Below are 144,179 nucleotides of genomic sequence, written 5' to 3'. Positions count from 1 at the left end.
TGACTTTCTAAAAAATACAGAAACCAAAAACAAATAACAAGGTTTGTTCTAGAATTCAAAACAGCTTGGGAGAAAGCGTCTTTGCCAACAGTGGAAAACTCACTAAAGAGACGGAACAGAAGAAAACTCTAACCAGATGAAGAAAAGAAGGACAAACGGGAGAGAGGAAGCACACATGGATTAAGTATGTGCTACACCCAGCAACCCAAGACGCTCCCAATTGGTCACTTATTTCACTCTCAGGAGATCAATATTATAGACTTCACTTTACAGGTGAGAAAACAGAGACAGAGTTGGACTTCTCCATCCCAGTCACAGAGCTAATGAATGGAAGAGGTGCATTTCAAACTCCTGACTGAAAATCTAGTGTTTTCGTTTGTTTTCTGTTCTTCATTTTTAGGGTTGTTTTTTTTCCCCTCAGAATTACCCAGGCAAGGCAAGAAGAGTGGAATTTGGCATCCTGGTTGAAACACATCAGTACATGAGATGAAAACTCAGAGGAATTAAACTGAAGACTGTATACATTGGTTTTGTTTTTCTTAAATATGGATGATGAGAAATGAGAGCTTCCAGTAAAAAACAGAAAACTTAGTTGTGTTCAGATATCATTGTTCTAAGGCAAGCATGCATAAGCCAGGCAGTAACGCAAAAGGGGAAAATCTGCTGAAGAAAACAAGTTTCTTGCCTGCCTTTGAATCTTAAACTATTTGGCACAAACCTTGAGAATAGTTCAAAGATATTTCCTACCAGCTGTAAGTTAAATATTAGAAGTGAATGTCCTCATTGTGAATACAAACATAAAGGAAGAACATAAAACTGTCAGTTTCAAGGAAGATTGTATTTCTCGTGCAGCTGGTACCTTATGAAAGAGGCATGAACCCCGTCCTTTTCTTCGTTCTCATATGTGACCCTTGTGTCGGGGTGCCCATGGCTAAAGCAAGATGATACTTTCTAGGTTTGAAACAGTTTGCCTAACTTAGAGCCTGGGGAGAGGGCAGGACATGAGCCGGCAGGTCATAAACACCGATATTGGAATCCTCGTGCTGCCACTCTCTGGGGTAAGGTAGCCACAACCTCTTTTTCTAAGCACCCTCATCCATGAAATGAACATACTGTAGTGCTGCTATAAAGACTAAACTGGATACTTTGTGTAAAATACTTGCTGTCCTCGCTTGGATGGTGCCCTCCCAAAAAGCTATGTTCACTTCTGACCCCCAGAACCTGTGAGTGTGACCTTATTTGAAAAAGGGGTCTTGACAGATGTAATTAAGTTAGGAATCCTGAGATGAGATGACCCTGTTTTACCTGGGCAGGCCTTAAATCCGATGACAAGTGTCCACCTAGAGGCAGAAGATGAGAAGTCACGGATGCGGGGGAGAAGCCCAAGGGAAGACGGGGGCAGAGACGAGTGATGCAGCCAAGGAATGCCTGGGGACCACCAGAAGCTGGAGAAAGCAAGGCACGATGGTCCCCTGGAGCCTCCAGAGGGAATGCTGCCCTGCTGCCACCTTGATTTCAGACTTCTAGCCTCCAGAAGTAGGAGAGAATACATTTCTGTTATTTTAAGTCACCCAGTTTCTGTTAGTTTGTTAAGGCAGCCCTAGGAAACTAATACACCTGGAAACTTCTCAGGAAAATGTTTACTCTGTCCTCCCTTCCTTCCCTTCCAGCTTGAGTGGGGCCCACCCGTGCAACTAGGACACAGTCCCCTAGTGGACAGCCTGCCATGCTCCCCACTTGCATGAGAGAGGAGAAATCAATAGCGCCCGTTGTACCGGGCATCACCACGACGAGCAGAAGCCCCATCATGCCTTCAGGAGTACTTCCCACCGTGATGTGTGGTCCTGTGGGGCGGGGGGCGGGGGGGAGGGAGTGCGCAGCCCGTGACACACACTGCAGACAACCCGTAGGAGAGCGTTCTGCCCGGCATCCAGCACTATCTACACACAGGCAACACCTGCGTCAACACTTTTTAATCTTTCTAAGAAGTTTACGAGGCACATCCAGCCCCATCTTACAGAGGAGAAAACTGAGGCCCAGAGAAGGTGAGTAACTCGCTCGCAGAGACAAAGCCAGTGAATGCCAAAGCTAGGCAGCTTGTGGCCAGCCATTCTGATTCTGGAATTCACGCTTTTAACCACTATATTCGTTTCCCGTGGCTGCCCTAACACACTGGGTGGCTTACGCAACAGCGATTTACTGTCTCACAGCTCTGGAGGCCAGAAGTCCGAAATGAAGATGTCAGCAGAGCCGGTCCCTTCTGAGGGCCGTCTTTTCCCCATCTCTTCATGCTGTCTTCCTGCTGAGCATGTCTTTGGGTCCAGATTTCCCCTTTTAATAAGGACACCAGTCATCTTGGATTAGAGCCTGCTCTAATGACCTCACTCTACCCTGACTACCTCTGTAAATGTATAGGATCACGCTCTGACGTATTCGGGGTTAAGATTTCAACATAGGAATTTTGGGAGAACGTAATCCAGCGCATCACAGCCTTGACACCGTACTGGCTCTCATAACTGAAAAATGAATGAATGAGAAGGGGAACCGCCATCTTTCCTGGCAGAAGTCACCAGCTCTGAAGCACACCTCCCTGCTCATTCTGCGCTTACTGCACTGCAGTCCAAGCAGTTGCTAAACCAGCAGATGAGGCAAGAGCGTTCGGTGGATGTGAGTACAGACCGTTGGAATCAAATCCTCCTGGCTCTGACATTTCTTTAGTGTGGGACTTTGGGGGAAGTTTTCAATTTCTGAGTTGAGCCTCTGTTTCCTCTTCTGATGAGAAAAAAATATAGTCCCCACCTCATAGGGCAGCGAGAGGATGAAATAAGAGAGCCCAAGGAAAGCAGAGCGCCTGCGGGGCTCCGTGATGCCGGGCCTGTCCCTAGCCGCCACCACCTCCCACTTTCTTCTGTAGTGCACTCTGCTCGTGTCCTTTGCTGTCCTCTTCCCTGGGTGGGTCTTAGAATTCGCCACGGGATGCGGATGCCCAGCCTGGATTTCGCACAACATGTCTTCCTCATCCTTTTCCTCCCTTTTTACATCAGTGGGAATTAAGACTTTCCCAGGAACCGGTCTTGATGGATCAGAGTAATGGCAGGTCTGGGCATGAGCAGGGCTGAGCAAACAAAGGCCAGCTGTCAAATTACAGGGTCGAGAAAAGCTGAGAGAACTCAGACTTGACTCGAGCCAGTGTCTCTATCCAAAGGGACACAATTCAGCTGTCCTTTCTGGGCTCCTCATTTGATATTTACAAATCCTGTGAGATTCACAAACCAGATACTGTGATCTTCAGCTTAGAGAGAGTTTTAAGTGACTCATCCAGGGCTGGTCCAAAGGCAGTGGCCAAAGTCAACAATAGGACGAATGCCACGGGAATGGGGAGACAGAGGGAAACACTCACCTTGGTTCAGTTGGTTTCACACACATTCACTGAGAATCAAGGAATCATTAGACCCGGTGCCAGAAAACAAAGGCCCGGAATAGCAACAGAGGGGTGTCTCTCCCTGCTCCCAGGAAGAGGGAGCAGATGTGCGGGAATTTCGGGAGGGAAGTGAGCACAGGGTTCAGTGGGTGACCTGGAGTGGGAGTGACCGACCCAATCCAGGGGGTCAAGGGAAACTGCACGGAACCACTGGCAACGTGGTAGAAATGTGAGGAATGCAAGAATTTCCAAGCAGAAAGTGGAAGAGGGAAATGGAGACAATAGTGTGGTCAGTCTTTGAAAAGAAAGGAAAGAGCCACAGACCCTGAAAAACCATTCGTTTCTGCTAACTGGGGAGCAAGGCGGTAGAACCCAAGCTGTCATGGGAGCGGGGGGCCAGACGACAGAGGTTGCCTGCCTATCGCCTGCCCCAAGTGAGTGTTATCTGGGGGTCACAGGAGCCAAAGGTGAGTGATGGGCAAGGAGGTCCTGGGAGGCCAAACAGGGGAAACCAGGAGAGGCTTCAAACATCTTGCATCGGACAGCGTTTCCTAGAAATGGGCAGAGCTCTCTAATTTGGAGCTCAAGGAAGGATCCTGCACTGGAGAGTAGCTTGGTTTTATAGCCATCTTAGTGACTCATTTCTGTAGCCTTTATTTCATCAGTCAGGCAATCAATTAGAAAATTTCGATCTGTGTTATTTGCTTTAGAATAATATGGTAGATTATCAATACCTCTTAGCATGTGTTTTAAACATCAACTATCCGTAGTCCAGAAAAGTGCAAAATAAGTACTCTAAATTTTGCATTAATTTGCAAATCACCTTCTGAAAATATTATTTACCAATGATTTTGAAATACCTACAATGTGGTCTGTTTTATGCATGCGGGCTTTATCTTAGGGAATAATCTAGGTCATCTACTTTAAGCACCACAGTAGGAAATGTATAATTTGTATTTTATTGTTTTATTAATAAGTCTATTTTCCATAAATTGTTTTATTAGATCTTACAGTAAAGGGAAGTTGCGACAAGCATCATTTCTCACTGTTCTCTACCGACATTTTAAGTCTTATTTCTCTCTACTATGATTAAAAATATACAAATGATTTCATTTATTGAAAAACAACTAAACTATGAAATCTAAATAAGTAAAAAACTTTCAATTATTATGATGCTAAGTTTGGCAAATATCAATCCCAATGTGACATCTATTACTCAGATTAATACGTTGTGTCTATTTCTGAAATTGTCTGTTGTATCAGATTATAATCGAGCAAATCTTTGAGAGAAAGGTTTGTGTGTGCTGTGTCTTCTCGATGAGAAAGGCCATTTCCCATGCTCCAGAGACTCACTTTGGGATGTTTTAGCAACGCAGTTTTTGCCATCCCATAAAAGGCTCTGTTCAGATGACCCCAGAGGCGCCCCTTTCTCCTGGGTGGCCTGGTGGCGTGCGGCTCAGTGCTCCTCCAGGAAAGACTTCCGGGTGGACTGTGGAGAGTGTGGACAGCAGCCTGGAGACCTGCAGGACCCACTGCTGCTTCGACTGTGGCCCCGCTCCTGCAGTAGCCCTCAGCCAGTGGGCAAGCCCCCCATAGGGATACCAAGCCCCACTAGTAAGAAATCTTTGCTCCAGGGTTCCATACGTGTTAATATGTTTTCACTTCTTTCTTACCGTGAGTTTGTAAACTCCACGAAAACAGGAACCACACCAATTTTATTCACCCGTTTTCACAGCAGGAGCACAGCTCTGGGCACCTAGCGAGTGTTATGGACTGAATGTTTGTGTCCCCGCCAACACATAAAAATTCATATGTTGAAGCCCTAACCCCCGCTCCTGCCACAATGTGGTAGTATTTGGAGGTGAGGCCATTGGGAGGTGATTAGGTTCTGATGAGATCATGAGGGTGGGGCCTCCACAGTGGGATTAGTGCCCTTATAAAGCCTTTCCCTGTCCCTCTCCCTTTCCGCGCGCTTGCACCAGGGAAAGGCCTTGTGGGACATAAAGAGGAAGAGGGATGGCACCAGAACCAAACCTTGTCTGCACTCTGATCTCGGACCTCTAGGCTCCAGGACCGTGAGAAATAAATTTTTGCTGTTTAAGCCGCCCCGTCTATGTCGTTCCAACAGCAGCCAGAGTGGACAGCTCCGCACTGGATCATCTGACGACTGTCACAGCTCCGTTGTGGTCTGCAGCTCTTCCTGCCCCACCCTGCTTGCCCCCTCTTACGTAAGTAACAGAGCTCACTGCAGTGCAGAGGCCTGCCTGTCCAACCCTGCACAAGTGGTGTCCCTCCCCCAATAAACCTAACGGCACTTCTCACACCACCCTTGAAAATATTTAAGCAGCTTTCGGTCAGGATGACGGTCAAAGTCAAAGCACGGCGGGGTCTGGCATCCCTGCCCTCCAGCCTCACCCCTCTCACCCCGTCTCTGTCTCTCCGTGCTGCTGTATGCACCACCCGGTGTTGGCACACGTGACTCCTTCTCCTGCAGTCCTCTGCTTCTCGTCACTCCCTCTTTCTGCAGTTAAACTTTCACTCTCCCTTCAGAGCTCAGCTCAAATTATCCCCCCTCAAGAAAGCTCACCCTGACTTTGCTGATGAAGCAAATTCTCCTATTATTCATTCTCTTTCTTTAAAGTTTTTTTTTAACCTGTGTTAACTAATTTTGTTTAACTTTTTATTTTCTTTTGGAATATACCTGATTAACAGTGTTGTGATAGTTTCAGGTGTACAGCACAGTGATTCAGTTATACATTTTCCCACTTAGGTAGGTTGTTACAGAATACTGAGCAGAGTTCCCTGTGCTGTACACTAGGTCCTTGTTGGTTATGCATCTTAAATATAGCAGGGTGTACGTGTCGATCCCAGATGCCCTAACTACCCCTTCCCCCACACCCCCAACCATAAGTTTGTTCTCTAAGTCTGTGAGTCCGTTTCTGCTTTGTATCATTTCTTTTTAGATTCCGCATATAAAGGAACCAGTATCTCCTCTTAGAAACACTCCAGTTGTTACTTTGATGTTCATTATTACAATCGGTTCCCTTAGCGTTTGTTTCTCTCACTAAGTTGTAAGCTCCCAGAGGGCCAAGGGCAGGGCTCCTTGGTCCTGCCGTTGCTGGTTTGCTCACCATGTCGTCTCCAGGATGAGGAGCGATAGCTGACCCTAATTAAATGCTCAAACAGCATTTGCTGAATAAGTGAACGAATAAAATTGTATAATAATCATGAAAAGGCTGAGGTTCCTCCATGCCAAGTTCCATGATTAAAAGATGAGAAAATGTTGTTTGGTTTCCTTTCCGTGCTTTTGCAAGTCTTTTTCCCAGTTTCTCTTCCTGGAATCAGTTAATAAAATGAACAAGTATGAGAGCTGAACTCTGAGATCCAGCCCTAAACAAAGTGCAGTATTTGTAAACATTTAACCCAGGACACCATCCCAAAGAGCCAACATTGGCGTGAATCGCAGCCATGTGGTATGGACCTGTGGGGAGCTTCTTTGTGGGTTTTAATTGAATTGGGAGTTGGCGGTCCCTCCCTACCACAAATAGAAATGTTTTTAAACCTCCAGAAAACTTCCACGTTTGAACCAACTCTGAACTTTCACCCCTTCCTACTGCCAAGTTCAGAAGTGAGAAAGTGCCTCATGCTTGACTCCCAAAACTCAATTCTGTCCTAAGCTGGGCTTTTCTATCCAGTATGGTGGCTAAATAGGTCAGCCATTGACTTAAATTTCCCATCCCCAGGTCAGCAGTATTGAACTCATAAATCTGCAAGGAAGTATTAGCAATTCAGAAGGAATGAACCATTTCAATAGGAACGCATTTCAATGAGGAATCAGAAATGCCTAACATCAGCAAGGCTAGTGAGGCCTACAAGCCCATAACCTGCACATCTTTTCAACATATGAGGAGCATGTGATGTGAAGAAAAGGATGAAACTGTAAAGATCTTTATGGCTTCATGTCCCTAATAATAAGCTCCATGCAGGCAAATATTTTCACCTGGGTTATCCATAGCCTAAAACAGTTCCTGGCACATAACTCAATAAATATTTCTGGAATGATGAATGAGTGAATGGGCAAATGAATCAAACACTTAGTAAGTTCCAGACATTTTTTCTAAGTACCTGACATGTAGCAACTCACTTCATCCCGACGACCACTTTATAAGGTGGCCACTATTGCTCTGTCCGTTTTCGGATGAAGAAACCAGAGAGAGAGGGGAAATACCTTGTGCAAGGCCATCAAGCTTGAAGGTCGCTTTAAAGGGTGGGCCTGGTCCCCGCTATGGCCAGACCACAAAACCAATGCTCTCCCAGGCAATGGGCCCAATTCACACCATCAATGACACCCTATGGCTCCAAGTCTATGTTTCCACGCAGTTCTGACACCCAGTCCCATACGTCTTCCCGGATTTCTAGGCATGGAGAACACTAGCCTGGCACATCCTACTACCACCCAGTGAAAGGAAAGGTTGTCTACTAATGTATTTTCTCTGCTGAGCTGAGTTACCCACCTGCGAAGAGTTCTATTATGCAGAGCAGGTAGGGGCGACAGGTCCTCGAGGCTGAAGGAGGAGCAGCTGCCTTTGCTGAGGTCTGTTTTACATGTTTGTTGGCTTCACTAGGTTGTGCCTGTGAAATGGGATCACGCTTCTTTTTAAGACCTGAGTAGTTATGGCAAAGCCCCGGGGCCTTCATCCTGATCTTGCATCCATGCCATTGTCTCCGCTCTTCGGGATAAAGCATCTCCCAAAGACAAATGCCCTGTGTTACCCCACCGCTTCCTGTAAAAGGACTTCTGCCCTCCTAATCTCCCCAGCACAGATGACAGCAATGGTGACCTTTAACAAGAACGTACAGAAGGTTCACGGTCAGCAGAGAGACGGAACCATGTGTCACAGTCACTCCTGGAACTGGGCACTCAGACCTGCAGGCCCCACCGGACCTCAGCATTCCTGCCCAACCCGGGGTGCCCAGCTGAGGGCAGTCACTTCTACCTCCATCAGTGGAAACTTTGGTGGCTCCAAACCTCCGAGTCCCAGAGAGGTTTCGCTCTCCCAGTCTCAGGCTCTCCTCAGTGAGAGCAGCCACAGCTATTTCCTCCATGGTGGACCCCGTGGCCCCCCCGCTAGTGTCTAACTCAGAAGGTCTGTACCAAACAATGACAATAATTCACAGAGCAATACCCAAAGTCTGTCTGATTCAGTTTTAAATAACACCACGTGTGGGAACCCTCCAGCCCAATTCCAGAAACTGTGCTGAGCCCAGTTCCATGGTTTCCATGCCATACAAGGGGAGAAAACACCAGGCCTGCTGGTCTCTCACACCAGGGTCCAGTTTTCCAACGTACCACCTAAGCGCTTAGGGAAGAACTCTCTCTCTCTCTCTCTCTCTCTCTCTCTCTCTCTCTCTCACACACACACACACACACACACACACACACCCTCTAAGAACAAGCAAGGATTTTCAGATATAGAGCACTTTAAATCATGGTTCAAGAGGCAGGAAGAACATTATATATGACTCTGCAACAACACAGTCTTGGTAAAGCCTACAACTGACATTACGCAGCAGAACAGTGATCCACCCGCACAACACACCTGCCTTCACCTTGTGCCGGGCGCTCAGCGCTGTCCAGATATCGCACCCCCTCCCCCTCCCAGCTCACTGGGCTCTCTGCTCTCTGACCTGTTTGGGGTACAGTGGCCTCTGAATTCCAGTTTGGCTTGGCCAGTGAGGAGTCCAGAGGGAGACTGGGAAGAAAGTTAAGATTTTTATCCCTCCAGCCCCCTCCCCATGGGGTCCCCTGGAGCTGGCTGTATCCCTCCATCCTCCAAAGGCTATTCTCTCTTCATGATTCTCCCAGGTCCCCATAACTACCCCTCCCCTTGTCCCTCTGGGTCCAGGGGTGGTGACAGATCTGTTTTATCAGCACTCCCAAACAACCCACCCACACCTTTGTAAATGGTCCCTTTAGTCGACCCTTCCTGAATCACCCTAACTTGAGATGCCAGCCATCTCCTGGCAGGACCACTGACTGACACAAGGGCTTTTCCGGAATAGAGCTGTATGACTGAAAGAGCTGGACATATTCAAGCAAACGACGAGTCTTCTAGTAGTTTCTGAAACTACCAAATGCTTTAAGTTCCTGGAGGGTAGCATTCCTACACCCTATCCTTTCTCCCCTTCTATCTCCACCCAACACTCTCTTCCTTGTGCTATAGCTCGGCTTTTGTTCCCAAACACAAGAAAGAAAAGTGTCTGAAAGTGAACAAGTCTTGGCACCTATAGGCAAAATATAGTATTATACTTGTTTTCCTATGAGCTGGAAAAGAAACAACATGAAAAGAAGAGGAATGTTATTATGAGCCGGACAACCTCCATCCTGGCCTTTCTAGGCTGATGTTTAGGACTTATTGCTTTAGAGTTTCTGTTTCATAGAGAACATTGGCTACAGGCGTATTTCTTTCCTTTCTAACCACTTTCTTTTTATATATTATTAAACACTTACCCCTAGACCAAGGTTCTATTGCATTTTTAAATTTTAATATTTCTCAAGTGATTTGAAAATGTCCACTTAGAGCAATGTTAAAAGGGCCCATAGATATTATAATTATGGTACTCTTAACAAAGGAATGGTAATTGGCTGTCTTATGAAATACCCTTTTGGGATTAGGGAGCTACATGCTGTATTGAGGAAATAGTCAAGAGAATCAGGAGTAAACAGTCAGATGGATGCAAAGCAGAAGTTTGGGACAGGGTTCGGGAAGGAGGGTTCTAGGCTCTCTGTGGGTCTGGTGATCTGGAAGCAGACTTGGGCTCGGTGTCTGGGATAACTGTCCGCTCTGAATGAACGTGGTCTGCAAGTATACATCTCCCTGTTTGTCTCTCGGTGGGAAGGGCAAGCTGGTGGTGGACACAGCGGGGAGGAGCCTTCTGCTTCCCTCTGGGGGTCTTCCGTTCTCCGGAGAAGGTTTATGCAGGTGAGTGTCCAGAGCGCCCAGGGCATTGATTTCCCACTGCCTGGAAACCATGTCTACCCTACTGTTTTCTGTGCTGATTGATTGGGTTCAATCATCAGAATGGCCTCAGAAGTCACTAACATGATCTTTGCCTCCTTAGTTTTCAAGAGACTGATATCACCTCACTCAGTGATAGGGTCCCTCAAATCTCCCGGTTCTACTGGGCCCTGTATGGGGCGGAGGTGGCATCAAAGCCTTCACCACCACCACTGCCACTTTCCCTTCCCACTAAGTCAGAGGAGCAGGGTGGGAGGCAGCAAGGAGGAGATGGAAATACTAGGAGGGCAGGATGAAAAGAGATCTGGAGTGTTCATCCCACCGGATGGACTTGGAGAAGGGCCCTGGTTCCTAGTAAGAGGACCTAAGTTCAAGTCTGGAATACTTAAATTCTCCAGACTGTCTCTCAGTAGGAAAGTAAGAGACACTGTCGACATCCCCGGGCTGATGTGAAGAGTAAAAGCAAGAGGAGAAATATGCAGCGGCTGGCACAAGGACCAACAGGTAAGGAACATGCTGAAATTTAATAGAATAATATTAGGGAGTGTGAATTTGAGTCTCACAATTCTTTCTTTTTCTTATTCCATGAAATGCCTATCATTTCCTCAACAGGAATTTTCTGGACGTTTGGTCTCGGAAGGAAAGGACTAGAATAGAGCACCCTCTGTGGACACCAATGCAGTTTCAGTGGCCAGTGATGTGGCTCCCAGGAAATGCTCCAGCTCTGCTCTCTGGCAACCGCCATGCATAAAAAAGGACGGAAATGCACTGGGCAAGACGAGAACGACTGGGAAGACGGAGAGGTCCCAAACCACAAAATATGAAAAACTGATGAAACATAGAGGCTAATTAGCCTGAAGAAAAGGAAACTCTAGAGGCAATTACTAGGCACCTTCGATAGTAACAATAATGATAATCCGTTACTGAGTCACCTCTGTATGTCTTATACACATTTCCTCGAATATTCACAACCACCCTGTAAGTCAGGTTTTATAATCAGCATTTCACGAAGAGGAGACCGAGGGTCAGAGAGAATAGGACCCTGTCTGCCCACAAATCCTTCTCACTCTACCCACTGCCTCCCTCTGAGAGCTGACTGCTGTCATAGAATGGAAAATAGGCCTGTTTCTTTTCAGGTCTGAGGCATATAACTAGGAACAATGGGTGGAAATTACAGGAAGACAGATTTCAGTTCGATAGCAGGAAGAACTCTGTAACCCTGGGGTTGTTCACAGGAGGAAGGCGCTGCCTTTGGAGACTCAATTTCCCATCGCTGGAGAAATCTGAGCATTGTTTGGAAGGGGGTTTCTGGAGAGGAGAATGGAGTAGCAAAAGCACATCTGCATTAGATGACTTTTAAGGATCCTTTCCACTCTCCAAAATGTGGTCAGCCCATGAAACAATCAATTCCCAAGATCAGAGGAGAGAGGGCATCTTTGCTTTCCCCGTCATGTTCTCTCACAATGACTGAGCATTAGCTCTGATATTCCAGGGCTCTGGGGAAGAGCTCCCCCATGTCCGCCGCCTCCAGCTCATCCCAGACACTGAAGTACCCTCGATTCATGAGATTTCAAGTCCTGAAACTGAGCCCACTATCTCAGCTCGTGTGTGATCTTAGCTGGGAGGTGTCCTGAGCCCTCAACCCCAAGAGCAGTTACCACCTTCCAGGCTCTTTAATCCTTACAATCATGCATTTGGGCCAAGTAATTTAATATTTCACAAAACTCTAGCAAAATAAGATGAAATATAACATGTAATATAGAACAACTTTCTTGCACACAAAGCCTTCTAAAGAAGGTCAGCAAATGTGTTCTAGACATCTCACAAAGTTCACATTGTATTGTGAAACTCTTTTGCGGTACGTGGGCCTCTCACTGTTGTGGCCTCTCCCCTTGCGGAGCGCAGGCTCCGGACGCGCAGGCTCAGCGGCCATGGCTCACGGGCCCAGCCGCTCCACGGCATGTGGGATCCTCCCGGACCGGGGCATGAACCCGTGTCCCCTGCATCGGCAGGCGGACTCTTAACCATTGCACCACCAGGGAAGCCCTGAAACTCTTTTTAATGAAGCTGTTATTATGCTACAAGAATGCAATAAAACATCTGAAACCTGAAATTTCCTATTTTTATCACCGCCTGTAAAATTTTCGAAAGGGCCAAAACGATTTGTTTCAAAATGTGTACAGAAATAATTGGATTGAGAGTTTTCATGCCAATTTTCCGTTTGGAATGAAATCTAGAGACTGGTACATCATAAACCACTGCAACTATGAGCACAAAATGAAAAGGGTAAAATATTATGGAACACACGTATAATCAAACATAACATATCCTGGAACGAACCACTGATTTACCATCTCCCAGTGTGGGGTTCAGCACAGGGACCTCTTTTATATCACAAAGTGTTCACAAATAATTGGTTTTAATGGAATCCCCTAATTACTTCTGGAAAGAGAAATGCTATATACATGAACCTCTGTACGTGAACACATAATACTAAGAAAGTGCTAATCCTACATCGGTTAATTTTTAACCACAATAGCATTCTGGATTGTTCAAAAGGATGAAATACCAGCACCCTTAATTTTCTCTTTGCAACACAAATCCTTATTCCCTTTTATAAAACTCTGGCAAAAATCTAATCCTTGGATGCCAAGCAAATACATTTTAGCGTACAAATTGAATATAAGAAGTTTATTTCAGATTGTGATTTGTTGTAACAGTCCTGCCAAATGGCCAGAGATTAATCATGTGCCCAAACGTGTCAGTATTCAGGAAGATGTTACTTATCTCATGATTTCAGATTTAATTTTAATTTCAAACCTTTCTTAAAGCCATTCTTGAAGATCAGTCGCTTAGGAAACAGACAAACCCCCCCTCAATTGCAAATCAAGTCTCTGGTTTTGGTGGGAGTCCTTTCCAAAGCATTCATCTCTGTCAGTGTATCCAGTGCACTGTCTTTCATGAACCGCTTCCAGAATGAAGTAGAGCAATTCTGTTTACCATCTGGCTCTCTGAGCAGAAAAGTTTTTTTCTGTGTGAAAATATAAAACTGATCTGCCCCCTAGTCTAGACATATATCTTTCCCAGGGCATCATCCATCTTCTCATCCATTCCAAATGGATAGAATTTTAGATGGACCAGTAATCAGAGGTGAAAGGAAGAGAATCTTATTTCATGTGTTTACTTAAGTTGTTTTCAAAGAACATAGGAATTGGAATCGCTTTTTTTTTTTTTTTTTTTTTTTGCGGTACGCGGGCCTCCCACTGTCATGGCCTCTCCTGCTGTGGAGCACAGGCTCCGGATGCGCAGACTCAGCGGCCATGGCTCACGGGGCCCAGCCGCTCCGCAGCATGTGGGATCTTCCCGGACCGGGGCACGAACCCGTGTCCCCTGCATCGGCAGGCGGACTCTCAACCACTGCGCCACCAGGGAAGCCCTGGAATCACTTTTTTAAGAGCACCACCATCCCTGGGAACCGGCCCAATATTTATTTTTTACTATGTGACAATTGAGCACATTTCCAGAAATACAGTAGAAAACACTGCATAGCGGAGGCGTCAAGGGTCTTATTTAGCTGTTGCAGATGTCGGTGGTTAAAACTACCCAGCTTTCACTGGCTGATCTGGAATTAGATCTCCTTCCCTTGGTAACAGTTCTAACCACACAGGTTTATGCTAACATGCTAGATAAAATCGCAGTTGGAAAAAAAAAAAAAAGCGCCTACAACAAGAGTGAGTTTGATCTCTCTTTAATTGCTCTTTTAATTCAATGGATTGTCGGCATGTACAAAGTGAGTGTGGGTTTCAGTCGTGGACTGGGTTTTTTCCTCCATCTTTCTTTGGTCCCCCCAGAACAATACGCTGTGCAGTGACAAGCACAGTCAAGGTCACAGAGCATGAGTCTTCCAGCTCCTACTGCTGTGAAATTTTTACATTGGTCATTTTTAAACACTTAAACCACCAAGAAAAAGCGTTCTTAAAGAAATCTTGCCTTTGTTCTACAAATAGTAATTGATAAAATTGGTGTCCATTGGGGGGTAAAGAGTATTCTTATCTCTATCACGCAAACTCAAAAAAATTGAGGCCACCCAGATTCCACCTAACTCATCTGCTCAGAATCCTGAAGGATAAGGTAGAATTCTGTGTGCTAAATCAAGCTTCAGTGAGAGACTATCCTTTCAGGATTGACTGATAATCAATCAACGGGCCCTAAAAGGTCACGGTCGACCCACTGCGAGGATCTGATCGGCTCACGCTTCCGAAGCCCAGACGTGCGCTCCTCCAGCTGGAAGGGCAGCTCCAGAACGTGTGCTAAGGTGCCTCCCAGGCTGGAATCTGTCCCCCTGCTTACTCTAGGCAAGTCACTTAACCTCTCTGAGCCTCCGTTTATCTGTGCAGTGAATATTATAACAGTGCCTACCACGTAACGCTGTTGGGAGGATTTAGCGCGTTAACACTTGGGTAAATTAAAGAATAAACGTTCTTTCCTGAAAGACTTGGACTGCTGACATTTTGGAGAGAGAAATTTTCATAGAGACTCATGAAATAGAAACTTTTAAAAGTGGTGCCTGAGGACAGCTGAAGGGAAAGCTATGAGCTCCTATTCACCCCCTCTTTCCACCTCTTAAGAGGCTCCCCCAGCCTCTGTCCCCACTTCTCATTCTGTTCTCTAGTTTCCCCTAGGCATGAAAATAGACCCAGCTCCTTACAGAACCCTTTCCCCACCTCTTCCCAGTGGCTCAGAGTTAGGCTTTAATGGAAAGGAAAAAGAGCTGATAATTCATTGATTCTAATGACATCTGCCTATTGATATGAGCGTTTGACTTTAGCTCAAGGTAAGTGTATCATTTCCGACCTCGTGACACAAGGTAAAACTTTTAGCCACAGAAGGGTCTTCCTAGCCTTCTTCATACCATACGGCTCACCCCACTTCTTAAGACTGTCAGCCTCAGAAATACAGACATAACCTAGTGTTAACAGTTCTCTTTCAGTAAACTACCTGATTGCACTCAAAAGGGCAGTCAGTGTGATCAATATCAGTCTTACAGAACCAAGTTCATTCACATCGCAATTCAGATATAAACGTTCAGATACAAATGTTTTTATTTTTCATCACTTGTGTTGAAAAAACACCTAAGAGGCTCCACTGTATAAGTTACAAAGTCTGATTTATACAGCTGTAATTTTTCGTGTGTTATTTTTGTATGTGTAATGAAACAATAAAGAACAAATATCTCACGTTTTCCAACGGGACTGCCTGTCTGGTTCAAATAAAAGTTGGACCTCCTCTGAGTGGTAAATGTTTGTCTTTCTCTCGTTTCAGTATCTTTTCAGTCTGCCTTGGAGCAGGAGCTGTTGTAACCAGGGCTCGATTACAAGCACGGGTGATTTACCGTGCTTGCCGCTAGGGGGAGCCGAAGGGAAGACAGTGACCAGGTCTGCGAAGGAGGGAGGTGAGCCGCAGGTGATGGAAGCTGTGCCCAAGCCAAGGGGAGAAGGGGCGGCGCCAGGAGGGGCAGGAGCCCCGGCCGGACATCAGGGGCACTTAGGGAATCGGTAATCCGTGTCTTCGGGTTAATGATCAGGTGCCCCCATAAGTAAGAAAAGCAAGGTTGCCAGGGCCTTCCGTTTCTGAGCCGAGGGGGAAATCTCTCTTCCCACTTTCATCCGTGCTGACCAGCGAGGGGCGCAGGGAAATGCGGTCACGGGCTCCTGATAAGAACGGGGATTTTCGAGCAATCATCAGCCGCGACGTGGAACCCGCCGAGAACATGCTTGGTTTCGTTTTGGTGGTGTTTAGTGTTCCTCCTTAGCACAGGTTCCTTCCATAGCCTCAGTGAGGTGGAACTGGGGACGGGGTGCCGGGCTGGGAGGGGACAAGGCTAAGTGCAGGGCTGCAAATCAGCCCCAGCAATGGGTTCAATAGGAACGAGACCTGCACCTGTGGCTTCAAACAAACGAACACAAAAATCTCTCCTCCCAAAGGTCATGTCCTAGTCAGCGTTTCCCCAAAATCACGGCAGAAGCTGCTGTTGAAAGGGATCGTTAACTGTCTGGGTTCAGTCATTGATATGAACAAACCCGCTGAGGCCAGCTGGGCTTTTGTCACTGTGGCTCACAAGGTACATTGTTCCAGCACAGGGGGTCCCAGGGGGATAAGGGAAGTCAGAGGAGACAGGGAAGGAGGAACCTAGGCAGCCGGCCGGGCCCTGCAGGAAAAGCCGACCCCAAACAACCAAGTCCAAGGGCAGGAAGACCGTCCTCCCCGCCGCACACCCCTCAGTCAGCCCTCACGGCGGGGGGGTGGGGGGTGGGGGTGGGAGGTGGGGGTGGGGGAGGGGGGCAGAACTTGTCTCCACGGAGTCTTTCGTGCCAAATTAGAATCTGAATCGTACCCATAACACAATGGGAGACCTTTGCTAGCTCGGCCATCATTCTATCACATTATTCTAATTCTTGGCATTGCATTTACTATCATCTCATATTGACTCATCGGTTCGCTCATTCCTTTATTCATTTCTGTGCCGTAATTGCCTGTATCTCCCCACTGAAATGTAAGCTCCACGAGAGCAGAAACTTTATTTGCACCACTCAACCATGGCAGCCCCAGAATATAATGTAGGCAGGACACTGCAAGTGTTCAGTAACTATTCCTGCATGAATCAAAATGTGTATTTGAGGAACTGTCCCCCAGCAGCAGTGTGGGTGATGGATGGTGATTTGGGGGATGGAAGGATGGAGCAAAATTGGAAACTGAGACAGGAAACATGCATGTAACGTACCCCATGTCCACTCCCAGGTGGGCTGAGACATCATGCTGGGAGGCGGAGCCTGGGTCCACAGCGTGCAGGGCAGGGAGGCACTTAAGGCCGAGTGGGGGGAGAATCAGGCAATGCAAAAAGTGGGCAGTCCAGAGGGGCCAGGTGCAAACAGAAGTATAAACCAGGGGGCAGGGAACCCTGGGGACCCAGGCACGGGGCTAGCTAAAGCCAGGGTGCTGGATGTCACGCATCTCCCCTTCCCCCAAAGAAATGTAAGTCAAAGAAGAAAAAGCCTGAGTGGAGCCTGGGGAGAAGCAATGCTTAATAAGGGCTGGACGGGTCAACAGGCGTTTAAAAGGGGACAGTGGTGGCTACAGCGGTGCCGGGTCCCCCGCATCGTCCCCCAGCTACTGGGAGTGTTGGTGGCTCTGGGCCCTCTGCTGAGTCCCTCCCTGGGAATTGGCCCCAGTGAAGGGAGCCGCCCTGCCCAGGCTCACGGCATCCAGTGACTGGTCCATGGAAGGAGATAGCGGCCTGGAGCTCCCTCGTGGTAGGCCAGTTCTAAAAGGCCGTCCCAGGGCTTCCCTGGTTGTGCAGTAGTTGAGAATCTGCCTGCTAATGCAGGGGACACGGGTTCGAGCCCTGGTCTGGGAGGATCCCACATGCCGCGGAGCAACTAGGCCTGTGAGCCACAACTACTGAGCCTGCGCATCTGGAGCCTGTGCTCCGCAACAAGAGAGGCCGCGATAGTGAGAGGCCCGTGCACCGCGATGAAGAGTGGCCCCCGCTTGCCACAAATAGAGAAAGCCCTCGCACAGAAACGAAGACGCAACACAGCAAAAATTAATTAATTAATTAATTCCATAAAGACAGGAACCCTATCTATGCACTGTTCACAGTGGTATCTTTGTTACCTAGAACTGTGCTAGGGATTATCTATGAATGAGTAAAAATGGAGCCAAATTAATTACAGTTTATATTATTACCATGCTTTCATTCCAACAAATAGGTCTTGTTTTGAATTCAAATAGTTAAATGAAAAAAAAATAAAGAAAAAGAGAAAAGGCTGTCCCAGCTCAGGCTCCAGTGGGACCGTCACCGGAGGCCCTGTTACAGCCACAGCTACAGCCACAGCAACAGTTCAACTTCTGCTGCTCAGGGTTACTTCTGTTATTCCTCTCTAGGCAAAGACACCACGGTCACTCCCCAGGAAACTTGTTTCACACAAATCTTCATCTCCACATCTGTTTCCCAGAGAACCTAACCTCAGAGAGTTGGTGCCAGGAGTAATCCAAGGAAATAAACTCTAAAACGGAATTGCAGCACTGGATCATCCACCTGCCAGCTGGAAACAAAGCCCCATCCCTGGAGGTGGGTGAGGCCCTGACAGTCCTCGGCTTGCTGGAGAAGCACCGCTGTTACAACCTTCACTGGTGATGTTGGTGATGAACTGGGAGACAGGTGTACATGAAACTGAATTGGCCATGACAATGGTGAAGCTGGGTAATGGGGACGAGGAGATGCATCTATGTATTCTCTATTTTGCATATATTTAAATTTTTTCCATAACAAAAAGTTAAAAAACAGAAAGGGAGTGGATATCAGTGAATACTATTTAGGCAGCAAATATAGAAAACCAGGAAACCAACCTTTTCTGCTTTTCTCAGCAGCTCTGTCCGAGGCATTGGGGATGCAGCGTTGAACAAAACAGGTGAAAATTCTTGCCCTTATGAAGATTCCACTCTAGTGGGGGAAACAGACAATAAACAAAATAATTGGTACTGGGAAACTGTTTTTGTGCACCTGTGTGTTGACCCTGCTTTCTCTTCCCTCCCCTAAGGGCACAGGTTGTAGCCTTGAAAACAACATAACTGGTTCAGAGATCAAAGCAGTGCAGTGAAAATATTCTATGAAAGTACGAGGATCACAGATTACACAAATAAGTTCCTCTCTAGCCATGCTGTTATGTACCCCTTAACCCCTAAAGTAGAAATACAGTTTCCTTCTCCTCAAATCTAGCAGTACTTACAGCCTGGAAAGAATCACCTGCAGGGAACCCAGTGCCAATGATGCATTCCACTGGGTTGATTTCTACTATAGCTCTACAAGATGCAAAGTGACTACAGCAGCTCCACACCCTACAACCTCTGTCATTCAAGTTGGCTGCAAAGACCACAGTCTCTTTCCCCAGATGCTAAGCAAAAGCTCCATTCTGTGTCATCAGCTCTGACTGGGTCACGTACCCTAAACCAATGATTGGCATCTGATGAATAGAACGCACTGATTGACTTTAGCTGTCTTATGCTCCCTTCCAGAGCTGCGGGTGGAGCCTTGCTCTAGGACTAATCGCACTACGAATGGCAGGGTTTGTTTTGACAGTTGCGTTGACAGGACTTGATGATGAGTTTTAAAGAAATAATAGAGCAGTGATTTTTCAATGGGGGTGCCACCACTCAGAAGGGAGTTTTAAAAATTTGTGGGAGTATTTCTGATTGTCACAATTATTAAAGGGAACTACTGGCATTTACTAGGCAAGAGCCAGGGATGTCAGATATCCTGCCTTGCACAGGGTAGTTTGCAAAAATAAGATAGCTCTGAATCCTGCATAATTTCCACGTATCTCAACCAAAATTATGCCTGACTATATGCTCTACAGCAACATGGGTTGCAAAGAGATTTGTTTTCTGTAACACTATCGCCACCCTGATCCATATCACAACAAAGAAAATTATTTTGTCCCAACACTTACAAATAGCAAATAGCGCTGAGCTCACTTATAAGATTACCATACTTCCTCATTTTTTCACTTTAACAGTCTGAGTCTGTAACTTGTCTTGACATGTTATCAACTTTCCCAGTTCAGTTTAGGATATTTCCCTCATCCTCTTATTTTATACCCTTGTGAGAAAAAGACTACAGACTATGAAGCCCCTCCAAGGTTTTCCCCGCGGTCATCAGGGAAGAAGGAGCCTCATACAATCGAATAGGGAAGACAGGACATACTGATTCCCAGCAGAGAAGGAAAAAATGCAGCTATAGTCAAAGGTTGGCACATATTTAAGGGGAAAATAATTATTTCAAAGTATTGATAATGTGCATTTTTAAAAGATTTTAGCATTTGTCCAGGAAAACATTTAGGTTCTATAAACAAACCACTGTGCTTTTCCAGGGAAGTAAAACATCAAGGATCTCATTGTTCATTAAGTTTTTAAACTTAGAATATATGGTATGATGATCACTTGGCTATAAAAGGGATGATTTTTGTCAACATTGGAGTCTTTCTGGTTTTCCTAAAACTAGTTTGTAATCTAACATTGGTTTTAATCGGTGTGTCCACTCACATCTCTGCTCTTTTCCACTCCTCAACTTTCCGTTCAGAACAACTTCTGATCTTACTTCTCTTAAATCCAAATGATTCCCTAGAAACAGATGCAAGCATCTGACCACTTCATCATGGAGTGTTAGTTTCTACTAATGAGTAACTCATTACCCTGAAATTTAGTGGCTTAGAACACCATTTATTATTTCACATTTCTCTGGGTCAGGAGTACAGGTACAGCTCAGCCAGTTCCTCTGGCTCAGGGTCTCTGATAAGGCTGCAGTCAAGATATCTACTGGGGCTGCAGCCTCATGTGGAGGCTCAACTGGGGATGGATCCACTTCTAAGCTCACTCATGTAGTTGTTGCAGGATTCAGTTCCATGCAGGCTTTTGGACTGAGGGCCTCAGGTCCTCACTGGGAATGGGCCAGAGGTTGTATACATAATTTGTTTCAACACGGTCCGCTCTATATGGTTGCTTGCTTCATTAGAATAAGCAAAAACCAGAGAGAGAGAGAGAGAGAGAGGATGAAAGTCAAAGTTTTAGTAGTGCAATCTTGGAAGTAGCATCCCATCAGTTTGCTGTATTCCATTCATTAGAAGCAAGTCACTTGGTCCACCCCATGCTCAAGGGGAAGGGATGAAACAAAGGGATAATTTAACTGGAAGCCACTTAAGAAGCTACCTACCACACAGCCCAAGTATTGACATATAAAAATAAATGTCCCCATTATAATTGTATTCCTTTTATTTCTCTATTTTTTTATGGCTAACACATCTTATTAAGACTCTACTAGGTATAAGTTGTATTGTCAATGAATGCCATTGTTGAAGGGAAAGAGAGGACTGCAAAATATTTGCTATAAAAAGGGGGGATGTCGAGTCTGCCAGAGTTGGGAAACACTATCCCAGATTATGTATAGTTCTAACAGGAATGAAGCATTAGGCAGGGAGAGATTGACAGTGGAGCAGAGAGAGGGAGCAGAAACCCCTGAGAAGACAGACGAGATGGGAATCAGAGCATGCTAAATGGGTTGGATTTTGATAAGTACAGAAAGACATGTGTCAAAGAAACTCAGAGGAAATAGGATGATTACTTTCAAATATCTGAATGGGCAACCTGTGGAAGAGGAGTTAGATGTTTAATATTGCCCTAATCGGTAGAATTTAGACCAGTGAATGGGAATGAGAAGGCACAACAATACATGAATAGAAAAGAAGTGATGTTTACCAATCAGAGCCTTCCAGAGATCAACTAGGCTGCCAGAAAATGGCTTAACAAACCTTACTGCGTGTTTGCATTGGATCCATGCCTATGCTGCCTCACCACATGATGGAAAGATTAGAACAGGAAGTGGCTGCAATAAATGTCCATTAAGATTTCTTCTAACCACAGGTTCTTGGACACTCTGAAGTGTCATTTGCTAAGAGACTGTTTTGTGAAGACATCTGTGCTAGGCCCTTTGTGCATTCTCAAGGAGCGTGTTGTTTAGAAGAAGAGAAGCTTCGTCTTTTTAGTTTATGTCCTGCTTCTATGGAAGAAGTCAGCATCTACTCAACGTTCCAGATGTTAGAGGGCAGAAGATACTGACTAGCACAGCAACGATACGAGACAAATGGACTGAGTCCATCGTAGGCCTAAAGTAAGTGATTCCTTCATTCGAAGGTGTGTACTGAATACCTTCCATATGCCAGATCTGCGTTAATTTTTGGCCACTGTGCTAGAGGCTAGTTTCAATTTTCATAGCAAGCTATCCTCATCTGAGTGAAACTAGGTCAGGGAGACAGGAGGACCTAAGCAGAACCTCTTAACTAGCTCCGAAAATATCAGACACACGACAGACTGGCATCTTGGCAAAGGTTAATTATGACAGTAGGGAAAGTCTCCTATTTGACACAGATGTGACAGCTTTCCTTTGAACATCCAGGGATGAGGCATGCTGGGCTGCTAGGAGCTGAGCCTGAGAAAGGATATCTGTTCAAGAAGTTTATTTAGAGCGTAACCTTGGGAGAAGGGTTAGGGTTAGTACAGGAAGCAGGACACAGCAGGAGGAAAAGCTAAGCAAGAATGTCCCTCCGCTGGAGATGAGCCCACATGGAGGCTTAGCGGGTGGAGACACACACAGTCTGTCCTACCTTGAGGCCATTAATGCCCCTGTGTCGCTAGGTCAGGGGCCACAGTCCATGTGGGTTTAGAAACAAGAATATCACTCATGACCTTAATCAAAGCAGGCTAGGTGGTGAGGTAGGAGCACAGACTTACTGAGTGTATTCAAGAAAGAGAACGGGAAGGGAGGAATTGCAGACAGTGGGGGTGGACAGCTCTTCCAAGAAGCACTACTGCAAATGGGAGCAGAGAAATGGAGTCGTAGCTGGCCAGGTACACAGGGTCAAGGGGGTCTTTTTAATGGAAAAATTATGTCCTGTTCTATGCTGATAGGGATAGTCGAATAGAGTAGAACACATGAGGATGCCAAGAGAAAGGTGAGGTTGGAGGGAATCAAGGGAGGGGCAGCCAGAGCACAAGTGGAGGGTGTGGCCTTGGGGGTAATTCACCTCTGGGAACAGGGGAAAAGCTAGACCATAAGGGCATATATTCATATGAACAGGAGAGAAGGGATGGTGATGGGAGCCTCTGGAAGTTCTCTTCTGATTGCTTTTAGTTTTCCCTGAACTAGAAACCACGGTCATGAAGGAAAGCGAGGAGGACAGAAAAGGTGTTGGAGGTTTGAGGAGAGAGGAGAAGGGGTGAGGCAGTCACCTGGAGAGTGAGAAAGTAAATCGGGTGAGGGAATTCACGGTTACTAAGTAACTTTACTAATTCAAGTCGTTTTTAGTCGATGACTTGAGATTCCCTAGGTATACAGTCTGAAATCACGACTTATTGTATTCTTTCCATAACACAGTATGTCCTTTATGTCTGTTCCGTCCTTGTTGTACTCACCAGAACTTCCGAAACACAAAGTTCTCTTGGTTTTCATCTCCTAAGTGTCTCTCATTCTCCTCCCTTCTCTTCAACTCGACAACCGCCCCCTTAGGACAAGCTGACATGTCTCGCCTGGACACTACAGTAGCCTCTTAATTTACTCCTGACCTCTTCTCTGGCCCTCATTCAATGCATTCTCTGTCCCAAAGGCTGAGTGAGTTTTCCAGCACACAAATCTGACCCTGTCACCATCGCTGTCTCCCCACAATGGTTCCCACTGCTTTTTAGCTGAAGACCCTGAACCAGCTTCTCCTTCTCATGTCCCCAGCTTCATCCCACTCCTCTCCTCTCACTCTGCGAGCTTCAGCCACACCAGCCTTCTCTCGGCTTTCCTCAAGCAACCCCACGCCCTTCCTTCTGAAATACTCTTGCACCTTCCCAACTTTGCTCAGTTAATGCCGATGCATCTTTCATTTCTTGTAAAACAGGAACGGGAAGTAAAGAGAAATGGGAAGGACACTGAGAAGATTAATATATGATGCATTAGAGTTTTATAAGTAATCGAGAGAGCAAGAGAGAAGAACAAGCAATGTTTGGAGATGGGTTAACTGAGAACTTTCCACAAAGACATCAGTGCATATGTTCCAGTATGCAGTAAATACCAACCATGGTAAAAAAAAAAAAAAAAAGAAATCCAGACCTGGTCACACTATAGAAAAACTGAAGAACACCAATAACCAAAAGAAAAACAGATTTCAAAAGGGGGAGAAAAACCAGACAAATAAAGACAGATCACCCTTAATAGAGTGGCAATTAAACTTGTAGGTGATTTCTCAACAGCAACAATGGAGACCAGAAGACAAAAGAATGATACTGTCAAATAAGAACCATCAACCTAAAATCGCAATCCAGTGAAACTATCTTTTAAGAACAGGGGCAAAGTAAAAGCATTTTCAAAGACTGAGAATTTGCCACTGGCAGTCCCTCACGACAGGAAAGCCTAAAGGCAAAAGAAAGTGATTCAGATGAAACATCTGAGATAAAGAAGAAATGAAGAGCAAAGTGGTAATAAATAAGCGAATAGGAAAACTGGCAACGTAAAACAACACTAGTAGTGATGCCAGATAGTTGGAAAAAGAGGTTAGAGAATGAATCTTCTAAGTCCTTATATTTTGCAGGTGTAGGATAAAGTTATTGATTAATTTTAGACTTTGACAATTTAAGCATGTAATTGACAATTTAAGCATTTAATTGGACTTCTAAAATTTCAATCTTTGTATTTTAACTGGAGCATTTGTCTCATTTGCATTTGAGTAATAAATTAAAGCTTTGGACTTCCCTGGTGGTGCAGTGGTTAAGAATCCGCCTGCCAATGCATGGGACATGAGTTCGAGCCCTGGTCTGGGAAGATCCCACAGGCCGCGGAGCAACTAAGCCCATGCACCACAACTACTGAGCCTGCATTCTAGAGCCCGCAAGCCACAACTACTGAGCCCATGCGCTGCAGCTACTGAAGCCTGTGCGCTCTAGGGCCCCGTGCTGAAACTACTGAGCCTGCACACCTAGAGCCCGTGCTCCACAAGAGAAGCCACCTCAATGAGAAGCCCTCGCACTGCAATGAAGAGTAGCCCCCGCTCGTCGCAACTAGAGAAAGCCCGCACGCAGCAACGAAGACCCAACGCAGCCAAAAATAAATAAATTAATTTAATTAAAGCTTAGCTGTGAAATGCAAAATTTTGAAACATTAAGGGAAATATGGAAGATGTTTATGACCTCGAGGTAAGCAAAGATTTTTTTAAAACAGGTAACAAAGACCTATCATAAAAGACATGATTGGTAAATTTGGTTATATTAAAATTAAGGACATTTGTGCATCAACAGATGCCACAAGGAAGGTAAAAATACAAGACATAAAGTGACTGAAGTTATTTACAATACATATAATACCATCAGCACCATAGGATGTAAAGAAAAAACTCCCATTACTCCGTAAGAAAAGACAAACAAAAAGATGTAAACAGGGATTTTACCAAAGAGGAAAGTCAAATGGTCAATAAACATTTTAAAAGGTGATTAACCTTACTAGCAATATGGTAAATGCAAATTACAACCACAGTGAACCAGCATTTCATATTCAACAGCTGGAAAAATTAAGAAGTCTGATAATGCTAAGATTGTGAAGGGTATGACCACTGTCCTGTGGGGTAGGGAAGGGAATGTGGCTTAGAAGCATCACACAGGGGACTGCTGAGGTGCTAGACACAGATTTCTAAATATATCTTATATTTATATAGATAAAATATATAAATATACATATAAACAAACATTTGTTTTACATACTCTTGAATGCATGATATATTTCACAATATAGCTCACATTTTAAGAAGTGAAAAGTAGATACAAACTATCAATACTATATATAATAACTTATAATGAAAAAATATGAAAAAGAATATATATGTATAACCGAATCACTTTGCTGTACACCAGAAACTAACACAACACTGTAAATCAACCATACTTCAATTAAAAAAAAGTTTTAAAAGTGAAAAGTAAATAGCAACTGAGAAAGGTACAGCAATACATGTGGACAACATATTTGTTTCAAAAAGTTTTGCTATGAAACCACAGAGAAATGGCATTGCAGCTAGAAGAGCATGACAGGTCCATAAACAGTCCTTTTAAAGATGGGCAACAAAATAGCTAGTTGGAGTGCCCGTGGGAATGAGCCAGTAACACAGGAGAAACAGACGATGCAAAGCAGAGAGACAGAGTAACTGCAGAAATAAAAGCCTGGAACAGGCAGGAGTGGGTAGATGGTGCAGATCGTAAAGGAAAGAGCTTGCCTTTGAAAAACAGCAGCTGTGTCTCCCTCTTGTAACAGGATGCAGGGACAGATAGGCGTGTAGCTTTAGTGAAGGGAAGATGAGGGATTTCCCATCCATCCTGTAGCTTGGAAGTCAAGGTTGGAGGCTAAGAGAGAGGGAAGCAAAGAGGAGGGGGTGTAAGAATCTCAAGAAGAGTTGGAGAATGTAGCAGAACCATGAGGGAGTGTTGAGGGCTCAAGCTGTGGGGCTCGTGGTCATGAATTTTCATGGAAACCCTTCCACGTGATATGTAATTTTCCCAGGTAACTTGGAGAGTTGGGTCCATGGGTTAACCAGGGTTGAGGGTGGCTGTAATCAGAGTCAGAAGTTTGTCATAAATTACAATAGAGGCAAAAGGATAAGAGAATCGAGCATGTTAGCAAGGGAAGAAGGAACTGAAAATGGAGTGGTATGGGCGTGGGAAGGTCAAAGAAGTGGAGTTCTCATGTGGTGCGAAAATTGTCGAAGATGCCAGAGCAAGTGAGCTTGAAGAAGGTGAGGTGGTACATATGATGACTTAATGAATGAACCCATTGCAAACTGTCCTCTAGCTTGTAAGTTGCTAGAGGGGGTTGGTGAAGAGGCCCCACGATCACCCCATGAGAGAGCATCCTTAGGGATTATGTGCTAAACGGCCTCTGGGAGGCCAGAGACTCATCAGGAGAACTGCCAGGTGGGCTAAGTCAAAGGTGGGCCTCAGAGCTGCAGACGGACGGACAGGGGAGGTAGCTAGAGCTCTGAGGAGCAGAGAGAGTCAAACAGTAGATGCAGAGTCCTGCTGAGGTTCACGCAGTAATGATGCCCCGGGACGGGTCGGAAACAGGAGGTGGAGCCAAAGGGGCAGGAGCTGAGCACACAAAGAACGAAGCAGATGCGCGGAAGGAAGGAGGGAATGCGGTAGGAGTCTGACATTTTGCATGAAAGGTGTTGGATGCCTCTTACTGCAAGTGTCAGCCTAGGTGCAAGGCACAAGGTCAGCGTGAGCACTCATTCCCTCAAAGCAACTTCTACTGGAATCTCAAGACACTGAGAACTGCTCTGGAAAAGCAAGGTTTGGAAAAGGTAAATAGTAGCTTACCTAAAGTGGAAAAGGGGCATCTGTTCAGATGTGGGCAGAGGGGAGGATTCGCACGAGGGGCTTTGTGAAGGTCAGGGAGCATCTATGGCAAAAAAGAAAATAAGTCCTGATTTTTCTTCTTACTTTTCAGGTTCAAAAAGAGTGAAAGAAGTTAATATTTATGATTTAGTAAAGTTGTAAAGCAATGAGCGTTTTTGTGTGTGTGTGTGTTTTTGCCACTGAAATCGATCTACATCAGTTAAAATCAATGGAGTAAGTCAAACAAGAAGCCAAAGGAAGTGTCATTTATACTCTAGGGCTCACTGCTGAGCCTTGTTTACTCCTGATGCTTGAGATCTGAAGGCTTTCGCAGGCTCAGTGACTCCCTGCCTTATCATCTCCTGCTCTCACTGTTCGTCTCCCCAGCCCTGTGTGCCCCCTCCAGTCCACAGCTCCCCTGGGTGGTCTCCTCCAAAGCTATGATCTTTGCTAACACCTGCCTCTTCACGATTCTTACATCCTAACTCCAGCCCCAAACTCACCCCTGAGTCCCAACCTCCTGTGTATTAAACTATCCACTGAAAATCTCCATTCATGTGTCCACCAAGCATCTCAGACTCACTCTGGCCCAAAGGAGGACCTTCACTTCCAACATCTCCCAAAGACTGCTCATGCATTTTTCTATCATTGTTCCTCGAGATCCCAACCCCCAGAGCCCAGCTCCCCAAACCCCTGAAGGCTTTTCCCCGCTCAACATCCTGTCATTCATCAAGGCTCAAGAATTTCTCTTACTTAACAGCTGATATTAATTTATTGAACATTAAAAAGTATTCACCCTCACTACTAATCAAAAATGCAAATCAATGGAGAAGGAAAAACAGACCACATTCTCATCACCCAGTTTGAAAACATGAAAAAGATAGTCTCTGACGTGGTTAACAGGCAGTGAAATGAACGCTTTCAAGTGCCACTGATGGGAAGGCAAACCCCTCACAGGGCAAGTGCAGCACACATCTTTAAAAACACACCCCTTCACTCAGTCACTTCACTTCTTGAAATCTACACCAAGGAAAGAAACTGGCGGAAAAATGTAAGTATTTAACTACAATTAGCTTTACTACATTTTTGAAACAGTAAAAACTTATAAATAGCATAAATGCCTAAACAGCCTAAATGAGGGATTTGTTAAATAAACTGTGGTACATGTGTGATTTCTTCACAGCCATTAAGAATAACTATATAGGTGTGCTTTTTTTTTTTTTTTTTTTTTTTTTTGCGGTACGCGGGCCTCTCACTGTTGTGGCCTCTCCCGTTGCGGAGCACAGGCTCCGGACGTGCAGGCTCAGCGACCATGGCTCACGGGCCCAGCCGCTCCGCGGCATGTGGGATCTCCCCAGACCGGTGCACGAACCCGTGTCCCCTGCATCAGCAGGCGGACTCTCAACCACTGTGCCACCAGGGAAGCCAGGTGTGCATTTCATTGACACAAATGATACCCACATATATTTTAGACATGAAGAAAGGTTGCAAAATAATATATAGTTTCCATCTTAGTTTAAAAATATATTAATGTATATATCTAAACAGAAAAAGATACTCTAGGTACTGTGTGCAGCTCTTATGTAAGTTATTTCAAAATAAAACTGCTAAAGAAAAAAAATCTGATCTGTTGACGACTTCTCTGCTAAAAAAGCATATGAACTCCCCAAAGTTAACTCTTATTATCAGCACATAAATATGTAAACTATGAGACCATAAAAGGACGAATGTAAAACTGTAATACCTATGATTCTGGGGTCAGCACCTGCCTCCTAAAAAAGAGGTAACTGCCTCCAACCCTTTTCTATAACCAAGTTGTTGTAACGTCAGGTAAAATAAATATGGCTCACCTACTTATGCAGAAATAAGTAAAATAAAACAAAAGTTAAGAAGTAGGGCTTCCCTGGTGGCGCAGTGGTTGAGGGTCCGCCTGCCGATGCAGGGGACACGGGTTCGTGCCCTGGTCTGGGAGGATCCCACATGAGGCGGAGCAACTAAGCCCGTGCACCACAACTATTGAGCCTGCGCTCTAGAGCCCGCGAGCCACAACTACCGAGCCTGCGCTCTAGAGCCCATGCTCCACAAGAGAAGCCACTGCAATGAGAAGCCCGCACCCTGCAACCAAGACCCAACGTAGCCAAAAATAAATAAAAAAATGAAATTGATTCTGTAAAAAAAAAAAAGAAGTAGGACACAAGTTCAAGTTGGACAGAATCTAAACAACAATCTGAGGCAACATATGCTAACTGCCAGAGCAGTACAGGCTAAAGGTGCAGAAGACAAGGACGGACATGGTCAAGGAGGATGTCATGGGAAGGGCAGGCTTGAGCCTGACTTAAGTGACAGGAAGAAAGAATGAAAAATATATTTCAATCAAGATACATATTAAGAAACTGAAATCGTGGATACTGCATTTAGGAAAAACTAGAAGACTGATTAAAATGAAAAGAATGACCCTGTGGAAGAGCTATGAGAGATAAGGGGGGCAGGGTTTAGAGGCCATACACGTGCACAACACACATACAATATACACAATACACTCACACACACACCCCACACACACTCATACAACATACACATTCACACGCACAACATACAAATACACTCACTACTCATACACCCCATACACACTCACACACAACATACACCATATACACAACACACACAATACAAACACACCACACCACAAATATACACAAACACACTACAGCATACAAAACACACCACACACACAACACACATACAATACACCCAACATACCTCGCATGCAGAAAACAGGAGTAAACACCTAATTCCTTGATCCAAAAAAGTTGTATTATAGAGAAAATTACATTTGGTGTAATGCAACTTATTCATATTTCTGTCTTACAAAATCTGTCTCTGCCTTTCATGTTTCACCCTCCCACCCCTCCACCCCACTGGCTTTGCCTCCTGCAAACATCTGGGTGCCAGTCTCCTGGGGGCAGATGTGACTATTCTTTATCAGACGTTTTCCACCCAGGCTGTCCCCTGTCTGCCACCACACTTGGCACTTCCATTGGTTTACTTCTTGATACCCCCTTCTCGACTCGTTTAGAAAGATTCCAGATTCTGTCCCTCTCCAAACACAGCTAGTGGCTTCCACGTTCCAACCTGTAATAGGGCTCTGAATTCCCCACTCATCTGACATTGTCTCTTCTGTTATTTGTGTGTGTGTGTTTATTGCTTATACCTTTGTATTAAGATGATTTTTCTATCATTCTGTTGGGGTTTGGGAAGGGTATGGAGATTGTTAATTACATGTGTTCATTCTGTGTTTAAAGGAAAGTCCCTATAATAAGTTCTAATTGTGGAAGTGAGAAAGGGGTCTGGCTAATAGTAATGATAAAAACTTATTCAGAGAATAAGTTTTTACCTTCGGAGACCAACCAAGGAACCCCATGTTTAAAAAATAAAATGATCTCAGACTCTTGGCGGTGGGAGTGCCCAGCATTATATACAGCCTGTTTAGGCAAAAATAATAATGACTTTCCCCACATACATAAATTGACTCTAAGCATGCATGACTTTGCATTTCAATCCTGTCACTACTGGGTGGAAGCAACTTTTTCTTTTTTTTTTGTGCGGTACGCGGGCCTCTCACTGTTGTGGCCTCTCCCGTTGCGGAGCACAGGCTCACTGGGCCATAGCTCATGGGCCCAGCTGCTCCGCGGCATGTGGGATCTTCCCAGACCGGGGCACGAACCCATGTCCCCTGCATTGGCAGGCTGACTCTCAACCACTGCGCCACCAGGGAAGCCCCGGAAGCAACTTTTATGAAACAAACTTAAGCAATGGAAAGAAAATTCAGCTATTTAAAAATGAGCTGGAGTCCATATTCATTCAAACAAATAAGAGAATCATAGACTTAAATTTCTGGATGGCCTCAGGTTTTCCTCGACCTTCAGACGTCATGCAGGTGAACCTCTAAAGCAGTGTTTCCTGCCACGCGCCAGGCTTTCAAAGGCCCCTGATGCTGCCATTTTTATTCGGACCCTTCCTGCCTTTCTCCCTGACCCCATCCCGCAGCCTTCACTCCCTCTGCAAACACACATCCCATTCAGCAATACCAGAAAGAAGGTGCTGATGAGCCAACGGCATTGCTTTTAGTTGTTTTAATGGTGATCGGAGACGTAAAGGCTGTTAAAACAAGGCAGGATTAGTATGAGAAGGGGTCTTGCAGAGAGTTTCCAGGGGGCTGGACAAAAAAAAAAAACACTTTAATTTTTTTTGGAAAAGATGATGAACTTGAAGAAGGACTCTGGGATCCTCCAACCCTAGCCCCAAAATGGAACTCCCTAAGTAGAATGGCTTCTGAAGCCAGGCGCTTTGTCCTTCTTGTCATTGCTTTGTCTACAAGATCTAGTGCAGTGCAGGCACATACATTTTTGTTGGGTAAATAAAGAGAATTATTAAAGGAAAATGGCTCAATAACAATCCTGTACATGTACTCTGGAATATTATGCAGCATTTAAACAAAATGTTAAATCTCTATATACTGAAAGACAAAAACTCTAAGACATATGGTTGAGTCATTTAAAAAAGTAAACAAAATAATGTATTTGATAAGTATAGGAAAAAATCTAGAGGTATATGCAATAAATATTACAGATGTTATCTCTGGGAAAGAGAATACTAAGGGAGACTGTTTTATCCATATTATTTGAATATCTTCAACAAGAGCATATTTATGTATTACTTGCATAGATAAAAAATAAAGCAAATGTACCAATTAACCAACTGATATGTTTTCTGAATTTTTATTCATTCATTTTTTATGTCTTGGGCACTTGTGGTAAATTTTCATATTTTTGTTTATCTTTTAAGTGTCCTGTTTACATTTCACTTTTTTATTTTAAAAACTGTAAATTACTGCTTAGTAATTCCTATTTTTCCTATTGATAATACAATTTTTTATTGTAACAAGTTTATTTTTTAAGTTATGATCTCACATAATAAACATGTAAACGAACACACACTTATTAACAATTAACAAAAATTAAGCCATACTACTTTTCAACTGACATATTTTTTTACTATGCATTAGATATTTCCATATGACTATTATACAACTATATCAGTAATCATAGTGCTTTCATTCTATTCCTTTGTATGGATATATATCATAATCTTATAACCTCCTTCTTTTTGGATATGTATGCTATATTCCAATTTTTTTACTATTATAAACAACAATTCCAAGAAGTATAAAGTTGAGTTTGATTGGTTTGCATTTGTAATAAAGCTTTAGTAGTGCCAGTTACTATCCAGAAAGGTTGCACTATTTTAAACTTGTAGTGTGCAGGAATTCATTTCTCCCTACCAATACAAAAATTGACTTTAGTGTTTAAAAAAATCTTCATTATATGATAAGAGGAAAAATAGAATCATATTGTTTAAATGTACGAGTCTTTAATTATTAGTGAAAATGTTAATATTTGTCTTTAATTCTTTAGTGACGTATCTGTTCATGCCCTTTGCCTTTGCTTACTGGGATATTCACTTTTCTTATTGACTTATAAGCTCTCTTTATATATTAAGGCTATTTGGTCTTTACAACATGTGTTGAAATCTTTTTTACCAGGTCATTTGATTTTAAATATTGTTTCTAAAACTTTTTATCATGATCCTTTAAGTTCTTACTTATTAAAATTTAGTAATATTTTCTCTTACCACTTTTTCCTCAGGGTCATGTTTAAACAATCACCCAAAATATATATGTAAGAAAATAAAAATCCTTAAAGCACTAGTATAGTTTCATTTTTTTACCATTAAAATATTTAAAATATAAGTAAAAAAGAAAACATGTGCCGAGGTGCACAAAACATAAAAACATTAAATTTAAAACTTTAATTCACATTTTATTGATTGATTTATTTATATGCAAACAGGTAGGACATGCAATTTATTTTTTCCAAAATGGTTAGTTAGCTAATTATCCCAATACCAATAAATAAATATCAACTATTTATCCACTGTTATATAATACCACCTTCATTATATAATATAATAAAGTTGGAAATAAACATGGGTTTGTTTCTGAATTTTTATTCATTCATTCATTTATTCATTCAACCAACCCTGACTAAGTGAATACTATGCTCTGGGAACTGTTTAGCACTGAATGAGAGGGACATGGTTCCTGCTTTTTGCAGCTTTTGATGAAGTAGTAGGCACAGACACTGACCCAACTGTGATCAGCACAAACAACACAAAGCAGAGCAGCAGAGTGACAGCATGGAAAGAAGGAGGACAGGAGAGCTATTGTAGCAAAAGCGATCAGTGGAGGCGTCTGGAAGGACTTGATAATTGAGCCAACACCTGAGAGAAGCAAAAGGAACATGAATACCACAAAGGAGCCCCAAATGGGGCTTTTCTGGTGGCACAGTGGTTGAGAATCTGCCTGCTAATGCAGGGGACACGGGTCCGAGCCTTGGTCTGGGAGGATCCCACATGCCGCGGAGCAACTAGGCCCGTGCGCCACGACTACTGAGCCTGCACGTCTGGAGCCTGTGCTCCGCAACAAGAGAGGCCACGATAGTGAGAGGCCCGCGCACCACGATGAAGAGTGGCCCCCGCTTGCCACAACTAGAGAAAGCCCTCGCACAGAAATGAAGACCTAACACAGCAAAAATAAATAAATATCCTTCTTTAAAAAAAAAAAAAAAAAAAGGAGCCCCAAATGTAGTAAGGAAATAAACTTGTGAAAGTTTGGGGGTAGAGAAACAGCAAGTGCAAAGACCCCGGGGCAGGAACAGATTTACTGTTTGCGGGGGAAGAGCAAAAAGGCCAAAGCAGCTGGACCAAAATAAACGAGCAGAAGTTCAGAGATTTAGACGGGGCTCTTTGCAGGCCATGGATGAAGATTCTTTACTTAGGGAGTGTGGTCTGATTTACATCACTTAAATGAGCACCTTTGTAGCTGTGTGGAAAACTGACCAAGTCAGCCTGTGACAGGACTAGGAGTCCAGGTAAGAAGCACCTGGAGCCACATCCAAGAGAGACTAGGGTGGGAGGTACCAAGACAGCGAGAAGGGATCAGATTCAAGCTATGACACTAAGTTAGAGCTCACAGGACTTGGTGATTTGCTGGACGTAAGGGAAAGGAAGGAATTTGGGGACGGCCCGAACAACTGAGATGGGAAAAACTGGAGGTGCAGAAATTTCCATAAGGAACATCAAGAGTTTTATTTTGAACATGTCCAGGTTCAAATTCTTATGACCTATCCAAGTGGTGATATTAAGTGGGTGGCTGGATATACAAGTCTGGACCTCAGGGGGAAAGTTCAGGCTGGAGATACAAGTTTGGGAGAGTCACTGGTATCCAGGCGGTGTGCAGGGCCTGCAGATCTCCTGGGGAGAGAGCGTTAGGGCAGATAATCAGAGGGCCCAGGGGAAGAGAAGGAGAATGCGGAGGAATGACCAGTGAGGGAGGAGAGCACGTGGTGCCCTGAGATGGAGCCAGGACAGGGTTTTAAGAAGGATGGCGGGATCTGCTCCCTCAGGCTGCTGAGGGGTGACCAAGGTCAAGACTGCAAATGGACGGCTGCGTTGGGTGAGCTCAAGGTCATTGGCAACACAGACAAGAGCTGCTGCAGTGGAAGAGTACAGCTCCCAGCTGAAGAGAGTTCGGGGCAAAAAGAATAAGGGTGAAGTGCAGAAACAGAAATAGATGTTTGGAGGCTGCCTGGAGAAGTGTGTACAATCAGGGACTCACATTTTTTTTAATGGAAGCTAATTCAGCATGTTTTGCACACTGATGGAGTAACCCAGGAGAAAGAAAAAATTAACCATGAAGGTGAGGGGGATAAAGGCAGGAACAAGAGGAAATAGAATCCAGACCCAGTTTGGGGGTCGAACTTTGTTTGGGCCAAGGATGGTTCTTCCATTCGTCTGTCTCACTAACCTTGGCCTAAACCCACTTAAGTCTAGAAATCTATGGAGCATTTTAATGTCTGATAAAGCAAGGGACCTCTTGCTAACAGTTTTTATCCTTATTTTCAAAATTTATCATGGGCTTCCCTGGTGGCGCAGTGGTTGAGAGTCCACCTGCCGATGCAGGGGACATGGGTTCGTGTCCCGGTCTGGGAGGATCCCACATGCCGTGGAGCGGCTGGGCCCGTGAGCCATGGCCGCTAAGCCTGCGCATCCGGAGCCTGTGCTCCGCGATGGGTGAGGCCACAACAGTGAGAGGCCCGCGTACCGCAAAAAAAAAAAAAAATTTATCATGAGTAGTTGAGCATATATGTATTTCCAGCTAACCTAAGTTTTTCACATCAAGTTGTTTTCATTTGAAGTGATAATACTTTTATATGGTTCGAAATTCAAAAGTTACAAAAGGCATACAATGAAAAAAATCTTCCTTTTACTAGTATTTCCCAAACAGGCATTTCCCCCACCTGAAGGCCAGTAATGTCACCATTTCCTGGATATTCTATCTGAGAATATTTTATGCACAAACACATTTATAATTCTTTCTTTCCCCCTTTTTATACGATTAGTGACACAGCTCTGGTTTTTTTTCCACTTACAATATATCAGAGATTATTTGATATCTCTAAGTAACTAAGAAATATTCTCATTCTTAAAAAAAAAAAAAGAAATCTAATAAGGAAAAAGCCTCTATGAAGAAAGACACCACAAGAGAAACACAAGGACGCAAGTTAGAAATAGCAAGATGAGACAAAAATAAAAGAAAAAATCAGATAAAGAAAATAAATTGGAAGGCAAACAAGGGATAAGAGACACTGTTGAAACATAGTGAGGGAAGTAGAAGACAGAAATGAGAAAAAACGAACAATGGAAATCAAAAATTTAAAAGGATTAGAGGGAAGACAAAAGCTACCAGAGACTGCAAAGGCAAACAAGGTATGCATGGTTAAAATCTCCCATGAACAATGACAATAATAATATTATTAGCAATGGGATAGAACATATATTTAAATACATAATTAAAAGCAAACTTTCCTGACATAAAAGAAGACATGATTCTAAGTGAGAAAAGCACACACTATGTCTGAGAAACTGATCAGTATCATCAATGCAGATGCATATTCTAGTAAGGTTATCGGAACTTAAAGATAAAGAAAGACTCCTTTGGGCAGGTAGGCAAAAAGATCAGCCTGGCTTCTGATTTCCTCCCAGCAACAGTCAACCCCAGAAGACAATGGAGCAATAACTCTAAGATTAGAAACAAAGCAACAACCCCATGACCTAAGGATTTTATATCCAACCAAACTGTCCGTTAAACACAAAGGTGACAGAGAGTTTTGAAGTTGCACAAACTCAGGGGCCACAACTCCTGAGAGACGGTCTTGAGGAAGTCCCAGGGGGTGAACTTCAGTCAAGCAAAACCACCACAGAAGGACTAAAGGTGCTGTGGTGACAAATGGGAAGGAGAAGAGCGTAAAGGCCACCTACGCTGAGGATGCAGAGACGACACAAGTAACAAATGGGGGCAGTGGGAGAAAATGGCAGATAGGGTCCCTCTGTCCATTGTCATAGTGAGAGGATGTGATTTAAAGTTGACACATCAAGTACGGGAAGTGTGAGCAGATTACCCTGCGCAAATAAAAATACCGGGCTGGGGAGGTACAAACTATTGGGTGTAAGATTGGCTCAAGGACGTATTGTGCAACATGGGGAATATAACCAATAGTAATGACTGTAAATGGAAAGTAACCTTTAAAAATTGTGTAAAAATTTTTAAAAATGTAAATACTGAGAAATATATTATTACTGATTAAAATCAGGTTATAGAAGAAAAAGAGGCCGGGGAAGGATCTAATACCATCACTGCCATCTAAAAAAGTAAAGAGTAAAAGTAAGTGTAATATTATATTTATAAAAGCAGCCAATAAAACAAGAATATGTACATTAAATATAAAGACTCTATACAAAGAGCAAAGAAAACAGATCGTGTAAGTGAAAGACTTTTTAAAAATATTCTAGAAGTGGAAATCCAGCATAAAGTAATGTGACAGATAAACATCAGCTGTAAAATTCAAACTAGAACCTCTAACACTTCAATTGGTACAATTACTGGAAGAACTGTAAGACCACAGCTCTGCAAAGGAGCTGGGGACCCACCTAGTACAGCCCTTCATCCTGCAGTTGAGGAAAGTGAGGACTAAAGAGATGCAACATCTTACTCAAAATGAAACAGAAACTCAAGAGTCTCTTACACCTAGAATGCAGCACCATTTTCGTTACCTGTTCTCAGAAACATTTGTTCATAAAGGATATTGTGATGATTTTTAAACCCGCCTGCACATTCTGTGAATCCTCAGGAAGTGGTGGGGTCTGTCTCCTCCCCTAAAATGTGGGCCGACCTTAGTGACTCACTGGTAACTAATAGAATGTAGCAGAAGTTCGTCACACAGCTTCTGGAGGCACATGAGAAAAGGCTGGGTAGTTTCTGTCTCACTTGTTTTCTTGCGTCACTCACATTTGGAGCACTGAGCTGCCACGAGGCCACCATGTTGCGAGGAAGCCCAGGCCATGTGTAGATGATACAGCCGAGGTTCCAGACAATGGTCCCCTGGCCATTGAGTCATAGTTCCCCTTCTGCTTTCTGCCACTGAGTCTTCCTAGCTGCTTCCAGACACCGTGGAGCAGAGACAAGCCATTCCCACTGTACAGTGCCCGAATTCCTGACCCACAGAATCTCTGCACATAACAAAATGGTTGTTTTATGCCACTAAATTTTGGGGTGGTCTGTTACAGCAGCATGAAAATGAACACTATTTTTTCCCTACTACTAAGGACTTTTAAAAGGGGAGCCAAGAGGAAGGCCAACTAAAGCCAAAAGACCATACTTGATTTGAGAAGAGAAAAGAAATAAAACTTGTTTCTGAATTTTAACTTTCTGCAACACAGATTTTTTTTTTTTTTGAGGAACCAATATATGGCAATACCAAGAGGTTTTTCATTTTTAAATGTCATGAGATTTTTCAGATGATAAACACTTGCTTAGCAGTACAGCTCTGAAGCAAATATCTAGGCAATTAATCACATGTATACAGGATTTTTTTTTCCTGTGGAGAAATTTTTTGTTGTTGAAAAATAGAGCTTTATTTTAAAACTATTTGAAAACAAAAGCAAACCAGAGGCTTCTCTGCTGTAAAGTACAATATGGCTGATTTACTTTCAAAATGTAAACATTATTCTTTTTTTCTAATTTTCTTAAGCCAAGTAAACAAAGGGTGTTGAGAGCTTGTGTTGGTATCAAGTGTGTGCCTGATGACAAGCCAGCCTGGCAGTTAGACACATTCAGAGACCTGGAAAACCAAAGTGTTGTATTAAGTGCTTCTATTAGTTTCCTATGGCTGCTGTAAACAAATTACCTCAAAATTGGAGGCTTAAAACAACAAAATTGTTTTGTTTCAGTTTTGGAGGTTAGAAGCCCTAAGTCAAGGGGTTAGCATAGCCACATCCTCTCTGAAGCCTCTAGGGAGAATCCTTCCCTGCCTTTGAGACAGGCTGGGACTTGGGACCTGGCACCCTTTGCTGCAATGCTTGCACCTGGACAAACGTAGCCTGGAGCTACAAAATACAAAGAAACTATAAGGGCCTAAAAATAACTGTGTGCATGCACAGTTGGGGCAAATTCTGCACAAAGAGACCAAAAAGCCCAACTGCCACTTCTGAAGAGCCCAGAGCAAAAGCAGGGAAGGGGGTCGGGAACAAAAGCAGGGTACTGCGCATGCCCCCTGCACACACCACCACTGACGGGGTGGGCAAATCACCTAAGCCACCCCTCCCGGCTGACCCCTGTACACACCCCTACCCTCAGCCCATATGAGGAATCAGCTAATAGGGGAGCAAGGCTGCAAGGGAATCTGTTACTTATTCTCTCTCCCTCCTGCGCAGCAGGGGGCCCAGCAAAACCTTGCCTGAGTTTATTGTCTGGCCTCTGATCAATTTCCATTGATTAAGGAGGCCAAGAACCCTGACGGGTAACACCGTTTCCAGCTTCCAGGGGTGGCTACCAACCCTTGGGGTGCCTCGGCTTGTGGCTGCATCTCTGCCTCAGTCTTCACAAGGCCTTGTCCTCTCTGTGTCTGTCACCCTCCTCTTCTTATAAGGACACCCGTCATACTGAATTTAGGGCCCCTACTCCAGTTTCATCCCATCTTAACCAGATTATATCTGTAAAGACCCTCTTTCCAAATAAGGTCACACTCACCGGTACAGGGGTCAGGGTTAGGACTTGAATATATGTTTTGGGGGGACACAGTTCAACTAACAACAGTGTCCAAAACAGAGATCTAAATAAAGGGCTGTGATTGTGGGTAAGACGGGATACTTAACTGCAGGGATCCCTTTACCACTTCGTTTGAAGCCAAGAACCTGGATTTAAATGCTGACTAGCTGTGAAGCTGTGCAAAAGCCCTTTCACCTCTCCAGTCTCAGAACACTTATCTGTGAGCGGGGATTAACTGAGGCAAGTGTGGTCATAGACCAGCGACCTGAGCATCACCCTGTGAGAAATGCTGACACTCAGGCCCGACCCTGGACCAACTGAGCCATAATTTGCATTTAAGTTGGAGCTCGAGCTGCTTCTGAGGCACATTAAAGCTTGAGGAGCACTTAGCACAGTCCTTGGGGCGTGATAATTTGCCAATAAATGCTAATCCCCCCTGCTCATAAACCCCACGAAGGCACTTCAATAAAAGAGCTGAGTTTACATTTAACTTAATAGCTGTGGACTAAAATGAAAGAAGGGAGGAGGGTAGGCCGTTCTCAAAATCTCTCATTCAGAAAAACTTGGCTAACCAGCAACAGGCTGTTAGTGAAACACTTAACTTTTGGGACTCTTTGGAATATATCAACTTTTTTTTTTTTAATTTAAGAAAAGATTGCTCACACTACATGGGGAAAAGAAATCCAGAGATGGGACACAGCTCACCCACAGTTTTTAAGGTTGTGTTATCTGAGATGGGTGAATTCACGGGTTACTGGTGTGTAATTCTTATGGAAATGAAAACAATTATTTAAGTGTAAAAACATAACAAAAAGTTTGGAAGTCATGCCTCCATCTCTCAGAACGAGAAAAGAGCTGCACAAACTGAAAGTCAATGACTTTTCTTAGCTCCATGAGAGAACTGAGGTCCCAGGATAAACCACCACCCTGAAAACCGGAGAGACAGGTGAGGACAGAGAACATACGACCACACGGCGGAAGCCTCTGCAGCCAGAAGCAGGTAGGGACACACCCATGGTACCTGCAGCAAGGTGCTGGCGGAAGCTGACGTTGGGCTAACAGTCTAAGCAAGGACACCCATGTTTTCATGCAGTTTACCTCTGGCACTCCCACCAGGTTCTCATGGTGAAGATGGGAGAAAAAGCCCCTTGTTTGGCTGGGGTGAGGGGAGTAGCCGTTTTGAAATACGTCACAACAAATGCCAACCAACCCAGCAAGAGGAAAGACCTCAGTAAATGAGAAACAAATCCTGACTTAGGAAGGGGGGGTTTTGTTCAAAGGGATGATTGCAAGGGGGAGCGAGAGAGGGGGGAGAGGGGGTGATGGAAACCATAAGATCTGCAAGCATCAAAAAGGGGGTTTCTTTTATAAAAAGGCTAGGAGGACCCAGGTGTGGGGGGAGTTGGGGGAAAGGGGAACATGATCGGATAGGAGATCAGAGGATGTTCCACTCAGAGGCCAGCCTGTTCTCAGCAGGGGCTGTCTGTGGGCTCAGGCAGAGGATGGGCAAAGTTCAGGCCCCTGGGGCAGGATGGACGTTTAACCAAAGTTTGACTAACACACATTTTGTTCCCATTGATCAGTGGGGACATAATAGTTCAGCTCATTTCAGAGGTAAAGAATGGGAATTTAGAGGGACTATGTCTGGCCTTTTCATAAGTAATCAAGGGGCTCCTGTGAGTCTCGCCTAGTCATACGGGGCTGGGGCGGGGATGGGGAACGATGAGCCTTTTCTCTGAACACAAAGTGTGGGAGATCTCTTAACCTTCACTGTTTTCCAGGAGCATAGAGTTCGGGTAACAGTCAGCACTGTCAACAGTAAGGGCTTCCAGGACAATCTAAGACTCTTCACTTAGGGACTTCCCTGTTGGTCCAGTGGTTAAGACTGCGCCTTCTAATGCAAGGGGTGCAGGTTCGATATCTGGTTGGGGAGCTAAGATCCCACATGCCTTGCAGTCAAAAAACCAAAACAGAAAATAGAAGCAATACTGTAACAAATTCAATAGAGACTTTAAAAATGGTCCATGTCAAAAAAAAAAAAAAAAGAGAGAAGAAAAAATAAGACTCTTCACTTATTTCTCCTTTGACTCTTCCTTTCTTTACTTTGATTTGAGCTTCTGAACCTTACCCTTGTCCTTCTCTCTGAAGAACTTTTAAATATTTCTTGCAAGGCAGGTCTACTGGTGACAAATTTTCTCAGTTTTTCTTTATCTGAGGAAGTCTGTATTTCTCCTTTACTTTCAAAGGATAATTGTGCTGGGTACAAAATTCTAGGTCAGTGTATTTTTTTCTTTCAAAACCCTGAACATTTCACCCCACTGTCTTCTACCTTGCATGGCTTCTAGTGAGAAGTCTGATGTGATGCTGATCTTTGTTTCTCCACCGGTAAGTTCAGGCAGTGTGCAATGCCGAGACTTTTATAATTATAAAGTAGAGAAGTGAAATGTGTGTGTCCCTCATTGTTTCAGTGCATCCTCAGAAATAATCCCCAGTAATTTGAGTGGCTTTGATGCACTTTTTTTTCCAGGTTTTTTTTCCCCCCGGGGGCAGCAAAAATATATGGCTTGAGTGGGATAAATGCCATCCTCCTTTAAAAGTTCCATAATTATCTTAAAACCAACCCCAATATACATACAATCTAAATAAAACAGATTACCTGCTTTGTGAGCAACTTCAGACTAAATTCCCCAGCTTGCTCCTTCAATTCTAGACCCTTCTATGTAATATGTAGCTATTGTTCAGAGATAAATATAAACACACAAATATGCTTTTAGAAACAAAAACTAGATTGCAACCCGCACACTCTTCTACAACTTTCTTTTCTCACGTAATGGCCATAATTATACTAAGGGCATATTTGCGAATCAGTCCATATAGATCTGTATTGTGCTACATTTGTGGATGTATCACAAACTTTTTGTTCTTTAACATTTAGATTGTTTTCAATTGCCTGCCATCCAAACAATACACAATGAATATTCTTGTACACTGTTATATCACATAGATTGTGCTGTTACATCTGTGGGACAAATTCTGGGAAGTAAGATTGCTGGGTCATGGGATATAAAAGTTAAAATGCGGGTAGACATGGCCAAATTACACTCTAAAAAGGTTGTAATAAACTATTACAGTATATACGGGTGTTTGTCTTAACTCCTCTTCCCTTCATCTTAACACTTTATTAGTAATTGTTTAAATAATTGTCAGTCTTACAAGAAAACACACACACACTTGTTATTACATTTAAATTTGCATTTCTCAAGTAATTAGAGAGATTTAGATTCTTTTACCAGTGTTTTTTTTTTGGATCAGTTGTATTTGTTCTGTATATTGCTTGTTTATATCTTTTGCTTATTTTTCTATTGAGTTGTCTTTCTCTTACTGATTATTAGAAACTCTTTCTATACTAGAGATATTAAAGTCCTGCTTGCTAAATATTGCAAACATTTTCTCCCAAAGTTTTGTCTTTTATTTACGTACACATATATATTAACCTATTCATTTACACCACTGTTTCTCAAACTGTCGTTGATGGAGTGCCTGTAAGATAATCATGTGGGGTGCTCACTAAAAATGGAGATTCTGGGGCCCAAGCACTCTATGAGAATCTCTTGGAAAAGGACACAGGATTTTGTATTTAAAACAAATATCTAGATGGTAGAACTATTGTTTCATAGTCACTTATTTTTATGACTTAGATAATTATTAAATACATGACATTTTATGTTTTTGCATATATTTAGTCTTCAATCCATCTTAATTTGCTTCCTGTTATGATGCAAAAATCTAAATTAACTATTTTTTAATGTCTTTAATTATGCCAGCATTTATTAATAAACCATTCTTTTCCCACTAAATTAAAGCATCACCCTTATATTAGATTGTAGACTTTCTCACATTTCCATACTTTTAAAAAGACACATCCTTTTATTCTTTTTGTAAAATATTATGTATTTATAATAGAGAATTCGTGACATGCAGAATAATAAGAAATTTTAAAAATCCAGCTGTAGTAGATTGAATAGTATCTCTCCAAATTCATGTCTACCTGCACATGTAACATTTGGAAATTGGGTCTTTGCAGATGTAATTAAGATGAGATCATACAGGATTAGGGTGGGTCCTAATTAAAGAATTAGTATCTATACAAGAAGAGGACAGATGGACAGTGAATGCCATGTGAAGACAGAGGCTGAGACTGGAAGCCACAGAACATCAAGGAAAGCCAAGGCTTACCCGCAACCACCAGAAGGTACGACAGGGGCATGGAACAGATCCTCCCTCAAAGCCTCCAAAAGAACCAACCTTGTCGCATCTTGATTTTGGACTGCTGGACCCCAGAGCTGCAAGTGAATAAGTTTCTGTTGTTTTATGCCATCAGTTTGTGGTGCTTTAGGAAAACAATATACCAACTAATCAGAAACAACTAGCTTTAACATTAGATGGTCCTCATTACAGATGTTGTGTACGTATGTGTATACACATGTGTACATGTAATAGATTGACAGAAATACTTCCAGTATAATGAGGTAATTCTGTACATTCTGCATTATTAAACATTATTTTACTTGAATTTATCTGAAGAAAAAGAATAGATTTGTCCTATTAGTCCAGTGATGGTTTTTCCTATTTCTGTGCTAATATCTTGGTGTTTAATTTTTTATAGGACAAACGCTTATCACTCTTCTTTTTCAAGGTCTTTTTTTTTTTTTTGGCCTCACCGCACAGCTTGTGGGATCTTAGTTCCCCGATCAGGGATCAAACCCAGGGCCCTGGGCAGTGAAAGCGTGGAGTCCTAACCACTGGACCGCCAAGGAGTTCCCTTCAAGGTTTTCTTCATCATTTACAACCATGTGATCTTCCCTTCAAAATTTAAAATTAGTCAGTTCTAACTTATCCTCAAGAGAATCTGGAATTCTGATGGGAATTGTGCTAATTTGGCTTGGGGAGAATTGGCATATTTTTGGTACTGATTTCTCATCCACAGATATGGCAGGTTTTTCTTTTTTTCTGGTCTTGTTTCCGCCTTTCAGCAAAGGGCAAGGGATTTCATCACCAGGATCTTGTAACTCGTTAAACTTTATTCCCAATTATTTTATAGTTTTTGACGCTGTTGCAGATAAAATATTTTTATTTTTAATAGGTTATTGCTTTTTCAAAAGGAAAATTGCTAGTTTTTCCTCTGCTTCAGACTCTCTTGAGTTTTAAGCCTTTTACTGAACTCAGATTTAAAACGGAGGCATGAGTTTCCGCACTTGGCCGCTGAAGCCCTACATAAGCACTGGCTTCCATGTATCTCAGTCCCCTTTGTACCCTGTGAGCTTCACAACCACGTCATAAAGCGTGGTGTCTGGTGTCTCCACTGCGCAAATGAGGGAGCTCAGCTCAGAGAGGCAAGTGATCTGCCCAGGGTCTCTCTCACACCATTTTGGCCTACCTGACAAAACCAGTTCCTAGGATACAATGCAGTCAGGAAGTTGGTACCGAGGCACGATTTCATTCGCACCAAAACGGGAAAGTTCCATGCTTACGGTGTCAGCATCTTACCAGAAAGCAAAACTGCTCTGGTGAGGAGGCGAAGGGCTCCCGCGCCCGCGCGGCAAGCCGGCTTGAGGCTGGCGGAAAAAGCCGAGCGCGTTCGGAAGCGCTCGCCACGCCTTCCGCAGGGAGCGTCAGGGGGCGGGGCTCGCGTGACGGCGCGTTGCGCGCGGGGCCTTGTGGGAGGGGCGGCCGGTGCAGCCGCGGCTGCCATCTTAGCAATTCCTGGCGTTGCGGCCTTGTCGTTGGCGGCGGCCTTCGTGGCGGCCGTCGGCCTCAGGGGGAGGCAGAAAGTCAGCTCGCTGATAGCTCTCCTTCCCCCAGCCTCGACAAGATTGCCAGCCCGCTTCCGGAAGCGGAGGCGAGGACAGCCGGGCACGTGCGGGGCCCGAAGCCAGCGGTTAGTCCCAGCGTCGCCCGGAAGGATGGGCCGGTCTCGGAGCCGGAGCTCGTCCCGCTCCAAACACACCAAGAGCAGCAAACACAACAAGAAGCGGAGCCGGTCCCGGTCGCGGTCTCGGGACAAGGAGCGCGTGCGAAAGCGCTCCAAGTCCCGGGAAAGTAAACGGAACCGGCGGCGGGAGTCGCGGTCCCGCTCGCGCTCCACCAACACGGCCGTGTCCCGGCGCGAGCGGGACCGGGAGCGCGCCTCGTCCCCGCCCGATCGCATCGACATCTTCGGGCGCACGGTGAGCAAGCGCAGCAGCCTGGACGAGAAGCAGAAGCGAGAGGAGGAGGAGAAGAAAGCAGAGTTCGAGCGGCAACGAAAAATGTGAGTGCCCGCGGGGGGAGGGGCCGGGAGCCGGGGAGGCGGCGGGTGCGGGGTGGCGGGGAGGGGGAGCTGATTGGCCCTGGGGCGAGTGAAGGAGGTTAGCGGGGTCGCAGGGACCGGCCCCGAGCGGCTGCAACCCTGGCTTATGGAAAGCCTGGGGCAGGACAGACCCACGAGTTGGCTGGGAAGGGCAGTAGTGGAGATGGAGCTGGAAGGGCTTGGAGCAGGGCAAGCATTTTGGCGCGAGAGGAGGAGGAGCGTCCCGGAAGTAGAGGGTGGAGTTCCGTGTGGGGTTGGAGCAGGCTGGCCCCGGAAAGTGGACGGAGGACGTTGGGGGGCCCCTGCAGAAGAGCGTTCTTGCCTTGCACCCTAAACGCGGGACAGGGATTCTCGGAGGTGAACCGCTTCAGGTGGTTGAAACGTACACGCACCCAATATAAGTCCTTATACTTTAGTGTACTCCTGCTGGTAGAGACGTCGCGGTCGCTTTTCCTGTCTTGGGCCTGCTCTTTTTGTTTTCTGAGGTGTAAAAACAGAATGCGCGCAGCTTAGGTGTGCAGTGAGGTAAATGAATCTTGACGCTTGAGTTCACCTGTGTAACCAATCGAAGCCTGCTCCGTCTTTTCACTCTTTACTAGTTATGGGCTGTAGGTCTCCGTAGCACACTTCGGTGCAAGACTGTAACTCGTTTCCCTTTTTGGTGTATACGTGCTGTTCAGAAGATAGAATATTCGCTTTTACTTTTGCATTGATCATATGCAGAAGAGTCACCTCTCAAGTACCTTTTGGTCTAAGAGTAGGTGCAAATGATTCCAAACGAATGAAATTTTGGTTTTAAAGTGTAGAGTTGTGTTTTGGTTCAAGACCCTGGTACTCTGATGCGCTGGGTATTCCTTCCCAAAGCCACGTTGAAAGGTAGAGAGATTTGCTAACTCTCCCTGTTTAACCAGCCATCTTCCTCAGTTCTTCAGTGCATGTTTAGAAAGTGCTCATAAGGCAGGAGAGTTACTGAATATAGAATTTTCCTGAGACAGATTTATGAGTGCTGAACCGTGTAGGCGTTTTCAGTCTCTGCAGTGTAGTTTGTGTTATGTTCCAGCAAAGCTTGTTTCTGAAAGGAAATCATTAAGAGGTAGGGGACTGGAAAACTAACTATTATTACTGGAGGAAGCAGTACCTGGAGATCTCTTTCACTGCGTTTCTTTAAAACATGCACAACGCTTGCATTTTTCCTTTACTTAGAACTATCGGTGGGAAGTATGAACACCGAGTACGAATAATTGTGTCACAAGAAACCGTGATTATATAGAATCCCGTTTTTTTGGTCTGGAACAAGATCCTTAACTGTGAAGATGTAGCTCTCAAATAACTGTCAACAGATGAACATTTTAAAAAATTAGCTAAGATAATTCTGAGATAGTATTTCCATGTGAAAACAAAGGATACCTCCAAACAGTAATGATTTGCCATTCATTAGAGAGCCGAAACTTACGGGGAAGAGTGAAAGGAAACTTGGTATCCAAGGAATAGATAGAAGCATTTAGCAAGCTACACACGAATAGCAGAGAAGAAATCCAGGGATGAAATGAGAAAATAGAGCAGTTACATTGTCCCAAGTTGATAGAGGAAGCACATGGCCGTTAGCATTTATGAAGGGAGGAGGGGGCAGAGCTAGCAGCCACCTGTTCACTGAATCCCTGCGTGTCGTGCAGTAGGCACTACTTAGTACGCTCTAATGCCTAATAATACAGAGGAGACGATTGAAAGATCTAGGTTTTGCAGTCATGGGAATGGGCAGAAGTAGTTGTTTATTTACAAATCCTGTTGGTTAGTTCATTCACCTGATACTTATGGAGCATCTTAATAAGTGCCAGACACTATGCTAGGAGCTGTTACTCTGAAGATGATTGACCCCTCCAAGGACTCCATCTAGCTTGAAGACAGGTAGGTAGATAATAATACAGTGTGGTAAATTCAGTGATAGTGATGTGACTGTAAAAAGGAAGCATCCTGGATGGGTAAACACCTTAGTGCTCCTCAGGAGTGAGTGGCAGGTAAAAATAGGATTCTGTCAGGCTAAGCATAGGAGGATACTTGTGGACCAAGGGAGGGAGCCCCCTCCACCCCTGCCAGAATAAAGGGAGGGGTGCAGTATGGTCTTAGGTGGAGTAAAGAGGTGAATATTGACTGGCACATGCATTTCTGTAAGTATTCAAGTCATGGAGTGGCTGGAGAGGTAGATAGAGGCAGGGAATCATGAGAAGGGTCTTGCCATATTAAGGAGCTTGGATTTCATCATAGAAACCAGAAGGGTTTTAAGCAGGCAAATGGCGTGGGATTGTAGGTTTGGTTTTCAATGGAGCATGTACTGCTGTGTAGGATAGAAAGTTACAGTAAGTCCACATAGGAGTAGTGAGGGAGCAGTTGTTGGAATGGAAGAGAGGGGCAGATTTAAGAAGCATTTAGGGCAAACAAAATTGGATGTGAAACATAGGGGAAATAAAGCATTGTTTTGGCTCTCATGTTTATATTGTGGCTATTGCATCTCAGCCACCAAATGTTTAAGTGACTGCTGTGGGTCAGTCACTAGTTAAAATGTCAGAAACCTGCACTTGGCACTTCCAATGTAGGCACTCGATTTTGGACATAGTGAGTTCATCCAAGGTTGACACGGGAGACTGAAGCCTGGGGGAAACCTTGAGAGTAGATAGAATGGCCCAGGCAGAGAGTGGAGGGAGAAGAGCAGTTGATTCATGGGACTGAAAGAACCTTAGGGAATGTCTGGATGTACAGTTGGACAAAGGGAGACAAGTGTGTGGTGTAGTAGACAGCAGAGAACGTAACAGAAGAACACGCACTGTCAAGTGTACCTTCTAGAGGTCCAGTGTGAGATGGAGAGAGACAGCAAAATTAAAATCTCTTGGGCTTAACCGATTAGAAAGTCTCCTTAAGGTTGGAAACCAGATGTTTTGCCGTTTACAATTCTGAGGCCTTCAATAAACTACCTGCCTGTGAGCTTGATTTCTTATCTGTAAAATGGAGATACCTGTCTCGCTTATTGTGAAGATTAAAAGTACTTAGGTGATACTTGGCATGTATGTAATGAGACTCAGTAAATAATGTTATTTAATGTAATTTTTTTACATGTAGGCAGATTGAACCTGGTGATTTTAAGAAGTGATCTTACAAGTTACGATCTTGATGCAGTAAAAGGCAGACCTTAAAATTAAAAAAAATTTTTTTTCCTCACTGTTGAAAAGTTCATTCCTGTGGTTGAAAATTCAGTTCAAAAGATTTCCTTCTCCTTATGTCCCAGTCATTCAGTGTTGCTCTCTCTTTCCTCCTCTGCACCCTTATCATTTTTCCTATGTATTATTTTGAGACGCTTTATGCCTGTTGTGATAACTGTTGGAAAAAATGAGTGGCTGAAAATGACTTGCAGCAGATCAGGATAATATTAATGGCATAGTAACTTACTGTAGCCTGTGGTATCTAGGTTCGCATATACTTGATGTTCAATTGCATGGCATATCGAGAGCCTCCTAAATCCGAGTGTCTAAAGTGAACTGGGATCTGTATGAGTGATTCTTAGAAGAATGCTCATTGTGAGAGCAAATTCGCTATATTGGAACTACGTACCTCAGGGAGGTTAGGGCTTTGAGACAAAACATTAGGGCATAAGATCAAGCTGATGTTGGTAAGAATTTTATCAATTTTTTAGGTAATTATTTTGGTAGCTAAATTTTTGTGCATACCTTTGCCTTTAATGTTTGTCGTGGAGAAACAGTGCAGGGTAGTAGCATGCTTAAGATCGTTATCTTTGGAGTTGCCTAGGTTGAGGGTCACCTCTCAGTCACCTGTTTAGCCTCAGGAGCCATCAGAGATGCACATTATGCTGTGGAGTATAAAGCTTTTGGCAGTGTAGTTAGTTGGTGTCTATTCAGTACTGAGTAAATGCTGTTTGCTAATATTATGAAGCAGTTCCTAGAAGGACACTACTAGGGTTGAGTTTGTACATTTTAAAGACTTAAAAATAATATTAACCAATGCTCTGTACAAAGTCACACTCGCATTTAACGATGGGCCCTTGCTGTTTGTTTTAATAGTTGCCATTTTAAAGTTGATTGTGATTAGTGTTATGAGAGCATGGAGAAAATGAGGACCTACTCTTATCTATTGAAAAACTTCAAGGTTTTCATTCAACCCTTTCATCAGCGTCAGATTGTTTGTTTGGTTGCGTTGGGTCTTCGCTGCTGCACGTGGGCTTTCTCTAGTTGCGACGAGCAGGGGCCACTCTTCCTTGTGGCACGCAGGCTTCTCATTGCAGTGGACTCTCCCGTTGCGGAGCACGGGCTCCAGGCATGCGGGCTTCAGTAGTTGTGGCACGTGGGCTCAGTAGTTGTGGCACACGGGCTGAGTTGCTCCGCGGCATGTGGGATCTTCCCGGAACAGGGCTCAAACCTGTGTTCCCTGCATTGGCAGGCGGACTCCCAACCACTGCACCATCAGAGAAGCCCTCACAGATTCTTAGCAAGGGGATGGATTCAGCAGAGGAGCCTGAGGAAAAGATTAGAGAGAGAAAAGAATATCAAGAGAGTGACAACTCCTATGGCAACAGTTTTAAGGAATGGCTAGGCAGTCATTTTAGGTGAAGGATCTTTCCTAAGATACTAATGGCAAAAATGGGTTGTTGGGTTTTTTTTCTTTTCTGAGAAAGTTTCAGGGCTTCTTAGGAAAGTTAGCCCAGTTGCTGCCTTATCATTGATTATGATAATAAGTTTGTCATCAATAAGAATGAACTTTTTAAAATTTTAAGAGCCACCTATCCCTCCCACCCTCCTTCGGCTAACTGGTAGAGGAAGGCTATGTTGTACTAAGTTTCATTCAATTCTGTACCTTATATGTTTGTGCTTTTGTGGGAAAAGACAAGACAAATGAAGAAAAAGACAGGAATACAGAGATTGCTGAGACATGTGGAGAATTTTTACTTATCATGTATGTTAATACTTATATTTAGCTGTAGAACAGAGTCGCAGAAGTATAGGCTGTATTAGTAGGTATTAGTGGGGTTCAGGTTTCTAGCACAGCATCTAGTGCATAGTAGGTTGTTCAATACAGACTTGTATCTCTCAAGTGCTTAATTCTCTTGTTCGTGTGCCCTTGGTTTTCTGGATCCAAGTGTGTGGGGGGAAGGGGATTAAAGCAATATCCGGCTCTTAACTTTTTCAGCACTGGATCCAAAAATTGATTTAAATTTTTTTCTGAGTGCTGAAGTAGCAATTTTAACCTTACTGAAAATAACAGCGACAGTAAAAATTATATCCTTGATCATGCTTGTAGGGGAACAGCTCTGCTCTGGTGCCCTGAGCTGTCTCCTTGTGTAGGGCGCAGCAGCAAGGCTTAATTACAGTCCTGGGGGTGTGCCGTGGTGCCTTCAGGAACAAAGGGGGATGAGCAGCCTTGTAAGAAACTCCACTAGGCCATTTCTCATCCTCTGGGTTTCAGTTGAGCTTGGGAGTTTCCGCTTGCCCTCCCCTTTAGGCTGGAAAACTGCTGAGCTGTACTTAGAACGGACTCCTTAGCAGCAGCCACCTGTTGCCTACATTGCTTGTCACCCTGTACGGCCTGTCACCTGGCCTCTCTGGTTTGGTGTCCATCAGTGGGAGCAGAGACACAGGGAGCTGACAGCATGCTGATCTGGCTCCTGCTGTAAGGAACTGGATTGGTTTGAGCTCTTTTCTCCTTGCTGACCAGATCTGTGGAGGTGTGGTCCCACTGGCCATTGTGCCATATTGCTGTCCTCTAGGGACTGTTTGCCTGACAGAAACCCTGAGCATGTGTCAGGTCTCTTCCACCTTTACCAAATTCCTGAGTTAATTAGGCAGCTTTTCTACTGATAAACAAACCCAAAGCCTTATCCAATTCTTTTCCCTCATCTTTTACTTTGTGTGGAAAGTTTTAACTGGAACTTGGTTTACAGTGTTCTGCTTTAAGAGTTGTACCATTTTTGAAATTTTAAAATGAGGTTTCTTTGTAGACGTCGCTACATTTACTAATTTTATAAGAACCAACTAACAGAAGAAAGCGTGGGGCGGGGTGTGTACGCTTCTGAAACTTCGTGTCATGAAAGCTTTCCAATTCAGCAAAATAGGGTATTAATCCTCATACAGCTGTCATCCAGGTTCAGCAGTTGTTAGCTTGCTTGTTTCATTTCATATTTCTGTCTTTCTCTTTGGATGAAGTAGAGAAAGAATATTTTTATGTTTGGAATGTAGTTTAATTTCCATTGAAATAGCTGCCTGATGGCTTTTAGGTATTCCTGGCCATTCTAGCGTTGGGGTGGATATCTCTTCTCTTTTTACTAAGCTGCTATAGCTAAAGGCTTATTGAAACTACCCTAATACTATATTTCATTCAAAGTTAAAAAAGGAAAAGGAGTATAGATAGAGAGTACATGTTAGGCTTTTGTGGGGGGGGGGTTTCCCCCAGTGAAAATCACCAATAATTTAGTGTTGGGGAGGAGATATTTAAGAAACAAGAATGGTTATTGCAGATATCTAGAACCTAACAGAAATTATGACTTCTTAAGTAGTTGCTATCTCCCTGACAGAAGTATGTAGGGATTATAAATGCAGAAACAGATATGAATCAGAATATTAGATACATTGGTGTCAGTATGGTAACACTGTGAATAAATAACAGGAGTTGAGAATGAAAGCACTTCAGTGGGAATTGAATCACCCCCCAAAGTAGAGTTGGGTTGAAGTGGATTGGGTATTTAAAGGTCACTTAGAAACTGTAAAGCCTTTACTAAACAGATAAATTGAATGACTCGTACATATGTATGAGTCATCAAAAGATGGAAGGGTTACAGATTTTGTTTAATTTTGTGGATTGTGAGAAATATGCAGCATTAATAGATTGACCTCTTAGGATTTAGGTATACTTTCAGAGTCTCTGCATTCATTCCAGCACAAATTATTGTCTCAAGTAATGCCGTTCAAGAGAAATACAGTGTGAGCCACATTAAAAAGGAACTAGTGAAATTAATTTTAATATATTCCCAGTCTGCCTCAAAATACTGTCATTTTAACATGTAATCAAATAAAAATACATGAGATCTTATATATCTTTTCTTCTTACTAATCTTCAATTCAAACCAGACACATCTGCCTAGTGGCTATCATATTGGAGATCATTGGTATAAAATGTGCAACGTTTCCACCATAGTGCCATGATAAATGTCAATATCTTCAGCACAGAATTTCATTTTGAGTGAATAAGTTCATTTATAATACCTAAATGGGGTTAAAATAATTAAACGATATCATGCTTCATTGAACTTTTTAGAGGTGATACTAATATATTTCATCCACTTTCCCATATCTAGAAGAGCTTTGAATTGAAAGTCAGTTAACAAAAGAAAAGGTGCAGTAAAGGGCAAAAGTTTAGAACCTGAATAAGTTTGCCTGTATTTTTGCTAAAAACCACAGTATGTTGCTTTAGCAGTCTGAATCTCTTTGCGTCTGCCTTTATTCTGATCTTGCTTGGGGTGGGGGAGGGGAGAATGAATTTAGCTGGTCTGAACTGCTTGCTACATAATAGTTTCTCCTGACTTGTCTGTAGCTCAACCCTTAGACTGAATGGATTGACAGAGGAGCAAATCATATATTTAATAGCTTGTCTTTTCCTTATGAAGCTGGTAACGAAAGTAGATTTCCTGTTTCAGATTCACTCTACAGTTCCTAAAACTACTGCATTAATAAGCTGTTTGTGTACACTAGTCTTTTTGTATTTACTTTAGAAAGTGACAAAAAAACCATGATTTTATATTTATTTGAATTTCTGTATCACTTAATCTTTTGGTATCCATCATTTCCTTGAATGTTACATGAAAATGAGTTGTAAAATCTTAGAAATATGTAAGCAGACTCAGTGTTTTACAGACTCACAACTAGTTCTATTTCAGTTCTTAGGTTTATTTCTTACATTATCTAAGTCCTTTCCCCACTTTGTTTGCTAGTCGGCAGCAGGAAATAGAAGAAAAACTCATCGAGGAAGAAACGGCACGAAGAGTGGAAGAATTGGTGGCAAAAAGGGTGGAGGAAGAATTGGAGAAACGGAAGGACGAGATTGAGCGAGAAGTGCTCCGAAGGGTCGAGGAGGCCAAGCGCATCATGGAAAAGCAGTTGCTCGAAGAACTCGAGCGACAGAGACAAGCTGAGCTTGCAGCGCAAAAAGCCAGAGAGGTAACGCTCGGTCGTTTGGAAAGTAGAGACAGTCCATGGCAAAACTTTCAGTGTCGGGTGTGCCTCCTGCGCAGTTCAGAAAGAGATGGAATGCAGACCAATTCCTTTCTCATCTAAACTTAACATTGCTGCGAAAGTTAATTTTTTAGCCTATTCACATGTGCTGACTGATATTTAAAAGCTATTTTCATAAAACTATCCAAGGATACTTTTTGATTTAATGGAGCTGGCTTACATATTTGAGAAGTGTTTGAAACTTTTGCCATGGCTGCAGGACTTACATTCTCTTTTTGGGAGGGTGGGGGGAGACAGGGAGTGGTAAAGGGAAAAGGATAAAAATCCACCTGTGGTTACGTGTTCTTCTTTTCTGTTTATCTCTCTTATTGCCTAGACTGTGAGAGGCTTTTTGCCTTCAGTCAGATTAAAAAGAGCAGGGCCTAACATTGAGTGATAGCACCTGCTTTTGATAAGTAGGTTTTCTTGCTCTTCTTTTTTTCCTTCTTTTATCCCTCACCCCCTACCCCAAATCCTGCCTCAACACAACGGACTAATTCTAGCATTCTGATCATAAGGCCCTCCATTTTCCTAATGTGTTTCAAAGATCTTTTTAGGAAAAATGTCCAGATTATTCGTCCACTTTTTTAGTATCTACTAACAACTCCTTTTTTTCTCTAGAGAGTTATGAAGGAACAGGTTGTCCTTGTCTGGAGTCAAGCTAAACACATGATTTGTTTTATCAGCAGCTGGAGCAGAAGTTGAAAATGTCTTTCTGTGAGACAGTAATTTGCTACTGAAGCTTTATGGCTTATTTGCACTGATTACTCCAGGATCCTAAAACTTGTTGAAAGTCACTGGAACGCTCAAGGCAAATTACCTTACAGCACTGAGTGTCCCTCAACATAGTTTGCATAGTGACTGTGAATTCCATTGGTGTGTGCCATAGGAAATCCCGTGGTTATATTTTCTTGAACTTCAATGTTTGACTCAAAATATGTGACTCATTGTCATTTTTAATCTTGGCATTATTGTGGACAAGTTGACATCTTATTGAATCTCTTGTTTCCCAGTAAGCTTAGTTTTTCAAATGCATTTTCCCTTGTGCTGTCTAGATATACATGTCTATATTTGGTGGATATCCCAAACTCTGTGCCATTGAGTATATGAAATTTTTGTTAGTGCCTTTAATAATGAAGATACTTTTGGAGTAATGGTGCTGTCTTGTAGCGAGTTATTAATCATAGGAAGATTTTTTTCTCTTCATTTGCTTTTTGTTTCATATTAACAATTTTTTTTTTACACGGACACAACCCTCTGACAGTCTTTCCAAATATTAAAATCATTTGAATATGTATGCTGTGATCTCAACACTGCCCAAACCATCAAGCAATCTTCATATAGCTTGCATTATAAAATCTCATGAAGTTCTCCAAGAAAAAATAAATTACAGAATTTTATTTCCTGACCATGCACCCCCTGGATTCCTGAATTTCAGTTCAGATTGTAGATGACAAGATAAGCTGCCTTTAGAAATTGTCAACATCTGAATGTTAAGTCCATTCTCCCCATGGAAGAAGCCCTTAGTTCCATGAAGTATGGATTACCATTTGTATTTTTCACTAACAGTAAATGTATTTTTCTTATTAATTGTTTGCCTTAGGAATGATGAATTACATTTTTTGTTCCTTCTTACCATAAACATCTGCATTCCTCAGCTCAGCCTTCCTTGTATGTTGTTTCTTTATAAATGGTTGAGCTGCTGATGCAGGTATTGCCAAGCTAACAGTACAAATCATTTTAAAGAGGAAGCTGGCGCGTATGGCAGCCGAGGAGCACACTCTGCAGGACACTGGACAAGACAGTAAATATTCAACTTTTAATGCTGATTAAAGGAGTATAGGTAAAGAATACGTAGGTATACATAATTGGTGAGACAAATATTCACTTTATTTATATTTTATATATTATTTTTTTAATTTGGTAAATACTATCCAGTTTTGTAGTTGTCCTTGTTGATTTGTGTGATATTAAAGTATTAGTAATAATTGCCAGGAAACTGTCATTAGGGAGGGTTTAGTTGGTTGCTGTTTGGACTGGGAGGGATGATTTAAATTTAGTACTAGAAACAAATTTTAGTGGCTGCACAGTTTATCATTTGTCAGACAGAAGGTAGCTATAAAGCTACCCTGTTTAGTCAGATCGAAATAATTCAGAGGAAGATTAGTGAATATTTTATCAATAAAAAAAATTTATTTTTCTAACATCTTAACATGTCCTCCCCTTTAGGAGGAAGAACGTGCAAAACGTGAGGAGCTAGAGCGAATACTAGAAGAGAATAACCGAAAAATTGCAGAAGCACAAGCCAAACTGGTATGTATGAAGCATTCATGAAAAACATTTTAGAGTTCTCGGGACTATTTTAAGGGATTTGAGGGAACAGTAGGAATAGTTGAGTAGATTTTAGCTACTGTCTTCTAGAGGAATCTGTTTGGGGCAAGCCAGAAATTCTGATTAATCTGGAGAAAGTTCCAAAATTCACAGTGGTTTAAAACAGCTTTCCTAGGGGAAATTGTACTGTCCCCATCCCTAATTTCTTCTTCCTAAAAAGACAAAAACAAAAACTTGAAGGTTAAGTTCTTAATTAAGTCTACTAATACGCAGCATTTCACTTGGCATTAGTTGCTTTGTTACCAATTACTAGACAGAATAAGTAGAGAGTATATATTTGATACTAAGTATACCAGATTAATAAATTTTTTTCATATTTCATGTTTATAATCTAACAAGGAATACAGAGACTTAAAGAATTACAATATGAGATACAGGTGTAAAAGGAGATACAATTTTTACATTTTAATAAAGAAGTCAGTATAAGAATATTGAAGTAAATTTTTTAAATAGAAAAATGAATACATATCACTTCTATTTTTCTTTCCCGTTCTGTATTTTAGTACTTCTATTTGTTTGTTTGTAGCATATGCTAACATTTAAAATAGAATGTAAAAATAGGTACAATTTTTGGTGTAGCAGGGTTTTCCCAATTAAGAGTATGAATACATTTTGAAGCATTCTCAGTATGATGTAAAAGAAAGCTAGAATTAAAGGACTATGGATATAAATAAATCAAAAAATGAAGAAGGATAGTCAGACATTATAAGGGAAAATTTTCTTTTCCTTATGAAGATGGCATATAGGAATTCTACTTCAAAGTAAGAATATAAATCAGAGATAGAGGGAAATTTACTTAGAATGAATGAGGATTAGTGGTATTTACTGCCCAGGAATGAAGACATGACCCTAGAGGGACTCTTGGTTTTAGACAAGTTTTGTCTAGTTAGAAATGTGTTGAGAATAATGCAGCCATAGGAAGACATTTGCTGCTAAGTCATACTCTTGACTGGGGGAGGAAGGCAAGATGGAAGCTCCAGTTAAGCGATTCAGAAAAAACAAATTCTGTGACTGTGTTTATAAAGGCACAGAAAAAGATCTGGGAGGATCTAAGTAATTAACAGTGAATCCCACTGGGGGGTTGGTGAAGGAGGACTGTAAATAATTGTTTTATAGTGAATAAGAATGTGAAAGTTAAAACCACCAGCAGTTGGTTCTAGAGTATGATCTTTTAAAAGATAATCTGCCCCAGATAAGAGCCAAACTAGAAATACCCTAAACAACTTACTGAACATGACACAAGGGATTCTTAATATCACTGTCCTGGTTACTGTGAAAGCCACAAGGAAAGGGGAAGACCTACTTGTGCTTTACCAATGAAAAGACCTTAAAATCTGCTTAGGTGGAAGAAGCACCATGAATATGAGGTGGGTGAGAAGTCATAATAAGATGTATCAATACATTGCTGATTAATACATATGTGATAACGCTTTTTTCTTTTAGTGATTCCACATAAGGAGAAAATCTCAGTGCAAGTGCGAGAGAAAGTAAGAGGGGAAGTGTGCATCTTAATTTTAGTTTTGAAGGTTGAGCTTTGAAAGGTAGATATAGTCTTGTTTGTAAGGCCATGGGTATTTGCAGGAGAGATGAACAGTATAGTTGGTGCTAGAAACATTGAAGCAAAATTACCCAGTACGTGGGATAGAATTCCTCTTAGAACGTGGTGTAAGAGACTGTATAGGGAGTTCAGTTTGCAGATGTCCTGAAAGGCCAGATTGTGACTTCTAGAGCAAAGGTTCTAAGCTTGGTATACCCTGCCAAGGTCTTGATCCCTTCTGACCCTGGGGTAGCTGTCTGAATGCCTGGGGACAGCTTGGCCTCCTTACGTTCCTCTAATAGCCTTCTTTGTTTACCCAAATGAACCATAAAAATAGGAGATTAGCAAAGCATATTCTAAAGCAGTGCTTTTCAAGTGGTGGTAAAGTTGCCCAGGTTTTGTTTTTGTCTTTTAATCCCAGTTTGTCTCAGACCTCTACTTTTGCAAAATACAGTTAAGATGAATTATTAGAAAAATGAGGTCAAATTGCTATAGAAGTTTCTAAAATGCTTATTCTTGGCTTCTGCATATCTTACTGTGGGTCAGTTACAGTTTGCACTGTCGTTGGTCCATGGGCCATCCTTAGAGTAGCACTGCTCTAGAACCCTTGAGTTTGACTTCGTATTATTAGACTGCAGTGACGCTGCTCTGACTGCATGTTATCAATAAAACTTCAGTGAAAGGGTATCTTAGGGAAGAAGCAGCTTGAATTTGAGGAAAATTGGTAAAAATCTGGACATAACTAATTTGCTTCTTGTTTTCAGTAATGTTGGAAGCATAAAAAATTATTGTTCCTGTTGGAGAGAATTAATTTTTATTTGGTTCTGTTGGTGGCCATGTCCTTGCAGGGAAAGTAGAGTACCCTTTGTGTAGGAAGAGACAAGAAAATGTTACTGTATAAACATGCAAGGCACACTATTGCAGTTTCTCTCATTTTTATCGTCCTTTCCCTTTCCTCTCAATTTTGAGCACAGTTCTTTAATCTTTATACACGTTTCTTAGTATTTACGCTAGGAAATACTACATAGAATGTATTGAAAGTCTTGTTAAAATAATAGACATATGAATAAAAAGCAATTTGGAGATAAAAGTAGTCAGGATGTTAAGTTCTCTTAAAGGCATTAGTGTATTAATTGTGGAGACAAGGACAACTCCAAGAAAAGTCAGCTAATGATATGGAACTATTTGGTACGTGGTATGAGTTACATGAGGTAACTGACATAATTGCCCTGGGAACCTTCCTGGAAGAGATACCACTGCTCTGGACCTTGATGGACAGTTAGAAATTGAATTTAGGGTGAGGACAAGAGGGTGAGGAAATGAAGTAGGGCAAAGACCTTTAGGGAAGTACAATTAGAAAAAAAGCAAGAATGTGTGGGATCTCTTGGGATAAGCAGTAGTAGTTGTAGTAAACCCACTTTATGTGTAGTCAGAAGTTCAGGTTTTGAAAGCAGATTAGACAGGTTGGAAAAGAGTGTACCCTGGGGGAGATTTCTTGTCTATAACCATGAAAGAATAACACAGTGATCTCTTGTAAATCAATAAAGGAGACCAACTTCCTGAAAGGGGTGGGGGGGACTACTTCGAGAGGTAAAAGAGGTAACTTCACACGAGTAAAATGAAAAGTAGCTGTAGTAAATTCCTGAAAATAAATCCCAGCCTTAATGGGAAAACAAAGAAATGCCCCCTCTCTTTTCCTTTTTCTCTAATACTATATACCAAATTTGAAAAGACATTTTTTTCCCCGTTAGTAGCAAGTGTTGGCAAGAATATGGTATAAAGAGACCCTTTATATAGTGCACTATTCTGGGAGTTTAAATGGATGTGACCGTTTTAGAAAATAACAATAAATCAGTATATACCAGGAACCTTAAATTTTAATTCTGCGCCTAAAAACTTACCTAATGGAAACTGAATCCAGTACAAATCAATTCACACACAAAAATGTTTTCCCCTTATTTGAATAGTGAAAATTGCCCAGGTTTTTAGATAAATTATAACACATACATACAGGGGATTTTTCTGTAGTCAAAAAGCATCTGATAATACAGGGGAAGTATGATTTTCCTAATTTGAAATGTATATTTGTACATTTAATAGAAAAATATGCCAAAGTACTGAGAATAGTTATCTCTAATTGGTAAGCCTATAAGTAATTTTATACTTTTCTCCAGTTTCTACTTTTTTTTTTTACAAGTAATGTGTATCACCATTATGATCAGGTAAGAATAACTAGTAAAGAAAGTAAATTTAAGCCACACTTAGACTAAGTTTTAAGTAAGCCCTCGTGACAAAACTTCAAAGATTGCTCCCAGTAATGTCTGTAGTAAGGAACCAGATTAGCTAAGCCATACGGACTCTCATATATGATACATGTTAAGTGGTCTAGACCAAGAGTAGTTTTTGCTCATTTTAGTTCCAAGTTGTTTATCAAGTTACTTGATTTTATCTGTCCATAAGGAGGCAAGAAAATATTAACGAACATACGTATTTGATTTATAAAATCAAACAAAAACTAATCCAAAAGTGGATTAGCTTGACTTGGCTTTTTGGCAGATTGGTTCCTAGTTCTTGGGTTAGTATTGGCATTGCACAGCTATCATCAAACATTTGAAAGGCTGTTGTTAGTACGATGGAGAATTTTAAGTTTCTTTAAAATGTTAAAAGTAGTACTTAAAATTTTTCAAAGTCCTCTTCTTCACACAGTTTTTAGTGATGCGTCTGGGATAAGCCCAGATACTATTCTGAAATGTGTATGAATCTTATTTATTCAGAACAGGAAACAGACTAAGTGAAGGTGGTAGGTGTTGCCATGGAATGAAATGTTCTAGGAGGTTATGTCAGTAGGAAAAACGACCCCTCAAACTGTCTCCTGAAATTCTGGGTCTATAGTATATTTCCTCTCTTTAATATTGAAATAATTTTCCTCTTTTCCCTTGCCAGTTAGGGAGATTTAGCGTGCTCATTGTGCTATGTAACACGTGGTATCTCACCAGTTTGAGAGATGAAAAGATAGTGCCATGTTTACAAGCTGACTATATATGAAATGTATTCCACATACTTAAGTTTCAAGTAAACCAGATCTCACTTTGCAATTAAGAGAGAGCTCTGAAAAGAGTTCTTAGGGAGATGTAAGAAAGAATTTTTTAATGTTCGTGTAGTAGACAGAAAAATGTCTCCTGCCCCCCAAAAAAGATATCCATGTTCTAATCCCTAGAACCTGCGAGTGTTACCTTATATGACAGTTAAAGAGTCTACACAGATGTGAATAAGTTAAGGATCTTGAGGTGGGGAGTTTATCCTGGATTATTACTGTGCCCTAAATGCCTTTACATATATCCTTATAAGAGGGAGATGGAAGGAGATTCTACCACAAAACACAGACAGGAGAAGCCAAAGACAGAAGAGAGAGAGATTTGAAGATACTGGCCTTGAAGACTGTAGTGATGTGGTCAGAAGGCAAGGAATCCTCTTAGCAGCCACCAGGAATTGGAAGAAGCAAGGAACAGACTCCCTTTAGATCCTTGAGAGGGAGCACACCCTGCTGACACCTTGATTTGGGCCCAGTAATCCTGATGTCGGACTTCCGGCTCTCAGACTAATCATGTGCTGTTTTGAGCCTACCTAGTTTTGTGATAACTTGTTACCTAAAAATGTGCAAGTGTTTTTGGTATTGGACAGTGGGTAGAGGCTGGAAGAATTTTGAGGTACATGATAGAAAATGCCTAGACTGTTAGTAGGAATATGGGCTTTAAGTGCACTTCTGGGGACTTCTCTGGTGGTCCAGTGGTTAAGAATCCGCCTTGCAATGCAGGGGACGCGTGTTTGATCCCTGGTCGGGTAACTAACTAAGATCCACATGTCGCAGGGCAGCTAAGCCCACTCGCAGCAACTAGAGAGCCTGCGTGCCGCAACTACAGAGCCCTTGCAGTCTGGAGCCCATGTGCCACAACTAGAGAGGAGCCCGGGTGCTGCTACTAAGACCCAACACAGCCAAAAATAAAGAAAGAAATCCCTTTTTTAAAAAGGCACTTCTGGTTAGGGTTAGAAAGAAAATGAAAGCATGTTATGCAAACTGGAGGGAAGGAATTCCTTGTTATATAGTGGAAGAAAACCCAACTGAACTGTGACCTACAGTTGTGTGAAAGGGAGAACTTATCTAAGCGATGAAGCTCATGTACAGCTGAAGATATTTCTAAGTAAAGTGCAATCTGGTTTCTTCTGAATATTTATGTAAAATGCAAGAGGAGAGTAATTGAGGAAAGAATCAAGAAGTAAAATAAATGAGAACTTGATGTTTGGGGAAATATTTAGCCTATTTAGATTGCAAAAGATGCTAAAATTAGATTCACTATTAGAAAAACTTGTTCTGGAAAGAAGGCTAAGGGTATGATTGGACATCCTTTTGCTAATGCTGAAGAGTTTATGCCTGTGACTCATAGGTTACCTCAGCCATTTTAGCAAAAGCCAGGATTAGATGAGATTATCCAGAAAAGACCTGTGGAAGAGCCTGTTGTCTAGTGGCCTGATATACATGGGAGACTTACAGTGTTTTTGAGATGTTATATCAGCAGAAACACTGCCAACATGGACTGAAAGGGAGAGAAGACCTAATGATGAAAGGCTTTCAGACTTCACTAACATAGGAAAAGGTGATATGAAGTCAGAACAGAGATATATGAAGGTACTGGCCGAAGGAATGTGGCCCTGGAATATCAGCACCTTGATTTTGTTGCAGTGATACTGATTTTGGACTTCTTGCCTTCAGAATAAACTTCTGCTGTTTTAAGCTATCCAGTTTGTGGTAATTTGTTACAGTGGCTACAGGAAACTAACATAGTTGGAAAGAGAATGGGGCATTTATGCTAGAGTGAGTGTATTATGTAAGTTGAAACAGCACAGTACTTAGGATGGCTTATAATGACATATTTATACATTTTAAGAGATAGGAAAATATGGTATGCCATCAAATGTAAATGTCAATTAAATATTTTAATTTGAAAGAGTGGGCAAATTAGGTAAGGATTTTAAATCACTGAGAGGCTTGTTCCCAGTTGATAAGGCAGAAGGTTGATTTAATGATGTTCATGTATTCTTGGCAACGATTTTTTAAAAACTTTCTGGACATTAATGTATTGCCGTCGTGTGGGGTGGTGTGAAGGATGGAGACTAGAAACGAGAAAGCCACTGAGGTCAGTGAAAAAGATGGGCACTTGATCAGGTGGGAGTAGAAACAGTAACGAGAATAGTTGAACTTGGTGAGTGATAAGGGTGTACAGAGGGAGGGAGAAGAGGAAAAAGGAAGGAAAGTAAAAGTCTATTGTGGGAACCAGGGAAGACCTGATGTAATCGTGCTAAGAGCCAAGGATCACCAGGCATTGAAGGAGAGCTTTCACAAAAAGGAATGAATACTGAATAAGACAAACAAAAGAACTGAGTAAAAGAACAGAGAATTTAGGCTACAGAATATTAAAAGAACCACATCTAGAAGAGTGCAGTTTTTTTGTTATGTTTATAGGACATGAATGGTAAAATCCTGAAGGTATCAGATTTCTCTTTTGGCAGTAACACAGAGCACTCTCTCCAGAGGTCTGGAAGGCAGTGAGTTTTGTACCCAATGTTTCTTTTCAAACCAAGCTCAACTATCAGTCAGTTCCTTCTTGAAGCAATTATTTGTACTTTAAGTAAAAGGGAGCTAGAAGGAGTGTGGTGGTATGATTTCTCTTTAGATGAGTAGCTAATGATATCCCGTAATGATAGTTAGTGTATATCCTAAGGAGGTAACTCTCAGAATAACTAAATTGCCATGGCCCCTGGAGGAAAAGAGGGAATTGCTTTTTTCAGTCCTTCTTTGTTATTTTCTTTTTTAAACCTTGTACATGAATAACATCATAATAGTTTGCTAAGGGTCAAAACTAATTACATTAAATTTCTTTTTATAATTTTTTTTTACTCATTGTTTATCTAAAAGGGGACATACATTATAGTTTTTATGGAGGGGAGGGTGCATTAAAGAAACAAAATTGCAGAATGGCAGAGTGAAACAGGAGGTATGTTTTGGGAGGTTAAAATGCAGAAATTCACATTTCCCAGTAGGGGCATGATTCCTAATTGTAAGATTTTTTTAGTTCTTCCCATCATCCCAGTAATCACTCCTGATAAATATTTCTATCTTTAGATTTTTGCAGTAGGACCTCTAGGTAAAGTGGGAGGGGAAGACAAAAGATACTGGGAAGGGGGTTACGTAGACCCTTCTACTATAATGGTATGTTTTGCTCTTGTGTATTTCATCTCAGCAGTCATTCTTTTTGCATGGGGTGCAGGGTTGAAAGCCTTTTTGAGACCAAACAGGGTCCTGGCTGTAGTGGCTGGGAAGGACTTCCCCACTGTAATGGCTCTAGTATGGTGGATGTGTTACCTTTCTCTTTGGCCTCCCTGATGTCCACCACGTTAATCTTGTAGGAGAATTTAGTGTTGTTCACATGTATCAATACGAATGTGCATACCCTCCCCCCACTTGGAATAATGTTTTCTTTTGCATACATTTGAAGCGAGGGGAGAGGAACAGTGTATATGTGCCAGCAGATGGGACCATCAGGAACAAAGCAGCCTTTCAGTCAGTTAACTGCAGAGGGAGGTGGGAGGCAAGGCTTTAGAAGAATACCTAGCAAGTAAGGTGTAGAGTCATATCACACTTACAGATGGATAGGCAGTTTTTCATCACTTGAAAGCCACTGTATTAAAATGAGAGACAGGTTTGGTTTTTCTCAACTAGCCTGTTTTTTCTTTTCTTTTTTTTTTGCGGTACGCGGGCCTCTCACTGCTGCGGCCTCCCCCGCCGCAGAGCACAGGCTCAGCGGCCACAGCTCACGGGCCCAGCCGCTCTGCGGCACGCGGGATCCTCCCGGACCAGGGCACGAACCCGCGTCCCCTGCATGGCAGGCGGACTCCCAACCACTGCGCCACCAGGGAAGCCCATAGCCTGCTTTTTTTTAATATATAAAATTTACTTTTATTGTCAAGATTTATCAGTTTATCAAGATATTCATTAACTTCCAGTTGAAAAAGTAACTTTCAGTTCAACATAGTTTTCTTATTTTATTTTTTATTTATTTATTTATTTTTGGCTGCATTGGATCTTTGTTGCTGCGCGTGGGCTTTCTCTAGTTGCGGCGAGCGGGGGCTACTCTTTGTTGCGGTCCATGGGCTTTTCATTGCTGTGGCTTCTCTTGTTGCGGAGCACGGGCCCTAGGCGTGCGGGCTTCGGTAGTTGTGGCGCACGGGCTTAGTTGCTCCGCGGCATGTAGGATCTTCCCGGACCAGGGCTCAAACCCATGTCCCCTTCATTGGCAGGTGGATTCTTAACCATTGCACCACCATGGAAGCCCCAGTTTTCTTACTTTAGAGCTAAAATAATTGTTTTCCTTCTCTGGTCACTGTGCTTAGGCCCTCAAATATTTTTTGTTTGGTTTAAAAGATAATTTCCAGCATTTTAAAGTATTGCACTTTACAGTGTGTTCTCTCATAATTATCTTATTTCATCTCATAATTACCCTGTCATAATTTCATGGTTATTGTCATTGCTGTTAGAGCCATTCTTTATATATATAGTAAGGGTCAAAAAAATAAGATTTTCCCAGGATTATTGAAGTACTGAAACTTAAAGACCAACTATGCATGTCATAAAATTCTTCTTTGTTTTACAAAAACCTTATGAGTGTTAGTTTTACAAATAGGGAGTCCTCCCCTGATGTATTAGAATTGTTGAAAACTTATTACAGGCCACATTTTAGGATACATGTTTTTTTTACATAAAGTAAATACACTTGTATCTGTATCATTCTTTTTATTTGAAAATGTCTTTTTGTTATTTCTGCAGTTTTATTGAGATATAATTGACATAACAGCACTGTATAGCATAAAGATTTAACATATGATTACCATGATAAGTTTAGTGAAAATCCATCATCTTTTTTTTTTTTTTCTTTGCCAAGGTGTAATTGAATATGCTTAGTTTAAAGCTGTAATAGAACAAAATACAAATATTTATACATAAAGACGGGAAGGACCTGCTTGGTTTCATTTTTTAAAACCATTCCATTGTCAGGTACTTGTAATAGGCATTATGTGCTTAAGCACTAGGGATAACACTGTTAGCTATCACTCCTGGTTAATTACAGCTCTCCCTCTGTACACACACACACACACACACACACACACACACACACGCTTTTGTCTCCTGTATTTGTAGACTTCAGTGAAACTGAACCTTTTCTTTCTCTTCACTCAAATCTAAAGATAATTTCAGTGCAGTAGAAATAGTATTTTCTGTCTGTGAAGGAAATTACTTTTTAAATCTTGTTTAATTTTTTGATTAGGTAATATCATCACATGATTCAAGATTTAACAGCCACACAGTATTTTTTAAAATATATTTTCCATAATATATTTAATAGTCCATATTGATGAATATTGGGGTTTTTCCAGTCTTTTACAAACCACGTTGCAATAAACTTGTTCAATTTTGCATGTATGCAAGTATGTTTATAGTATAAAATCTAGAAAATTAAATTGCTGGATATAAAAGTACTGCGAAATGTAGTTTGGGGTGGATAGTGCCAAAGTAGTTTTCATAAATTTCTCAAATGGGTTGAAGTTGTGATGTTCAAACCGGTTAGTCCCCAAGCTTCTTTCTAATCTGCTTTCCTAGGGGCTGAGTTAGAACCTTACGGAAAAGCGAGTCTGTGGTGTTTATCCTGGAAAGAGTTTCCAAAGCACAAGCGTGCCCCCTAAGAGTCTTTATTAAGTCTTGATTCAGTTGCATGTGCCATGCTCTGACCCCAATGTGGGATGGTTTATTAAAACTGGATGAATTTGCATATGAATTTACTAATGGTGATCAGAAGCAGATGATTATTTCTCTTGTAATTATCATTGAAAGTCTAAACAAGAGAATGGTGATTTGCAATGGACTTTGATACACAGGTAGGATTGTCGTAGGAAAGAATGGCATGAGCTGAGCTGGTGGAGGGCAGATAGAAAGGATATGGAAAGTCACAAATAGTATGCTAATCTAGGAAGTTAGGCCATGTCTGTGCACAGTGGAAATCATTGGAAGGCTGAGGGCAGGAGAGCACAGTGCTCAGGAAAGGTGAAGCCAGCAGCATTGTGTAGGGTGGATTGAAGGGCAGAGACTGGAAACAAGACCATTTTAGGTCTGCGAGAGATCTGGGGCCCTGAACTGGCACGGTGGCAGAGGGAAGGGACAGAGCTCTAGGGGAGAGAATATAAAGGAAGAGAGGGATATAAGGGGGGAATTGACAAACCTGAGGGCTGTTTGGTTGTGTCGAGGGAAGAGGGAGGAGGGGAAGGAAATAAGCCATACTAGATGCGTGGCAGGAGGGAGGCCAGAAAGGGCTGGTTCATTTTAGGGTTAGGCTTGAAGAATTTAAATCTTGAACATGTGGAGTTTTGAAGGTATTGAAGAGGTTTCCCAGTTGGATGTTCCTCAGCCAGCTGGAAATGTAGCTTAGGAGAAAGGTATGGGAGAGGTACGTCAGCTCTCTGTTGGGTTTCCACCTATGAGAATATAAAGATACCGAAGTTTGTGAAAATCCACTTGCCCATCTTGCCTGCCCACCTAATTCCCACTCCTTCAGTTTTGGGTCTTCCTCACCTCTGACCGTACTTGGTAACAGTGGATTTGGCCCACTGTCTTCCACCTTTTAGGGTCATGATCCTTCTCCTTACTTGCTCCCCACCCCACCGGCCTCCATCTTAAAGTAAAACAAACCTCTTTCTGGTGTGACTTATGTATTTAAAAGTTGGTTTGTTTTTTTTTACCTACAAGATAAAATTTAAACGTTTTATTAAGCTGAATACTAGAACTTGTTACCTTTTCCATCTTCTGCCATAAAGCCTATAATTCAGTCACATTGACTTTTAGTATTCCTGAAAAGAAAAACCTATCCATGGAGGACCTTAGCCTTTTGAACCTTAGTGTTTCATTTATGGGAGGAGAGAAAATTTTTAAAAGACAAGTTCAAGTGAACAGAAGAATGAGTAAAGGGAAAGGCCACTAAACTTATTGTTAGTTTTTGACCATCTAAAAAACAATTTCAGTAGAATAATGGAGATGTAAGCAGTGAATTTTTAAAATTTGACTTTGAATGGAAATAAGGCATTCGAAGGATGCAGTGTGTATTTTAAGATCAGGGTCAGATGGGGGGGAAAAAGGACAACTCAGTGATGATAGCTGAGATTTAAGAGTTAGAGCAGGTTTCCTAAACCTTGGCATTGTTCATCTTTGGAGTTAGATAATTCTTTGTTGTTGGGGAGGGGGGCTGTCCTGTGCCTTGTAGGATGTCTGGTGGCCTGTTCTCTGCCCACTGGGTGCAAGGAGGGCCACCCACACACACGGCACACACACGGCACACGGCACACACACACCACACACATGAGACACACACGCCACACACGTGCACATGCCACACACACGAGACACATGACACACACGACACACTACATGCACTCACACACGACACATATGCACACACAACACGGCACACACATCGACACGAGACATGTGGCACACATAACGCACGCACACGACACACGTGACACACACATGACACACAGCATGTGCGTGCACACGGCACACATGCACACACGGCATGCGCGCGCGCGCACACACACACACACACACACACACATTGTGACAACCAACCACACACTTCCTAATGTCCCCTGGGAGAGGAATAAAACTACAGCTGGTTGAGAATCACAGGAGTGGACATGAAATCTTTGGGGAGAGGGAGCAACTTGACGGAGCTCGTGAGAATGACCTGATTTTCTTGGTGCAGGGGGGAGTCTTCTGTAGAGAGCACAGGAAGGAAGTCGGTTGCTTGAGACTGAAGGAGTTGTGAAGGAGTCAGAGGCATTGCAGGAATTTGATTGATATCTATTTGAAATTAGATGGCGTTTTATAGTTAGCCAGGTCAAAAGGTCTCATTTTTCTCTCCAGAAAAAAACTTACTATTTCATGGTTGTATATTGACAATATAATGTAGTTCTGTTGGGGATTTTTGTCTATAATTTTTGTATGCCTTTCTAATTATAAATTTAGTTATAGTAATTGGTAATAACATACTCTGAAAAATTCATGCCTTGATTCGTATTTGACAGTTTGTTTATCTGGTGCATCGAGGGTGTAGATAAAATAAAAATAGGTAATAGGACAAAAATGTATACTGATCTCGACATGATTTGTAGAAACTTCTTTTCATTTTCAAAATGTTCAAGTGCTTTCCTACAATTTGTTCATATATTTTTCATTAAAAAAATCAGAAAATGTTGGAATAATTAATAAGGAGTTCTTTTCTAATTCCTAGGTATGTTTTCCTGATACTTTCTATGCGATCTTAGGCAAGATTTTTTAAACATACACTTTTGTGTGCCCCTGTTGATGAATTTGTCACCCAATTTCTGGAATATTACTAATAGAAGACATGAAATTCTAGTTTTTTACTTTTACCTTTCAGGCTGAAGAACAGTTGAGAATTGTTGAAGAACAAAGAAAGATTCATGAGGAAAGGATGAAACTAGAACAAGAGCGACAGCGTCAACAAAAAGAAGAACAAAAAATTATCCTGGGCAAGGGGAAGTCCAGGCCAAAACTGTCCTTCTCATTAAAAACCCAGGATTAAATTGCAAACTCTGAACTTTTTACAAAGAAAAATGGAAAAACTTTGTATGGTAGCTTCATGTTGAAGTGGTTTTTTTTTTGTTTGTTTTGTTTTTTTTTAATTTGGAAAATCTGGAAAGTTAGCTTGTTCTAATAGGGGCTATGCTCTGCAATTCCTTTTTTTCCCCTCCACTCCTTTAATGTCCATTAAGTCAAATCCTTATCAGATCATTGTTATCTTCCACAAAGCGATATTTTTTCACCTGTTGGATTCTGTATTAGTGATCTGAAGAAGAGCAGATCACTTTGTAAACTATGGATGGTCTGATAAGGTTTTTACTGACCCACTGACTTCACCGTTATACTCTGTTTACTACATCATAATGCTGGTTTTGCTGACTTTTTGTTTTTTTATATATTTATAAAAAAAGAAAAAGTTGGTAATTGCATCGGAAGCGCCCAGGGTGTTGCCGGACCTTTGTGGTATATTGTTAACCAGTGTCCTCGTGGTACTGTTACTCTTGATGTTCCTGACACAGGTAAGGATACAGTTGGTCAGCTCTGATACAACATATACATACAGTTCAGTATTGTCTCTGTTCAACTTGTTTTTATTTCATTGATGAAATCAAACCAGCATTCCCCATTGTGTAAATAAATGATTTTGCTGAATAAAGTAAAGTCTTAAATTCATATGTTGAAGCAATTTTTTTTAAAGTTCTGTTAAGTCTTAAAAGAGGGTGGTTTACTTTTTGATGGTCAACAATCTAGAAATCCTAGGACTATGCTGTATATTTCTTTTCACTTTTAACATAGGATTTATATGTACATTAAATATACTTGAGAATTAGTATTTAATGGCTATTTTACAGATACCTAATTTATGCTGATACAACAAATTATGACAACAGTATTACCGTTAAGAAAGACTAAGCACCCAGAAAAAGATTTAAATTCTCAATCCTGTGCCTCTATTTTAGGATATAAGTATTATTACCACAAATTATACTTAATAAAGACTAGAAGAATGATTCTAAAAAGTTATACTGTTTTAGATTATTTTCAAAGTGGGCCATCAGAAAGAACTTAGCTTTGTACTTTTATAGAAGGCTTAGGTAGTCAAATCATCTTCAGTGTAGGGTACCTGCACGTTTTTTGGGGGGACAAACACATTTAAACTTACAAGCTTTTGTTTTGTTTTTGCATGTTATATCTTATGGATGACTTTGCTACACTAAAATCTGCCTCATTTATCTTTACATATGTTTAAGTGAACTGGTATTAAAACATTTATTCAAGAAAAGGATATGGATATAAAAATGCTACCTGAGATGCATAGATATGTCATCAAAGTAGAGAAACTTTCCAGTATTTTTGAGACAGTTTTGATCAGTCTTTTAAACGTGAAAACATAACTTCATGAGATGACTAAATGGTAGATTATTTTGTTTGTGCATGCTAAGAAAAATGCTGTTGCTTTAGTTTGAGCTCTTCCATAAGTCTCATTGTGGTAAGGAACAATAAAATAAGTTTACATATCTTTAAAGATAGGATTTTAAATAGGCATGAACTCGTGAGAACTGACTTTTAGTAAACATGATACCTATTACTCGAAAACATTCACTTTATTTACCTGAAGAATTTAGGTTAGCTTTAATTATTTCATGATTCTTAACACTTTTTTTTTTTTAATGTAACCTTTTTTTTTTGGTGCCAGATCCATTGTACCTAAGTTGTATATGCAAGTTTTTGGAAATGTTCATTTAAAAGTTGTTTTGGTATACAAGTGTTCTAAACATTGTATCTAAGAGAGTAGCCTGGACTTAAAAATATTAGAAATCAGCTTATGCCTGCCTTTTCGTTTTTAAAAAATTTCTTCCTGCCACAGATAGTGTGAAATCACAGTAAGTTGCTTAGTAACGTGCTGCAGTATCTGCTTGCTGTTGGAGGCTCACATCAGATAATGGAACTGTTCCTGTGTCAGGCTGCAGGAAAGAGGATGTCATTGTTAATAAAACGCACCCAATCCTTTCTGTGCTACAGCAATGTGTAGTAATTTGTTTTCTTCATTTGTTTCCACTGGTTTTGTAAAAAGTTCAAATTCTTTCCCAAACTATTAGCAGTTCAGATGTTCCCTAATTTATTAAGTATGCCTTTATTCACAATTTGTTTTTTAAAGTTGCTCTTAATGCATTATAGAATTAACTAATGACTGTTTATTTTTATTACAGTATTTAATATATGTAGTTATTGCCATTTATATTGTGGAGTTTGCAGAATTAAATCAATTGTATAAACTAAACCTTTAAATTAGCTATGTGTGAGGACTCTTTAATGCTTGCAAAGAGGGGAAGGGGTTTGTAGTTAAAGGTTTACTGCTCCAGTTTCTCTTACGAAGATGTAGCAAATTAGGCTCTCTGTGTCCTCAGCTAATTTCTGAGTTAGTTGTGCTAGTAACATGTTCATAGCTTTTCCGTATGGCCACCAGTACTTCAAGAATTTCTCCCCAAAATAACAATAGTTTACAAAAAAAAAATTGCAAAAGGAAGTTTGTACTTTTTAATTTTCTGAGGTAAAATAAGTACAGAATCCTGGCCAATTGAACTCTGTATGTTGTTTCTAATGCCTCATTTTATATTCGGGTCCTTCTTAACTAAAATTTCTCCAAAGCTGTTAATAAAACCAGAGCTTCTGTTACCATTTGTCCCAATTTTCTGCTCCTTTACCCCAGAACCATCCATCTGCTTTGTATTGGCCATAAGAAATTCTGAAAACAGTATATCTTAATTTTTGAGACTTGCCAGTCCATCCAGGAGTCTTATAAACAAATACCAGAGTGTTATTAATTAGCAGAAGGACCACTGAAGGTAAAAAATCTAGAACGGGTGTTGAAGCCCAAGCAGGAGGCCCCATTCTTTCATTTGTTGAATTGCCAGTTTTGATTCTTCACCATCACCTTTGTTATTTGTAATGTTTCTTGTTTACTCTTATGTTTTGAGGGTGGGTTTGGTTTTTTTTTAACGTTCTGTTGTCCATAGGGAGTTGCCAGTGGTGCGGTAATTTGCTAATAACACTGCACTGTATGTTTTGTAGCAGATTTGCCATAGTTGGTTTTTAGATGATTAGATGGCATTGTCTGATCTATTATATATGGTGTATCTATAATTACTAGAGTAACTGACTTGCAGCTAGGAAGCAATGGAAGGGGGATACAGAGGGCCCAATAGAAATTAAAGTTGGTGTCTGTATGATTGAAATGCATTTTAAAAGAAGATTGTTCCTTACTTGAGCCTCCAGTGGTTGACCAGAGGATGTTGGAACAGTCTTGTTTTTTATACATATTTGTTTATATTTCCACGTCTAAAGCCAGTAGGTTTCAGAGTAAAAGAGTAAAATCATCGTTCAGTAGTTTTACTGTCACTCAGGCAAAGGTGTGTGTGTGTTCAGTAGTGTCAGTATCTTCTAAGATTAATACAACTGCTGATCACTAAACCTGGTGTATTAGGGTTCGAATGAAATGGGCTTTTTGTTCTTTGTATACATTTGCATGCTGATTGTTGCCTTCCTCATTTTCCAGGCTTTCACCATCAATTAAATTTATGACAACATGAATTAACAAAGGAATATATAATTGCAATTGGCTCTGTTGAATAGCTTATTGTAAGGTGGGATAAAGGAGCAAAAATGGTTTGATGGACCCATAATAGGAAATGGGTTGTCTCCTTATGACTGCTGTCAGTAATACCCCTTATATGCTGAGAGCAGAATTTAACTTTATTATAACATACAGTATGTGTATATCATATCAGTCCGCAAAGTGGGAGTCACAGAAATGCCAAAGTTAATGAGTGATAAAAGTGCACAGCTAGCTGTTTCGTTACCTGCGTGTTTATCTCCACCAAACTACCTAGGCGAATTTGGAATGGTGACTAGAAATAGCTGGCCCTCTCAACTTGTTGGATTACATATAAGGAAATGAGGTCTTGAGCCAGGTACCCTACCTAGTTGGAGCCAAACCTGTATTCTTTCCACATAGGCTGCTTTTGCATTAATAACGTTATAAAAGCAATGATAATTTGAGCTAGAGATTTAAATTACTGTAGTGGAAAATAATGGTTATTTTGATTCCATAAAGAATAGGTATGGTCTGTAAGGTATGAGTTAAACTTCCCAAAGGGAAAAATGATTCTTTTGACCAAGAGCCCCATGTAATGACTAATACTTTTCCTACCAAACTAATAAGTAGATACTAACGTGCTACAATGTGTAATAGGAATTTTAGAAGCAGATAGATGGACAGAATGTATGGCGAAGTTGATCTAAAGAGTTTTACTCTTGTTTTGAAAGGTCTTCCCGTGGAATAAACCAAGCAAAGTGTCATTTGTGGGAGAGTTCTAAAAATTTCAGTGACTTGTATGAGGTAAACTGCATGCAGTTTAGTAGAGTCTTCCAGCTATGTAGAAAGTTCATGGCTTGGACAAGATTTAATCAACATACATAAAGCACAATAATCTTTCTGTAACGTTACATTTAGATAAGGCTTTTGTTCTTTGTTTTTATAGGAGTTAAAGATGTCTTTCGAAGTACATCTTAGAATCAGTGGATTGCTGTACAAGGAATATGTAAGAAACAACTATAAGTTCTAAAGACCAAAGCTTGCGTATGGATTCAAAAGGGGCAGAAACCTGACTAGTAAGGCACACTTAGTTGGGCAAAATTCATTGCCCTCTTATTTTTGAATTTTTTTTTTTTTTCTTTTTTTTAGCGGTACACGGGCCTCTCACTGTTGTGGCCTCTCCCCTTGCAGAGCACAGGCTCCGGACGCGCAGGCTCAGCGGCCGTGGCTCATAGGCTCAGCTGCTCCGCGGCATGTGGGATCTTCCCAGACCGGGGCACGAACCCGTGTCCCCTGCATCGGCAGGCGGACTCTCAACCCCTGCACCACCAGGGAAGCCCTGCCCTCTTATTTTTAAAACTGGAACTATCCAACTCTTATATTTGCCACTTCATTCTACATTTATTCAAATTTATATCCATCAACATTTATACTTGGCTATGTCTTTGAAATCCCCCCAATTTTTATTAATTAGGCTTTTAGAAATTTCTTCCTTAACTCTGGAAACAGTTGAAGTAACTTTCTTTGCTGAAACAAAATCTCATTTTTTGATGTCGGGTTAAATATGTGATGGTAGAATTACAGATTTGCAAAAATAACCACGTTTCTCCAACAATTGTAAAACAAAAGTCCAAATACAAAGAGGTACTCAACTGATGTGACAGGATTTAAAGTTTCAATGTCTTGTACATGCAGATGTTGCTGATTTTTTTTCCTCGCATGATATATGTACAATAGATACAAGTGGCTTGAGGTGATGCTTTTAATTACTGAAATTACTCTCTAAAGAGCAGTGGAGTTGCTACTGCTGATACTTTTCACATAGTTTCTACAGCTAATTATATTTACTGAAAGTAAGTTAATACATATTCACACACTTAAGTTATACAATAGGAATCTTTGTGTAGGGATTTATTTTTTGGTCAAATACACACTTTGTTTTTAAAAAAAGGAAGCAGTTTAAACATGTACATTTACATTTTCCCCAAGGTGAAGGGCTTTGGATTTGAGAGTATCAGATTTACTAAAAATGGGAGCCAGGGTTATTTTCAGACAATGCAAATTTCCTTTATTTCCTCTAGTTTACTTGGCGAGAGAGCATGTAGGTGCTAAGAGTTCACAACTTAAATTTCACAATATAGGTTTGCTAAATGTGAAACAGTTACTGAGATACACTCAGTTTTCTTTTAAAAGAATATATTAAACTAGATTTATATTAAATTTCAAATGAATCCTTTAAATGTTGTAAGCTTATTAGAAAACGACTCTTTTGCCTTTGTGAAATAATACCGCCTGCTCCTTCCTGGTTTTTCAGTCCTCTGGGAATCTGACGATGACTTCGAATCGGTTTACTGTCTTTGAGCCTTTAAAGAAAAATGTTTCTTCAAAGTGGAGGCTTTCATTTAAAACTAGAAACTGCAGAAAATAAAGTTGTTTTCTTCGTTCACATACTTGGAATAATATGAATGTATTCGGTGCCTCGCGTGCCTCAGTGTTTTCGGTCTTAACAAACTAGTCTTCACAAGTATGTAACACTCCCAGTTAAAATGTACATTAACGTTTAATGTTCAAAAAACGAATACTTAACTCACCCATAAAGCCCTACAAAAGTTATTACAAAGAAGAGTGAAAAGAAAACATAAGTATCTAAACGAGATGTTTTTACCATATATATTTTCTCTTTTAAATTTAAATTCGTGGATAATTTGCCTTAAAAACAAAAAGAATTTGTAGGAATACTGGCCGGTTCTTTGCTTTTAAAACATTAAGGATGAGAACTGTTACATTTGTACTGTGCCTGATTTGTGCCGAGCTCTCCCTGCTGTTGGTCAGGTCATTTCTGCCGACCCTCCTTCGGACCCTCTACGCGGTTAGCTGCGCGGGGTCTGGGTCCGGGTGGCCCGAAGAGTCGTGCTCTCGCCGGCAGAGCGCGCAGGCCGGCCGCTAGTGGGCGCTGTGGGTCCGCGGAAGCGGCGGCGCGGGGGCGCTCGTCCCAGAGGCTCTTAGGCAGGCGCTTCGCCGGGAATCCAATGGAAGAATTCCTGCCGCCTCCCTGTTTCGGCGCTATTCGTCACGGTCACCCCTAAATTCCCGGTCACTCTGGGGAGGTATGAGCGCGGCCCGGAGGCTAATTAAGGAGAAGATCCCGCGGCGGGCGCGGGTGTGCCGCCGCGCACTCGGGGGAGAGGTGCTGCCTTCGCGGGAAGCGAGGTGCGGAGGGAGCGGGGCCCGGGCGGCCGCGCCCCGGGAGTCGTTTTGCGTCTCCCGGCCCCACTGACTTAGCTCGGGCCCCAGCCGACGTTCGGTACCGAAACCAGGTGTGAAACACATCACTGAGAGGCCTGGTGGGCGCGGCGAAGGGCTGCGCAAGCGGGGTGTGAGCCAGTCTACGCAGAGGGCGCTCTGCAGTGAAGGAGGGAGACCCACGGGAAGCCCACTGCCTTCCGCTCCGCAGGGAAAGTTTCGCCCTCGACGTTGTACCTCTGCTGAAGTTTGGACACTTGCCGGGCAATGAGAGCGCGTGCTGGGCGCGGGGGCAGGTGCCCCGGGCTGTCCCGCTCCCCACTCGCCCGCCCCTACCATCTCGGGGGGCGCCGGGTGCACGCGCAGGCCCGTCTCCTTCGCGGGCTCCCCCGCGCGCCGCTCGCGCCGCCGCCCGGGACAGGGGGCGGGGCTCACCTGTCAGCCCGCGCCCCGCCTCGCGGCGCCCAATGTCGGGCGGGGGCTGCTGACGGACCGGCCGCCCGCCCAACCGGCTAGCGGCTGCCGAGCGGCGGGCCAATGGGCTGCGCGGTGTGGGGCGGGGCCCCGCGTTTATAGTGCTCTGACAGCGCGCTGGCCGAGCTGACTCTCCTCGGCGGGGACGGCGGCGCCGGCTGAGGCGAGGAGACGCGCGCGGAGCTGGTCCCGGCGCCCTCCCCGCACACAAAGGCCCGCGCGCATCCGGCGCCCGCGGCGAGCACCGAGCCCCTCCTGCCTGCTCCGCGGGCTGGGAGCCGCGAGGACTGTGGAGGCTCCTGTGCGCCCGGAGACGCCCCTCGCCGCCCGCGCACCGCGCTCCGCGCTCCGGGACATGGAACCGCGCCGAAGCGGCGCCCGCGCGCTCGGGCCGCTGCCCGCCCCCCTGGATCTATAGTGCGAGGCGGCCCGCCGCCTCCGCCGAGCCGTCTCTTGGCCTTTGTGTCCCGGCCGAGCGCCCTCCCTGACGCCCCGCGCCCGGCACCCTGGAGCCGCACGGGAGCCGGCTGTCCGAGCTGCGTCCGGCGCGGCGACCCGGAGCCCCGAGCCCGCCGCGCCGCCGCGCCCCTCGCGTGCGCTCCCGCCCCGCGCTCTGAGGGCCCCGAGGGGAGCGCCACCGGCCTCGGCGCCCGCTGGAGCTGCTCGGCGCGCCCCGGAACTGCCTGCAGTCTCTCCCTTGTCTGCCCAGAGGATTGGGGCTCCCGGCCCGCACCTTGTCCCTCCGACGCCAGGAGTGCGCGGAGCTGGGAGCGGCTTGGCCATGGCCGTGAGGAGGGACTCCGTGTGGAAGTACTGCTGGGGAGTTTTGATGGTTTTATGCAGAACTGCGATTTCCAGATCGATAGTTTTAGAGCCCATCTATTGGAATTCCTCGAACTCCAAGTAAGTCGCGTCCACGACCCCCCTCGATCGCCGCCCCGAGGTCCGCCGCGTCGCGCTGTCCCGGCGGGAGGAAGGGTCGGGCTGCGGAGCCTCGGAGCCTGTTTCTGGACCCTCGATTCCTCGCGCCCCCGGGTCCCCCACCACATTTTACTTCGTGGAGACTCCGCTCGGCCTTCCAGCCGGAGCGCCGGCCCTAAGGGGCGCTCTCCTCGTCCTCCTTCCCCCTGGGAGCTCCCCGGCGCTAAAAAAAAAAAAAAAAAAAAAGGCCCTGTTGACTCGGGTGTCGCGTCCGGGAAGGTGTCCGATGGCGAGGCCTGACCCTCACTTCCTCCAGAGGACGGGAAGCCGGGCCACCAACAGGCTGAGCGGCACGCAGGGGCTGGCGGGCTCCGGAGAGGCAGGGATGCTGCGCTCCTGAGGAGCGGCGGAGCGCGGGCCGGGGGCAGTGAAGCGCACCGCGGAGAAGGGAGCCTGTGCTCCCTGGCACGCCCGGAGCTCGCGCGCCTGGGCGCCGCGCCGCCTGCCCGGGGGGTGCGCGGGGAGCTCGCTTGCTCGGGACAACTCGGTCAGCGGGCCCTTTTCTCCTCGCCCGGGAGACGGGCCTTAGGCTGCTCCCAGGGAACCCTCTGCACGTCGGCCTCTCCCTTTGCTTCTGAACCGATGGCCCCGAATTCTGTGGTCCCGACAGCTAACTTGATTTTTTTAGGGACGCTGTCTGCAAAAGCTTAATTAAGGCCCTGCCCAGTCGACGCAGCTCCTGAAGCCTTCGCGCTTGGGGAGCCTGGGCGGGAATGGGATCCTTGGATCCGACTTGCTTTTATCAAACAGTGCAGCCGGGAGAAAGCCAGGCCTTGGGGAGGTTTTCAGTCCGAGCAACCAGAGTACATTTAGAATTTAGAAGAGGCGATCCATCCATAAATATATATGGCCGTGACTCGTAGTCGTCTGTGCGTTCAGGGTTGCATATTACCTCATTCTGGGGATACATTTCGAATCCTAGCCAAAAATATTTTACAGAATCATGGAATTTTAACCTTGGGAAGCTTGGGGAAAGTATGAAGACACTGGCTGTTCATACTTTGTCAGAAGCAAAGTCAATGACCTATTTGAAGTTGAGTAAATCGGCCATGGATTTAGAAATAAAGGGATGGGGGATCGATTTAAAGATCACATCGTAATTAAATAATTACATCCACTCTTAAGAGTGGTCAGTTTCAGATTCACCAACATGTTAACCAAGAATTCCCTATTAAAGGGCGAAAGACGTCACCGCTGTAAATGGGATGAAACAGAGATTCTTGCAGGATGCTGGTTGGCGCTTCCCAACACTGCTCCTGTGTAGAAGTTACTTAATGCAGCCTCCTTCCCTGGAGCCTGATCTTGGATGGACTTCTTTTTTCTCCCTGGGTGTAAGATCATCGTAATTGCTGAGAAAGCCGCGGCAGTGACGGCTCTCGTCCACCACCGCAGCGTGAGGCGACGGGTGGTGCGAGAAAGCGCGGGGCTGGGACCTGCGGCCTGGGAGCCGGGCCGGGAGCCGGAGGAGCCGCCGGCTTCGCTTTCTGCCTCCAGGGGTCACTCTTTCCTGCGCGATGCTCGCCGCGCCGGCCGCGCCTCTGCCCCCCAGGCCTCCTGATCTGCCCCGCTTGGCGCTTTCGCTCGCCGGCCGTCTTCGGGAGCCGGTTTTTGGTTTGGCGTTTCCCTCCCCGCCCCCCAACAGGATTTAATTTTTACATTTCTATCTTGTTTAAAGAAATTCCCATTAATCCCTTCAGCGTTCGGCTCAGTAGACGTTATCTGGTTTGTAGGATCACAAATACCTACTTGAGAAAAAAAAAAAGGTAGAGCAGTCATTATTTCAGCCTAAGGTTTCGACACGAATGTCTTCTTTCCCTCGTGCGCTGGGGAAAGGGAGTGACTTATATTTCCTCACTGATATTTACTCACTAGCCTCCTGTGAGGGTCGGGCTATTTTTCTGAGCTGTGGCCACTGATTTAGACCGTCCTGGAGGCCTGCTTTTGGAGAAGCCTCCCTCCCCGTACAGACGATGTTGCTGTTGGCGTGATTGCTCCTGCCCTCAAGAGTAGAATTTCTTTTAAAATTCGCACGTAATGGCTGGCCTAGAGGAAGGGATCATTTGTCCCCTGGAAAAGGTCTGCTTAACAAAGTTATGCAGCTGAATGCTAGCTTGAAATATCAGAAAGATTTCTTCCTGGAGGAATGATATGAAAGAGCCTTTTCTAAGTTTGAGAATGAATTAAAAAACCCCAGAAAAACCCGGTGCCCAGGAGTTGCCTATTTGTTGGGGAAGTCTCGTGTTTATTTCCAGGGAAAAGTTTCCGTCAGTAAATGGGATGTGGCAGGAAGGTAATCAAAGGCATTGAAGTTGCACATCAGTTCCTCGGGACTGTGGAACAATTCATTTGTAATGAAGCAGCCATCAGTAATTAGATTTGTTTCATTCCGAGGTCAGCTTTTTTAGCAGGTGGTGGACAGAGGGAGCGTGCAGCAGCTGTTTGGATACAGGGTCCAGAAAATCCTTTGTAAATTCACCGTCTCCATAACTACTTTAATCACACTGTCTGCCTCTCCCACCCCCGAGAGTTTTTGCAGTAGTGGGAAGAAGTTCCAAATACTGAAACGGTAATCACTGCACCCATAGGTTCTGGAAGAGTTGTGTCAGTTGTAGCCATTCAGGTTGTGTAGTTTGTTGGTTTTTTTCTGTTTTTTGGTTCTTTTTTTTTTAACTCTGGAGAGAAAAGCAAAGCCTGGCTTAGCATTTCAGTAGAACAATTTTTTTCCAGCACGATGTTTTTGCCAAAGTAAAATGGTTGGCTCTTTTTTAAAAAAGTATTGGTATGGTATTCTAGAGTGAGTTACACTGACTTTGTTGAAAATTTCAGCAGAGCATTCATTTCTTACGTCTAGGGGTGCGATTCCCTAGGCACCATATACTAGTTAACCAAGCGTTTTGCTTTTCCCAGGTCATTTTCCCCTACATAATGGTGAATTCCTGGTATTGATTGCCTTGATACAAAAGAATGGCTGGATAATATCCAGATAACCTATAATACATGGGCTCCACCACAGTCAGGCTCTGAATAAATACGGATCTGTCAGAGATTGATAAAATAAACTACAATGGATAGTGCTGTTTAAACAGTCCATTCAGTACCATATATAAGCCAGCCTGCCTTCCATTGTGTCTGAAATTCTTATTTTTGTAGGTAAACAAATGCACATTCAGCACGGATTGAATAGCTCCTTGAACTGTGCTCCCCAGTTTGCGTTTGGGTTAATCTTGTCGGTTTTAATATAGAGAGGAAAAAAAGCCCAAAGCACCAAGGGGTGGAATTGTTAGTGCTTTCACATCTACATTCCTCACATTTTGTCAGGATGATAAACTGTAGGCAATGGACTGTCGCTGTTCCACGGGACGACTGAGAAGGGAGAGCACAAAGACGGGGCTGCCGCGAGGTCGCACAACATGTTTGGGAGCCGTCTTTTCAGATGAGGACAGAATTTATTTGGGAATCGTGTGTCCAGGGACTGTACTTTGTAACCTCAGCAATTACAGCTTCGAGCCTCAGAAACGGGAGCTGGAGGTTAAGATGATTCTGTTAAGCACTTGCTTCTAAATCTTTCACAAAGCGGAGCTCTTGACACTTGTCCCAGGATGCAAAGAAATGCAAATGACTCCAGCATTCCGAAGTGTCCCTGACTCCCAGGCTGAAGCAGGGAGACAGGTAAATTAGCTATCAAGCCCCAGACCAGCTGAGAACTGCCGATGGGCATGGTTTCTCCATACATAGTCAGCTGGAGAGTAAATGGTATGTTTAGAATAATTATCGGTAAACCCTCTTATCTGGAAATTTACAGAGAGGAATCCTCTGGTCGGTGGGTCAGCGTGATAATTACCCGCAGAGGGGCATCGCTACCTGGCCTTGCACTGAAATGCTTCAGGTAGCGCCGGGGAGGTTGAGGGTGACACCCACCATCTGGCAACTGTTCCCAGCGAGGTCACCTAATGGGAAATGATTTGAGATCCCAGCATGACTGCAGTGACGCGTCACAGGAATAGGAGTGGCGGGGGAAGGAAATACAGACTGGAGACCCTCTTCAGAAAAGAAAAAAAAAAATCTAAGAAGGACATTACTTGAGCATTTCATGAAAACTTTATTCTTAAATTCTCCCACTGCAAATTAGACGAAAAGAAGGAGGGCTCTTGTAAGGAAAATAATCATTGAAATGATACTCGGGCCCACCCAATCTCCGCCTTCGCTGGCTGCTGACCTAAAGAGCCTGTTTTCAGGTCATTTATCATATATCTACATAGATTTGCTTATGAGCTCGCCCTTTGTGTGGTGGAGTAGAGCCTTAAATAGGAGTGTTCAACTGTTTAAAATATTTAGGTTAAAATATGCAGAACCCATAGAACTAGAAGCTTCTAGTCGGGAATTAGTTCTTTCAGGGAAGAGCTGCCCCCCATCCCAGTTTTTATTTATTTATTTATTTTTTATTTTTTTTGTGGGGGGGGGAGGAATTAGAATGAGGCTGGGAGAAGGGTAGAAGAAAAGCAAAGAGGGAAGGGTAGGGTATGGGACAGGGTTCCGAACAGCTTGGAAAAACTCCTGTGGCTTCATTGTCTCTCTAAAGCCAAAGAACACAAAGACATAAGCAATTCAGCCCTTCTCCCATGATGGAAAATGTAAACCGTGGACATGGCTCTCCTGTTTGACTTGTTTAATTCTCATTTTAAATTCAGTACTATACGAGCCGTGTGAACTCTGAAGATTTCTTTAGTAATCCATTTTGTAGTTCCGAATCAAAAACAAAGTGAAAGGGTCTGACACAATTTGCTTTTATTTTTAGGCAAATCAACCCTGGTCATAGTTAATAAGGGGATTACAACCCAGACTGGGTCTTTACAGATGTAATGTAAATCAAGGGCAGAGTATAAAGAAACTGATCCCTTTTGATTGAAGTATGGTAAAAAGGCATAGAGAAACTAGCAGCGGTAATCTGATTGTATGGCAATAAAACCACCATTTTCTGTCTTTCAGATAAAAATAATGTGGTAAATCCATGCAGTTCATAAGATGTAAAGGCAGATAAAGGGTGAAGCCATGGCAACATATAGATTAGCTGGATGTCGGCAATGACATGTCTCTGAAAAGGGTGTAGAAAGGAAGGCCCTTGCTCCAGGCTGTTGGCTATTATGTGTGAGCCACACAGACTTGGAAACTCGGATTAGAAAGTATGAAAGCCCCACTTGTGGCCTGGGACGGTTGAAGCCGGGAAGAAAAGATGCTCAGTTCTTGCTCATTGGTGGCGGATAATATGGCAAAGGTAGATTCCATTGACTGCCTTTTCCAGAGATTGAGATTGGGGGCTGATTAAAAACTTCAGATCACTGCAGTTAGTTCAGGCCTGCAAGGTTTTCCTTTTTAGCTCCTGGCCTAACAGTGGCGGCCGTTCTGTAGGATTAGCTGCAGTTGGCGGTGCTCGCCTTCATCTCTTTAGGCTCCAGGCAGGGACCTGCTGGGAAGGAACAGAGCCCAGAGGGGCTAGGTAGGCCCAGAGGGATCCGAAAAGAAAACACAGACCTTTTGATTTCAGCCATCTTTCAGCCCCGGAGAAGCCGAGGTAAACATTATACATTGTCCCCCTCCCTCTTCCAGAGAGCTCTCCTCTGAGTTTTGTCTCTCCCACCCTGGAAAAAAACATATAATAAAACAAATAACAGGGGGAATTGAGTTGTCATTCAAATCGGTAGTAATCCAGTATGCCCAAACCAACGGGCCCAATGGAGATGGTGTTTCACTCCTGTGAGTTGAGCTGAATGGGACAGGCCCCCTTCGTGTAAACGATAGGATTATAAAAGTGTGAGTGTTGCCAGCTTGAAAGTTAAAAACAGCAGAAGCTCACCAGGCTGTTGAATCTTATTGCCCCCTGTCCTGAACAACCTTGTAAATGAGCTGGGCTTTTGTTTTGGCCGTCCACACTTTCCATTTTAGTCGTTACCCCAAATCAGCCATTGAAGCTGTGATTGGGGGGCAGAGTGGCATCGCAGTTGCGTCAAGCCGGAAAGGAGATTTGTGCTTTATTGCCCCCTATTTGGGGCCTTAGAAAAGTCCCAGCATTTCTTTAGGAAAGTCTGAACTCTTAAGACGCTGACAATACTGAAAGCTTACAAACACCCCAAGTGTCTGTCTTGCTGGCGTGGATGGAGGGGATTCAGGGCTGGTCTCTGAACATGGGAACTTTCTAGAGGAACACATTCTATGTCTGAAGATCTTCACTATATCCTAAACGTTCTATTTCAGACCCATTTCGTGGATTTTGTTGCTAATTCTCAGAGAGCTGACTCAACTGTTTGGAGCTATGGATTTATTGCATTTGTTGCCTATTTTTCTGGTCATCACTGTGTCGCTTTCACCATTTAAAAACATTTAAAACATTGCACAGAGACCTGCCCTACCCAGTGCCAGCTACTTTACCTTCCTTTCTAATTTAATTCAGAAAACATATCAAAAGATCCAGTGCATTTGTCCAGATTCATCAAAGAGAACGGACACTCCCTAATTTACAAGCTGGTCACATCCCAGCACCTTGCATTCTACATCTGACAATGATTGCTAATGGTCCATTCAGCCAAAGTATTTGCTTGTTAGCAGGGAACAGAGCATGATAAATGTCCAGCAAGCTTGCGGCCTCCTTCCGCCTTTCAGATGCAGACTGGTGCATATTTATGGTAGGCAAAGGACAAAAGGAGGGGCTGAATTGCCCTGGCCTCCAGCTTTCTATGAGGAACAGGGTTAAAATGATTAAAGAAATGATATAGGAAAGTCCTGCCACTTGTTTACAAACCAGCGTCCAACACGTAGCTTTGCGTTTTACCTGCAAGAGCCTATTGCAGGAGCATTAGGGATAAGGATGGTTGGATCCGGCGACCCAGTGAAAAGAGTAGGTGATAAATTATGAAATGTTTTCCATGCACACTGAATGCCAGGTGCACCAATTTCTGTGGCTCCTGCAGAGAATCAGCAGAGGCTCTTTATTTCCCTTTTGATGTATAGATATCAAATATGTAATTCTAGTCCAAAGCATTCTGTGGCTTTGGACACAGACATGCTGTTTTCAAATGAAAAACCATAGTAGGAGACAGCTCCATTGAAGGGAAACAAGTTGTTTCTGCTCTTAGTAATCCTCCAAACAAAATATGAAGAAAAAATTGGCAGTAGTGAAGTGTTAATAGTTTGCTGTTTCCATTCTCGAGAGCATGGGTAGGTAAACGTTCTAACTACTCAGTGGTGGGCAAGCATTCAGAAGGCTACGCATGAACTGTGCTTTGAAAACTTCATTTTCTTCATGTTTTCTATATGAAACTCTTAAACAATCCAGTTCATTTTCTCAATTCACGTTTGGTTGCATCCAGTTTTAATTACAGTCCTTGGATCCTTCTACCAGTACTTGTTGGTTAAGCCTCTCTTGCCTCTGAGGTGTTACTCTGTGCTTTTCACATACTGATGACTCCCGTATCCCGCCAGAGTAGTGATGAGTGCTACCCACATATCCCTGTGCACATCAGAAGCTCTGACCTGCGGAGCCAGTGTCTGAAATGCCACCTTCCAGCCTCTCTGCAGCCTCTCGTGTTCCAGCTGAGGAACCCGAGGTCCAGCGTGACACCACCACCTGCTGAAATGCTTCTGAACTCGGTCCTTGCTTTTTCCCCCTGTTAAGGTGGCTCACTGTGGTCTGAAACGTTTGTCCTGAATGAGAACTGTCTGATGAGTGAGTGGGGCTGAGCCAGTTACGTTCAAGTCCCGCTCAGAATGCATCTACCTGCAGAAGGAGTTAGAAAATGCCAGTTTTCACTTAGCTTACCAGAACTATATTTGGGGTACATTTTAGATAAAAACAGACTCTCCTAAGCCCTGCATCCCCCTTTGTCTATGGGAAAATGGATCTTCATGAGAATGGACTGTCCTTAAAGTTCACGATTTCCCTGAAATGACTGCTCTCTCTTTATGGTGTAGATCAAACATAACTTCTTTAAATCTTTTCTCTGTAATCCCACAGCACTTTAGTTAAATACCAAGGGCACTGGAGGAACATAGTACATGGCGCTGTCATGATTCATATGTAAGTCTTAATCCCCTTCGCCACCCTGCCTATCCCTAAGAGGCAGGCACCAGAATGCTTTCATGTCATCAGTCTCTGCCGGCGAGCATTGACATCCAATGAGTATTAGTCGGAAGAGCAGACACAGCCCAGATGTCTGTTTCTGGCCGCTCCCATTAACAAATCACCTGCTACTGGAGATCTACCTCCAGCCCCGCGGCTCTAGAACTTTAGGGCATCAGAATCACTTGTTAAAACAGGCTTGCCGCCCGCCCCCAGAGATCCAGATTCCTGAGGTCTGGGTGGGACTTGAAATTCACATTTCTAACAGGCTTTCAGCTGGTGCTGCTCTGAGACCACACCTTGAGAACTGTTGCCCTGGATGGAATTCGTTGGGGTAACAACTTTTTTTGGGTAACAACTCAAGATTAGATGATCATCCTCTTAAAGGCTGTTGTGGATCCCTGAAGAAATCCGTGGCCCTTGCCTCCCTACTCTCGGCCTCCGTTCTTGCTTGGTTGATTGTTGACGGTAGATAATTCGTTGATTTGTTGGACAAGCATTTATGAACTGTGAGGTCTGTTACACGAAGCTCTGAGAATACAGTGAAGAGCAGTCTCTACCCTCAAGAGACTTCAATCCTAAGGGAGTAGGGGGACTCCCTGGTGCAAGAAACACGTTCTGTGCCATGGTGCATGGCAAGTGTGACCGTGAGAACAGAGGAAGGAAGGGGATGGAGTTCCTCCCGGGGGAGGGGAAACTGAGGCAGGAGAGACAGCGGTCCAGGGAGAGCTCCGAAACAAAAACCACAGTAAGCAAGTCAAAGAAACACATTTCAGGTAAGAGAGGCGAGTATCTACACTGTACTTCTGTAATCTACATTATTTCCTACGTCTGAGCAGAGCTCAAAGACAGATTCCCACAAATGAACAAATAGACCCTGTGGGAGAGCTGCCCCAGCGATTTCAGCCGCCTTATCCTCATGAGAATTAGCAGTACCTTTTGGTTTTCAGAAGGCCTGTGCTGATAATGGGAAAGGTCAGGCAGTTCAGTTGAGCAAAGCGAGCTGGGCCAGTGCTATTTTAGTTTAGTGAAGAGGACTGCCGTGGAATCTGGCTGTATGAGTCTACTCCCAGGTTTGTCATTTTTTTAGCTGTGTAACTTTGGGAGCAGAATCCTCCGTGTCTCTCACTTGTCCCGTCTCTAAAATGGGGACAGTAATCTCACAGGACTGAAGAAAAGCAATAAAACTGTGGTCAGGATTTAAAGACCTTAGCTCTGGACTTAGCACAACGAACCAATAAACGTCAACTCTTGCTGTTGAAAGTTAATTGAGCATCTACTGTGTGCCTGTCTCTGGCTCAGTTTGCCTTCTACATACAAAGGCAGAATAAATAAAATGCTAGTAAAGATTATGCCATGGCGCCTGCACCTTTTCAAGCCCCTGATGTTATATGGTACCTTACTTAGCTGCCAGACTTCCACTCATTCTTGCAGGCCTCTCTGCTGCAAGAGGCACCTTTTTATTTCCCTTCAGCTGCCAAGTTAGATGCTCTCTCCTCTGCTTCCTACCCTGATGCTTTGTTGTAACATTTGTAACCCTGAATTCATTCAGCTTCTCCACCATGGATGGGGGAGGGCCTGGGCTGAATCCCCTTTATGTGCAGGGTACAGTAAGGGATTGGGTTGTTCAATGAATACAAAAAGGCAACCCATAGGCATGAGCAGTGTAGCCTTTTTGCATTAATGTTACATGCTGTTTCTTATTAAGAAACCTCCTCACCGGGTGGACACAGTTTGTTTCATTTAACAATGGTGGTATAGAGCACGTACTAGGGACCAGTGGCTGTTCCAGCTGCTCCACAAATACTGACTCATTAAACCTTCATAATAACCATCTGAGGGAGATACTTTCATGATCCCCAATGGGGAAACCAAGGCAGAGACTGGTTCATTATCTTGCCCAAAGTCATATAGTTAATAAGTGGGTACCATCTGTATTTGAACCTGAGTATGCTGTGTCCGGGATCTTTCCTCGTAATTCTCCAGTTCTCTTTCTTAGGCTGTTGTATAGAGAGATTAGAAATCACATAATAAAATGAAGCATGTGTTTGCTCAAAGCAGTCCATATGAGGTGGATTAAAAGAAGGTTTTGCGTATAATTCTTCCCTTGTCCACCTTGATTTATAATCTTTCCTATGATGGGCATGCGATTCTAAATGGATCCTTTGAATCTTTGATAACGAGGTTCTACCCGGTGGAAACTAGATAGTTATGAAAGTCTATCATATTAATGCATTTATGGCATGCTATTCCTTTGACTCTTAACGTTTTCCTTTATAAAATGGAAACATCCGATTGTTTCTTTGCTGGGAGAAGACAAGATCAGGTTTCAGAGGAGAGTTCCATGAGGTTCGATGCCACGCGTGTGTCAAGCTAAGGAGATAGCATGACATCTTTTTTAGAGTCCAGTCACAATTAAATGCCATTTTATTTTGGATTTGGGGATCTGTGCCAGCTTCCAGCTTGTCAGAGCTGAGAAGACTCAAATCAAGTCCAGGCCTATTTCTACAGCAAACTGGGCTTCTGGCTCCCTGCCTGTGGATTCACTCAGTGTAGCCCATCTGGCTTTTGATGTTCTGCGAGTTCGGAGCAGCTTGTTTCGGGAAGCAGGGCCAGAGGATCGGTGGGCCTGGGGTGCTCTTGATTCCTGAGCAGCCTGTGGTTGCATCTCCCCAGGGCTTAGGGTCTGCTCACCTGCAGCCCTCAGGGGTCTCACACCACCAGGTCCTCCTTTCTTTCAGAGCTCAGGGCCTCGGGCGTCCTCTCACCTCTTCATGGTCCAGTTCCCGTCCCTGAGTTCAGTAGCAGCCTGAATAACTCAGGGTGTTTAACGTTGTGTTTGTTTTTTGGTCAAGCTCATTCCAGGCTGCTTGTGGCGACTGAGCAGGAAATGTATTGTCCCCAAAGTTACAGTGGTGCACCATTCACATCCCCCCCCCCCCCCCCCCCCCCAGTACGCGGGCCTCTCACTGTTGTGGCCTCTCCCGTTGTGGAGCACAGGCTCCGGACGCACAGGCCCAGCAGCCATGGCTCACAGACCCAGCTGCTCCGCGGCATGTGGGATCTTCCCGGACCGGGGCACAAACCCGTGTCCCCTGCATCGGCAGGTGGACTCTCAACCACTGCGCCACCAGGGAAAACCCCATTCACAATTTTTTTTTTTCCTGCTTTATGCAGTTTGGGGACGATCTGTGTAGGAGTCAGTCTCCCAGTCCGGGGTTTCCTCCTTTTTGACGTTCACAGCGCAGACCTGACTTGAGAGGCCCAGGGGAACGGCTACTGTCACCCGCCCACAGCAGACCCGTCCCTGACCCTCTCTGGAGCCATGAAGAAGGAAGTGTCCAGGAGGCAGCCGTGTAGGTCGCTGTGAAGGGCTAGTGCACAGCCGTATAAATTGTGTTGGTAGATTATGCTTACCTGGCAAGGGGGATTTCTGCTTATACCAAGAGAGAACTAGAGTCTTGTCTCTTTTTTAAACCTTACTTATGAACGTGCTCCTTCTATGATTACACAAACACCCGTTCCCGGGGGTGTGGGATTGCCGGTGTCCAGCGGGGAACACAACAGGCTCAGTCCTGGGGTCACACTCCAGCCTGGAGAGCGAGCATCACATCCCCTTGGTGTGTACTTTCTTTCAGGGCTGTTTTCCCCACCAAAAGGAGAGGTGTCATTCACCCATAAAACATGGGTGAATGGTCTCTCTAAATAGGCAAGATTCTTTGAAGTTAAGAGGAAAAAAAAAGTGTTGATGGAAATGAAAGGGATGAGCAGGGTTGATGGAAAAGATGCTCCTGAGCGCTTGATTGTAATACCACGCTAAGATCTGAAGTCCATCCCTTCAGGTTCTTAAAATGCCAGTCCGCTTCTTTCTGTATGATGTCCACGTGCTTTGCTTCCCTGCAGCGCTCCCACTCAGGTAGATAAGCACAGGGATGTCCACACTTAGGTCTAAAAGAGCAGAGAACCAGCTCTTTCTATAGGAAAGCCAGTTTTCTTTCTGGGGCCTCACCTATGAATAATGAGAGTTCCAGCTTCCTTTGTAGACTCTTGCTAAGAGCATGGTTTGGAACAAGACAGCGCAGGTGCAAACAAATTACACTTGAGAAAGAAGCTTGCACCGTCTCTTGCCTCCGAGGGTTATGAAATCCCCGTTTGGATGATGGGGGTGCGTGGTCAGGCCAGCATGACAAAGGTTGGCCTCCGGGATTCACTCCCCAGCCGCTTTCCCACTGCATATCTCGGCATCCCAGACCTCCTTTTCCAGCACGGCCACCCCCCCCACCCCGCCCACCGCCGACTTTTGCCTCAGCTAGCTACGACATTCATGGCATGATTTTTTTTTTTTTGCAAAGTTTTGAGGGAGGAGATGTTTGGATCACTTTCATAAATAAAGACCTTGATTTTTTTGTTTTTTTTTGTTTTGAGTTAGGCGCTTGATTTTTGTTTTTAATTCCATGCCAGAGATTAACTAGTCTCTGTGAACCTGGGAAAAGAAAACCATGATCTCTGCCCATCACATGCTTAAAGTCTGACTTAGAATGAAGATACCTATTCCAGCGTCAGCTCGTTACAGGCAATCCTTCTGTGAATTGGAGGGTTTTGTTACAGTGGAAATTATAGTACGGATAAAAAATTAAATACATACTTGTGTTATTTTTCTGAACGAAAATTTAAACGGTGAGCATCTTATTTATCTTTGAGCATTGGAAAATGAAATTTACTTAGCCCCCAGCGTTTTGAGCATTATATTGCAAATAACAAACAAGATTAACATCACAAGGAGTCAGCTTCCATTCCATTGTGCAGCATAGTAGGCTGTGAAATTTGATATTATTTTGACTTGTATGGTAATTGTAGAATGACAGAGGGAAATGGATTAAGTTGAAATAGAAGGATACAGCACAGCGCACACAGACTGCCCAGTGCAGGTGGAGGTCGTTGGGCCAAGAGTGGGGCCCCTGAGCACTGTCCCTGAAGATCAGAATTTTATAAATAAAACTTTGCTTCATTCTGCACTTTACGGTTCTTTCAAGTGTCTACATAGATGAAGAGGCCACCTCCCCGGGAAGAGTTGCAAAACCGGCTCAGGGACCTAGAGGCTCACCACACCTGTGAATTTCAGTGCTTCTCATCTTTCCTTGCCTTGAAAAGATGCTGCTTGTCCTTGGTGTGAAGTCTGAAATTCACCCTGCCCCCCACTCTCAGCTCTCAGATTTGGAACCCGGTAATGGTCTAAATTGTAGAGCCTGCTTTTAGGCACCTCTTCTTTTCCTTGAATACATCAGTTTCATGTTGCGGATGATATTTGTTTTTAGAAAAGTGTGAAAGAAGGGGCACCTGTGAAAACAGACAATTGTCCCAACACCCATACAGCAGAAAATGCCAATTAAAGCCTCCAATTACTACCTTATTTCTTGGAGCTTTAAAGCCACTGAGAAGATAGTGGTGCATTTACTTGAAGTTTTAAGGTAATTACTTGTTCCTCCAAGCGTGGTGTCTGGTAACCTAATTCTGTATCAGCCTGACACCCTATAGCGACACCCCACTATCTCTCTGGTTTCAGAATAAGTTTGGGCAGAAACTTGTTCTGATATGAAAGTGCAAAAGGGGGCAGTAAAGTGCTATCCACAAAAACAGAAAAATTGTTTCCCCCAGTATTTCTTATGGTCGATATTACCTGAGTCTTTCTTGGGCCCCAGTTTTAGTCATTTATGACAAACTCCTCTGTTTGGGGCATTTGGAGTTGATCTTATTAAGCCATAGCAGCAATCTAACATAAAACGGAAGTGAGGTGAGCCCAGATATCCTGCCTGTGGACGAAATATGCCATCAAATTCACATACTCGTGAATTTAAATCATTTTTTTTTTCTGGGGGATTTATGTTCCCAAGTGTACAGAGCATTTCTGAAAGGAATGTCGGGCTTCTGTGTTAATGCTGTGTTAGCTCCACATAGAGCTGGAAGGCCTCAAGTGCATGGGGAGGTTATGGGGTCAAGGTTTTGGGCTCATCCCTAGCAGCGAGCATCTTTTGTCAGGAAGGACCTGGGAAGATGAGCCTCAGTGACAGCAAAGCAGCAGTGGCTTGTCCTCATTCACAATTTCAGACGAACCGGTTTACAAACTGACTGCTCTTCCTCCGCAGCCTTTGACATTTAATTAAAACTAAAAGCACTTTCTGGGAAAAGTGCATGTTTTCCAAAATGTGGTAAACTCGAAGTGTACTCAATACAGAACTCCGGTTTGAGAATAAACCTATTCTGTGGTATGATTTGGGGTGTGCCAACTGCTAGGGTAATAAACTTGTTCCTAAAGCTGGGATTCAGGGTCCCTGAAATGTTAGCCAACTCCCAGATCTGTGCAGTTGAATGATTAAGCATAAACTGTACCCCATATTTTTCATCTATTTGAATAAACTGGTTGTGTGTTACTGCAGCTTTTGTAGATTCAAGAATTGATTTGTTAAATAGACCACAGTTCAGAGAAGAATAATTTTATTTAGTTGCATTCTCAGAAAATACATCACAAAACAGTTAAAAAAGTCTACAGGCCTTGAATATTCTGTTTTAAACCAGAGTGAGGAAAGATTGCTCAAGAACATGATGGTTTGTTCCTTGAAACTGTACATTGAAACGTAATGTTCCAATCTGATCGCAAAAGCATTTGACATTTATTGCAGAAAATTATGAAAAATACAGAAAGCTAAAAATTACCCCAAGTCCACCATCCAGTAGCCCAAAGCAGCCGCAGATGAAGGCCCCGTGTTTGACCAAATCTGTGTCTGTATTGCCAGCAAAATGAGCAGAAGAACACACCACCTACTGTGTATGTGTGTATATTTTCAACTGAACTTAGCCATTTACTTAAAATAATCATGTACTCTAATGATGTAGTTTTGAAACGAAAGGAAAAATCAGTTCTCCATGGAAAAGTAAAGTCTGTTCACTCAGACAATGAGTCTTCTTTTGCTTAGCAGTTTGCTTCAGAGGGAGAAGAGTATCACCTGTAGGTCTCTTTCCCCCCAGTTTGCACATTGGCAGGATTCGCATTGGTCCTGTTACGTGAGTAAGATGGTCCTGTTTCTCAGGCGGATGATAGCGGCCATAAGTGTGCAGAAAGATTAGGTATTTAAATAGATATTACAGTTGTACGTGTACGACGGTACACAGAAATGGCTCTGGGTCTGAGCTGACACTCTTTAAATGAGAAGCACTGTGATCATGGCTGTCTGCAGGGGGTTTACGTGACCCGGTCATTTGTTTGGACAGAGAAAGTGGCCATTCCTGTCTACATCCTTTCATTCTGATCTCTTTCCTTCTGTGCCAGTTTGATAGTTTTGCATTTGGCTACAATATATTGATTTGCCCTTGTTTATATGGTAGTTTGGCATATCCTTCAATTATATGCCTCCACGTAGTATTTCCCTCAGGAGAACGAGGACTTCTTACTTCAAATCTCCTTTCCCAGACTCTTTCAGCATCAAGGGACCATAGTGCTTTGGCTGTTCTTCTAGGGTCACCTACTTATTTTTGGCAACCTTGAAGACAAGTGTAAGAAGTCGTTGCACATTTGTCCTGAGGTGCACGTGTTATGGTCAGCTGCAGATGCAGCAGCGGGAAGGGGAAAAAAGAGAAGCAAGGAAAACGGGGCATCCGTGGGGGGCTGGGGAGAGCAGCTGTGGCTCCACTACCCAGCGGGCCCCGAGCATCTCAGCTCCTTGCTCCCGTGGATCTTGCTGTTCCATCGGGCCAGGTTCAGGAGTCAATCAAGCAACCACTGCCCTCATCTGATTTACCCTGTGACACCTGGGGATGCGATGCTGGTCTACAGAAGGGTCCAGACTTGAGAACAAAACGTGATGTTATGATCAGTCAGAGACAGTTGTGTGTCGTGATCCCTGAACTCTTAAGTGGCAGGTTTTGGCTTTAAATGCATATTATGCTAGTTTTTTCAATGAGCATGTGTTCCTAGAGTGGGTTAAAACATTAAAAAATATTGTGTCGCCAGGGAACTCTAGTCAATATCCTGTGATAAACTAAAATGGAAAAGAATCTGAAAAAGAATGTGTATGTATGTATAACTGGATCACTTTGCTGTACAGCAGAAATGAACACATGGTAAATCAACTCCAACAAAGTAGATTTTTTAAAAGAGAATGCTGTGTCACATATGGCTGTATTATTTTAGAAGTTCCTACAATGATGACTATGAAGTATAAATGTCTAATTGAGATTATTAGAGATCCAATTTAGATTATTAAAGATTAAAGTCTAATGTGTGTTATTAGATTGATTCCCTGTGGAAGTATTAGAATCTAGTTTGGTGAATAACCTTTAAGAACTTGGATTCAGGTTGATAGGTAATTGGAAGGTAAAAACAGATTCTAATATCAAATCATTTCATTTCAGGGACTTCCCTGGCGGTCCAGTGGTTAGGACTCCGAGCTTCGACTGCAGGGGGCGCAGGTTCGATCCCTGGTGGGGGAACTAAGATCCTGCCTGCCACATGGTGTGGCCAAAAAAACAAAAAAACAAATCACTTCATTTTGGGCAGGGAAACTTTGGAAACCCTACTCAGACTTTCCATTTTATTCCATGTTATACCATCTCTGGATTTAGTTCAGAGTCATCACGTCTTATTGTCTTGCTTGGGAATGATTCACTGGGAAAAACCATAGGAGTTGCCTATTTCTGCTCAGCACACCCCACTGCTGTGGCATCCCAGGGAAGCCCTCCAGTGAGAGACACAAAACCACAGCACCAATGCCCAGGAAGCAGTCCTGACCCCAGACTCTCTTGATGGGGAGGAGATGCAGCTTCCCCGTCCCAGGAGCACAGCAGGGTGGCTTGCTCAGACCTTGAGTACGTGGCCCAGAAAGGGATCTGGCCTCCTGTGTTCGCTCTCCTGTATAAGACAAGAGGCACTGTGAGTCTCCTTTGTTTTTTGTTTTGAATTAAAAACCAGCAGATACTATTAAAGAAGACTTCTGACCACTTTTTTTTTTTTCTTTTTGGATGTGGTTTAACAGAAACAACCTCACCTCTGTGGTATGGGTTACAAACATGGGGATTTTCCTCTAGGTGTCTTTGGCCACAAAAATGGACATAATCTCATCATACAAAAAGAAATCTGCATTTCATATTCACTAGGCAGAGTCAGTGTAGTAATTTAAAATTAGCTAGTTGTCACCACCCTAATTATTCTTTTTTTTTTTTTTTTTTTTTTTTTTTTTTGCAGTACGCGGGCCTCTCGCTGTTGTGGCCTCTCCCGTTGCGGAGCACAGGCTCCGGACGCGCAGGCTCAGCGGCCATGGCTCCCAGGCTTAGCCGCTCCGCGGCATGTGGGATCTTCCCGGACCGGGGCACGAACCCGTGTCCCCTGCATCGGCAGGCGGACTCTCAACCACTGCGCCACCAGGGAAGCCCCCCTAATTATTCTTTAAAAAAAAAAAAAAGGAAAACATTTCCAAAGTCAATAATAAGACAAGTCTTATTGACTATTACCAAATATTCAGGGCATAGATGTGCTATGTGGTCCGACTTGTTAAAGTCTCTGAGCAATCCTGAGGTAACAAAATCCAAATGTAAGTGACCTGGCTTCAAAAATAGAACTCTGTGGTTACTGGCTTGATTATAACCTACAGGATGCATTGCTTTCCATTCGAAAATGATATTATTAAAAAATTCACCCCGTTTCCTTTCCATGTACATTCTGCAATTCTCATGAATCATCTGGATCCATCTGTAATATTACATTTAAAACACAAGTTCCATGTGTGGTAAGTTTCTTCCTCACCCTTTGGTCCTTGGCTTCCCAGGACATGGCAGGGGTAGCAGATGGCCGCCCTTGTGATGGGCAAGAAGATGAATCCATCTAGCTGCTGAGTATGCTGATCTCTGAAGCCTGGGCAGATGCCTGCATGTGGATGGACTTTCTCTTAATTTCCCTTAACTTCATGGCTTGTCTATGAAAAGCTCAATTTAGAAAAAGCTGCATTTCCCCAAACCAGATTTATGCTTTAACATGATGCAGCGAGAGCTGAGAAGTGTGCAGGCAAAGGGGCTTTTCCCGTCGCATCTCACCTTTGGCCTGGCGTGTCTTCATCTGGTTTGCGTGTCAAGCACGTGTACAGGGACTGAATGAAGACAGTGGTGGAAGGTGCTTTGATCAGTGCTTAGCGAAGAATACGTGCTCAAAAGCAGCAGTGCTTCTGTTATTAGTGCTTCTGGAGGTGGTGAATTGCCTTGCATTTCAACTAGGAAGGGATTCCAGAAAACTGCCAATATTCATAAATCCTGAGAGAACGGGTCCAAAACTCCATCCACAGTGCTGCTTGCCGTCCAGAAGCACCATCATACCGGAAGTGATCCTGCTGTGCTCTCAGCAACCCCCATCCCAACTCGAGCTCATCCTAGCTCATCCTATCTTCTGTGCCTGTGATCTGCAAATATCGATAGTTCGTGGCACTAAATTTGACTTAAATTTATTGTGTGTATCTTAGCTGCCATTTGTTCTTTCATATTTTAAGCATCTACCAGATGTCAGACCTTGGGCATTCAGTATTGAGTCAGCCACACGTGGGACCTGCCTGCCCTCAGGAAGCTGGATTGTAAAGTCCTGGCGATCCAGATCCTAGTTTTCTGTCACTCAGAGCATCTGGCGTGGAGGTGCCTTAGTTGTTACACTCACGTTACTCTGTTTGCTCCCATGTTGTGAAGCACATGGATGGACCTGGAGGGTATCATGCTTAGTGAAATAAGTCAGACAGAGGCAAATGCTGTGTGTGATCACTTATATGTGGAATCTAAAAAACAAAGCAAACTCGTGAATGTAACGAAAAAGAAATGGGCTCACGGATATAGAGAACAAACTAGTGGTTACAGTGGGGGGAGGGAGGGGGGAGGGGCAAATCAGGGCAGGGGATTGAGAGGTACAAACTATTACGTATAAAATAAGCTGCAAGGATATATTGTGCAGCACAGGGCATATAGCCAATATTTTATAATAACTATTATATATAATACAATCAATTATATGTATAATTAATTATATAACAATTGATATTAATATTATTATATTATATATAATATCATTGATTATTATATATAATAATTATTAATATTATTTAAATGGAGAACCTTAAAATTTTTGAATCATTATGTTGTACACCTAAAACTAATATAGTGTTGTAAATCAGCTCTATCTCAATTTAAAAAAAAACTGTGAAGGCCCCAGGGGAGCAAAGAGACTGCTGGGCTTGATGTACTTAGTGATAACGTAAGAAACTTACCATTTGGGCTCTCACCTCAACCACAGCCTTTGTCTACTGAGAAACCATAAAGTCAGCAATTAAAGAGACTGGTGTGCTAACCAGCTTGTATATCTGTATACCTATATATGCTTAAAAAGTAAACCTCTAAAGCACTCCAATATTGGGTTCTTTTATATGGATTTAAATAAGGAAGCAAAAAAAAATTTTTGTTTTTAGTTATCTATTTTACAGCTATCAGTGTATATATGTCAACCCCAATCTCCCAATTCATCCCACCCCTGCTGCCCCCGCTTTCCCCCCTTGGTGTCCATACGTTTGTTCTCTTGAAACCATTTTTCACGGTGAAGGAGCAAATCCTTGCCTAACTTTTTGCCACAGTGTCTTCTGAAAAGTGAGCTAATGCTTTTCAAAGCATTAGGAATAGTGGGTTTTATCGGGATTCACTTTTTATGTGTATCAAATACGCTTATTGAAATTGAGATTCCTCTCTTTCTCTTTTATTTTGAAAAGCCATCCCATGGGTTGACCCCTCCGCATACATTGCTCCTCTGTCACTGACGGTTAAAGCTTTTTGAGTGATTAGTACCTTCTGAAAATACAGACTGAAGTGCAGAGATCCTTGTAGCCAAACCAGCCCATGTGTCCTCTGTTCTTGACTTGACCCCATCAGCCCCAGCAAAAACTAGAACTTGGATTTGGTGAGTGAAGAGAGAGTCATGAGGTTCTCACATGGGCAGGGAGGAAATCAACAGTGAGTCTTTGGTTAAGCAGGAAAAAATAATCTTCTTGAAGGAGACGGGATCTTGGGAGCATTTTGAATGAAGGAAGAGCTTGGTGAGCCCAGCTTCAGACGTAGGCGAGATGTGGGAGAATTCTAAGATGCGCAAAGATGATACACAGCTTGGGGGTGAGGGCAGGTCTGATGCATTCTCTTAAAGGAATGAACTGATGGACAAGAGGATGGACCCATCTGGCTGCTCAGGATCCTGATGTCTGAAGCCTGGATGGGCTCCCGGAGGAGGTGGTCCAGGGTGAAACTCGCTCAGTGTGGAGATCAGAGCTGAGAAGAGGCAGGTACCGGTGTCCAGGCTGCAGACTTCTGTTGTGATTCAGGAATACTTTTCACTACAGCTAACGTGGGGCTTGCTCTGTGTCGGCTGGTACAGAAGCCGGTTTAGGAGAGAAGATGTTTGGAACGGGGGTGGGAAACCCCAGACAGGAGCTGGCCTCTGGTTCTCGGGTGCAGTGAAGATTTCCTAAGAAGGTCGAGGAATAAAACATGAGGAGAAGGATGTGTCAGGAGGGTGAGCCTTGTAACCATATCTAACTTACGTCGACTGCCAGGCACTTTGCCCCTGCTTCCCAAGCCCAGCAGAATCACTGAGGCACGGGGGCGTGGGGCAAAGACTTAAGCCTCAGACATTCAGATTCAGTCCTTCAGTCTGTTCATCAGAAACCAGAGCTGTGTTTCAACCACAAAGATGATGGAGACCACTGGCCTTCAGGGGGGCAGGGAGAAGACCCTGGAGGCCTTCAGTCCCCTGGAGTTGAATTTCCCATGCGCCTCCCCAGAAAACTGCAGAAATGGCCAAGAAGTTCACAGAGAGGCTCTTACTAAGTGGTGATCTACATTTGTCAACAGTTCTAGAGAATCCTATAAGGGTGCACACATGATGGTCTGAAATTTGTCATTATTATAAAAAATAGTCATTTTGAGTTCTACTTCACAGAAAGATTTTGTTAGGTGATTCTCATTCACTTTTTCAACTTTTTTTTTTTAATATATGTCATATATCCTTGCTTTAGCAAGCTCAGTTTAAAAAAAAATAAGAAAGAAAGGGGGCCGCCCTCCCTTTGGGATTGTAAAAGAACACATTCCCAAGGAAGAGTGACAAGCCACTGTGTTCAACATGTATTTTTTTTCCCTGCCATAAAGAGTATTGGTTTTTAATATAAATCTGTAATGTAATTTCTGTTATGTTCTATGATGCTTCATAATCAACCTCATGCACTTTTCAGAAAAATTAATACCGTTCATTAACATTCATCATCATCTGTTCCCTCAGTATCAATTTGAAATTGGCGATGCCCGTCATCCTGGTTTTCTCTCTCTCCCTCCCTCCCTCTCTCTCTCTCTCTCTCTCTCTGTCTCTCCCCCCCCCACCCCCGTGTCTGTCTCTCTCTCACCGAGTCTGTCTCTCCCTCTCTCTCTCTCTCTCTCTCCCCCCCCCCCGTGTCTGTCCGTCTGTCTCTCACCGTGTCTGTCTCTCTCTCTCACCATGTCTGTCTGTCTGTCTCTCTCTCACCGAGTCTGTCTCTCTCTCTGTCTCTCCCCCCCACCCCGTGTCTGTCTGTCTGTCTCTCGCTCACCGTGTCTGTCTCTCTCTCTCACCATGTCTGTCTGTCTGTCTCTCTCTCTCCCTCCCTCCCTCCCTCTCTCTCTCCTCTCTCTCTGAATTATGACCCATTCATCGTCATGGCTGGTGGGCCTCCCTGGTTCAATAAGAGGTTGGATTGGAAGGACTCAGACGTGATGCTTTGTTCTCCGGCTTCAATATTTTAATGAGCCTGCAGGCTTGGCTCCTTCGGAAGGAACAAGAGGGGATTTCTAAGTGTGTTTTTAGTGTTAGCACTTGTCGAAGGATGTTCGTTACGAAGCTCTTGTTTCAGTTTCTCCGAGAAACTCCCCATTAGGAAAGATCTTTCCGCAGCATGGCTGGGAGAAAAGAGAAAGGGGAGGAGGGCGCTGTGGTCTGTGAGCACCAAGGGGATATAGTGTGTCAGTGGTTTGGGTTCTAAAGATTTGCTTCTAAGAATTAACTGGAGCAAATACATCTCAAGGGAGGGGGGAAAAAAGGTTTGTGGGGCAAGGACAGGGACAGTAGTTGCTGTCTTCCCCAGTCGAGGACTTTTCATCTTGCAGCTGAATCAATACTCCAGCTAATTATTTCTGGTTGTTTTTTTATGGGTTTGCAAGATGTTTCTTTTGTTTGGGGTAATAAAAAAAACCATTATTTGATCAGTGACTGACTAATTATGATAAGTAATTTGAAACATTCTTGATGAAACTTGTCTGTTAATTAGCATCAACAGCAAATGGAAACTAACAGAACAACAAAGTCTTAGCGCATCCACTGCTCCCTGGAATTGCTGCCCTCTTTCTGTGGCGTGCCCAATAAACTGAGGCTGCCAGTGGTTAAAAAATAATGAGCAGATGGGAAGGTCTGACTCACCACCAAGGAAAAGTCATTGTGAAGTTACACAAAGGAGCACTGAAATATTACAAGCGAGGGGGCGGTAAAGAAATGTCAGTAGGTTGCCTTGATCCTACTGGGTAAAGTCAGGAATGTGGTTTCTTTTTTTTCTTATTTTTTTTTTTTCTTTAAAGCTTAATTCCTAAATACATTCATCCCATGCTGATCTGAACTCAGATATGTTTGGTCAATAAAAGTGTGGCTCTATAAAATTGTGGTTTGGAATTCTTGATGTTCTCTGGCCATATTGTCATTATCATTAATACTGTTACTTTTTTATCAACTCAGTGGCGCTTTTTTTTTTTATGCTTTTAGATTTCTGCCTGGACAAGGACTGGTTCTATACCCACAGATAGGAGACAAATTGGATATTATTTGCCCCAAAGTGGACTCTAAAACTGTTGGCCAGTATGAATATTATAAAGTTTATATGGTGGATAAAGACCAAGCAGACAGATGCACTATTAAGAAGGAAAATACGCCTCTCCTCAACTGTGCCAGACCAGACCAAGATGTAAAATTCACTATCAAGTTCCAAGAATTCAGCCCTAACCTCTGGGGTCTAGAATTTCAGAAGAACAGAGATTATTACATTATATGTAAGTATAATTCTATTCATTTATGTTATAGAAATTAGGATAAGCTAAATAGGTTTGTATCAATTTTTGTTTCCTTAAAATTATTACTGTGGCAAACAATTGGGTGGGAATCTTTGCTGAAAAGTTTTTTAAAGAAGCCCTAATTGAATGAGGGACCCCTGTACTAGTACTCCTCATTAACATAGATACCCAAAGAGAAAACGCCTCCTAGAGTTTTTGTAGTATTGAAATAAGCGGATATATATGAATATATTCAGCATCTCTACTGACAAAACCATTTTTAAGAACCATTGGTGAGATTTTGATAGGTGAATCTTGTGCAATGACTTTTCTCTTCATCCATCCATTCATCCATCCATCCATCCATCCATCCATTCACTCATTCATTTAGTATTTACTCTGTGCCAGAAACTGCATAAATGCTAGGGGTTCAACAGTGAACAAGATGGTCAAGTGGTACCCGTTCCTCATGGAGCTCGTAGTTCCAAGAATGGGAGTTACAGGCAACCCACACTAGTACATGGGCACCATTAAAACCAGGTTTGGAAGAATAAGAAAAAAACTTGGGTTTGTTCCATGAATTACTTTTTTATCTACCTATACAATAATTTGACACATGGTTTTAGGAACAGATACTGTGTATCCTTTGGGTCCTATCTGAGCTACTGTTCACTCCTGAGGCTGTGAAATCTGATGAAACACATGCCTACTGGGTGCAGGTCACCAGTTGGCACAGAGTTAGGATTGTTCCAGGCCCAGGGTCTGTCTGAGTGCAGTCTGGGTGACTAGGATAGCTAGCTGTTCACATCAGGCAAGCAATGAAATGGTTTTTCTTGGTTTCTTTGGTGGGAGTCTGCACTCACTCGTCATGATGAGCTCCAGGTCGTCAGAGGTACTGAGCTGCTGTCTGCTGGGTGTGCTCTCCCATCTCTGGGTGATCAGGTTGAAACTCTGGCTTTCTCTACCTCCTAGCTGCTCTTGAGAGTGCAAAAGCAATAATTCATTGACTACTTATTAAATACTCAACAATATACACTCATTAGTAATTAAAACAAAGGTGATCATAGCCGTCTAATCCTTGTTCTTTGCTGTGAACCTGAAATGCCACAGAGGCTGAAAACGTAGTTTTAAACCAACGTGATACACATAGAATGGCTTAGTGAGAATAAGTAACAAAAAGAGAAAGTGGTGAATTATAGATTTTAAAGCACAATGATCATGAAATGAAAATAAAAGCATTTTGAGGGCTGGGACAAGCAGATGGGGTGGTAAAGTGTATGAAGTAAGAGGGAAATCTTTGAAAATATAAAATAGTCATTAGACAAAATAAATGGAAACCTTAAGCTTTTGGAAGTCCAACAGTGTCTTAAAAAAAGTCTTTTTAAGTAGGACTGTTTACCAGGATGTTTTTAGCATAGCATTTATAGGGACCCACCCTACTGAATTCATTAAGCAGGTTAAGACCCCTGAATAGGGTGGGGAAAAGGACGAGGGGGTGCCTGAAGATAGATGTTCCTCAGAGTGAAATACGTCTCTAAAACTGCACCTGCAGCCCTGGCTGCCGACTGGCTCTTCAGGGAGGTAAGCCACCACACCCGGAAAAGCACGTGGTAGCCCGGGATACAAGAATTGTTCTGAAAATAGAGATGAGGGTTTCAAGTTTGAATGCTGCTGGTTGGGTGGTTGTTACAGGCTGGGTGGGGAAGGGCCCAGGGCTCAGAGGGTGGCCGGGAGCCCAGGGAGACTCAGAGCACAGAGTTGAAAGACTTGCGCCACGTCACAGACATAGGAAGACACTTCAGATACTTCGGGAAACGCAGGCCCCGTTTCCCACCCATCCTCCAGCAAAGCCAATGGATGGACAGCTTTCCCTGAAAGGGAAATGAAGGATGAGAAGCACAACTCTCAAAAGAGTTGGAAAAAGTTAATGCTGACTTTCCATTGCTTCTTCGAGAATCAAAAGGCACCCAGACAATTAAGAGATTTTTCAGAGTCAGTGCTTTCCACAGCCAGTGATCACTCACACATACACACAGAGTCACACCCCACTTAAAACAGTGCTACACTAGGCGGCATGATGGAACACTGCCCGTAACACTGCCAATCACCACTTCAACTTTGAGAGAGTTAACAATGTTGGTATTTTTGAGTTGCTACAAAGTATATGACATGTGTTTGACTCCAAATCCTCCTGTCTAGCTAGTAAGCACCTTCATAACCAAGAGTATCAGTATGAACAGCATCGTTATTGTGTCCTGGTTTCTTTCCATAGGAGGGAAGAAGAGAAGTGATAGTTTGGGGCAGCGCTTCATAACCCCAGAGGGGAACAGTCCAAGTTGCCAATGGACTGACTTGGAATTGATGTTGTTCGGTCATTCCCTAGATGAACTGATTCCAGGAGTACTGGGCCAGGACCCCAGAGACCTGGGTTCTAGTCGTGCTGTGTGAGCTTAACGAGAAAGTCACTTCATTTCTTTGAATTTTGATTTCTTCTCTAGAAACTGCTTTTACTGTTGTTGTTGTTGTTGTTATTCTGGCTAACGATGGAAGTCTCTAGTTCCAAACCGTTTTATGGTTAGACATACACATCCAGTATGGGATCTCTCGTCAGGGTGGCTCTTCTCCAGTTGAATGGACAGGATCTGCTGTAAACTCTTTAAAGACATTGAATTTGATCTGTAGTGTTACCAGGTTTAAAATACAGGCATCACACTTTTAAGTTCTAGAAGTCAACATTTTAAATTGGGAGTGTACTTTTAAACCTACGGAGTATCCACTAAATTCCCCTAGGAAATGACACGACAAAATGACATGCATCCTCATTAGTTTTTCTCCTAGATGATTATGTGCTTTGACATGTGGCAAAATGATATATATGGGTTTTCTTAATGTTGAGAATTGACTTTTTCAGGTGACCTGTTTCAGTCATTAGACTTGGGTTTAATTTGCATAATAAAATCTCCTAATATTAAATGATCCAGAGGTGGGGATGTTACAACCATTTGGTCTGTTTGTCATTACATTCAGATTCTTAATTGCCTTAAAAAGAAAGTAAACATTTTATATAATCTACAGTTGTTTTGATCATGTCTTTAAAAATTTTTTTAAGTTTATAAAATAACTATCTGTTCTGAAGTGGCCCATTGTCAAGGGAAGCTCTGTCTTAGAAAAACACACCAGTTAATACAAGGCAAGCATTCCTAACTGTGTTCTCAGCCTTCATACATAATTGTGTCAAAAGCTTTTCCTGTAGACACTTTCTGTGCTTGGTTTCCAGTTTCTTTTTAGAAGTGATAACCCGGAGCTGAATGAGTCAGAAATTCTGGTGTGGAGGCCCTTTGCAGTATCTGCCCTTACGAAGGTTCCATGGCTTGGTCATCCAGCCTCAGCATAAAACCTTGCAAAATACCTACAAAGAGGTTTTCATCACACTACCAACATCATGTGAGTCAGAGATGGATGAAAATGAATGCCACTGTGTGGATACTTTTTAAGTGAACGATGGGCACAGCCCAGCTGTTGGAAAGAACACCTTATGCCCGAGGCACCTCCCAATTTAGCTTTGTGTGGTTTTTTACATTATTTTACCTCAAATCTGTAGCCAAGACATGGATTTGTGGAATAGTCTAAAAGTCATCATTTCTAATGCCTGTTCGATTAAACGTTGCTCTGAAACTACACCCTGCTGTGTTCACAGTGGTCCTTCCAAAAGCCACTCCTTGCTTTCCTTGCCTGGGAAAGTCTTCCTTGAGAAACACTGAATGAATTTGAATGAGTCACCATTTCTTAGGCCCTTCACTGGTTTCATTCTCCAAAGCAATTTTTAAAAAAAATTTTATCAGAGCATATAAAATTAGGAAACTCCTCAGTCAGCTTTGCTGTTTTTCAGACATCAACTCCACTTCTGAGCAAAAATGCAAAATAAATTAAAATGCTTGCACACAAATATAAGGAAACACTATTCTTAAAGAATCAAAACAGAAGAACAGCAGATTCCATTCCTGTATTTTTGTTGAGTGTTTGTTTTCCTTTTTTTGTTTGTTTGTGTTTTTCTTTTCTGTTTTTGATTTACTTATTTCTGGGAGTAAGTGTAGCAAGTGGCACTAAAATATACTGAATGTACTGTAAGCCCTTTCACTAGCAAAATGGTTATGGGAGGTTTCAAATATACTTTTACATATAGATATCTTTTTTTTTTAATTATTTTTTTAAATTTTATTTATTTTGGGCTGCGTTGGGTCTTCATTGCTGCGCGCGGGCTTTCTCCAGTTGTGGTGAGTGGAGTGCTACTCTTTGTTGCAGTGCATGGGCTTCTCATTGCGGTGGCTTCTCTTGTTGTGGAGCACGGGCTCTAGGCGCGCGGTCTTCAGTAGTTGTGGTGCACGGGCTCTAGAGTACAGGCTCAGTAGTTGTGGCACACGGGCTTAGTTGCTCCGCGGCATGTGGGATCTTCCCAGACCAGGGCTCGAACCCGTGTCCCCTGCGGTGGCAGGTGGATTCTTAACCACTGCACCACCAGGGAAGCCCTAGATTTATTTTAGAATATGTGTGTGGCCTCTGTAACGTGATTATGTGCTTTGATTGATGAATTATTTATGTGATAAAGGTAGCAAAATCTACATTTCCATCACTAAACATCATCAAGTTCAAGGTCGTGACAACATCAGCCTGTCACTTATCTGGCTTTGAGGTGGGGATTTACGTTCGATACCTTGCATACCATTGGTGAATTCAAGCATTTAAACACATTTTTATTTTTAACCTACGATGGTTGGCTTTGTAATAGAATGGTCATCAGAATCTTGGGTGTTTGGAGGATACACACACACAGCACTTAGAGCAACAGATGAACATGGTAGTTAGCTGAGAGTCCCAAGTCAAGCAGATCTGGGTTCTTGAATGTCCTTCGGCAAGTAACTTACCCAGTCTGCCTCAGTCTCCTCATCTGTCAGCTGGGGATGATGTGCATTTAGATGGGGTGATGTATGTAAAGTGCTTGCCTCCATGGCTGGCACCAAATAAGGACAACTGAGGGTCTCTTTGTGGGGAGGCAAGGTGGGGGGCTGGTGTGAGACAGCCTGGGCTCTCCTGAGAGCTGGCGGGCGGGGAAGATGGGCTCAAAAAGTGTCACTTATTTGAAATGCCGTCCACAAAATGAAATTCCAGTGATCGTCCAAGTTTCAGTAATGCTGCGTAACTTAATTATAAGATCTTCCCTCTTTTTTGTCTTTTTGGAGTGTTATAAAAGTTCTTTTGTCCTTGGGCTTTCCTTACCAAGAAACACGCATTTATGGATTTTTTTGTTGGTGGAATTGCCCAAGCTTGTTAGCAGATCCTCCCTAAGTCTCAAAAGAGACAGACTGGGAGGAGGGTTCTACACATATAATCATCCCCCACTTACCATCTCACCAGCCTTGCCAGGGCCTTTTCTCTGCTCCTTGTTACACAAAGGAAAGGCTTATTATTATTGATCATTTCAGCAACATTCCAATGTAGTATAAATATTCTTTTAGAGAAAAACGTACATGTCAGGGTTGCCTTGTCACTGAGACAAGCTGGGACACTACATCATTTCACTAGTCTGGTAATGAAAAGCATCATTTCTTTTTCTTTTTCTTTTTTTTTTTTTTTTTCAGCTGTGCCACGCAGCTTGTGGGATTTTAGTTCCCTGACCAGGGACTGAACCCGCACCCCCTGCAGTGGGAGCACGGAGTCTTAACCACTGGACCACCAGGGAAGTCCCCCGAATTTCTATTATTTTTTAACTTAACATAAAATCCTTTTCTGACCATATTGAAGGCTCTCTCCTAGAGTATATCAGTAAAGCTCCTTGTTCAATTTAATATGAATACAGCTTAAATTCTTTATACTTTAAGGAATAAAATCTCAACTTCTGCTCAGTTGCAGCTTGTGCTGAGAAGCTTCTGGCTCGAGGGTCTGATGGAGTCACGGTCATTGGGGTATTTATCCCGTATCTGTCAGGGTTTAGGAGGATTAGGCTATTGTAGATTGAGACTCTGTTCATATTCAACTGCGTCACCTAGGCAGTAGTGACAGCTTATCTCATTTAAAGCTAGACAGAGATTGCCCTGTGAGCACTGTTCCTTATTCCCAAAATAACTCATGAACGGACAAGATGACTGGTTCTTAAAGCAATGGGGAGAGACTGAAAACCTCCTATGTAAAATAAGAGCAGATGAGAAATGAAGACGATTCCTTGGAAAAAAAGGATTATTTAGGAATCGCTCAGAGTAAAACTGCCTTTACTGTTTCATAAAATACATCTTAATATCTCTAGCACCTGTATTTATAGCTTTTGCAAAGTTTACTTAGACTTATAAATAACTGAACAGTCCTGGAGACGTCTTTGTACAAGCATGAGAATGAGTTCTTTCTTAATAGCCTTTAAATATTTATCATCAAAATTTAAAGCAAAATAAAGTACTTTAAGAAGTAGCCAAGAGGCATTAGACAGACATGAAAAGATTACTTGGCGAAAACTTATTTATATAGTTTTTAAGAGTCCCACGTTTGTTCCTAACAGTCTGAAATCTCAGGCTGGGTGTTTGATCACTTAGAGGGAAGTGTTATGGCCTCACACACTCTTTGAGACTGTCACTTTACAGTCTCAAAGGACAGGTGACAGAGGAATTTTTATCACTGTGAGAAAACAGAACTTGGAAAGTGTGAGTAGTTTAGTACAGTTCACACAGCCATTGAAATGTCAGGGGCAGAACTCAAACCGGGTTGTCAGACCCTTAGACCAACGTCATTAGTTTATGACAGTGTCTCCTGGGTCACCAAGCATATACATGTACACAAAGCAAGAGGAAAGATGGTCTAGTCCAAAGCACACTACTTACAGAGTATGGTAAAGAGAGTACGAGTACATACACGTCACATACATAGTGACAGTCAAGAGAGCATATGTACATACATAGTGCATACGTAGCAATGCAAGGATGCTACTCGAACTGGGTATCAGACAACTCTGTGTTTGTATCAGACGTGTTGGGCCAGAGGCCCTGTCCTTTGTTGTAACGTATAACTAACTTCAGTCATGGGCCCCAAAGTTGACCTAAGAAATTCTACAGAGCAGTAGGAAAGGAGAAAGGGCCATTGGTTAATGGTGGCTGTAATAGAAATTTGTCGGGTCTCCTGAATTTTCTTTTTTCTTTTTAGAGCTACTATCAATCAATTCCATTTCATCAATAAGACTGTGCTTTGTGTTTTCTCGAGTACGATTGACCCTTGAACAGCACAGGTTTGAGCTGCTTGGGTCCGCTTACATGCAGATTTTTTTCAGTAGTAAATCCTCCAGCACTGCACTGTCTGCTGTTGGTTGAATCCGTGGATATGGAATAACTGCGGGAACGGAGGGCTGACTATAAATTGTACTCGGATTTTCGACTAGGTAGGGGTTGGTGCCCCTAACCCCCATGTTGTTCAAGGGTCAAATGTACTTTGAGCCCCTCAATGGGAAGTGGCTAAATAGTAAAATTAAAAATAATAAAAATCTCTCAAATGTACAAAAGAGGTAGTAAGAAACTTCAAATTTCCTTAGCCAAGTATACAAGTGCTACAGTTTGTGTGGGTGGATGGGTGGCTGGGTGGATGAGTGGACAGGTGGATGGATGGAAGGAGGGAGGGAGGGATGGATGCATGGGTAGATGGGTGGATGGATGGATGAGTGGATAAATGTATAGATGGATGGATGGGCAGATGGATGGACAGGCAGAACCTCTGTCAGGAGCGTAACTGATCACTTCACAGAGGAGCTAGGCTGTGTGTTGCTAAAAGACAGTCCTGCTTTGCAAATGGCTTTCTGCATTAGTGGAGTAACCCAGTTTCCTTGTTCCTGATGTTAAACCAGGAGATGAAGGTATTCTTTTATTGAAGCAAACATGTGGAAAATTGCTCTGGCTTCTTGAAGCATAGAACACATCCCCTGAACGGAATTAGGTTCATGTGTAGGGCAAATTCAGACAGGGCACTTTACCGGGGTTACCACTGGTCTCTAGATGGTCAAAGCAAATAACATCATGTCCATCTAAGCTATTATGCCATCAGAGTGGTGCATTTTCTCATCTACAGTGTTATGTTCTAAGCTGTCAGCAAACATTAATTCAGTCACTGGTGAAGCCCTACCACCCAGAGGTGAACTCTGCCTCAGATGGAGGTTTTCCACTTCAGTGCCGCGGTCTCCCAATTACTGGGTCATTAATATCATTGCAGGCGATTAGTGACAGCAGACTGAGCACGAGGCTTCTGGGATGTGTGCCCTCCCCACTGTGAACTTTTCACTCTGACCCTTCGCTCTCTAGACATTTCCACATCTCCACAAAGATATGTCAATGATGAAGACCGTCAGAAACTCGGGATGGGCTAGAAATAATTCATGCAAACACATGTATTTTCATGGCTCAGAATAGTTTTATTAGATGTTATCACTATCTCTTGACCAGGACGTCTCATATTTAAAAAAAAATCAGAATGCTTAAGTAAAGCTAATATAGACAATAGGGAATTATGTTTTATCTTTAGAACTCTGACATCATTCTTTTTTTTTTTTTAACGTGAGTTTGGTCATTATATTGAAGTGGTCATCTGGCCCCCTATTTTTAAAACATGATTCTTCTTCCTTAGTAGGTTTCAGCCCATATTAAGGTTGACTCTCATGTATAAAGGTAAATTATGCTTTAACCATTGACTATCACATTCTCACAATTCATTCTGAATCATTGTGACACTAAGATTAACTCCCTGAAAGCACGCTAGATGTAAAGTTTTCTAATGAAATCTTGTTGAAAATTTTTCTTGCCTAATGAGAGATTCTACCTGCATAAATCATCATTTATGTTTAATAAATGTTTTAAAAATGTTTAAAACATTTGTTTTAAACATATGTTTACAAAAGTGTTTCAAGGTTACATTTCTCAAAACTCTCATTTCTAAGCTGTCAGTAAAATATCCTATCATTGCTCATGGTGAACATTTAACATTGAGGAAATAATATTATACCATTTTATTCGAGAACATCCATTTACACGGGATACTTGGTATCTTTACTCATATTTTAATATGGGAGGATGGGCTAAATTGTGACTCTGGTTTTTTAACTCATTTTTCCAAATCGTTCTGTCTAGTGGAGAAACTACTTAATTGTGCTGTAAAGAAGTCACTGGGGCTAAGCTAGTTGTTACCTCTTAATGCCTGACTTACTGCTTTCAAATTTCAAAACACAACCAGAATGATGTGGGTTTAGTTCAGGTGATTCATCCCATTGTTCTGGAACACTGTTTCCTTGGGTGAAAAACACACACATCCTGTAACTTCCTTTGTATTTTTCTTTTGTCAAATCGCGGCCATTTTAAGAAGAATCTATAAAACTTTTACTCTAAGATCAGGCATTCTGGGATAAACTGCCATATGTGTTGAAATACTGCTGAACTTTTTTTGATATTACACCAAGTAAAATAGTGAGGCCTTTGGAAAATCATGGTGGTATATTCTCATTTCTTTGACTATAAATCCACAGAGAAAAGCATATAAAAAGGAAGAAGTTAGAAGAAGTGATTTTTTTCATCGTCCTTTCGGCACATTATACAGATGTTTTTGCTTCAGAAGTTTTTATTAATTAAAGAAAAGGGCATTTATTTTTGGCAGTCAGGGGTTGTTGTCATTTCCATGGTTAGAATTTTTCTTCTAAGTTGGTATCTTAAAGGATAACCGTGATACCCAAGGCATTGAACTACACTGAGTTCTAGAAATTGAATTCCTGTCTCTTTAGTACATTTTTTGAATGTGCATCATATATTTTGAATTTGAATTCGTGTCAGGGTGTGAAGTAGGGTAGATCTTAGCTTCCTGAGTTGTATATTCACATTAGGTAGTTATATTTTTATCAGCCTTCTGGTTTTCAACTTACATACCTCAGTTAATTTTTTGTTTTTAGACACTCAAAATTTGTCAGCCCTGCTAGAAGAAAACAGTAACCTAGTTTATGTGTCATATTTATTTTAATGTCATGGCTTTACTTTTCACGTTTCTCACTTGGTTCTGCTTCTTTTATTTCCTCAGTTTGCCAGGTAATAGGCATCTAGTTCTTCTAGTTCTTGAGTTGAGTTTCAGGAGACTGATGTGTTGAAAGGCTGCCCTAAGAAATCAGAATTAGCAGGGCCAGCGTATGATGACATGATGGACAAGAATAGTGCCAAGAAGATGATAGAGGATTTTCATAAAATGCTCTTTGCTGTGTAATCAAATAAGAGCAAATTTTGTCATGTGCAGTTTATATGAACACAAAGTTTTCATTCTTACTAAAAAATTGAACTCTCTCATTTGCCTGACCCTGTATGCTTATTATCTGTGTCTCTTTGGTGGACCTCTTTGATGAACTTCACAAAAACTATTTGCTTTGGAGTGTCCATCAACCCCCCACCCCATCCCAGCCCCATCCCAGTAAGCCACATTTAGTATAGCGACTTCCCTGGCGGTCCAGTGGTTAAGACTCCACACTTCCAACGCAGGGGGTACGGGTTTGATCCCTGGTCGGGGAGCTAAGATCCCACATGCCGTGTCACACAGCCAAATAAAAAAATAAACAAATAAGTAAAATAGTATAAAATGTCCTCAATAGTATATTTTGATGTTTCATTCTTTCCATGATAACCTAAGAATACTCCTTCATAGGGATGCATTTACTCTGTAGAATTTTTTTCTGCTGCCCTCATTCCTAACCTCTTTGTGCATGGGACCCATATTTCGGCACACATCCAGCAGTTAATTCTCCATCTGACTACCGAAGTGATAGACTGAAATAAAAACAGCCAAGATCCAAGGCAGCAGCTTACCCTTCCTGGTGTGCAGAGCAGTAACAACCAAATGAAGACGCATTAAAATGCGATAGGACTTCCTCTCCGTGGGCACAGTCTAAAAAACACAGCCAGAAATATTCCTGCCCTTTCAGTCTGCTTTGCCCACTGGTTCTTCTTTTTTCTACTCAGATAACCAGCACACTGTAGATAAGTTCGTGTACAAATAAATGGGAACGCCCGGATGTTGGCGGAGTAGTTTTCGGATGTGAAGAGAACTTTTAGGCATTGTGAACTCAGGGTACTTTTTGCTGAGCGATGATCTCCACCCACTTAAAATCAGGCCCTGGGGGAACAATCTAGTGATTTCAGTGCACTCACTACATGCAGTTAGATCCCTGAAGCAAAAGCTTTTAAAAGCACGCTATAAAATGCCCATGTATCTTTATTAAACCTCTTTTCTAACTAGATATACTTTTCTAGTAATTTTTAATTTTATAAAGTCTATTTTTTCCCTGGACCAAGGAAAAAAAAAGGCCCGGCACTAAAAGCTTAGATATAGCAGTGTTAGTTTTTCTATCTCTAAATGATTAAATGCAGTTTCATACAGTTAGTACAGTAATACTGTGATTGTGGTGGCATTAGATGATGCTGCTAGAGAGACGCAAAGGAAAGCTAAGTAGAATGAGGTTAACCGTTTGTTTTTACTTTCTCCAAGTTAAAAATTCCCAATACATTCAAATCAACAATAAGAATAATTGCAAAACCGTCTCCTGAAATGGAGGTAGATTTTGTTCCCAAGCATTAGCAATTTCTTGTTGTATTCCAAAGTCAGCCACTAAGGCTTTTAAAGCTTCTTGATGACTGGCTGTTGCAGCAGAAATCAGAATATTAATCTTGAGGCTTTATTGCAGAATTCGCTGCCAGTAAAGAGGCGCCATGAGGACAGAAGACTTTGAGCTGCGCCATTTCTCAAGGTGGTGAGGTGGGCAGGCAGCTCTAGCGTTAGGCCCACGCTCTCTACTCTCCATGTTAAGCAGATCGTGGGGAAGAGACATTAATTTTTACTAGGAGATCAAATATAAAGTAAGTTGAAGTTACTCTGAGTTATTTTATAATTGAACTTGCTATGAAGTTGACCTTCTGAAGTTTCCGTTGGTGCTCACATCTTGAAACAGGGTTTTCCGAAATCAAGTTATCTGTAGTGAGGTGGATGGACCTAGGGCCTCTCATACAGAGTGAAGTAAGTCAGAAAGAGAAAAACAAATACCGTACGCTAACACATATATATGGAATCTAAAAAAAAAAAGGTTCTGATGAACCTAGGGGCAGGACAGGAATAAAGACGCAGACGTAGAGAATGGACTTGAGGACATGGGGAGGGGGAGGGGTAAGCTGGGACGAAGTGAGAGAGTGGCATGGACACATACACACTACCAAACGTAAAATAGATAGCTAGTGGGAAGCAGCCTCATGGCACAGGGAGATCAGCTGGGTGCTCTGTGACCACCTAGAGGGGTGGGATGGGTAGGGTGGGAGAGAGACGCAAGAGGGAGGAGATATGGGGATGTATGTATATGTATAGCTGATAAACTTTGTTATACAGCAGAAACTAACACACCATTGTAAAGCAATTATACTCCAAGAAAGATGTTTAAAAAAAGCAAAAACAAAAACCAGGCTTTTCCCTGACTGCTTACATCATACCTAACTTGGGGCAAAAATCTTTCCTGGCGGAGCATCTAACCGTATTTTTTGGGGGTGGGGGGGCTGCACCACTCGGCTTTCGGGGATCTTAGTTCCCCAGCCAGGGATCGAACCCCAGGCCCCAGCAGTGAGAGCGCCGAGTCCTAACCACTGGACTGCCAGGGGATTTCCTCTGAATTTTAAAGTTTAGCCCCCCTTTAAGCAGCCAAGTATTGGGAATGCTGTTTTGATGTTAGGAATGAATTTTTCAGTATCTTCCAGTAGCCTTTGCACCTTCGAAGCTGACTTAAAGGGGAAAGATGCAGAGCCCAGAATGCAGCAGAAGAGCCCTCCTCACTCCCAAAGTTCTGCCTCTTGGCCTGCCCTCCCCCTTCTCCCCTCATCCTCCCCCATCCCAGCAGTGGCCTCGGCCTCCAAGAACTCAGCAAAGGCAGCATTTTCAGGTGCCTTCTGTGCACCTCCAGGGCTTGAGGGGTTTTTTCCTCCCCCAGGCATAAAAAAAGTTTCCACTGTGAAAGATGCAAAGCCGTTTCATCTCACACTACCCAGTTTTCTTCCTACCATGTATAGTTTGTGGATGTTAAATTATAGATTGCAGTTTAATTTGAATGCTTTTGGAGTTCTTTACATTTGGGAGTTCTTCAGATATCACTTTGAGTAAACAAAAGGGAGCTCTCCACGAAGGCATTGGTATTCAGAAAAGGCACTGACCTACGCATTAAAATCAAAAGAAAACGCCACTCAGATTATGTGCACCTCTTGCACTTCCAGACTGACAAAGCAGAAGTCATCTGTAGTTTCTGCCTCTGCAGATGCAGTTCTGAATTCTGTTTACCAGGGACTGTTCTCTGCCATGCCTTGTCTGTCCTTTCTCATATTCCTTTATTTTTTTCTTTTAGACCTGAACCTTTTACCTTTTTATCTCAAGGTTAAAATAAATATTCAGTAAATCTATATTCCTCCCCACACACACCTTTTTTCTTTCTGGGTACCACCCTTCAGATCTTATTTTTATCATTTGTTAACTTAGTGTTAAACTTTTAGCAAGAAAAACTTAGGCATTGAACTTTGCATTGGGGTGCATTTATGTGTATATTAATTAGAAAACATGGAGATTCCACTTGAATTAAGTAAACTAAACCTTTGAAACTGTCAGCCGAATAGACATCAGCTTTCCACTGTTTCTTTCTATATAAAAGCATATCCTACATCTTGAGAAAGATCAGATGAGAAAACTGTGAATAAGTGAAGATCATAGCACTGCTCTGAAATTGGCCAGAAAGAGTGCCTGCTTGTAGATAGCCATACTGTTCTAAGCCTTTAGGAGGAAAGGATACTTTGAAATTTAGGTACATGTTTGGAAGAAACAAAAGGGAAAGAAGATGGAGAAAATGGGGGAAAAAAAAAAAGATTTTTTTTAAGAGTCGCAGAAGCATGCAGAGTTAGTTCTTAGGTATTTGTTCTAATTTATCTGCCACACATTTTCTCAACAATCTACAAGAGGATACTATCTACTTTTCACCCTAAAAAACAAAAAACTGATGGCAACTTTTGCCCAGTTTCCCAGGAGAAACTCTGTGTCAGCAATAGAAGAAGAGTGAGATATGATTGTGAGGCTGGACTTTAAGGAAACACTCAGATAAGCAAAGAGATATTTTTGCACACAAGAGGCAGCGATTATTATTAAGGAAAACAGAGAAAGTAAAAGTCGCTAACTTGAGAACACAAAGACAAGTCAATCCTGGCCTTGTTTTCCAGCCAAGATAATTACCCACAGCATGCATATTTCCATGCATGCTTGTCCAACTTGTCTGCTGCCCCACCATTTGGAAAACAAACAGCCCATTAAAAGAATGTCTTTGGATGAATTTTTTTCAGGAAATCTGTCCCTTTTTCAGTGCTTTTAAAAGTATAGAGTTAGTTGACAAAACTTTGATAATTAAAGTAGAGAAGGATTTACCTGGCAGAATTGTTTATGAAACATTTACGTTCCCTGCCCCTTGAACTGTGGAGGAATGAAAACGTCTCACTCCCCACCTCCTTTTCTCTTCTGGAACTTGACCTGTAATTTAAATCCTGTCCCTCAGCAAGGTACCTGGCAGCCTATCTTTTTACAGCTTTAGTTACAGCGCTCTTCAGAGAACTCACCATCCTAAAGAGATAGAACAATGGGTTGAAACAGAGTAGGGCATAGGCTGTTGGTAAAAAACAGACACTGAAAATGGTCAAATGTTCTGTCTTTCCTCCTCCTTCTCGCGGTGGGAGGGGCATCAAGCTGGTGGACCTGAACCAAGTCCTCACCTTAGGTCCTGAGCCGTCCCAGGCCCCTCAGAGAGCAGTGGGCACCTGTGAGTCCCTCTGTGCATTCAGAGTTCTTCTGCACCAGGGAGCTCGGTTGAAGAGTTTGACCAAGGTCGATGGTGGTGGTAATAACACATCCGTTCTTTCGGGTCGAGTACAAGATGATGGAGGAAAACTCCAGAATTGGAAGACTTGCATTCTAGTACAACCTTTTAAGCTCAAGCAAAGCTGAGGAAAGAAAAGGGGCGTGGGAGTCTCCTCTCTAAGTGTTTATAGAAGTTGGATGCTTGACAAACAGGGAGCATCAAGGTAATTGTTCTTGAGGCAGGAAATCTATAGTAGAGGAAGCAGGTGCTGTGTGATGATTACCACGTTTTGAAATTACCGTATTTACTATTCTGCTTTTAGGAGGTTAACTCCAAAATAGTCAGGTTTTTGGAAGATGCTGTCCCTTTCATCTGTAGAATCAGACAAAATCCGTTAATTATAAAGGGAGGAGAAGGCACTTAAGTACATTGGAAACCAGAGGTCATACGTGCGGCAGTGTGGACGATATCCATCTTTCTTTATTTCTTTATTTTTTTCGTTTTGCCTTTCAGCATCCCATACTTTAAGAAAACTTGTGACTAAGGGTGAATTCTTATTTTCCAAATTGTTTTCAGACATTTCATGTTCATGTAAACTTGGCTTATTGATTTCCTGATTTTTTCTTTATTTTTTTGTTTTGTCCATTTTATTTTTAATCAGCTACATCAAATGGGTCTTTGGAGGGCCTGGATAACCAGGAGGGAGGGGTGTGCCAGACAAGAGCCATGAAGATCCTCATGAAAGTTGGACAAGGTAAAGACCGTCTGCTGCTTCACGGAGCCACTGATCTGGTCGAGCCCCCAGCTAGTATGGCGCCAGCGTTGCCCACACGCGCCTTCACTCACTCTGCAGTTTAGTTTCCAAAGTAAACTTTTCTCTGCACCTTGAGCCACTGACAGATTTCCTCAAGTTGTTGCAACCCACTTCTTTTAGTGGAGATACTTGGAAAAGTTGAGGTCAGCCAGGTACAATGTCTATTGCCATGTCTGTATCTACAGATATATTTTTCCTTCTTAAAAGCAAAACACCTCTTTGGTTCACCATTAAAATATCCAGAATACAAACTAAGCTTCTGCCATTTTGCCCATTTCTGCATCTTGACTACAGAAGACTTGTGTTCACTGAGCCTTTTCACACAGAGATGACCTCTTGTGCAGAAAGAAATATTCTTCTAATTAGAAATTGGGATAGTAGTCAGTCAACTCACTCAGTTAAATTAAAATGTCATCTGCAGTGCTCTGCCTGCCAAATGCAAGAATCCCTACGGTTTCCACAGATGGCCTCACCATCTAAACCTCTGAAATAACTAGTAGAACCGTTTTGTTTTCAAAGGAAAATTATATTCTTGCATCTCACAGTACTTTGCATAAAGAATCTTATGTTCATTTCTATTTGTGCCTCTTGAGATATAGATCCAGCTCCTAAAGCTAGAGCCCATCAGATGTCTGTGCTGTAAGTAATCGCTTGTTTTTCATATAGATGCGAGTTCCGCTGGGTCAACCAGGCATAATGATCCAACAAGACGGCCAGAACTTGAAGCTGGTACAAATGGAAGAAGTTCAACAACAAGTCCTTTTGTCAAACCAAATCCAGGTATAGCAGCGTGACCCACGTGTGCCTAGGTCTGTGTGTCCCACACTGCTCGTATCACAGCGGGCAGAACAGAGTCCAAGTACTTCTGCACCAGGAGGATGAACTTGTAGCTCCCGCAGTCAGTAATCTTTGCTCTCGGTCAGTTGTTGTCAATTACTCAACCAGAATAAAATAATTAATTCCCACAAAAGTCTTACATTCAAAAGAGTAGAATTCATCAGCTGTAAGTGCCAATTATTAGCACTGCTCTTTCAGATCAAAGCTGTTTTCATTGGCTGACACTTTATCGTGCTGTTTGCAAACCTAGCTTCAAGCCAGTGTTAACGTATATATAACTGTACCAGTGCTTCATCTAGTTATATCTAATCCACAGAGAGCCTGATTGATCCTCTTCTACATTCAAGATGGTAACATCTTAAAATGTTGCGTAATGCCACATTTTTCAGGTGGTTTCGTCAAAAATTTTTTTTCACATTTTCAGTGTAGAATAAAATATTAAACGGATTCCTGGCAGAGGTTTAGAATACTGGATAAAACTGACTGCCGTTTAACTTCGGTTTTTTAGCGGTCTTTGAACAGATAGCTATGTGTTTGTTACCACGGGAATGAATTTTTTATATGGTGGTCGCTGAGCAGACGTCAGCAGTTCCGTATTAGGGATCCGCATGCCTAGTTGGTAGTCGTGCGAATTTAGCATCTGTAGCAATATTCCATCTCTTTCCAAGCTTCAAGGAGGAAAGTTGTTATTTCTAACTTTCAATGACAAGATGTGTCAAATTCTTATGACAAACTGATAAATGGATAATATAATGATGCCAGGCAATTTTTTAGTGCTTAACATTTGGGTTGGCAGTCTGTTCCGTGTGAGAGTTTTCTGCTGCCTTCCAAATATATTTTAAGTGTAAATCAAATAATACAAACGAGTTACGGGTTGAACGTTTTCCCAGGCCCCATCCCTCTTTGCAAGCTCTCCAGCCAGCCGTCGGCAGGGCTTGTCTTTAAAGGCAGGCGGTTTGGATATTCCCATGAAGCCACGGTAGCCAGAAAGGGCACGAGAACAGCATGGCCTGGGCGGCAGATGCTGACCTGGAGAATCGGCCACTTCCCTTCTTCCTCCTGGTGGTGGCCGCAGGCTGGCTGACCTGGGTTAAGACGTGGGGCAAGATCAAGGGCTGGCTGTCACAACCTGTCCACGCAGCTGATGGATGATGATGTATAGAAGGGAAGCAATGAGGTCTGGGAGCAGCATCAAAGTCCCACCTGGAGTCCCATCTCCCCGATGGCTGGCTTCTGCCGTTTGCATTTAGCTATTTTTAAAAATTGAAGTATAACTGATTTACAATGCCGTGTTAGTTTCAGGTGTACGGCGCACTGATTCAGTTATATATTTATATTTATATATATATGTATATTCGGTTATGTATAGATATATTAGATATTCAGTTATATATACACACATATATTCTTTTTCCGATTCTTTTCCCTTATAAGTTATTACAAAATATTGAGTAGAGTTCCCGGTGCTCTACAGTAGGTCCTTGTTGGTTATCTCTTTTATATATAGTAGTGTGTATCTGTTAATTCCCAACCTCCTAAATCTACCCCTGCATTTAGCTATTGAACGAGGCGCTTGGTTTGCCAGTCTAGCTGCCAGGGAAGTCTCTGGCCAGCCAGCAGCCGGCCAGCCCCGGCGAGAGCGGTGACTCTTCCGGCTGCTCTTTCCCACCCCCTGCAGGTTCCAGCACAGACGGCAACAGCGCCGGACATTCTGGGAACAATATCCTCGGTTCCGAAGTGGCCTTATTCGCAGGGATTGCTTCAGGGTGCATCATCTTCATCGTCATCATCATCACGCTGGTGGTCCTGTTGCTCAAGTACCGGAGACGGCACCGCAAGCACTCGCCGCAGCACACGGCCACGCTGTCGCTCAGCACGCTGGCCACGCCCAAGCGCGGCGGCAACAACAACGGCTCGGAGCCCAGCGACATCATCATCCCGCTGAGGACTGCGGACAGTGTCTTCTGCCCTCACTACGAGAAGGTCAGCGGGGACTACGGGCATCCCGTGTACATAGTCCAGGAGATGCCGCCGCAGAGCCCGGCGAACATTTACTACAAGGTCTGAGCCTCGGCGGTGCCTTCGCTTTCCCGGAGGAAACTTACTGTCCCGCTGCCGCCCGCGGAGGGTCCGAGGCCCCCTGTGTCTGCGACGGACTGGCGCACAGCGGGGAGAGGGGACACTCCTTCTCGGGAGAGCCCTGTGGAGTCGGACAGCTTACTAGTCTGTAGCGTTTCGGCCGCGGTGACAAAGGATGCGCCCCGGCAGCTGGAAGACTCGCGTGGAAGATGCGTGTGGGGACCGCGCGCGCCCCGCCCCTCTCCTCTTCCGGGTACCACGGGCGTTCGGGCCTCCGCAGGAGCCGAGGGGAGACAGAGCGGTCGGTGGGCGGGAGCATCCCGGGCAGGTGTCCCAGGGCCCCCAGGCTGCTGGGCCTGGAAAGGCCGTCCTCCGCCTCGGGCGTGGCCCTTCCCCCCCGAGCTGCACCCCGGACTTGTCTTGTCGCACAGACTCTGGCCGCGTGAGGCTCTCGGAGAGCGCTAGCTTTTAGTCCTCACTGTTGCACACACTCCTGTCATCCAGGGCGCTGCAGGCCTTCACATGAGATTTCTTCTCACGCCACACTCCGTATCACTAATGAGACATTAATAACGTTTGGCGTCTCCTGCTTCATCTGTTTGCAGCAGCTACCGCCGAATGGGCGATACAAGGATAGAAATTTTTGTTTGCTAATAAGGAGCCTTCCAGTCAGATACTAGGCTGTCAGCCCGGGAAGGTGAGGAGTTCACGGGAGGGAGGGCTGGGGGAAAGGCCGTCTGCAAAGGCAGTTCAGCTCTGCCACCTCTGAAGCAGAGTTGGGAGGGAAAACTCCAATTAGATAGCACAGCACTTTGGTTTTGCTAAGATTTTAAGAGGCAAGTAGGAGACACAACGACACACACGGTAGATTAGGGTGCATTTGAAGGAATTCACTCTTATCAAAGAGCAATGCACAGGAAAAAAAGAAAAAGAAATAGTCCCTCTACGCTGGGTGGAGCAAAGGGGCATTGTTGGTAGAGGGCCAGGCTTGGAGGGATGGGTGGACACCGGCAGGACTCTCGTGGTACTGGCAATAGGATGTACAGCGGTGAAGCTGTAGGAAAGTCGTCGGTCTGCTTTGGGTGATGTTTAAGGCAGACTCAGCTGCTATACTTATCACATTTTATTCAACACAGGGAGAGCATTTAGGAGATTAGCAGAGAGCCAAATCTGACCTAGAAGTTTAAAAGCCAAAGGTCACACAGGCTGTAATTCCATCATCATCGACGTTATTAAGGCATTCTCATATATAAAAGGTAGGTCAGACTCCCCGGCCCCCCCAATGCCCCTTCCCCGCCGCTCCCCTCCCCACTGCGCCTTAGGACACTTTGGTTTATGGCGGTGCTGTCCTGGCCGCGAGGGCCAAGGGGTAGGTACTGAGCGAGGCCACAGCTCGGGGCCCTGTATCAAGGTGAGGCACACATGGCAAACCTCTTAGAGTCCCGAGGACCGAAATAAATTATGATGTCGAGGGGGAGAAGGAAGGTAGGATGTATTTATAATAGATATATAGAACACAAGGGATATAAAGTGAAAGATTTTTACTAATATATATTTTAAGATTGCACACGATCCACACCAGAAGATGGGAAATTCATTTGTGGCGATTAAGTGGTCCCAATGCTCCGTGCTTTAAAAAAAAAAAATTGGACAGCTACTTCTGGGAAAAACAACATCACTCCAAAAATAACAATAATGGGAGCAAACACAAAAATAACCCAGTCCTCTGAAGGCATCTTGCGTCACCGTAGATTAGGAAATGCAAGCCCCAAATACCAGGAAATCGGTGTTACTGCATCGTTTTCGACAATGACAAGACGTGCCGGCATTTATTTTCTGTGCTGTGTTTTCCCTTTGCCCTGTGGGCTGAAGTGTTCGCTAGAATCCACCGGGTCACATCGAGGGGGTTTCAGCTGAAAGTTCAGCCTGACCCCCTTCCTTCCTCTCTCCCCCTCCCCTCTCCCCCTCCCTTCTGGGAAAAGAAGTGAGTAAACAGGAAACCTACTTTTTATGTGCTATGCAAAATAGACATCTTTTAACATAGTCCTGTTACTATGGTAACACTTTGCTTTCTGAATTGGGAGAAAAGAATAAACGTAGCAACAGCATTTTAAGGTTCTCAAACCTCCAGTGAATACCTGCAAAAATGAGTTGTCACAGAAATTCTTCTCTATTTCCTGAACCTGAAAATGATGTTGGTCCAAAGTGCGTGTGTGTATGCGTGAGTGGGTGTGTGGTATACATGTGTATATATATGTATAATATATATCTACAATATATATTATATATATCTATATCATATTTCTGTGGAAGGTTGCCATGGTGATCGGCCACAGTACATATGTAATTCTTTCCATCACCCTAACCTCTCCTGTACGTGCATTCATACAAGATTTTCTTGTGAGCCATCAAAAATTACCTTTAGGATGGGGGAGAGGGGCAAGAAGGGGAAAAAATGGGAAATAGTCTGATTTTAATGAAATCAAAGGTGTGTATCATCGGTTGGCTACATTTTGGGTATATGCTAAACTGTGAAAAATCAGATGAATTGTTGAAGAGTTACCTGCAAGCAATTGACCAGTGTTCTGTGCGTCTGTTTTGTGTGTGGTGCAGAATATGACAATCTACCAACTGTCCCTTTATTTGAAGTTGGTTCAGCTTTGGAAAGTTACTGTAAATGCCTTCCTTGTATTCTCATCCCTAGTCATCCGACTTTGGAATTTGCACCATAATGTTTAAGTGAAGATGCTGTAAATAGGTTCAGATTTTACTGTATATGGATTTGGGGTGTTACAGTAGCCTTATTCACCTTTTTAATAAAAATACACATGAAAACAAGACAGAAATGGCTTTTCTTACCCAGATTGTGTACATAGAGCAATGTTGGTTTTTTATAAAGTCTAAGCAAGATGTTTTGTATAAAATCTGAATTTTGCAATGTATTTAGCTACAGCTTGTTAAACGGCAGTGTCATTCCCCTTTGCACTGTAATGAGGAAACAAAATGGTATAAAAGGTTGCCAAATTGCTGCATATTTGTGCCGTAATTATGTACCATGAATATTTATTTAAAATTTCGTTGTCCAATTTGTAAGTAACGCAGTATTATGCTTGAGTTATAAATATTTTTTCTTTTCTTTGTTTTATTTTGATAGCCTGTCATAAGTTTTTGATCTGCTTTAGTTCCACATTGCAGTTAGCCCCCCGAAGATGAAATCCGTGAAGTCACATTCCAAATCTGTTTCAAACTGAATTTGTTCTTAAAAAAATAAAATACTTTTTTCCTATGGAAAAAGCGCCTTCAAAGTATTTTCCTTTCCTTCTTGTTTTCTTTTCCTTTTTCTTTCTTTTTCGTTTGTTATTTTAATTTGCCTCCTCTGTTTCTCTGTGATTACAGTTATCAAGACCCTTCTGCCCATGGGCACGTGTATGCCCATTTTTCAAATCAGGCCGTGCACACACGCGAAGGTTAATCTTGCGGCGTTGCAGCATGAGCCCACTGGTTTCCCCATAAATCTTTTGAACTCACGTTTTAGCATAAAGTTTTATAAAATCCTCTTCATCCTGAGCAGTTTGACCTGCACTGAGTGAAAGTAGCCAGGAGAAGAAGATGGACTTTTATCCCAACGCTTAGTTCAAGATGATCTAGTTTCCATTCAAGCAGAGCAGTTTGCTATCGACTGCTTTACTTTTCTTCACAAAATAATCCCAGGAGGAAGGAAAAAGTCTTAACGTACTGTCACATGGGTGAAAGCGCGTGTTGTGATACTGGATTGAGGCAAGTCAGGGGCCAGTGGTGAATTTAACCACCCTTTTCATTGTTGCCTTCCTGGGGAAACTGACCAGGTGCACTGAGTGTTTTCCCCACTCTCGTTGTCTTTGAGGTCTTAAGATTGATCATCAGACACCCACCCTCATCTTCCTATGAGATCTGAGGGCAGAGCTGTGCACGGCAGAAGCAACTACTAGTCACCATGAAGTGCTCAGATCTCTAGCTGCATTAACTCTGGTTAATCCTTACCTTAAGGACTGAAGTATTTTAGGTTGGGAGGATGAGAAAGGGCCCCTGAAGTAAGGAGCCAGAGATTGTTCCAGCCCAGACTGATTTGCCCAAGATCACAGCCCCAGTAAATGAAGAATCTGTGTGTTTCAAAAGCCCCTCAGGAGATTCTCATGAAAGACTGCATCTCTGCAGCACTGGCCCAGCAGACTTGCACTAAAGGAATGTTTGTCGAACAAACGCTCTCCTTCCAAATAACGAAAACAAAATTCTCCAGAGGCCCCCAGTTTCAGTTGATGCTTGAATAGTAGTTTCATTTTCTCCATCACGTTATTTCACTGTCCCTAACCGCCCGTTCACTGCAAATCCAAGTTTCGAGGCACAGTATACAGCCACGTCACTAAGCTGAATGCTGGACCCCACCTACCAGGGTCACAAATGATTAGTCTGAGTAAACGAAAACAATGACGAAATATTGCATTGACAACTTTGACTTTGTGACCCCTGTTACGATTTAAGTGTCATCTTTTCCACCTTGTTTTTGAAACCACACTTTCCCAACTGAATAAGCCAACCTCAACTGAGAAGAATAAAATGTGCCCGGTGTTTATTCTTTTCAACCAGCGAGAAGGAATCTCACGTACAGAAACTTCTCGCAGAGGTTGTAAAAGCGGCCGCTCCTCGTTTTGTTTGAAAAGTGGCCCTGCTGTTGAAACGTCCCTGCCCTGCGTTGCTAAGTGTTGACCGGCCAGCTGGTAACTCTTCGGAACATCTCTCACTGTTGTCCATTTCCTTTTCGGTAAAAACAGTTTGCCCGTTCAAACACTGTGATAAAGGTTCACAATGGAAATGAGAAAAAAAATCAATAAAATATCAGTGTCAGGACTCTGCAGCTTGCTGTCAGTCTCTGGACCCAACCCAGAGAAGAATCAGCGAAAGAAGAAAACAAATAAAACCCAGGGGCTTCCCTGGTGGCGCAGTGGTTGAGAGTCCGCCTGCCGATGCAGGGGACACGGGTTCGTGCCCCGGTCCGGGAAGATCCCACATGCCGCGGAGCGGCTGGGCCCGTGAGCCATGGCCGCTGAGCCTGCGCGTCCGGAGCCTGTGCTCCGCAACGGGAGAGGCCACAACGGTGAGAGGCCCACGTACCGCAAAAAATAATAAAATAAAATAAAACCCAGAGGAGTAAAACTGACTTCCTATTACATGCAGAAAAGGATAAATTACCCCACTTTTTGGTTGGGTAGCAAATAGGCCTTCAGGTGGTCCAAAAGGAGACATAATTGCTTCTGAAGTACAGAGGACCTGGATGTTCTTTTGTTTCTGTTTTCAATGAATTTGGCATTATGTTTGTGATATTTACACAACAGACGTCCTCGAAGGCAAATTTCTGTGTTGTAATAGAAGAGTATTTCCTACCCCTCATTTTTCCAGGTAGAGAATGATTTATCAAAGATTGGGGGGATATTAAAATATTGTATTTTTGTAGTAAAGTATAGCATACCAGGGAGACGAATCAATTTTTTAGTGATTAAACTGTGCCCCCAAAGCTGAAGATATATTCATCTCAAGATTTTTATACTGTGGTAAACGGACTGACTAATGGAACCTCTTAGAAACAATTCTTCATATGAAGTTAATTATATTTTATTTTATTAAATATCTTTATTAGAATATAATTGCCCTACGATGTTGTGTTAGTTCCTGCTGTACAGCAAAGTGAAACAGCCATATGTACACATGTCCCCATAGCCCCTCCCTCTTGAGCCTCCCTCCCACCCTCCCTATCCCACCCCTCTAGGTGGTCACAAAGCAGGAAGCTTTGGTAGTGTATCTATGTCAATGCTACTCTCTCACTTTGTCCCAGCTTCCCCTTAATTATATTTTAAGAAACAGCCAACCTCCTTATAAAAAATCTCCAGAGACATAAGTACACAGCGTGAGAAATAATGGTACCCACACAGTTTATGGACAATCATAAATTGTTGATAAATGTGTCCAATGAATGAAAGTGAGACCTGGCTTCCTGCTCTCTTCCTGCTACCGTTGTCTCCATGGCCTTTTAGCAAATTGCTTTGTGTTCTGCACCCCAGATCCTCACCTATAAAGCGAGAGGGTGGGCCTCCAACACACTGAAGGTTACTTTCAACTTTTTATAGGATTTGAAGCAAAGCCATCAGTCTTTTCAGCTGTTCAAAAGCATCTCGATGCAAGCTTCTATTTGTCCTGGCATCCCACGGGCAAAGCTCTGAAGACTGTTCACAGCCAGACCCCACCCCGCTTTGGGCTGCACTTGACCGTTCACCCTCTCCGCATCAAGAGCCCGCATCCGGACTCTGAGCTCTGCTGTTCTCCACCCCTTCCTTGCGTTAAATCTCAGAAAGATCCAATAACTAAGCATCTACACATACTGATTGAACTGGGAGCCCTGTTCTTGTGTTTTCAGGCTTTTGTCCATAATTTTCAAGTACAGGCACACCTCAGAGCTATTTCGGGTTTGGGTCCAAACCAAAACAAAGCAAATACCGCAATAAAGCGAGTCACATGAATTGTTTGAGTTTCCAGTGCATATAAACGTTATATTTACACTATACTGTAGTCTAGTAAGTGTGCAATAGCATTATGTCTTAAAAAATGTATAGACCTTAATTTAAAAATTGCTTTATGGCTAAAAAAAAACGCCAACACAATTATAATAGTAACATCAAAGATCACTGACCACAAATCACCATAACAAATACAACAATAATGAAAAAGTTTGAAATATTGTAAGAATTACCAAAATGTAACATAGAGACATGAAGTGAGCAAATGCTGTTAGAAAAATGGCTCCGATAGACTTGCTTGACTCAGGGTTGCCCCAAACCTTCAGTTTGTAAAACAGGCAAGCCAAGCACAGTAAAACGAGGCATGCCTGTAACTCTTTTGTCTTTATTTAAAAACATTGTCAGATCACTGCAAGCAGGCCCCCAGCTTCTATTTAAACATTTCACGAGGGTCCACCGGGGCCAGGCAATGTGTTAGCTGTTGGCAGTGTTCTCTTCCACCAGTTAACTGAGCCCAAGTTTGCTTTGTCTTCCCTGCACTTGAGATTCATTTGTTTACGAGTCATTCTTTCCACACTGGTATCTGGAACACATGCTTATTATTTATATCTCCTTTATTATTTACACCTCTGATTCTGTAGTCTGTGGCAAAGAACTGCCTGACTAAAAAAAACACCCTTTGGTTGATAATGGAACTATTATTTCCTAAGTGCCATTCATGCTTAATAAAGAGATTAGAGTTTTTGTGTGTGTTTTGTTGTTAAAGCCATCGTGGCTCTATCTTAAAAAGTTCAAGAACAGTAGAGGAGATACACGTCATCAAAGAAAACTGCTTAAAATCGACTGAAACCTTAAGCCAAACACAAGACGCCTCTGAGGTATATCATTTTTGTATAGTAGCTTCATTAATGCAACATGAAAGGAAAACCAAAAAAGTAGTGGAGATGAATGTCTAGCTCCAGGATCTCCAAGTGGGAAAAACAACAACGCTACAGGAAAAGCTCCCAACTTGCTACATCCTTCACTGGAGTCTGTAAGTTATTTGGTCTGTTAGTTCTTTATCACCTGGGAAATCTGCATATCACTCAGGATGCTGAGAAAGGTGTAAGAAGTTTCTGTAAACATAACCCCAAATGTCTTTGTTTTGCATGTGTAATTTACTGTATTTGGACTCCTTTGCGTCCTTCTGATGAAGTGTCATCTGCCTGAGAGAAAGCATACACCCCACGGAACTGGGGCCCCCTGTCTGGAACTTCTGGGTCCTTGTATGACCCCCAGGCAAACTGCATAGCTGCCCCTCCCCCGAGGCCAATCATCTGCACTTGGATTCTTTGCGACCCTCACGGAGACTTCCTAAGGTTAAACTCAGTTACATGCATCTCATTTTGAAGTGTAGCTTATAAAACACAGCAACAAATCAAAAACTATTATGTCTGTAGCTCATCCGCAGTGAACACTTAATACACAAAGGCAGGAGTACCACTGGCTTCAGCCATTCTCAGTGAGAGCCTTTTCATCAGACTCTGGTCCAAGACACTAACAAGAGGCCCACCCAGGGCTTCCCTGGTGGTGCAGTGGTTGGGAGTCCGCCTGCCGATGCAGGGGACGCGGGTTCGTGCCCCGGTCCGGGAAGATCCCACATGCCGCGGAGCGGCTGGGCCCGTGAGCCATGGCCGTTGAGCCTGCGCGTTCGGAGCCTGTGCTCCGCAACGGGAGAGGCCACAACAGTGAGAGGCCCGCGTACCGCAAAAAAAAAAAAAAAGAGAGCCCCACCGAAGCAGACCCTACACAAGTCTAGAAGCTTCTGTCCAGTGAACACCCCCACACACTTAATTTGTTCCCTTACCCATCATGCGTCTATTTAGCACTTAATATATGCCAGCCAGCGTCCTAAGCCTTGGAGAGGGCAACATGAAAGACAAGATTCCTCCTATCGGGGACCTCACGGTCCATTCGGCAATTCAAAACTTTCATGAATAAAAATGAAGCATCTCAGACACGTGTAAAGAAAAGAAGTAATAACGATAATAACCAGTCTATGTGTTATTCCGGGAGCACGTTTTTTAAAACGTATTTGTCCAGTCGTAACCTATGTCTTTGTTACTGTGGTTTGCATTTCTTTCCTTTTAAATCTTTCATTACATATATGCCAAATGGCTGGTTCAGATGCTAAATTTAGTATAACGGTTCTTCAAAACATCTTTGGAGTTTGCTTAAGTGCCTGCCTCTGGCCTTAAAGGGCAAATTAAAACGTTTCCAATTGGTTTCCAGCCCACATTACAAAGTGTATGTGTATTTGAAAGACTGTTTCTTGGCTATAATTGGTAGTTTTCTTGTAGCTAGGTCTGAGGAAAGAATTGCAGCGAGCTTTACGTCTGCTAACAGTAGTGAGCACTGAGCTCAAAAACAGCAGGAAAAAAAAATGAAGTGTGAGCATCTGGGATGTTTGCCAGACTGACCTCCAAGTTGCGTGCCGTAGAAGAATTCCAGCCAAGCAGACACAGGGCCCTTCCTGCTGAGACCTGGGTCTCTGCCGTTTAACTTTTCTCCTTATAAAGGAGAGAGGAAAAGATAAGGGGTGCCTACCAACTCCCTTAACTACCTTAGATAAAAATAATGACGGTGTTAATCTCACTGTAATTGACACACACGGCTTCCACCATACTGTTGTCTGAGTGTCAGAGAAAGACAAAGACACGCCACATGTGTTCCTTCCAGGAGCACGTGTGTCAGGTTCATTAAAAGGGTCTCCAGCACGTGGTAGAAGCACCACTCACCACCCAAAGAGGAAGCTACGATTCACTTTGTCAGATGATGGAAAATACCCCTTGATGGTTCCTTCTCTCTGGCCACCTCGGCTCTGCGCCATGGGGACAGGGTTTGGCTGCAGCGAAATGAATGTGGGAAATATCAGGGTTTGCACGGAACTCAACGGGCAGGACTCATAAACCTCTATGTGCAGCATCATCAAGGATGCAGTGAGAGGCAGCTGTCAACTCTGATGGTGGCATCCCTGCCTCCCCGAGAATGATCTGGAGGGACATACCTTCTCCGCGAGTCACCACCACCCCAAGGACGCAGGAGAGGATGGATTACAGTCCTATGGCTTTTCATCCCCCGTGCATTTTTTAAGAGTTTCCTTTACATTAACTTGAAGATCAGTTTCCAGAAAAGTGTTTGAAACAGGGCAACTGAATTTTTCAAACAGCAGCTCCAGCCAAGCAGGTACCATGTTTATGACAGCGATGAAGCAGTTTGAAGGGTCTGGTTTCGCTTAACAAGGTTGCCCAGCTTTTTATAGGCCTGAACAGAAATCCTTTTAGGGAACTCCTTCCACTAGACCGTTGTCACCACTGTTTCCTGTGATGTGTCTTGATTTCAGATTTTGATGCCTGATTTCTGACGTTTTAATATGGCAACCTCTAAATTCCATCTACCTCAGAAAGATAGGAGATTCGTGAAGCTCTCTGTTCGTAGGTGCTAAGCTTTTTATCATTTAATTTCATTTTCCTTAACTTTTTACTTTGAAAATGTTCAGATATCCAGAAAAGTTGAAAGAGCAGAGTTATAGGTCATAAGTTATATGCAGATATTTGCCTGTGTAGAGGGCCAGTGCCCCTAACCCCTATGTTGTTCAAGGGTCAACTGTACTAATTTGGGGAGTTTAAATGCTTAGAAGTATTTAAGTAATAATGTTTAAATGCTTGAAAACTCGTCTAAGTGGTTAAACCTGAAAGTTTTCATTTATTAGTTGTTAAAACAATTTGTACATATTTAGAAAAGTGTTCATCACTTACTATCTGAAGAACTATTCATCTGATAAATTTAAAAAAAGAATTAGTACTGTGCTTGCATCTGGGAAAAATTATGTTTCCTTTCCCATCCCTTCCTCCATTCCTTAAAGCAGCCGTCATAACCAGAATATTGTCTACCTGTTTCGAAAGATATTGTATGTACACACTTGCATCTATCTATCTATCTATCCATCTATCTATCTATCTATATATATTTTTTAAATGATGTCTCTAGAGATCACACTATTCACACTGTTCATGCTTTTTTGGTAAATAATACATCTAGGAGATCTTTCCTCATTGGTACATTCAGATTCACTTTTTTCCAACCATCACACTTCATTTAAATCATCACCCACTAGCAAAATTTGGTTTTTAAGCTCCTACACACAATACATCACGAGTAATCTCATGGTTAATGGCAGAGACAGTGGGGCTCATCAGGTAATTACATACTCCTCTGTTTTCCTCAGGTTCACTTGCAATTAGGTTGAGGGCAATGGGCCACGATGGGGATGTCGTTTGAAGGACAAAAGAGCAGGTGTGGGATCCCAGGCTCCCTGCCCCCTGCTGCTTCGACGAGGATGTCACGAGTTCTGGAGGGCGCAGCTCAGAGGCGGTGAAGGCTCAGCTGCCTGGGTCCCGAGTCATTGTATGGAGCAGAGCCTCCTGCTGGTCTGCCTTACTTACTGTGCTCTGTGTGTGACGACTCCAATTTACGCGGTAAGCCAGAAGATCCTGGGCGCTGTCTCTTACCGCAGCGTGTGCTGACCTGCCCTAATTTATACATGCTCACCATGGTGAGGTATTTTTCCAAGGATATCCTTAAGGTAAATTCCTAGTGGTGAAATTTCTGTCCAAAAGGAAATGCACATTTGAAATTTTGATAAATACTGCTGGGTTGCCTTACAATTTCCTTCCACTTTTCCTTTTTTTTTTTTTTTTTTTATGGTGTATCACATAGATTGATTTGCGTATATTGAAGAATCCTTGCATTCCCGGAATAAACCCCACTTGATCATGGTGTATGATCCGTTTAATGTGCTGTTGGATTCTGTTTGCTAGTATTTTGTTGAGGATTTTTGCATCTATGTTCATCAGTGATATTGGCCTGTAGTTTTCCTTCTTTGTGACATCTTTGTCTGGTTTTGGTATCAGGGTGATGGTGGCCTCATAGAATGAGTTTGGGAGTGTTCCTCCCTCTGCTATATTTTGGAAGAGTTTGAGAAGGGTAGGTGTTAGCTCTTCTCTAAATGTTTGATAGAATTCGCCTGTGAAGCCATCTGGTCCAGGGCTTTTGTGTGTTGGAAGATTTTTAATCACAGTTTCAATTTCAGTGCTTGTGATTGGTCTGTTCATATTTTCTATTTCTTCCTGATTCAGTCTTGGCATGTTGTGCATTTCTAAGAATTTGTCCATTTCTTCCAGGTTGTCCATTTTATTGGCATAGAGTTGCTTGTAGTAATCTCTCATGATCTTTTGTATTTCTGCAGTGTCAGTTGTTACTTCTCCTTTTTCATTTCTAATTCTATAGATTTGAGTCTTCTCCCTTTTTTTTTCTTGATGAGTCTGGCTAATGGTTTATCAATTTTGTTTATCTTCTCAAAGAACCAGCTTTTAGTTTTATTGATCTTTGCTATCGTTTCCTTCATTTCTTTTTCATTTATTTCTGATCTGATTTTTATGATTTATTTCCTTCTGCTAACTTTGGGGTTTTTTTGTTCTTCTTTCTCTAATTGCTTTAGGTGCAAGGTTAGGTTGTTTGTTCGAGATGTTTCCTGTTTCGTAAGGTAGGACTGTATTGCTATAAACTTCCCTCTTAGAACTGCTTTTGCTGCATCCCATAGATTTTGGGTCGTCGTGTCTCCATTGTCATTTGTTTCTAGGTATTTTTTAATTTCCTCTTTGATTTCTTCAGTCATCACTTCATTATTAAGTAGTGTATTGTTTAGCCTCCATGTGTTTGTATTTTTTACAGATCTTTTCCTGTAATTGATATCTAGTCTCATAGCGTTGTGGTCAGAAAAGATACTTGATACAATTTCAATTTTCTTAAATTTACCAAGGCTTGATTTGTGAGCCTAAGATATGATCTACCCTGGAAAATGTTCCATGAGCACTTGAGAAAAATGTGTATTCTGTTGTTTTTGGATGGAATGTCCTATAAATATCAATTAAGTCCATCTTGTTTAATGTATCATTTAAAGGTTGTGTTTCCTTATTTATTTTCACTTTGGATGATCTGTCCATTGGTGAAGGTGGGGTGTTAAAGTCCCCTACTATGAATGTGTTACTGTTGATTTCTCCTTTTATGGCTGTTAGTATTTGTCTTATGTATTGAGGTGCTCCTATGTTGGGTGCATAAATATTTACAATTGTTATATCTTCTACTTGGATCGATCCCTTGATCATTATGTAGTGTCCTTCTTTGTCTCTTCTAATAGTCTTTATTTTAAAGTCTACTTTGTCTGATATGAGAATTGCTACTCCAGCTTTCTTTTGGTTTCCATTTGCATGAAATATCTTTTTCCATCCCCTCACTTTCAGTCTGTATGTGTCTCTAGGTCTGAAGTGGGTCTCTTGTAGACAGCAAATATATGGGTCTTGTTTTTGTTTCCATTCAGCCAACCTGTGTCTTTTGGTGAGAGCATTTATTCCATTTACATTTAAGGTAATTATTGATATGTATGTTCCTATTCCCATTTTCTTAATTGTTTTGGGTTCGTTACTGTAGGTCTATTCCTTCTCTTTTGTTTCTTGCCTAGAGAAGTTCCTTTAGCAGTTGTTGTAAAGCTGGTTTGGTGGTGCTGAACTCTCTCAGCTTTTGCTTGTCTGTAAAGATTTTATTTCTCCATCAAAACTGAATGAGATCCTTGCTGGGTAGAGTAATCTTGGTTGCAGGTTTTTCTCCTTCATCACTTTAAATATGTCCTGCCAGTCCCTTCTGGCTTGCAGAGTTTCTGCTGAAAGATCAGCTGTTAACCTTATGGGGATTCCCTTGTGTGTTATTTGTTGTTTTTCCTTTGCTGCTTTTAATATGTTTTCTTTGTATTTAATTTTTGACAGTTTGATTAATATGTGTCTTTGTATATTTCTCCTTGGATTTATCTTGTATGGGACTCTCTGTGCTTCCTGGACTTGATTAACTATTTCTTTTCCCATATTAGGGAAGTTTTCAACTATAATATCTTCAAATATTTTTTCAGTCCCTTTCTTTTTCTCTTCTTCTTCTGGAACCCCTATAATTCGAATGTTGGTGCATTTAATGTTGTCCCAGAGGTCTCTGAGACTGTCCTCAGTTCTTTTCATTCTTTTTTCTTTATTCTGCTCTGCAGTAGTTATTTCCACTATTTTATCTTCCAGGTCACTTATCCGTTCTTCTGCCTCAGTTATTCTGCTATTGATCCCATCTAGAGTATTTTTAATTTCATTTATTGTGTTGTTCATCATTGTTTGTTTCATCTTTAGTTCTTCTAGGTCCTTGTTAAATGTTTCTTGCATTTTGTCTATTCTATTTCCAAGATTTTGGATCATCTTTACTATCATTATTCTGAATTCTTTTTCAGGTAGGCTGCCTATTTCCTCTTCATTTGTTAGGTCTGGTGGGTTTTTATCTTGCTCCTTCATCTGCTGTGTGTTTTTCTGTCTTCTCATTTTGCTTATCTTACTGTGTTTGGGGTCTCCTTTTTGCAGGCTGCAGGTTTGTAGTTCCCATTGTTTTTGGTGTCTGTACCCAGTGGCTAAGGTTGGTTCAGTGGGTTGTGTAGTCTTCCTGGTGGAGGGGACTGGTGCCTGTGTTCTGGTGGATGAGGCTGGATCTTGTCTTTCTGGTGGGCAGGTCCACGTCTGGTGGTGTGTTTTGGGGTGTCTGTGGACTTATTATGATTTTAGGCAGCCTCTCTGCTAATGGGTGGGGTTGTGTTCCTGTCTTGCTAGTTGTTTGGCATAGGATGTCCAGCACTGTAGCTTGCTGGTCGTTGAGTGAAGCTGGGTGCTGGTGTTGAGATGGAGATCTCTGGGAGATTTTCGCCATTTGATATTATGTGGAGCTGGGAGGTCTCTTGTGGACCAGTGTCCTGAAGCTGGCTCTTCCTCCTCAGAGGCACAGCACTGACTCCTGGCTGCAGCACCAAGAGCCTTTCATCCACACGGCTCAGAATAAAAGGGAGAAAAAGTAGAAAGAAAGAATTAGTAGAAGTAGAAAGAGAGAAAGAAAGAAAGAAAGGAGGGAGGGAGGCAGGAAGGAAGGAAGGAAGGAGGGAAGGAAGTAAAAAAAGAAAGGAGCTAAAGTAAAATAAAATAAGATAAAATATAATAAAGTTATTAAAATAAAAAATAATTATTAAGAAAAAAAATTTAAAAAAAGAAAAACGGACGGATAGAACCCTAGGACAAATGGTGGAAGCAAAGCTTTATAGACAAAATCTCACACAGAAGCATACACCCTCACAAAAAGAGGAAAAGGGGAAAAAATCATAAATCTTGCTCTCAATGTCCACCTCCTCAATTTGGGAATGATTCATTGTCTATTGAGGTATTCCACAGATGCAGGTACATCAAGTTGATTGTGGAGCTTTAATCCGCTGCTTCTGAGGCTGCTGGGAGAGATTTCCCTTTCTCTTCTTTGTTCTCACAGCTCCCAGGGGCTCAGCTTTGGATTTGGCCCTGCCTCTGCGTGTAGGTCGCAGGAGGGTCAGACAGGACGGGGTTAAAGGAGCCGCTTCTTCGGGGAGGGAGGGGCACGGAGTGACGGGCGGGCCTGTGGCGGCATAGGCCGGCGTGACGTTGCGCCGGCGTGACGTTGCGCCGGCGTGACGTTGCGCCGGCGTGACGTTGCGCCGGCGTGACGTTGCGCCGGCGTGACGTTGCGCCGGCGTGACGTTGCGCCGGCGTGACGTTGCGCCGGCGTGACGTTGCGCCGTGCGTTCTCCCGGGGGAGGTGACTCTGCATCCCAGGACCCTGGCAGTGGCGGGCTGCACAGGCTCCCCGGAAGGGGGGTGTGGAGAGTGACCTGTGCTCGCACACAGGCTTCTTGGTGGCGGCAGCAGCAGCCTTAGCGTCTCATGCCCGTTTCTGGGGTCCGCGCTTTTAGCCGCGGCTCGCGCCCGTCTCTGGAGCTCCTTTAAGCAGCGCTCTCAATCCCCTCTCCTCGCACACCAGGAAACAAACAGGTAAGAAAAAGTCTCTTGCCTCTTCGGCAGGTCCAGACTTTTCCCGGGACTCCCTCCCGGCTAGCCGTGGTGCACTAACCCCCTGAAGGCTGTGTTCGCGCCGCCAACCCCAGTCCTCTCCCTGCGCTCCGACCGAAGCCCGAGCCTCAGCTCGCAGCGCCGCCCGCCCCGGCGTGTGAGCAGACAAGCCTCGGGCTGGTGAGTGCTGGTCGGCACCGATCCTCTGTGTGGGAATCTCTCCGCTTTGCCTTCCGCACCCCTGTGGCTGCGCTCTCCTCCGCGGCTCCGCAGCTTCCCCCCTCCGCCACCCGCAGTCTCCGCCCGCGAAGGGGCTTCTAGTGTGTGGGAACCTTTCCTCCTTCACGGCTCCCTCCCGCTGGTGCCGGTCCCGTCCCTATACTTTTGTCTCTGTTTATTCTGTTTTCTTTTGCCCTACGTGGGGGGTTTCTTGTCTTTTGGGAGGTCTGAGGTCTTCTGCCAGCGTTCAGGAGGTGTTCTGTAGGAGTTGTTCCACGTGTAGATGTATTTCTGGTGTATCTGTGGGGAGGAAGGTGATCTCCGCGTCTTACTCTTCCGCCATCTTCCCGGAAGCCTTCGAGCAATCTCACTTCTATCCTTTTTATTTTTCTGGTTTACATATATAACTTCTGCTCCGCTCCATTGCCTCCTTTCTCCAGTTTGTTTACATTTTTCCTCTGTGATGTACTTTAAAACCTACAAGACGGCTTCCCTGGTGGCGCAGTGGTTGAGAGTCCGCCTGCCGATGCAGGGGACGCGGGTTTGTGCCCTGGTCCGGGAGGATCCCACATGCCGCGGAGCGGCTGGGCCCGTGAGCCATGGCCGCTGAGCCTGCGCGTCCAGAGCCTGTGCTCCGCAACGGGAGAGGCCCGCGTACCGCAAAAAAAAAAAAAAAAAAAAAAAAAAAAAAAAAATTAGAACAGTAAACAATTGTTCTAAGAATTATGACTCTCCACTGAAGTAGTTCTGTAAACTTTGATGCCCCATTTTAAAATAGAGCTTCCTGTACCTGAATCCAGAGGTTCAGGTTCAATAAGGGCTTGAATGTGACCCCGAAATCCTTTTTTTCCCAGCAAGCATGAAAGATTGCTGACACACCCATGTCTGATGTGTTTTTTCTCGCATGGGGGTGTCAATATTTCCTTTTTAAAAAGGCTTAATCTCTTCCATTAAAGGGCATTAACTCTAACATAATTCCAGTTATCAGATGCGAAGGAGGGACCGGGATGAGGAGATGTGGGTGTGTATGTACCTGTTTTCCTTGGACAATAATTTAGAACGCCTTAGAGCTAGAACTTAGATCTCAAACTCCCTAGACCACACTGCTTGTGTGGTTGTCCACTTGGTCTTGAGTAAGGCTTGTCCTAAGACTCAAAAGTCTCCATTTATGGGCAGACACCTCCTCTCCAGGCCTGTTCATTGCCCACCTGGGCCTCACTTATCTGCACGTATTACAGATGGTTCAGAAACAGATGAAGCCAATAGATCAGAGACTTTACACAGAGGGGCTGGCGAGAGGATCAACCCTTAGAAAGCCAGCGAAGTTGGTTCTGAAGGAGTTTAATGCCCCTCTGCTTCATCTTACCCCAGTAAAGCGGGCTGGCACTCCTCCCCAGGGACCCCTTCATCTTGTCACGATGCTTCCAAGTTCTCTCTGGCACAAACTGTACCCACTGCCGTCTCCCTGTATCTCAGTTCCTCCAACCCCAAATTTCGACTGTCTAATCTGATGAACAATTTCTAAAAGTGAGAAGGCCTTGCTCAGGAAACACATGGTTTATTTAACTCGGGCCTTCTGAAGACAATGCCCCTGTTTTTCTTGTTTCTCCCAATAAAAATCAGCTCATAGCAAGCCAATACAGAATTATTTTTTTGGCAACAAAAGCTTCTCTGTAACATTCAAACTATGCCTTTCCCCATCCAGACATATGATTGGCTTTGGCCATGGTTCCCTAGAACAGTAAGGAAAAGCATAATAATTTTTCTTTCCTTCTCTCCTCTTTTCACACTGAACACTCCCAACTTTTTCATAGAGGCATTAGAAACTGGGTGAGACTTTTAACTATTTCAGAAACACACACAGTCCATAGCTAGAGGTGATAACCAAGAAGAGAGAAAATGAGGTCTGTTTGTTTTCTTTTAGGCTCCTCCCCTTTCTTTTTTGCCAATTTCCACAGGCAGGGAAATAGCTCACGGGGCTTGTGCTCTGTGGATCTGAGCTATGGGAGGTTGAAACAGAGCATTAGCAAAACACATTAGGAAAAGATCACACTGCAAGAAGAGCAGATTTGGAGTGGCCAGGGATGTCTCCCCCTGAGTTCGGAATCCAGGGGTATGCAGCTGGGTACAATGGGGCTCATCATCAAGAATTTCTCCCTCCCTGCATTGTGTGCAGAATCTGCCAGGGGCAGCCTTCCTGTTCAATCCAAATTATATTATGCAGCATCTGATACGTAAATGGGCTCTTTCAGAAATGCAGTGCTGTCATCTTCACAGCTTTCACGAAACATCGCTCAGAATGAGTTCCCATTGGCTACGGGTGGCGGTGGGAATCTGCCCCCACTGCTGATTGGCTACGTGTCTTGAGAAAGTTACATAACCTCCTGGAACCTCGGTTACTTTTTCCATGAAAAGAGGTCTATTAACACCCACCTTGTGAAGATTAGTGGAAATAACATAAGTAAATGGGTCTAGAAAAATAATAGGTCCTCCGCAATGATCTCTGAAGCGTGTCTGTAGCAAACAGCTGACCTCAAGGCTTGGCTTTGTGATGGCTTTTACTCTTGACCACAAGCCATCCCATGTTGCTGACTTTTTTTTAAAGCTGTACCTTTCTCAATGGACACACAAAGCGTTGAAAAAAATTTTAATATTTGTTTTTGTTTTTCTGTTGAGCGGCATGTGGGATCTTAGCTCCCCGCCCAGGGACTAGGGATCAAAGCCACGCACCCTGCAGTGGAAGGGTGAGTCTTAACCACTGGACCACCAGGGAAGTCCCCAAAGCCTTCATATTAACATTACATTACATGTCATTCAGAACATCTTTGGATGTCTCTAAATGAAGGGGAAAACCCATTAGCAATTTTTTTCCAGAGTCAGGAAAGAACAAATTTTCTTTGCACCTCACTTTACTGCCTTGACTTTCTAAGCCAACGCTGATGATACATATAGACTTTAAGTTGCTACTGATTCAGATCCAAAGTAAGATCTTGTTTTTCTGGTTTATACGATAAACCAAAATGCATGGTAGCTACAATAATATAAAGGTGTACATTGAATGTACCCCTGCTAAGTTTCCTGCTCATCTGTCGGTGTTCTGCATTTGCTAGCTGCAGCCAGAAAGCAGAACTTTTCCAAACTCAGGTCAGACCAGGCGTGAAGGTGTTCACAGATAGCCACTGAGTTCCAGAATTAGTGGGAAGGTGATGGGTCTGCTTCTGGACGTGGCCACGGTGGTGCGATTCTCATAAGTTGGTGGAGAATCTGACCATTTACATGCTATGTTTAATGGGTGTACAAATTCCTCTCTAACCAGGAAGAGGAGAGAAGGTCTTGACAGAGGTGATTAGGTTAAAGTGAGGCCGTCACGGTGGGCCTGAATCCAGTAGGACTGGGGTCCTTCAAAGAAGAGGAAATTTGGACACAAACACACACAGAGGGAAGACAACGTGAAGACACAGGGAGAAGACGGCCATCTGCAAGTCAAGGAGAAAGGCCTGGAACAGATCCTCCCTCACGGCCTCAGAAGCAACCAACCCAGACTACACCTTGATCTCAGACTTTGGGCCTCCAGAATCCTGAGACAGTACAGATGAATCGCTTAGCCACCCAGTCCGTGGCACTTTGTTACATCAGCTCTAGCCAATAATACACCACGTCTCTCCCTCAGTTAGTTATTGGTCTGAAAGAAATTCCTAGACTCCTTGTCACCTGCTTTTTTAATAACATACGAAGCCACGGGCTTTAGCCGATATAAGGAGAAAAAATGCTTCAGTAGAAAACGGGGCATTACCTAGAGCAGAAGTTGGCGACATTTTCTGTAAAGGGCCAGATAGGAAACAGGCTTTGCAGGCCCTCGGGTCTCTGCTGTGACTATTCGATCCTGCTGATGTACAGTGAAGGATGTTGCAGACCATAAGTACACGAACGGGGGGTGGGCTGTGTTCCCATAAAAGTCACAGAAACAGGTGGCAGGCTGGCTTTGCAGACGCCTGGAATAGGGCACTCCACGCAGGCTGCCTCATTCACGCCTTTCCGTGCCTTTGAACTAGTTTATAGCAACATAAGTAACAGATAACAGGTAGCAATGCAATGTTGTCTAAAGACATGGAAATAGATTCTCTCGGGTAGAGACAAGAGTTCAATGGGCTTTCCTCCTTGACCATGGAAGAGGCTGGCTTCGTTGGCCCATTCATCTCAACGTTCCTGAGCTAAAACTGTGCCTGTCCTTTGTATCCTCTTTTAAACTGGTTGTTGCATCTTAATTCCCTCATTAATGAGTTAAGTAAAATCTTTAACCCTCTGTCCAGTTTTATATTGATTTGGGAATCACGATTCAACCTGTTTGGGGAACATTATGCTTTAACCCTGGGTAAAGGAGTTATGTTACGTGGACGGATTAAAACATTGACTATATTGTCCTACAAAAACACCAAGAAGCCCCAGTGTAAGAGGCAGTGAATTATAAAGTTTTAATGTAAGGCTGTCGCTTGGTATTGGGTTGCTGGATGCCGGCCTAGACGCTGGGCAGTCTGAGTGATGCACAGCTCAGAGCAGGGCCTGGAATTCCACAGATCTTGGCCTGCATTCCAGAGGACAGCTTAGTTGTTTGTGACCTGGGGCATGTTTCATAAGCTCTGTAGCGCTAAGTTTTCTCACCATAAAATGGCCATAGTTGTAGTACCTACCGCATGGGGTGTCGTAGGACTCAAATGAGTCAATGAATATAAAAGACACCATATTCTAAGAGCACGACGAACAGCATGTTAGCTGATTAACAGGCAGTTATTATTTTGAAGGCAAAAATGAAGACACACAGAGTTTGAGGGGCTATGCAACTTAGCTAAGAAGAGATTTTGCCCTACCCGTACTTTTTTCTGGGGTAGCAGCATCACATGTTTGGGGAGGATTGTGCGGAGAAAGTGTTGTCACAGTCAAGGGTATAATCTAAGTCTTCCGTATCTCCCAACCTGATAACAGCCGGGAATTTCCTTGGACACTTTCTGCCAGTGATTCATACTTGAAAATTTTGTGGTAAATACATAACAAAAACACACAGTCACAAGGCTATTCCCACAAAGGGTTGGGATGTGAACAGGCTGTGTTGCTGCTGGGTCAGCAAAGCCAGAGAAGTTTCTGGGTCCTGAAAACATATGACGGTCGGGTTGCAGCATTAGGTTGAAGCAGCGCAGCTTAAGAGGACGCAAGTTTTGTCGTCTTCAGGGTTGCTTTCTAGCTTTCAGCTTAGATCTATGCTGATGATGAATCCACCAAGTCTCAAAGCATGTTATGTAGCAATTGCTTCTTATGCACTTCTTTGAAGTAATTACTCATTCTATTTTTAAAATAATTCTGTTCAAATTATGTTTCAAAATGTCCGCACACACCAGAAGCATAGCCCCTCAGATTCAACAAATATGCAATGAACTGCAGCCATGCCAACTTCGAAGCCAGGGGCACAAGGGATACAGGATGAAGACAGCTTAGCCAATGACCAAGAGGCTTTCAGAGCTCGGCAGGGATGCTCCTAATTATAACCCCAGGGAGGGTGACATAGGTCCTCCACGAGGGCTGCCACTCCCGGGACAACGGCCACCGGTAAATTACACTTCCAAAGGCTCCTGCATAGTGCAATCTAGCTGCCAGGTTCGTGAGAGTTGCTCTAGGCTAAATGTAGCTCTGTTCAGGAGGGGCGATCAGAGGGAAAAGGGCAGGCAAAGAGCCCATTGCCATAGCTCCCTTGTGAGGACCGTCATAAGTGACTCAGGCTGTGTGTGTGGTTTCGTTTCTTGGGGTTCTGTGTTTAACTACGCCATGAAGATAATAGGCTACCTTGGCTCTCACCAGGAAAGAAACTGACAGATATCTGTCATTGTGCTCCAAAGGCAAAGGGATACGATACCTGAGCTCAGGTTAAGCATTTTCAGGCAGGGTCCAGTTAACTCTGCAAGAGCTCAAACCCTCACAGTCCTGCCCCAGGCTGGAGAGACTGTAAGTTCTTTTGACTGTAACCCAATGATACGTTACATGGTTATTTAACACACACACACACACACACACACACACGCACACACACACACGACTGAAGAAAAGCTTTCATGAAACATTCACCATTGGGATGTAATGTGCTATTTGCATACCGTCTTGTTCTATTTCAGTTAAAAAAAAAAATCAAACTCAATACATCATTTCACAACTTTTCCCAGCTTCCAATGGGGTCAAACCCACAATTTGAAAATCACTGGTAGAGGAGTTTTATGATTCTCAAAAGGAGCTCAGAGTAATCGGGGCATTAAGGTAAGGTCATCAGAGCAGTGAACAAAGAGAAGTATTCTTGCGTCCACATGGTTCTGCTTCTTAAATCTTGCCTCATAATGAGAACAGGTTTCTAATTGGGCCTGTGCCTCAGTTTCCCCATCTGTAAAGTGGGGAAACTAACAGTACCAACTTCATAGGGTCATCGTGATGGTAGATGGGTTAATAAAGCACTTAAAATAATACCGTGTATAGTAAGATTGTTAGATTTTATTGCTATTATAATTGCTGTTATATTCCCATGCAGCAGATTTAGTGAATTTATAAAGATGCAAAAAGTTATTTATTTACTTTTATGGAGGCATAACTGACATATATTAGTTTCAGGTGTACCACATAATGACTTTAAAAACCAGAGCTGAGGATGAAATCTCCTGCTGCCTTAGGCTTCTCATTAAAAATTGCACTTACAACGCCTAATAGTAAATCAGCAGCTTTCATGGGATTTGTCTTAATAATCGTTACCAACTTACAACCGACACCATTTCCAAATTGTCTATTATTAGCACAATATGCCAATGAAAAGAATATTGGCAAGCCTTCATTTTATAGAAACCACAAGTTCCATCTCTGTTACGAAGACCTCATCCAAAGGCCCCACCAACTCTGTTCTCTGTTTAATTGAACTTTAGGGCAGCTGGAGGCTGATTGCAGGATTCTGCTTCATCACCCATGCATGAGGTGTTACCAGGCCTGGGCCTGAACATCACCCCTGGGTGTGTGCCCGTCTAGGGCAGCTCGTGGACCAGGGGCACTGGCTTATGTCTATGAGGGGCCGAGGACTTTCCTGGGAAAGGATCACTGGCAAACCAGGAAGAGACAGGGTTTGGCAATTTGGTTCAAGGCCACGGGCCAAGGTCCCAGGGGAGGCCTGATTCAGAACGTAACACTCTGCCTGCCGCAGAGCCCTCTGGCTTAACCCTCACATGCTCCTTTCAGAGTCCTGGGCAAGGGGCTGAAATCAAAGCAATGTACAAATTCGAAGAGCAATTCGGGGGCTTCCCTGGTGGCACAGTGGTTGAGAATCCTCCTGACAATGCAGGGGATGCGGGTTCGAGTCCTGGTCCAGGAAGATCCCACGTGCTGCGGAGCAGCTAAGCCCGTGCGCCACAGCTACTGAGCCTGCGCTCTAGAGCCCACGAGCCACAACTACTGAGCCTGTGTGCCTAGAGCCCGTGCTCCACAACGAGAGAAGCCACCGCAATGAGAAGCCCACGCACCGCCACGAAGAGTAGCCCCTGCTTGCCGCAACTAGAGAAAGCCCGTGCACAGCAACGAAGACCCAACACAGCCAAAAATAAATTAATTAATTAATTAATTTTAAAAAATTATTAAAAAAATAAAGAAAATGTGTTGGTTACTCAAAAAAAAAAAGATACCAATTATATGGAAATAGAATTATCAGGGAATTCCCTAGTGGTCCAGTGGTTAGGACTCTGTGCTTGCACTGCAGTGGCCCAGGTTCAATTCCTGGTCTAGGAACAAAGATCCCGCAAGCCTCACAGTGCGGCCAAAGAAAGAAAAACAAAAAGAAATAGAGTTATCAAAGGAAATCAAATATCAAGAAATACAGTTATCAAAAAAATACAAATTAAAAGAATAAGAAATACAGTTATCAAAATATTAGAATAGTTGTCATATATTATAGTAATCCCAGTGCCTCTTTATTAACTCATTAAGTAGTAAGACCTGCATGTAACTCAGAAGTAGTGATGAGTGGTGATGACATTTCGAGGTATTTGCCCAACCTTCGATGTGCTGTGAAAATAACTGCATTTTCCATGGGTGATAAAGTGACACTTCATGTCACACATTCTTTCAGGGAAAGAATGGTGTGTTTCCCTGCTTCTCAGGATAGTATGGTGCTCACAGGGACGAGCTCACGAAAAAGCAGCTTTCACTGAAGCTACTGATGCACTTAAAGGCGACCATTCCATCTTTCAAACTAATAGCTACAAGGAGGACTGCTACTGTACAGTAACATTAAAAATGGCTTGAACACATTGTTTCTGTTGAGTTAAGGCGCTCAAAAATATACAATGGGGAAAGGACAATCCCTTCAATAAATGTGATGGG

General features: G+C 43.1%; 2 protein-coding genes across 2 annotated transcripts; both read left to right on the top strand.

Moving 5' to 3' along the window:
• Positions 1-45,456: 45,456 nt before the first annotated feature.
• ARGLU1 (arginine and glutamate rich 1) lies at positions 45,457-70,079 on the top strand. Its single transcript, XM_079902640.1, has 4 exons — positions 45,457-45,941; positions 53,965-54,190; positions 56,474-56,557; positions 69,713-70,079. The coding sequence occupies exons 1-4, from the start codon at positions 45,595-45,597 to the stop codon at positions 69,875-69,877; spliced, it is 822 nt and encodes a 273-aa protein (XP_079758766.1). The 5' UTR covers positions 45,457-45,594; the 3' UTR covers positions 69,878-70,079.
• Positions 70,080-77,957: 7,878 nt separating this feature from the next.
• On the top strand, positions 77,958-123,464 carry EFNB2 (ephrin B2). The gene is made up of 5 exons (XM_079903421.1): positions 77,958-78,091; positions 101,119-101,402; positions 116,972-117,064; positions 117,791-117,904; positions 119,640-123,464. The coding sequence occupies exons 1-5, from the start codon at positions 77,970-77,972 to the stop codon at positions 120,026-120,028; spliced, it is 1,002 nt and encodes a 333-aa protein (XP_079759547.1). The 5' UTR covers positions 77,958-77,969; the 3' UTR covers positions 120,029-123,464.
• The last annotated feature ends 20,715 nt before the right edge of the window (positions 123,465-144,179 follow it).

This window comes from Stenella coeruleoalba, assembly GCF_951394435.1.
Source record: "Stenella coeruleoalba genome assembly, chromosome: 18".
NCBI classification, from domain to species: domain Eukaryota; kingdom Metazoa; phylum Chordata; class Mammalia; order Artiodactyla; family Delphinidae; genus Stenella; species Stenella coeruleoalba.
The sequence above is the reverse complement of the archived record's forward strand: the minus strand, read 5'-3'. Positions and strand labels throughout refer to the sequence as shown.

Excerpts from the sequence above, each read along its gene's own strand:
- ARGLU1 (XM_079902640.1), top strand. The coding sequence starts at position 45,595 with ATGGGCCGGTCTCGGAGCCGGAGCTCGTCCCGCTCCAAACACACCAAG. Across the intron at positions 54,191-56,473 it reads CAGCGCAAAAAGCCAGAGAG|GAGGAAGAACGTGCAAAACG; the intron begins GTAACGCTCGGT and ends CCTCCCCTTTAG. Across the intron at positions 56,558-69,712 it reads CAGAAGCACAAGCCAAACTG|GCTGAAGAACAGTTGAGAAT; the intron begins GTATGTATGAAG and ends TTTACCTTTCAG.
- EFNB2 (XM_079903421.1), top strand. The coding sequence starts at position 77,970 with ATGGCCGTGAGGAGGGACTCCGTGTGGAAGTACTGCTGGGGAGTTTTG. Across the intron at positions 117,065-117,790 it reads CCTCATGAAAGTTGGACAAG|ATGCGAGTTCCGCTGGGTCA; the intron begins GTAAAGACCGTC and ends TTTTTCATATAG. Across the intron at positions 117,905-119,639 it reads TTTTGTCAAACCAAATCCAG|GTTCCAGCACAGACGGCAAC; the intron begins GTATAGCAGCGT and ends CACCCCCTGCAG.